This window comes from Astatotilapia calliptera, chromosome 1 (genome assembly GCF_900246225.1).
Source record: "Astatotilapia calliptera chromosome 1, fAstCal1.2, whole genome shotgun sequence".
Lineage (NCBI taxonomy): Eukaryota > Metazoa > Chordata > Actinopteri > Cichliformes > Cichlidae > Astatotilapia > Astatotilapia calliptera.
In genome coordinates this window covers 15,721,212-15,842,401 of record NC_039302.1, presented here as the reverse complement: position 1 = coordinate 15,842,401, position 121,190 = coordinate 15,721,212, and the positions used below count along the sequence as shown (strand labels likewise).

The 121,190-nt window shown below is 40.2% G+C and overlaps 8 protein-coding genes across 12 annotated transcripts; 5 read left to right on the top strand and 3 right to left on the bottom strand.

The window, feature by feature from the left end:
* The first annotated feature begins 6,255 nt into the window (after positions 1-6,255).
* Positions 6,256-9,473, top strand: pabpn1l (PABPN1 like, cytoplasmic). Its single transcript, XM_026166126.1, has 6 exons — positions 6,256-6,521; positions 7,303-7,423; positions 7,924-7,991; positions 8,071-8,177; positions 8,315-8,402; positions 8,813-9,473. The coding sequence occupies exons 1-6, from the start codon at positions 6,450-6,452 to the stop codon at positions 9,140-9,142; spliced, it is 786 nt and encodes a 261-aa protein (XP_026021911.1). The 5' UTR covers positions 6,256-6,449; the 3' UTR covers positions 9,143-9,473.
* Positions 9,474-9,556: 83 nt separating this feature from the next.
* On the bottom strand, positions 9,557-11,148 carry trappc2l (trafficking protein particle complex subunit 2L). 2 transcript variants are annotated; one of them, XM_026166138.1, is made up of 5 exons: positions 11,073-11,148; positions 10,638-10,810; positions 10,024-10,111; positions 9,732-9,811; positions 9,557-9,656 (listed from the first exon to the last, which is right to left on the bottom strand). In XM_026166138.1, the coding sequence occupies exons 1-5, from the start codon at positions 11,115-11,117 to the stop codon at positions 9,611-9,613; spliced, it is 432 nt and encodes a 143-aa protein (XP_026021923.1). In that variant the 5' UTR covers positions 11,118-11,148; the 3' UTR covers positions 9,557-9,610. The 2 variants fall into 2 exon arrangements, with proteins under 2 accessions (XP_026021923.1, XP_026021928.1); XM_026166143.1 differs by having other exon boundaries at positions 10,106-10,111.
* A 423-nt stretch (positions 11,149-11,571) lies between these two features.
* On the top strand, positions 11,572-34,654 carry galns (galactosamine (N-acetyl)-6-sulfatase). The gene is made up of 14 exons (XM_026166111.1): positions 11,572-11,746; positions 12,012-12,135; positions 12,896-12,970; positions 15,908-16,010; positions 16,499-16,642; positions 17,380-17,446; positions 18,585-18,712; positions 18,820-18,959; positions 19,067-19,170; positions 22,712-22,854; positions 23,748-23,850; positions 28,874-28,995; positions 32,873-32,990; positions 33,978-34,654. Exons 1-14 carry the CDS (start codon positions 11,627-11,629, stop codon positions 34,062-34,064), a joined length of 1,578 nt encoding a protein of 525 aa, XP_026021896.1. The 5' UTR covers positions 11,572-11,626; the 3' UTR covers positions 34,065-34,654.
* Positions 34,655-36,189: 1,535 nt separating this feature from the next.
* LOC113021422 (chemokine-like factor) lies at positions 36,190-37,976 on the top strand. Of its 3 annotated transcripts, none has more exons than XM_026166099.1 (5): positions 36,190-36,278; positions 36,465-36,561; positions 37,012-37,167; positions 37,279-37,374; positions 37,646-37,976. In XM_026166099.1, exons 2-5 carry the CDS (start codon positions 36,481-36,483, stop codon positions 37,745-37,747), a joined length of 435 nt encoding a protein of 144 aa, XP_026021884.1. In that variant the 5' UTR covers positions 36,190-36,278; positions 36,465-36,480; the 3' UTR covers positions 37,748-37,976. The 3 variants fall into 3 exon arrangements, with proteins under 3 accessions (XP_026021884.1, XP_026021875.1, XP_026021865.1); XM_026166090.1 differs by having other exon boundaries at positions 36,191-36,278; positions 36,414-36,561; XM_026166080.1 differs by lacking the exon at positions 36,190-36,278 and having other exon boundaries at positions 36,397-36,561.
* A 36-nt stretch (positions 37,977-38,012) lies between these two features.
* Positions 38,013-45,259, top strand: LOC113021417 (CKLF-like MARVEL transmembrane domain containing 3). The gene is made up of 5 exons (XM_026166069.1): positions 38,013-38,377; positions 41,966-42,121; positions 42,251-42,346; positions 42,430-42,547; positions 44,149-45,259. The coding sequence occupies exons 1-5, from the start codon at positions 38,261-38,263 to the stop codon at positions 44,175-44,177; spliced, it is 516 nt and encodes a 171-aa protein (XP_026021854.1). The 5' UTR covers positions 38,013-38,260; the 3' UTR covers positions 44,178-45,259.
* Positions 45,260-47,150: 1,891 nt separating this feature from the next.
* On the bottom strand, positions 47,151-67,341 carry cmtm4 (CKLF-like MARVEL transmembrane domain containing 4). The gene is made up of 4 exons (XM_026166056.1): positions 66,280-67,341; positions 57,732-57,908; positions 49,921-50,019; positions 47,151-49,583 (listed from the first exon to the last, which is right to left on the bottom strand). Exons 1-4 carry the CDS (start codon positions 66,463-66,465, stop codon positions 49,419-49,421), a joined length of 627 nt encoding a protein of 208 aa, XP_026021841.1. The 5' UTR covers positions 66,466-67,341; the 3' UTR covers positions 47,151-49,418.
* Positions 67,342-68,075: 734 nt separating this feature from the next.
* dync1li2 (dynein, cytoplasmic 1, light intermediate chain 2) lies at positions 68,076-81,525 on the bottom strand. Of its 2 annotated transcripts, none has more exons than XM_026166042.1 (13): positions 81,226-81,520; positions 80,400-80,473; positions 79,851-79,967; positions 79,488-79,718; positions 75,829-75,992; positions 74,483-74,576; positions 74,195-74,330; positions 73,951-74,062; positions 73,769-73,828; positions 73,172-73,216; positions 72,927-73,044; positions 72,185-72,313; positions 68,076-71,399 (listed from the first exon to the last, which is right to left on the bottom strand). In XM_026166042.1, the coding sequence occupies exons 1-13, from the start codon at positions 81,309-81,311 to the stop codon at positions 71,287-71,289; spliced, it is 1,479 nt and encodes a 492-aa protein (XP_026021827.1). In that variant the 5' UTR covers positions 81,312-81,520; the 3' UTR covers positions 68,076-71,286. The 2 variants fall into 2 exon arrangements, with proteins under 2 accessions (XP_026021827.1, XP_026021830.1); XM_026166045.1 differs by having other exon boundaries at positions 71,308-71,394; positions 81,226-81,525.
* A 10,103-nt stretch (positions 81,526-91,628) lies between these two features.
* LOC113021391 (retinitis pigmentosa 1-like 1 protein) lies at positions 91,629-96,973 on the top strand. The gene is made up of 2 exons (XM_026166039.1): positions 91,629-91,836; positions 94,110-96,973. Exon 2 carries the CDS (start codon positions 94,118-94,120, stop codon positions 95,774-95,776), a length of 1,659 nt encoding a protein of 552 aa, XP_026021824.1. The 5' UTR covers positions 91,629-91,836; positions 94,110-94,117; the 3' UTR covers positions 95,777-96,973.
* Positions 96,974-121,190: the final 24,217 nt, after the last annotated feature.

The window sequence follows — 121,190 nt, the reverse complement described above, 5'->3', positions numbered from 1 at the left end:
CACAACCCTCCCTTCACACTAGCTACCTCCTGTGACCATACAGCTAACCACCAGGAGAGGTTAACCTGGACTTTGAAAAGCTGGGTTGAGAGCAGACATGGACACACACACACATGCCCGCTCAAAAGTCGTCATAAAAGGAAATAGCGTTGTAGAGAACTGTCTTTACTCATAATGTTTAAATCTATTTATTCCTCTCAGACCCTAGTGTCTCTCTTTTTCTTTTCTTTTTTAAAACACATCCCACTAAAAAGCTGATACTGCTAGAATTTAGTAACAGGCACACATGCAGTCAGACCTCCGTATTACCAAACCGATCAGAGAATTGACCATGACATGCCATTTGTTGTCCAAAACCAATAAAAGCACAGACCAAAGTACTCCTGTATTGCCATAGTAGGTTCTGAAATGGTGTGAATCAGCAGACCAGAAGTAATAAAGGTTAGAGCTCAGCTACACCAGTTAACCAAAGTGTCTGAAATACACACGCTCAGAGCCCAGGAGTGAAGACCGCCCTCAATGAACCGGCTGAGTTTCAGAAGTGTAGAATTATTATTCAAGCAATCAAAGCGCTTGTTGTCTACATACTGAAAAGTGCTTCTGTAAAAATAATAGAAGCCTCTCCTTTCAAACAGCCTACTGATTGCGTGTTCTTACAGTCACAAAGCCTTGCAGAGATAAAAATGAATGCATGGTGTGTGTGCGTGTGTGTGCATATGGTTGTGTGTGTGTGTTTTTGTAAGTCTTTTTTTCTTTATGTCTCTGTACAAACTACTTGAAACCTTCAGAGCTTTAATGAAACATCCCAGGCCGTGTACAGTGGCACATTGATTCACAGTATGTAGCAGCAGCTTTTTGCAGTACAGTGACACGTTTTTCTATAACATCCACATCCACGCAACATTGTGGCGGCAGTTCCGTTCATCTTTCGAGCGCGCTGCTCGTGTGTGTGCCTCCATGTCTGTGAGTAAGCCCTCAGATAAACGAAACAAAGCCAAACCCAACAGACCATTATAAATGACCAAAACACAACCAAAAGCTACAACCATCTCAGTTCAATTTTGCTTTGGTTCTAATTTTTGTGTTATGTCCCAGCAGTAGAGAACATCAGCTGTGATTGATTGCGTGAGATATGAGACTGCAGTTCGAATCTGCACAGGAAAGAGCAAAATTGTCCTTCACTCCTCCTGGGTTCAGTGGACAGTAGGATACAGAAGATCAGCTGGGGTAATGAAACAAATGCAATTAGTGCATTAGTGCTGTGGTGTCATTTACTTTTCTCTGTGAAGATATTATATATGGCAAACACATAAGGGCTCTGCTGTTGTGAATACCATCCAAGGGTCTCCAAACACTTTGCATTGGCCATGTGTCTTATTTGTTTAACTATGTACATGATATGGGCAAAACACATGTTTAGAGAAGACAGATATTAGCAGGTTGGTGTTTGTTCCTCCCAACTCCAACCAGAGAAGCTTCAAAGCTCATCAGATGTGACGCTGACTTGTCCTTCCTGTGAAACAGGCTCCAATATATAGCTACAGTAGAAAGCTAAGGTGGCAAACAGTGGATACAGAACTTGTTTTCCCAAAAGCCATGGCTCAGGATGGTCTTGTTTTTATCTTTACATAAACTGAATAAAGGTTTATGGTTTTTTATGTGTAGGGAAGCATTCTATACTGTAATGTGCAATACATTATTACAGAAAAACATGTTTCTGTAGGAAAGGATGGCGCTTTGAAGATCTTTTCCCTTTTGTTTAATTTCCCTCTTCAAACGGTCCTGTTGCCATTTTTAGATGAAGTAAACTGTGCCAGAAGAATTCAATTCTTATTTGTATTTATTTCTTGCATGCTTTCCTCCCTGTTGCTAATACCGCTCTTTAACTGTTCGCTCTGTTGGATGTGTGAAGCTGTAAAACATTCTAATTCAGGTTATTGTCTGTGTTGAACAATGTAACTGTGTAATTAAAACATGAAATGAAGTATTCATTGCTGTTCTCTCTTGTCTTTTTCAAATGTGGGAATATTCTAAGATTACATGCCCAGAAAATGAAATTGATCCATTGTTATTAAATAATTATTAACACAGTGTCATCATCCCAAATGTTGACATATCACCAAAAAATCTAGACATACCATGAAGATTATGTAAGTATATTACAACAGTGACACACAAAAACATTACTAAACAACTCTGGTCTCATGTTAAAATCACCTCTTCTACTAATTCTTCTTCTTTCGGCTGCATCACTCCATCTCCATCTTTACACCTGCCTCCATTGACCCTATTCATAGCATTTCCCCCTGTCACACCAACCCTCTCCATGTCCTCCTTCACTGCATCCATGAATCTCCTCTGTGGTCTTTTCCTCCTGCCTGGCAGCTCCATCTTCAACATCCTTTGTCTGGTCTTCCTGTTTATTATTTCATCTGCACATGTCCAAATCATCTCAGCCTTGCCTCTCTAACTCTCTCCAGACTGCTCAACCTGAGCTGTCCCTTTCCACCCCACCAGCTGTTTTTTTTAGGTCTTTTGTGCACTGTCCGTTGGTTTGGATTTTATACTAAAGTAAATGTAATAGTCTGAGTAAATCTTATTATATTATACGTTTAACCTCTTCTGAATCACCTGCTAGGTTTTTAAAAAAAAATCAATTTCTTCCCTTCTTATAATGAGGCACACGGTGGACTGGTCTGTCAACAAATCTAATATTTGCCCAGGTTCAACAACACAAGAGACCAATCAAATTGTAGTGATGTCATAGTTTTGTAACGTGGAAACACCATAACACCACATACGAAACATAAGCCTAATCCGATAGAATCATACTATAGCCCAGTAACCCTAAACCCATTCATGATCACATCCCAACCCCCATCCATAACCTTGACCTTAACTGACCCCGTTTTTGGATATTTTTTTTCCCTCAGTGGGCATCGGCAGGTTTTTTCCAAGTTGCAAAGCTATGACACCTTAACAAAGTGATTGGTCAGATGCAATGTTGATCCTGGACTTGCCTCCCTACATCTAAACCGCTGAACTTTATTTTACATTTTTTAAGGTTATCCAAACCTTCCCAGGGCTCCTGTAGAAATGACATTAATGACACTCCATGTGTGAGTTTTTTCTTCCCTCCATCACCCCCAACCGGTCACGGCATATGGCCACCCCTCCCTGAGCCTGGTTCTTCCTATCTTGCATAAATCGGCTGTTGATCTTCTTTACTCATTTCAGTTATTATCAAGCAAAATAGTTGCATGTTTAATCATCTGGGAATTTACCCAGATTTATTTATTTATTTAGACAGAGATCCTGACCCCTCCAATGTTCAGCACAAAGTTGAGCGGATGTTTCTTCCTCATACATTGGTGTTTCTTTTTGAGACACTTCAGGACAACAATGTGATATTGTTGTTATTAGAGACACCAATAGAAACTACAGTTAGGTCCACAGTTACACATTTTTTCCCTGTATTTTTGCTTCTGTATAGCACCACAGTCAAGATATGGTTTAAGTGCACATTTTCAGTTTTATTTTTCAAGGGGTTTTGCAAGAAATATTGCATTATCTGTTTAGGAATGACAGCTTTTTTTTATACACAGTCCCACATTTTCAAATTGTTAAAAGTAACTGGCTGGCAGGCTGTTTCACTGGTGAAGTCTGTTCCCTTGTTAATTTATGAGAAATTAAGCAAAAACAAAATTTGGAGTTAATACCAAGTGTTGAACCTATTTGGTAACTTGTCATGGGAATTTTCCATGTGAGATGTTGTTGCAAGTGAAGGAAGCCATCAAGCTGAAAAATAGACAGAGAGATATGAAAAACATTAGTGGCCAAAGGTGGGCAACTTTATTGTCTGGTACAGTCTTTAAAAGGTGCACTACTTAGCACTGCTTAGACGCCTGGGAGACCACAGAGTATAACCAAAGCAAATGATCGCAATATTCTGTCAAGAACACTCTCAAGGAGGCAGGTGTATCATTGTCAAGGTCTACAAACAAGAAGTGCCATTATGAATGGAAATACAGAGGGTTTATACTAAGGTCCAAACCACTGAAGAACAGGAGGGTCAGAAAACATCTAACAGAGCCTGAACATTTCTGGAGAGATGCAACCAAGATGAACTTGTAAAAGAACGATAAAAACAGAAAAGTATGGAGAAGGAGAGAAACAGCTCATGATCCGATGACATTACCTGTCCAATATGGTTATGGTAATGTTATGGCATGAGTATGTGTGGCTGCCAGTGGAACTAGCAGCAATAGTTTTTACTGATGATGTGACTCCTGATAGAAGTAGCAGGATTAATTGTAAAGTGTACAGGGCTATACTCTCAGCTCAGATTCAGTCCAGTGCTGCAAAATTGATTGGACAGCACTTCACGGTGCAAATGATAATGACTAGAATCATATTGCAAAAGCAACCCAAGAATTTCACAAGGTAAATAAATATGATATTCTTCAATGACAAGTCAGTTGCCAAATATTAAACAAGTAGAGTATGCTTTGCAATTACTGAAGACAAAACTGAATGCAGAAAAACCCGCAAACAAGCAGCAACTATGTATCTGCAGTAAAGGCTTTAGAGAGCATTTCAAGGGAGGAAACACAGCATTTGGTGATGTCCATAAATTCTAGACTTCAGGCAAACGCTGTTTGCGAAGGATTTTCATCCATGTATTGAAAACAAACCTTATATTTAAAACTAGGTCAGTTTTTATAATTACATTTGGATGGCAGATTATGTATAAAAATTGCTGTAATTCCTTTACTTTTGTGAAAACCTTTGAATTAAATCTAAAAGTCTTCACTTCAATCACATCTTGAGCTGATTGTACCCAGTCCAGATAATACTCCACCAAATGCAGTGGAGTATTTTGAAGCTCTTTTGAAGCTTTCTAGAAGTAGCTCTCTGTTCTGTAAAATGTTATTATTTTTATTATTTTTTAATCTGTCCTGTCCTGCAGTTTTAGCAAGCAGACATAAATGCATTGTTATGCCAAATACATTTGCTTTGCCAAGAGAGGCACTATAGAGTCTCTAAAGGCTCATCTTTAAAGTCTTTTTCTTTTCATTCTTTGTTTTCTTATTCGCGTTATTTGTATAGTTATACAGTGGTGGAGCAGATAGGGAGTGAGGGTGTGATTTGAAGCAATGCGAAGTATGGAACAAAACTGGATTGGAGATGTGATTCACAGACACAAACCTGGAGTGTTCCTGGGGTTGGACTTTATATTATCACGTAGGCATACCTGCTAATCAGTGAAAACTTATGAATAAAAGATTGTTAGACCTTCACTCACTGAAAAAAAACAAACCCTGAGGACAGATTTCAGACTTCTGAAACAGATAGGTTATAAATAACATTTAAAAGAGGAAAGCTTTGTCGGTTAGCACTCTTGCCTCACAGCAAAAAGGTCCCAGGTTTGAATCCACTATGTGGATGGGTGCTTTCTGTGTGGCGTTTACATGAGCTCCCCGATTCTCTCTGGGTACTCTCACAGTCCAAAGACATGCAGTTCTTCAGGCTTAGTTAACTGGTTTTTCCCTGGTGTGAATCTGAGTCTGAGTTGTTGTCTGTCTGTCTGTCTGTCTGTCTGTCGGACCTGTCCAGGGTGCACCCCGCCTCTCAAACTATGGCAGCTGGGATAGGCTCCAGCCCCCCTGTGACCCTGAATTGGATAAGCTTAAGAGGATGGATGGAAAGCTTCGACAGATAATCACAGTTATAATAATCCAAAAGCCACCAACAACAGAGAGAGGTCAGGAGGTTCACTTCAGATCAGTAACTAAAATGAACTAAAATTATAGTTATAAGACAGATATAGAGACACCCAAGTGTTGCTCAAAGGGCCCCCCGTACATAAAGTTGAATTGGGTGGTTTATACATACAGTTATTATCAGGGAAAAATAAACTACAGAGAGCTTTATTTTTTAAAACCAAGCAATAAACATGCCCATTTCTGCTAAAACAAATGTAAAATGGGAGTCTAGCGGCCTGTGTAGCTCATTATTAGAAACTTCTAGTGATTTCAAATGTATAAAATAAATCTAATTTTACAATGAAGAATGGGATGCGCAAATATCATTTTACAGGCTTTTTGTAGTTATAGTTTTACTAGTTCACTCGTGTGGGTAAACTGTGGTGAGGTATGCGTGTGTGTGTAGTGTAGGGGGCAGCCATGGCCCCCACGTACAGTAGGTACGCCACTGAGAAGAAGAGCCTCCACACAAAAGAAAAACCGCGCTCACGTGCGCTCGTCTGTCAATCAGTCCCGCGCGCCATGCGCCTCACTCACAGGTGATATCTATTAGGTTACCTCAAATTGTGCAGTCGCGTTTGTTTGCGGACCGTCCACCGGGTTCCTCCCTGTCAGGGATATTTTTCTGTGGCGGTTTTGGCAAGCTGCAGTCAGCTTTGCAGATGCTATGTGTGAGCAGTAAGCATGGCGGAAAATCATCTGGAGTACGGCTACCTCGAGGGCGAGTCCATCGGAGAGCTATTCACAGAGGACCCGGTGAGCATGGGCTATTATTGTGCTGGCGGTGGGCAAAAAGCAGGTTTGACACGGCTTATTTGTTTGCTTGTGTGCTATATGTCGACGCGGTGCAATAAACCAAGCTCGTCACGCTAGGCAAACGAGCGCAAACGCAGTGTCGTATTGTATATCCCCGACAAACGTTGTGTGATAAGAGCACCACTGAGCCACATCTAAGATGCAGAGTGAAAAGCTGGGCCACTCGGCGCATTGTAGGTCCGGGTTAAGTGCGGTTATAGCTACGTTTTGTGCTGCACTTCAGGCGTGATTAGATTACGTTGCTGCCCAGAAATATCAGGACAGCTCAATTTGAACATGTTTGTTTTTTTCAGGGAGATTAGTTCATGTATATGTAAATATGCCATAGATATTGGGAACATAGGAGGGACAAAAAAAAAAATCAGTATCTTTGTATCACAAGTCAGACAACAAGCCTACTTTCAGATCAGTGAATCTGGGAAGGTTCCCAACTAAAGTTAACCCAGTAGGAATAAGCAATGCCCTCTAGCCTCCAGAAGATGCCAATGTACCTTTTGACAAAATCTGTCCGGCCTCTAACCTCAAACTGCAAATGAACATAAAAAAAAATGTCTAATTTTGTTTTAATGTCGCTGTTGGCGAGCACTAATTGTACTACTACCCATAAGATTCAAATGTTTCTGCATCTGTTTAAAAGTTTTTTGTTTAATTTGCTATCATTGCTGAGCGTCTTACTTTAGTCCAAAGTTTCTTCAAGTTTACTTTTTTGGTTGTGTCACAGGAGCTGCTGGCCATCAAGGCCAGGGTGCAGGAGCTGGAGATGGAAGAAGAATCGGAAAGACTGAAGGAGGAGAGGTGTGATGCAGTGGACATGCAGCTCCTGACCAGCAGCCCTCAGTCTGGTGAGACAGCTTGCATCTCATCTGTGGAGCGGTGCTTTATTGTACCACATTGTATAGCTGCATAGCTAAATGCATGCAAGAAGCCTCAACAGTGTATTTTTAGCCAGGTGTGTGTAGCATTACAGCCTCCAGGCAGGTGAGATAACCACATTCTTCTCCATCTGGCCAACACCTGGGACGCTTCACAGTGGTTGCGAGTGTTGTGCCTCATCACTGCCCAATGAGACGAAGCAGTGAGCCCCAGAGAACCAGAAGTGTCCTCCTCGCTGCCTGTGGCTATTTTCTGCCTCTGTGCGTCTCCCTCCCCCCCATCCTCCTCTTTGGTTCCTGCTCTGAGCAGAGATGCAGTCAGAGAAGAGCCAGACTGAGATGTGTATTGTCAAAGAGATAATATTGGTGAATGTAATCATTGTTAGTTTCACCTAGCATGACTCATGTAGACTGCACGTTCCCTGTGTTGCATGTGCAAAAGCAGTGGACAAAGTCTGTTTCCTCCACAGGACCTTTCTACAACATGACTCCCGAGGAGAGGATAGACGCAGACAACAGGTCTATCTATGTTGGAAATGTAAGGAACATTTATTTCTACACTTGGATATTTTTGGGGGGTGTCACAGTTTTGGTCTAATACACTGAATAAATCTCAGGTAGACTATGGAGCCACTGCAGATGAGTTGGAGATCCACTTCAATGGCTGTGGTCCTGTCAACAGAGTAACCATTCTGTGTGACAGGTTCTCCGGCCATCCTAAGGGGTGGGTTCAGTCTGTATTTATATATCTATATATTTTTTTATTTTTTGCAGCCTAACATTGTTTGATCATAGCATACACCTACATGAAGGTTGGCTCCATATCTAATTGGTGCTTTTTATCTTTTCTGATCTTCACAGCTTTGCTTACATTGAGTTCTCCGATCGAGATTCTGTACAGAGTGCCATTGGACTGCATGAGACTCTGTTCAGAGGAAGAGTCTTAAAGGTGAGGGAGTACTATGGTTTTTTGTTTTTTATTTGTCCCCCCCCCCGGAATACGTGCAGATTTCAGGTGCACAATAATGCCAGTCAAATCTCAGTACATTTGTTGTACATGCACAGCTTGCAGCACCATAAGAGGGAGAAGATCTCAGGTGGCATCAGATTCTACCAAAATAACCTTCTTGCTTGGGAAGAAACAAATTTGTACTGTTCTTGGTTGGAACAAAGTTACAGTTGTTTTGCTTAGCACAAAGGAATAGACTGGGAAAATTATATTTTGCCGTGTGTACTGGACATAACCCCACTTCCTGTTTGGAAGTGAAAATAGAACACCAAAGGGTCTTGGGTGTGTTCAGTGTTTGTCTTTTTAACCAAATTAGTCCTAACCAGTAAAGAGCCTCCTTTGTCTTGCAGGTAATGCCCAAGAGGACTAACATGCCAGGCATCAGCACCACTGATAGAGGAGGGCACAGAGGCGCCCACTCCAGAGGCAGAGGTCGTGGCTACCGTCCACCCCGATACCATAACAGCTCTCGAGGCAGGTTCCGTTACCAGTCGAACAGGCCACAACATCAAACACCCCACCCTTACTACGGAGGAGCCCCAGTGGGGAAAAGACAGTGGGGACACATGGACTACCATGAGCAGACATCTAAACGTTACCCATGTCTGCTGCTTATCACGCCACCATCAGAGGAGTTAGGGGCAGGGTCGAGTGGACAGCACTACCCCCAGCAGCGCTAGGTCTACCCGCAGCATAAAGTTGGAGGATAGAAGTGACACAAGTCATTTTAAACATTCTTCCATCCATTATCAAGTTGGTAATTATGAGAGGTGCATAAATGACCACAGTGATGAAGGTGAGATGTGCATAATTCAGAGATGTCGCTTTATTAGCTTATGTTGCTGTGAATGCATGGGACAATCCTCGAAATGTTATGCAGTTGCATCTGTTTTTACAAATTGACGAATGTTTTGTGTTGCTGCCTGCAATGTAATCTACAAATTTTCCCCTTATGTATAACTTAAGTTCTTTGCTATGTATGTGAATAAATAAAAATGATCTGGTGTTCCACTTGTAGTAAAATAACACACAGTGATGTCTAACAGTTCAGTTTTATTACAGTTGTATTTCATAATTAAAGAAACAAGTAAATAAAATAAAGGGTGTGTATGTACAGTGGAGGATCAGCAGACTGGGTAAAAGATTCATCAGGCAGTTTGTACCATCATTCCAGAAACAATCCCATCGAAGGCCCTGGAGGATGATCGATTATTGGTTAAACATCACTATAAATGGGGGACATCAAATGCAACATCAGCGTATACTCACTTGGATTGAATGGTGTCTCCAGGATTGTGGAACGGGTTACACATAACGTCAGTAAACGAGTTGTGCAACTTCCTGAACATCTGAAAATGAAACCAGCGTCCGTTGTACAGAAATGTTCCAATTAAGTCCCAAAAAGTTGATTATGTTCATCTCGACAAGACGTAATCAAGTATTGTGTTCTAGTTGTGTACAGTGCATCCTAAACTTTGAAATGTAAGGTTAATTGTCATCAGGATTCTATTTAATCCAGCTCTGTTTGAAAATGTGTAGATGCTTAGCAAACTCAACTTACACTTCTTATTTCATTATCCCGCAAAGATGTATTTGATGAGTCAACAACAATTACAAATTTCACCTTGGAGTTGGTCACATACCCATATCTATTTTACAAGTCAAGGATACTGTTTTCTTCAGGAAACATTGAGACCAAACATTCCAGCTAAGACAACTTCTGCTTTTGTAGAATGATAAGAGAAGAATCTGGAAGTCTGGTTTATAAGGATTTCAGCATGGATCCACCCATTATTTGCCACACAGTCATCTGAAATGGTTTTGGTGGAAAAGTGTTTAAAGATGATTACAAGAAAGGTTGTCTAAGGGTTCAGGCTCTGATGAAGAATAAACGTGGTCATACAAAATACTGACTTATTAATAGCTTGTTAGGATTTTCCCAGCAAAATATAAAGAAATGGGCGTGGCCAAATACTTCTGTACACTATTTTGAAGAGTAATGGTTTATTTATATTTTATGTAATAAGATAATTAGTCTAAGGTGAGATCATACTCTCACCTTATGTGTCATTTCACATCTTTCACGTTTCTATCCTTAGTGAAAGAAACGTGATGTAAGTACACGGATAGCTCCCACCAAAACAAACAGTAAAATTACTTAAAAGTAAAGGATACACTTTATAGTCTTCTGTTGGGTAAAGCAGACCCAGGTACAGCTCTCTCTGGTCTCCCAAGGCTTTTCCCACAGCTGAGATCTTTTCCTCCACCACATCCAGAGAGGTGTGTACTGTGTAGTGAAACTTCAGCTCATTTTGAGTGGGAACACTGCGGATATATAGCGGGTAATTCTGCCAAAAACACATACAAATGTAGAGAAGAACAAGAAAAAAAAAAACATTAAAGGCATCGTCTTTGTAGCACTTGCTCGGGAAAGATTCAGAAAACTGTAACAGCAGGTAATCTAGCTAATGCTAGGCGATAGCCATGTTGGTGAATTTAAACTTGCGTTCAGACAAAGCTAACATGTGCTTAGATACGTCTATCAATATAAGGTTAACCTATGGCCAAAACACGGAAATAAAACCTGTGATATATAACAACAATCATTACCTCTTTTGCGATCACAGCTATGCACACCGCCATGTTAGTGTTCATCTTGTGAGCTGTCTGATGCGGTCACGTGATACGTTGCATTCAGTTATAACCCGTAAAGCAGGAGTAGAAAGCAGCCCCCCATTGAATGCCAGTTTTTCCTGTATGATGTATATACCGTGTGCTTAAATAGTTGACTTATAATCTTTATATAGTAATATTTCCATTTGTAAGCTAAATTATATTTTATGAGATTAGTTTTTTGTTATTTATCCGAATATTTTGAAATTTAATTTCGTGACAGTCAGATTTATCAGCAGTCATTGAATGCAGCATACTCCAAAAAGCAATTTTTTTGTTTATTTAATAACACAATATAAAGCTACCGTAGTCATATATATGAGAAATTAAACTAGAAAAAGATGAAGCGATTTCAGTGAACTGTAAATAAATCCTAGCAAACATCTTAAGAGTGGCTGTTTCCTGTATGCGCAAATATTGCGCTGAAAACTTGCACGAAGACAAACAAAACACTTCCTTGTAGCGGAGGCTCATATGACTTCTGCACAGCCATGGGAAGAATGGTTGCTCTAACTCTGATAACTTTTTTTGCAGCAATAATATGTTGTTCCTGGACAAAAAACCTACCAAACGCTCCATCTCCAAACATTATCATCATGCTCATGGATGACGTGAGTTTTTCTCTTCTTCTTTCTTCTATTGGTTTGTATGTTTAGTTACAATTTTACCTCAGATTGCAGTACTGTAAGAGACAGGCTGAGCTGCATATTTCTCGTTAAACCTGTGAGGTTTTATTCGGGTCGTTCTGTGCTGGCTGCAGCTGCTATTCAAGTAACTTATTCACCTTTACTTCGTGTAAACAGCAGGCTGTAAACTCTAATCTAAATGTGACTGCATATGTATGGAGTGAGTAATAAACTTACCTCTACTGTTCAGATGGGCTGGGGGGACTTGGGGGTGTTTGGCCAGCCTTCTAAAGAAACCCCTAATCTGGATGCCATGGCAGCTGAAGGGATGCTCCTACCAAACTTCTACACTGCCAACCCTCTCTGCTCCCCCTGTAAGTCAGCAGATGATGTAACACTGACATAAACCGGCATTTCTTGTTTTAGTGGATAATATAATTTCTTTCCTTCCAGTCTTCCTCCCTTTAACCCCCAACCAGTCATGCCAGATGGCTGCGCTTCCCTGAGCCTGATTCTGCTGGAGGTTTCTTCCTGTTAGAAGGGAGTTTTTCCTTCCCACTGTCACCAAGTACTTACAATAAAAATCACCTTGAGGTGATTGTGATTTGGGTCTATATAAATACAACTGAACTGAATTGATCAGTTGTGCATTTTTAACATTTTGAAAGACCAATTGATTTACAGATTGAAAGTATGCATGTATCACAGAACATTTATTTTTTAAATATTATAAAATATGTTGTGCAAAACAGAGTATACAGAAAATCATAAATGTTACTGCAACATCACCAGTTTGGTAATTTTAATGACAATGCGCTTGCATTTCTCAAGAAACGTTTTTTCAAATGTCCACACACTGAGCATTGTTAATATTAACTAAAAGAGGACGTCAGTAGTTGCACAAAACAAATTCGCAATAAACTAATGTACACATCACGCTGGAGGCACCATTTTATAATGGCAACTGTATTTGTTTATTGCATTTAAGAGTTTATCCAAAATACTAGCTAGACAGTAAACCATTTATAATCTCAATGTGGGCCATTTCCATTGGAGCACGTTTCACTCTATCTGCGTGTCAGAAAAGTAAAATGCATACTCAACTTGTCTAATGACATCATTATTTTTCCACAGCTCGAGCTGCACTTCTCACCGGGAGGCTGCCCATCAGAAATGGTTTCTACACTACTAATGCCCGTGCCAGAAACGGTAATGTCTTTGTACAGGGTTCATAAGCACTGTGCAATATTATGGATTTTCATTTTTAGCAGTGTCAAAGTCTGGATAAGTGTGTAAAATAAATGAGCATGAAAACTTGTCTCGATCATGCAAGCAACATTTTTTTTTCTTATCTGTGTTTAGAGCAGGAAGCCAACATGTCCAAAATGTTTGCAACTGTGTGGCAGAGGCCATGACAGAGCAAGCTTGATGTGATTAAGCAAGCCATAAATGTGGTAAAAGACTGAATGCACATTGTTACTCACCAGTACCTCACACACGGTTAAAAAAAGGCTCTGCTGCTAATGCCTTATAACTATTATATATGTTTGCGTCCAGATAAGATGAAAGAAAAAAGCCTCAGTATTGGTATATTTACATAGCATAACAAATAAACACATAATAGGTTTGTCTGATGTGTAGACTGTAAATAAAACATGGCTATAGTCTCTGAATATTAAAAAACTTTAAACTAGGGCTGCATCTTTTGATAGTTTGAATTGATTATTGACTGTTCCATGGATTCATCAGGTAATAAGATGATAACTAGTTTTGTCTTATTAATGAGAAATAACAAATATTCCAAAAAATTCAGTGTATTTACACGCTATATTAAAATAAAATAATTTTTAAAGAAAATATTTTATTAAATACCCGATGAGAAAACTTTGTACCTGCTACATCCACTGCCATTTTTCTTCACAACGAAAAATCAGCAGTAAGCCTCCAGAATTTGTATTAAAATATGCAGATGAACTGTTAACTTAGCCTGATACCAGACTGTTTAAATTATACAGCTTCCTGTTGGCTGACAGCAGCCGTCCTATTTTCCATGCAGTGATACCTGCAGCAGACAGGGGTGAGTCTAAAGGGGGGCATCAGGTGACCTAGACCATATTAATTACAAAACTTTTGTGACATTTTTCAGATTGATAGTGAAATAATATTAAATATTGTGTTAATTAATATTAATACATTAATATTTATATAATACATTAAAATTATACCATCATGCACCATATTAACATCTGTTAAGAGAAGCACAAAAAACTAGCCTCCAGCCCCTCCAATTTATTATTGCTCATTAACAAAGCAAAAGTATTTCTTATCCAATTACTTGATTAATCGATACAATAATCAATAGATTACTCGATTACTAAAATAAAATGATAGCTTCAGTTCTAATCACAAATACTCTAATAACAAAAAAGGTACACACACAACCTCAACTGAAACTTTGGTCTGCCTTCTTGGACAGCTTTCTTACATTAGTAGGAGGTAAAAAGATTTCAGATAGTATTGTATTTTCTGGATGCGATAGATAAGGTCTGTGTTCAAGTGTATGTGTATTTGTGCATGTGTGTGTCTGCATGTTTAAGTGGTGAATGACTGAGCATGTGGTTGTTGCAATGAAGAAAAGCGAACATATCAACATTCTCAGAACTAAGACTTGACCTGCACTTTGATGCAACGTTTCCTGCTGCTGAAAACAGATGTTCCGAAGATGTTAATAATTAATGTTAATAATTGAAGTTAATTATAGCCTAAAGTCCCACTTACATCAGTTACATCACCTGGTTTTTCAGTCAGAGCCACGGAGCCACCCCAATGCCCACTGCATTAGTTTAAATAGCCAATAGCTTGGAGGCTTCAAATCAGGAGTCCAAAAATGGACAGATGTCATAGGGGGTAGAGCCATCTTTTAAATACAGTCCGATATGAAACTATTATTAATAATAAAAAAAGGCTTACTTTGTAGTGAGTTTCTTAGTTACAATATAAAATAGACTAAAAGATATGCGACGGGTGGGGTTGTTAATATAATATTTTAGTTTTTAAGCATAGATCATACAGTAAGACAGCACTTGTACTTCACTTCCTCTTGCTGTTCGTCCTTGTTGCTCACTGGTTTATAATAATAATAATAATGGATTGGATTTATATAGCGCTTTTCAAGGCACCCAAAGCGCTTTACAATACCACTATTCATTCACTCTCACATTCATACACTGGTGGAGGCAGCTACGGTTGTAGCCACAGCTGCCCTGGGGCAGACTGACAGAAGCCAGGCTGCCATATCGCGCCATCGGCCCCTCTGGCCAACACCAGTAGGCGGTAGGGTAAAGTGTCTTGCCCAAGGACACAACGACCAGGACAGAGAGCCCGGGGATCGAACCGGCGACCTTCCGGTTGCAGATGCGATTCCCAACCCCCTGAGCCACGGTCGCCACGGTTTAGTTCTGCAGCTTGGTGTTAAACCCAGACAAGCTCACTGCAGCCACCCTATCTTGAGCTGCAGTCCTTAGATAATTATTTCACAACATAACAGCATGTTTGGACAAAATGTAATAATAATGAGACAAAGAGGAAGAAGAAATAATTTATTCATCCCAAAAGAAAAACAACAACTCAATAAAATAAATAGAAACAAAGTCGAGGGCGAAAAGTATACAAAAGAAATAGCTTATTTACACAGATATTAACAAAAACCTGAAGTAATTAAATAATAATGAAGTAATAATTATTAACTAACAATAATAATTAAGTCATTATTTCAAAATCTACAATAAAAAGCTTCTATCTAAAATGGACACAGGCATTGTGGGATGAGACTTTCCACATTTATGTGCCAGTGGAGCCCAAATATGCTAAAGAAAGTGCTCCGGGACATTTTTCTAAATGTCTTATACCCATGTTGGGACTTGGGTTGTAGAACCATTTAGTTACATATATTGAAAGGTAGTTGTTTTGTTTTGTTTTTGTCTAAAAAGTCTCCCTAGAAGTTTGGAAAGTGGAATAGTGAGTGCATTTGCATTGTGCAAATAATTTCTTGCTGATTTCTCACTGCATTATCTATACTGTGCAGTTTACAGTATAGTTGCAGCAAAGGAAAGTTCAGTACCTTAAATTTGGATCTATTTTTTGCAGCATACACACCACAGGACATAGTAGGAGGTATATCCAAGGATGAGATTTTGTTACCCCAGCTGCTGAAGACAAAGGGCTATGTCAGCAAGATAGTTGGGAAATGGTGAGCTCTTTATCTTTTCTCAGGTTTTAAAGTCTCTGAAGGTTTAGAGAGCAGTGATCAGTTGTGGAAGGAGTGCTGGTGGAAGTATATGGTGCAGTATATTTGCAAATATACAAAAAAGAGTGTTTATTTTCTTATTTCTTCTTCTTTTCTTTAAGTAAGATTACATAGACTTTCTGTGCAGCTAAGATGAGAACAAAGTCTTCCTGATGCCACCATCATATTTTGTTAGTTATTAAAGCAGATGCACAGTGTCAAGTTTTAAGCCTCTAAAATGTGAAAATTTGTCTACATAGTATACTGTGAAGAACTGTAAGTATTTGCATCCAAACAGAAAAAAAACTGCATTCAGCCTTTAGAAAAAAAATATCAGGGCAAGAATATCTGACTTTATAGCTAGGGCTTAAGAGTAAATATACAAAAACATATGGGTTGATCTTCAGCTACACTGATCTTAGTGTGTGAATGCACTTTATTTGTCGCTATAGGCACCTGGGCCACAGACCACAGTATCTTCCTCTGAAGAACGGTTTTGATGAATGGTTTGGTTCACCAAACTGCCACTTTGGCCCTTATAACGACCAGTCGATACCAAACATCCCTGTCTACAACAACTCTGAGATGCTCGGCAGGTAATATCACACACAAACACACAGCAAGGCTGAAAATCTATATACAAATCTCCTTCCCCATGACTCAGTGGAATAGTTTGGCTGTCTGCTCCTCAGGATGAGTTGAGTGTCTCTCCCCCCCCCGCCCTTCTTCCTTCTTTGTACCAGCTGTGCTTGTGTATTCCATTTTCCGCCCATTTGTTTTCCCCAAAACAGCCATATGTGTATTCAGGGTCATTGGAACTGGCAGCCGGGCGTGTTTTTCGCTTAGCCATGGGTTTAATCAGCACTGCATACCTGGGCCCTGGACAGAAGCACACACACACGTAGGCACATATACAGGGAGACACACACATGCCCTCAAGAGACGGCAGGTTGCGTTGGCTGTGTGCGAGGACACCTGGAGGAAGTGAAGCGTAAGAAAGAGATGCCTGTCACTGCTTCTCTGTTTGCTGCGCCACGCTTCAGCAGCGCCTCATAACAGTTCCCTCTGCTCAGCTTCGCTGACACTTCCCAAATATGGCTTTCACCAAAATTTCCTGCAAACACCCTCAATGGGAGGGAAATTTACTTCCTTTCTTCTAATCACATAGTCCACAGTAGTTTCAGTCAGTTTGGAGGCAGACTGATGACACAATCAGGTTACTGCTAAATCTTTTTTTAACACAGACGATAAATAGGCCAGCTTGACCTTAGCTATTATTCAGATGGGACGAAGGTGTTGTCAATGAAATGCATACATTTGTTATTTTTTTCAGATTCTATGAGGACTTTAAGATTGACAGAGAGACTGGAGAGTCAAACCTCACACAGATCTACCTGATGGTAAGCAAAGGATCACCTGTTGTTGCTGTCTCAGTGTGACATACTCATACCAGGTACATCACATTTTGATGCAATGTTTTGTAAAGCAGTTGACAGAACGGTCCTGCCTGTGTTAAACTAGCAACTTGTTAACCCACCTTTTGTCTTCTGGGAGCCTATCCCAGCTCTCATAGGGCGGGGACAAAATGTTACTGCCTGCCAGAATACAGAATTTTACCTTGGCTCACCCAAATATGAAAAAATTAAAAACATATAATTGAAAATAAATAATGAATGCAGGTAAAGCCTAATTCTGGCCTTTAATAATTACTGTAATTTAACCAGAGGAAGTGCACTGATTATCTCTGCTGCGGCAGTCCTTCCCATTCAGTTTGGAACATGATCAAAACCAGCATGCAGAGACACACTGCATGTTGGAAGGGTGTGTCATCACTGGAAGAGGGCGGTCCTGTGAAAGGCAGCATGTCTTAAAACTTGGTGAACATTAAGCAAAAATCAGATTTCTTTTTGTAACTGTTAAGTTTTGTTTGGATAACTGGCAAATTTGCAGTCATCTACTGTAAAATATTTATCTGTGTGCAAAACGATTGTCTCTTTTTGTAATAAAGAACAATTGATGCAAATGTAAGTGTCTGAAATGTAATTAGCAAAGCGTTTTAGATTAATTGTAACCATCCTTTTCCTGGGTTACAAGCTCAGTTTTCAGTGTTTCAGTGTTAATAAACTGCTAAAACTACAATACAGTATTGTGCCTACATGACAGTTAGAATGTGTGTTTTTGTTGAAACTGTTGAAACTGTTTTGCATTGTATCAAGAGATGTTCCTCAGTTTGCTTTTATTGATTTCAACAGGCTAGACAACACGTTGGAGACTCCTTAGTACAACAATACCTAAGAAGGCTGATGAGTCTCTATCTAAAACAGTTTAAACAAAAACTGAACTCCATGCTCTCTGCTTGGAGGCGGTTTTATTGAAGGCTTGTCTGACGCACTGCTTTACTTGAAAACACTGTTTGAGTGTTTAGTGAGTGAGAAAGAGAATTCTTCTTACCTTAACTGCAATGCTGTGAAAGAGGCTGCAGTAAGTCTCCTGGCTTTTGTATTCCCAGTGTAATGACGTATTCTTCCACCTCTGCAGGAAGGTCTTGACTTCATACTTCGTCAAACTAAAGCTCAGCAGCCCTTCTTCCTCTACTGGGCAGTCGATGCCACTCACGCACCCGTCTATGCCTCCAAACGCTTCTTAGGGAAGAGCCAGCGAGGCCGGTACATTTTATCCTGCTGACTCTCCTATTGACGCAAAGACAATGTCATGCAAGTGGTTATAAATGATTGTATCAAGGTGAAAAACGTGATCTGCCTTTGTGCTGCAGCTATGGCGATGCGGTGATGGAGCTGGACTACAGCATCGGTCAGATTTTGAAGTGGCTGCGAACTCTTGGTATTGACAATAATACCTTTGTCTTCTTCACCTCAGACAACGGTGCAGCTGTTATGTCTGGCCCCAATGAAAGTAGGCAATTATTTCATAAAGAAAGTGCTTTTTTTTAATCTAATTCTGACTCGCTTTTGTGTCCCGTGTGATTGATGCAGGTGTTTTTGTGGTTTTTGACTCCTCAGGTGGCAGCAACGGACCCTTCCTCTGTGGGAAGGAGACCACCTTTGAGGGAGGCATGAGGGAGCCTGCCATTGCTTGGTGGCCTGGGCACATCAAAGAAGGCTCAGTAAGAAAGCCCCAGTCATTAGAGCTTTTACCAAATAAAGCATGAAAAACCCCACAATAAAATACAACACGTGCTCTCGAGAGGCTAGTCTAATCTTAGTCCAGGCACCCAGAGGACAGCTTATTATTCTATGCTTTGTTGTTCCCTGACTTTCTGCCAATCAGATTGTACCAGGAGCTGAAAATGTGAAGCAAGTTATGTATAAAGGAATTATTTTACTCGTTCTCTCTTTCAAACAATCATTGTAGCTTTTTGTTTATGTATCAATTAGCTATTTACACATACACAATTTGATCCACTGGCGTCAATTAATCCCGACTGTGTCCAGCTTCTGTCAAACAGAGCCGAACTCCAGAAAGCCAGACTGTGATTTTGGCCACAAAGCAAGTGGGAGCCTTTTTCTACTGTTTCCTAAAATATTTCTGGAATTAGTGCCCCAAACCCCCCTCCTCACATTCCCCAATTTAACCCCCCACCCACACTGTGATCCCCTAAGCCTGTGCGTTCTGCAAATGACTTTTAATTGTATTAGGGGCAGCTGTGACACGGGGCTGTGACGCAGAGGGATTTTGTGGAGGAGCAAGCGGAGGCTGCAGTCTGCAGTAAGCCTTGCCCCTGGCTCATCTCACAGGGTTGTGCTGGGGCCTGATAGCACAGCAGAGTAGCGAGGGAGAGGGGGATTGGGAGCGTCTTAAGCGGCTAATCTGTTTGTGTGTTTGCTGAGGTTGGATTGAGCCGTAATGAGGACTTCAGTATCTGAATATGCCAGGCGCTCAGGATAAAGGAACGGGAGGGGGGGGGGGGGTTGGAGGGAAAGAGGCAAGGAAGAAGTAAAAGAGGTGGCTGGTGTAGAAAAGAGAAAAGGGGGAAGAGTGCTAAAGATTGCAGCACTGCCACACTGCCAGGATGGTTTTAGCGTTTGTAAGGCTTTGCCTGCACCTGTGCCATGTTATAATTGACCAGTGTGCCTCTATATGCACATGCAAGGGTGCAGAACATGTCGGTGTAATTTATGTTAGCTCCCACACAACTATATGTGCACGTTTGTTTGAATGAGAGAGAGCTTTCTAACCTTAAAACACCTGTGTGTGTGTGTGTGTGTGTGTGTGTGTAGTTGTAATGACTTGACTCGAGTTTTAGTAGAAAGGGGACTGTAGATCCTGAAATATCCAGGGATGTGATGACAAGGCTATTGTGCTGGAGTTTCTGTGCTCTATAGCTCTGGATTTATCACTTTGTGTCACTTGGGAGGAAGGATAACAGATACAAGATTGTCCCCCTGTCTTTATTTTGTAGTCTTTTCAAATCTCTGTTGATGGGTGCTTTGAAAAGTCTGTAAACCCTCTGAACAAAATTCTGGAGACAAATTACCAAGCTGGCAAGCTTTTCTTAAATGGGGGGATTTATTAGGTTTATTGTAGTGACCCAACACAGAACACAGGAGAAAGTTTTTGGAGCATTTGGGAATTGGAGACAAAAATACTATTTCAACAGTTAGCATTGTGTCTGCTGTCATCTTGGTTTATTTATTTATTATTATTTATAAAGAACATGCGATACCAGAATTTTAATTTAGTTTAATTTATTTTTTATTGATAGAGCGCCAAATCACAACAACAGTTACCTTAAGGTGACCACATTAAAAACTCCAGATGGCACAAACATTAAAACAGTCAAGAGATCCAGTTCAGTGAGTTGAACTGGTGGAGGTTAAACCCAGCAGATAGACAGCAGACTGGTTGGCTGTAGATAGAGCATAGCTTTAGGCCTTGATACAGTTCAAACAGGCGAGTTCAGACACATCCTGCATACAGTTATCAGCCTGTTCACATATTAAATTTTGCTAGAAAGTTAGAGATGTTAATATGGCAGTCCACGGGGATTGACTCGGAACCGCAGGTTTTGTAGGGTTTTTCCATTGGCTTCATTTACATGAGCTTGGTATTTCCATGCCTATTAATAGAAAATAAAGCCTGTTATCAGTGAATGAATATGAGTGATGACTCAATTAAACTGACACGAGTCTGAGTGCAGGTGAATGTTTTTGATTAGTCATTCACTTACTGTATATTTTGGAGGATGGAAGGAGCAGATCTGAGATGAGGGCGCACGGGTGCTCTGAAGCATTCTCCTTGTGCCTGAGGGCAGGTGAGGGGCTGCATGGTGGCTACAGGAACAGAGATTGGGAGGTGGGTGGGCTGACAGTGCCACAACATCGTTGAGCATCGCAATCCCCTTCGGTGGGTTATCAGGCTGCAGACACACTGGCAGAGTGGCAGAGATGGGGATAGAAGCACTGCCTCCTCAGATAAACACTGCTTACAATGGAGAAAACAGGAGAATGTGACATTAATAGGGAGCAAAGAGTGGGACAAAAGAGAAAAGAACAAAGGGTGATTTGAAAAAAAAAACCCAGCTTAGACTGCAAAAGAGAGCAGAGCTAATAAGGGAGGAAATAAAAGATGGCAACTCGTGAGATAAACTCTGTCAGACCAGTCCGAGTTTTAAACTTTCAGTTTTTGGAGACGCAAGTTATTCCCAACTAAATGTCAGTGCTGCTTCTCCTCTTGTCCTTTTGTCCTGTCTTCTTTAACGGTCTGTGTGTGTCTGTATTAGAGGGACTTAAAAAAAAAAAAAGAAAAATGAAATAAAGGACCAAATCTCTCCATGTTTGTGTACGCGCGCACGAAAGAGAGAAAGAGCGTCTGGATGTGCAGATAGATCATGGAGTGCATTGCAGAGCCCTTTCTGTGGCTAGTTCTGTGGATACAGAAGAAAAGGGGAATTCATTTCAGTGCTTAGGAGCTTGTGTGTACGCCTGTATGTGTGCTGGCTGCCGATAGGAGCACAGCGGCACATGGCGGTGCAGCTGCAGAGGGCTGATAGCGCTATCTGATTGTGAGCGTGCCGTCTCCCTCTAAGGCTCGCTCAGGAGAGAATGGAACGGAAGATCAAGGATGACAGCGAAAAAATGGCATTTTATCTCAAAATAGTTCAAAGTTTATAAATAAAATAACGCTTTTCACTGGGACTGGGAGAAGGAGATAAAACGCCAGCTCGCTCTAGCTTCAGCCACCTTCTCGCCAATGTCTTGTCCTCTCTCTACTTCCTCTCCTTTCCTCTTTTTTTTTTTGCTCCTCCTTTTTTCCCCCTTTTTTCCCTCCCAAAACTAATTTAGAAAGAGAAGCATTTTGGAGTTGTAATAATAAACCTGCATGCAGAGGTTAGAGTGGAGGCTGTTGAAATGCATCTCTTTTCCTGCGTGTGTACACACAACCACACATGGAACGAATGCATGTCATGACTGTGCATTGTTAGCATGTTGCCACAGCTCATTCTTGATTTCAAGGACTTCAGTCATCAAGGAGGACATTTCAGAACCCGTGAAAGATGTGAACAAGCGATCAAAAGACAAAACTCTAGTAGTGTGTTTCTCTGTGGATGGTCCTCAAACAAACATGCTTTTCTGTGTGTGTGTGTGTGTGTGTGTGTGGAACATCTTATTTTACTAGACCTGTTTATTTTCTTCTCTTGTCTATAGGTGAACTTCCAGTTGGCCAATGTCATGGACCTGTTCACCACTAGTCTGGTTCTCGCTGGCATCAACCCTCCTGATGATCGAATCCTAGACGGACTGGACCTAACACCTGTTTTGCTCAACTGCTCCCAGCCACTCAAAAACAGGTGAGCACACACACACACACACACACACACTTTTGTTCTTCCTTAACACCTCAAGAAAATATCCCCTACAACATTACACCAACACCAGTCTAAATTGTTGGATAAATCAATGCTTTCTTTTTATTTATGCCAAATTCTGACCCTTGCATCTGAATGTTGCACCAGAAATTGAGACTCACAAGACCAGGCAGCGTATTTGAAATCTTCTATTGTTCAGTTTCCTTTTTTTAGCAGACCATCTGCTTCAAGGTCTGTTGCAGATTTAGTGATAACAAGTGGTTATTTGAATTACTTATGTTTCAATTCTGAGATGGTTGTGTTGGAAAATCCCAGTTGATCAGCAGGTTCTGATCTACTGGTGACCATCTGACCCCAACAACCATGCCAAATATATAGTCACTTAAATCACCTTTCTTCCCCATTCTGATCCCCGGTTTGAACTTGAACAGGTCGTCTTGCCCACGTCTACGTGCCTAAAGACACTGAATTGCTGCCATGTGATTGGCTGATTAGCAGGTGCGCCTAATAAAGTGGCTGACGAGTGTAATTGCCTCTACAATGAATCTTAATGTCTTTTTGCTATATGCTATGAAAATGTTGACATTTGAGGGTTTCATACAAATGCATAAAAACACTGTACAAAGGTTCATGTGTCCATCAGGATGATATTTTTTGAAAACTGTGTGGCTCCCACAACTTTTGCTTTCTTTGCCATTATTCACTCCTTTTCTAGTGACAGACTCTTAATTTTGACCAAAAACGGACATTCACAACAGTCTGAGTGATTTTTAGGGAGTTTACGTTCCTCCACATTTTCTAAGGCAATTTGATGTTAATATATGCAAGTTGAAGTAAATCTGAGCTTTATTTCTGCCTCTTCTCGCCATCTTCAGGCCAATATTTTATTACCGTGGGAATGAACTGATGGCTGTGAGGCTTGGAGAATACAAGGCACACTACTGGACCTGGAGCAACTCATGGGAGGAGTTTAGACAGGTGAGATTCCCTCTGAACAGTTCAACTCTGTTCCTCAGTTCTTCATTTGCACTGCCACATCCTCCTCCTTTGTCTCTCCTAATCGCACTCAAACACACAAACACTTTGGCTGTTGCTGGTGTTATCTTGAGAGCGGCTCATCAGTTGACTGCTGTGTACATCAGTGTAATGAATATTAATGAAGAGCCCCCACATAAGCGAATGTACATCATTCATCAACCAGATGACTTGTTTGTTCAAACTCCAGTGGAAATACCCCCCCCCCCCCCCCCCCCCCCAAATTTACATATCGTCATTACCTGCTTGTTCTTTTGGCATCATAGCGCTCAGGCATAATTACATCAACTCAGTGCGGATTAAAAATATCAATAGAAATGTGAAATCTGGCACCTGAGAAGCTAAAGTATAGTGCGTTTTCTTTTTCTTTTTTCCCTGGCTACCCCGGGCCCATCTATAAAAACATGTCCTTCTGTCCTCCCTCCATGGCTATGCCTTTCCTGTGATCCAGTTTGTTTTATGCCCCATCGGTTGCTTAAATTGCTCTCTCCTTCAGGGCCGCTGAATCAATAGTAGCCTCCTTTATCAACTCATGTGAACTGAAGTGGAACTTCACAAATAATGGCGTCTGATTGCCTGTGAGTTGCCTATCGATTGGTATGTGTGTGTGTGTGTGTGTGTGCACATGGGAGAGAGAAAAGACAGAATGAAAAAAAAACATGCACATACATGTTTGGGCTTCTTTGTACAGACGTGCGTGTCTAGTCTGTTTCGCTGACTGACGGTTGAGCTCCTACAAGACAAATCTCCGATGTCAATAATGAACTCCTAAACTGTTTCTTCTTGTGTTGCCCACATTCACTTTTCATACATCTGCTTTAAAGGTAATGCTCTACTTTCTTTGGAATTGATCATTCCTACTAAACTCATGTTAAAGATAACCCACCCCATATACACTGAGGATTAACCCGTCTCATGATAGTGATACACAATGAGATCCACTCCTCACTGAAATGAAACGTGTATTGCTGCTTTGTAAGTAATGTGCTGCAGTACAATTTGGCTTTTTTTGTGCTCCTTGCTGAAAAATAAACAAGGAAGGAAGATGTGTGTCTCTAAAGAAGAATGAAATTACAGGTTAATGGCTGGGAGACGTGTTGCTCTGTCCTGGCTGAGTCTGTGCTGCTCAGCCATGAGGAAAATGAGAAATTTCACAGGCTTAAATGCCTCTCATCAAATTCTTTTGAGGCAACGTATTGATGTTAATATTGTGAAACATAGTTTCTCGTGACTGTGTCTCCCTTTTATCTGGATTGCTGAGTAACCTATGCAACTGTGAGTAGCCTTGCTGAATGCTTCATATGGCAAAAACTGAAAAAGGACATTTTTTTGAGACAAGTGTACTGGGAATACCTCTTTCTTGGCATCACTGAAACTGAAGAAATTGACAAGAATTAGGCTGTGCCATAGCTGATGTACTTTAAACTTGAATTATAAGTTTTAGAATTTGTTTTTTTTACATTAACACACTTTAATGCACACTGGTGAAAAAAACACAATCAGTCTTTAATTTAGTAAAAGTACTAATTCATAAATGAAAGAATGAAAGCACATATGATGGTGTCCAAATATTTCCAACAATGTTCAAAAAAGAACCTGTCACATCATTTTACACTCTCTGGTTACTCTAACACCTGTAAACACTTGTTAATAATGGTGACAATAAGCTTAAAGTAATTCAAATATTCACTAAGTTATTCTGAGCATCGGATATAACATTAGCTCAAGTAACAGCTTAAGCAGTCAACTCATCTGATGCTAGGTTAGCAGTTAATGTTACTGCAGCTAATGCTACTTGTTGCCTTTTGATCTATATTAAATAAAAGATTTATTAGAATAAAAAATAGTGTGAATGAAACTGTAATAAACTCAGCTCAAGTCACATCATTTCATCAGAAATGTTGAAAAAGACAATAACTCCCGTGATTCCTCATAGCATCATGTTATTGTATTGACTGACAAACCCCAGGCAGCAGAAATTATTGTTCATTCAAGTAAAAGCACAAATAAATTATCATACTTGGAGCTTCCCTCCAGTCAGTAACGTGTTTTGGTTGGAGTTGTTTCTTTTAGATGTTTTGCCTTCATTCTGCAGAATGAGAACAGTAAAGCACACCCTCTTTAAATTCAAAGGTTTTACAAATCAGGACATAATAAAAATAATCTGGTCCTTAGCAAGTCTTAAAGCAAGGCAACCACATATGAAAAATAACACATAGCATATTACACTTTTGCCAGTTTGAGCATTCTGGTGAGTGTTAACACAATGCCAAGGAGGAAAGATATCAACAATAGAGAAGCAATTATTGCTGCCAATCAATCTGGGAAGGGTTAAAAGGACATTTCCAAACAATTTGAAGTCCATCAATCTGCACTGAGAAAGATTATTCACAGGTGGAAAACATTTAAGACAGCTGCCAATCTTCCCAGCAGTGGACGTCCCAGCAGATTCACCCCAAGGTCAGGCCATGCAATGCTCAAAGACCAAAAAATCTGCAACCTACATCTGAGACTCTACAGGTCTTAGTTAGCATCTTAAATGTTCATAACAGTACAATTACAAAAAGGCTGAACAAGTATGGTTTCTTTGGAAAGCCTGCCGTGGAGAGAAAGTCTCTTCTCTGTAAAAAGAACATGGGAACACAGCTTAGATGTTAAACCTGAACAAACCACAAGATGTTTGGAATAATGTCAATTAAACAGACAGCGCCAAAGTGGAGATGTTTACCCATAATGCACTGCACCACATTTGGTGAAAACCAATCACGCCATTACCATTACAAATACCTCATACCAACTGTCAAGCACGGTGGTGGAGGGGGTGAGGATTTGGGTTTGTTTTGCAGCCACTGGACCTGGACACCTTGCAGTCACTCCTCTGTATACCGAAGTATGTCAAATGTGCATGCATCGTAATGGCCCAGACAAAATTCAAACCTCAGTAAAATGTATAAATTCACATATATGAATTTTAATAAATCAATAAATGAATGGCTGCAAACTTCAGTGAATGGAAGCAACCTTGTAAATAAGAGTGGACCAAAATTCCTCCACAACAATGTGAAAGCAAAATGTTATTGAGAAGGTGTAAAACCACCTATAGCAGCAAAACTAAGCTGCTTCTTGCAAGAGGGTGGATTTCCTTTAAACAGGGATTGTATTAATTTTGTGACAGTAAAACTAGGATTTTGTTGTAGTCCAATCATTTATTTACATGAATCCAGCATAGAAATTCTCCTGTTGTGTTAGTTGAAGCTCTCTTAATCACTCACAACTGATATACATGCAAAAATGTCCTGTTTTAGCTCAGTTTCGATGCTTGTTAAGATAGAGCAAATGCAAATACTCCAGTCAACTTAAAGTTAAGTTGTTTAATATCACCAACTACAATGGCCATAACACAGATCTGAGGGTTCATGAGAGGTTTGATTGGTATGAAGGAAAAAAAAATTTTTTTTTAACAGTTTTTAAATGTTTTTTTTGTCAAATACATTTTACTATCTTTACCTGTTTCTGTTCTTTAAATTGCTGTTCAGATTAGTCAAATATTCAGTATGTGAAAGAAAGAATATATTTAAACATTGTCCAGTCTACATAAAACATTCCAGCCAAATCAAATACTTTTTCCTCATTCCCATCCCCAAAATCCACGCTCCCACCCATGGATGCTCCTGCACCTTATCTTGTAATGACAACCACGGTGCTCCAGTTTAAAAGCAGCCTTGCTGTATCCATAGCATTAATGTCATGTGAGATATGGAGTTCTTGCTCTAATATCTTGGCTACAAGAGAAAAAGTCAGACAGATACACACAGCAGGCCTTTCTTGCTGCTCCTCTGGGATGTTTTTTTTTGCCCCCCTGATTCTTTTCTGCATTTCTAAGCAGTTGACTTTAAAAGGCAGGACAAGTCTGGATCAGTGGAAGCTCTGCAGGGCGGGGGGTATCTATCTTCACTCTCACTCTTTCTCTCTCTTCTATATGTATTTTGAGGTGCTCCGTTGAGTGATCTCAGAGGGGGGGCAGCAACAGTGTCTTACAGATGAATGCTTTTTCAATATTAGTTGTGCTCATCAAAAAAAAAACCAAAAGTGTGAGTTTGTTTGTGCGTGCGTGTGCTTATGTGTGTATTAAAGGAGGAGGCAGATCTCCAGGGGGTTCTGGAGGAGTGAGTGTGACTCAATCAGGCTGCGATCACTGCCAGGCTCCTGAGAAATAGAGTCAGGGAGCAGGAGCGAAGGCGTGGAGAGATGAAGAGGAGGCAGCAAAATTTCTCTGTTTTGCGAGAAAGCCTTCACGGTGTACCAACAGGAGCACAAATAACACAGCAGATTGGAAGACAATATGCATATAACCCATACTACAATGAGATTAAGCATTCAGCTCTTGGCAGCAGGTGGCTGCAAGCCTAAACCTAAACACTCACATCTCTCCTGCCGAGCTTAGTGCAGTGTTTTTTGTTTTTTTAATTGGACATGATGAAGCGCATAAAAACATCTTTAACCATCAAACTTAAAGACAAATTGTAATCACATTACTGAGATCCATATTTTCACGATGTCTTAAGTGTCATTTATGTGGTGCAAAACGAGCCAAAGCAAATATTCTATTTCTTCTATTTCTTCAGATATTATGTTTCATGTTTAATTGAGGATAGTATTTCAGGCAGGTCTGCTTTTTGTGTCATAGATTAGTCTTCTACAAGAATAAGCACAGACGGCAGCGGCCGTGCTGCTGCCACACGAGTATCGATTTGTGTTTGGTGAACTGATGCTTCAGCAGGCATATAAACTGGAAAATATAGACAGAAGAAAGGTTCCACTGCTTTAAAATGTTGATTTTAAAACAAATGGAATCAATTGTAGAATACTTATTCTGGGGTAGATTAAAGTACAGGCAGTCTAGGTGAAGGACTTTACCTGTAGCTCAGATCAGTGTGTTTGATAACACGTGTCATATGTTTTACAGGGCATAAACTTCTGTCCGGGTGAAGAGGTGCCAAATGTGACTACTCACGAGCAGAAGGAGCACACACTCCAGCCACTCATTTTCCACCTGGGGCGGGATCCTGGAGAAAAGTTCCCTCTCAGGTCAGTACCTTAAAAAAGTTCAAATTTGCTTTTAGCTGATCTCCAGGAAACGGACAGAGAGGATCAGGGGTGAGGTGTGGAGAAGAGGGGAGTCAAGCAGGCTAACAGGGAAAAAGCTGTGGGGGAAAAAAGGGAAGAAAGCAGGGATAAGAATAAGAAGGTTGTTTGCCCGTGGTACTGAATGTGTGCAAGATCAATGAAGATTTAGCAGCATGAAAAAAAGAAAAAGGCGGCGGATTGATCCACTCAGCCAGAGCACGCCTGATTACACCCTTCTCTTTGTGATTGCAAACAGCTCCTTAAAGATCACTATCGGGCCCTCAACCCTTTGGTACATCGCTGCAGGTTAAAATTGCAAGATAAATTGTTCAGGTCTAAATTGAGAGCTAGTTCTGTTTAATGTGTTTTGTGTGGGTCTGCCTCCTCTCCAAGGAGAGTTAAGAATCACGGAGACAGGATGCAAACGGCCAAGGTTGAACTATTACTAAATAAGGTTGAAAAGATGAATGAGCACCGTCTTCTGCTCTGCCTGGACAGCGCGAGATGTTCAATGTGACCATGTAGACTTTTTTTTAAATGACAGAGTGACTAATACATTAAGATAATCTCAAAATGCTTTCAGGAGAGAATTTTCTGTGGCTCCTCTTGTCATAAACCCTCTTAGACTGACCTTTCTTTTCTGCCTTCTGCAGCTTAGCCGTTCATACTTTTTTTGCTCTAGCCTCATCTCCTCATTTGCTTCCTGCTTGTGCTCCTCTCTGTTCTGGAGCGAGATTGGATGATAAAACATTAATGCTGTTTTTCGTTTGCCCACCTTTTAGCCTTGCTATTCACTCGGAGGAATAAAAAAAAAAAAGGCAGAAACCAATCAATATGCAGCCATGTGTTGTGCTGAGTGCTAGATGTGCACACACACACACATCCACACAAACCAAAACTGCCCATTTATTTTATTCTTTTACTTCTGCACAGAGGGGTTAGTGAGTTTGTCTCCAAGGTCACGCCCCCGCCAACGCCAAGCTGCCTGACCTCTTCACTGTTCACGCGCCGTTCTTCTTCGATCCGTTTTAATCTTCACTATAAATTCTCCTTCTTCGCCAAACTTGTTTTCCCTTCTCGCACCTTCTCCCTCCACCTACTGCTATGCATCTCATCTCACTTGTCGCCTCTCAGCTGCTGTCCCTCTGCATCCGCCGGGACTGTGCTCCTCCATCCACACGTGTGTGTGTGTGTGTGTGTGTGTGTGTGTGTGTGTGTGTGTGTGTGTGTGTGTGTGTGTGTGTGTGTGTGTGTGTGTGTGTGTGTGTGTTTGTCTGCACATGTGCATGCTTGTGTTTTGTCCGTGTGCTCTCAGGTCCCCCAGCTGGACCGGCTGCCTGGCCATCATTAATCTTAGTCAGCACCTAAAGAGCCACTTAAGATGATATAGGGCCTGTCTGTGCACATACCTTCACTACTGTCGCAGGCTGTGATGTAGCAAAGAGCGCACACATGTACACGGTTTCTGTTCCTGCACAGTTTCATGTCATTATGGAGATTTTTGAATTATTTCCTTTTTTTTTAAGTTCTAGTTGTTTCCATTTTGCTTTGTGAGAGCAAAAAAAACGCCTTGCTGCTATTGTAAATGAATGTGGGCCTGGGGAGGATGACAGGGTCTGTGTTGGTGGTCCTTCTGTCCAGGATGAAACACAGACCCATCCAGGTTTGCATCAGCCTAACTCGATGATGGCTACGCTGGACTCTCAAAGCCTCTCTCTGCCTCCCACATTACCCTTCGTCCCTGTGACCTAGTGCCCTGAGATTAACACATCCTACTTCCTCACCACCTACCTCGGCTTTTGTCCCCAGAGCCCCCGGGTCATGTGTGGTGTAAGCCCCAGCCCTAACACTGCAGGCAGCCTTGCTCAAGTCTGGCCTCATCTGCTGCCTGCCACCATGCTCTTCTGTCCCCAATCAATAGTCCCTCACTGAAGTGCTCAATTTCCACCGGGGTGGAGAAGATGGTGGAGGGGAGGGGCAGGCAGGACAGATGTATCTGATTGTCTCCTCAATTCCCCCACCTTCTGCTACTGTGTGGTTGTTTGTGTGTATGTGTTCCAGCAATAGTGTTATGAATCAGTAATCAGAGCGGTGACACACCTGAGCTATGCCCCCATCCCCCTTGGGTGCCATACATTATAAATCAAAAGACTCCATTTGCATACAGCCTGCTTATTATTCCAGATTTTGCCTCTACACTAGTAAGCTAAGGGTTATAATCATGATAATGAGCTGTGCTGACTGTGGGCTTTTCATTATTTGTTTGCAGAGGGGGTATAAACAAATGATATTATTAGTTTTTGATTTAGAGCTTCTGCACTGTAAGATTTTTGGCGCATAGACAAAACAATGGAAAACTTTGCGTCTCGTGCAACTTTCTCGCGCTTTGCTTTACTTTGCTTTGCACACTTGTACGGAGAAATTGAATACTTACAGCAGCCTGATAAATCTCCCTTACATTTACTTCTGTTAAGCTGCTTCATCACTTATCGCAAAATGAATCGCAACAATCAGGAGCCGGCACAGATAGGAGGGGAATGAAATATCCCTCTTGCTGATCGAGATCGAGCAAAAAGCAGAATTTGTGATTTCAGATAGCTGAAGCAATTTAATCTGAATGCTGGATGTTTAACGCAGCGGAGCAATCTGGTTTTTCCCTATCAGCTAGGGTCACAATGCATAGATAGTTAACTTATGACAAACGCAGCGCACAAGGAGAGAGACTAATTGCAGCGAGCGCTACCAGTCAAGTAATTGCAGGAGGAAGTAAAGAGTGAGTATCAAGGAAAGGAGCAGGTGCTGGTTGATGGAGGAAGCCTTGCTGCCCTGTGGGAGATCTAAGAGGGAGGGTAGGTGTGAGCTGGACAGGGCCTGGGGTTATTACTCTAATTGACACTTCACCTCACACACATGCACATGTTCCCCAGGGGCCAATCAGAGCATTGCGTTTGCAGTGGAGGGAGGATGGAAGGCTGGCACAGGTGCTGCCTGCGAGTGTATCAGGGGTGTAATTGCACTGCTGATATTTGTCTATCCCTGTGTCACGCCACCAGACGCTCACTCCCCCAACACACACACACAGAGCCCATTAACCCTACAGGTCCTATTGAGAGCAGCGTTCCTTTGAAAGCCTTCAGGGCCCCTGTGTTTTACACTCTGAATATAATAATGCACAGAGGTGCCCAGGCTCACTGGTGTCCAACAACAGTAATTGAGAGACAGGGGATGTGATGGGGGTTACATAGTTCATCCTGCTGAGCGTGCCTTCCCAAAGGGTACAAGAGTGGACAGCCTGTGTGTGTGTTTATGTGTTTAGGTTTCTGTTTTTGTCATCGAAAGCTGCGGCTCGTCTCCCCACCAATATAATGAGTAACGCTCGTGGGCTGCAGTCATGTTTTGTCACTAGATACATGAACAGAAAGGCAGAAAAATGGGTGATCTTTATTCCGTGTGTTTCAAACACAAAAGCAGCCTTGCCTTTCTCATTTGTACTAATATATGTCCAGAACATAAAACAACTGGTTCCATTCAGGATTAACTGTTCAGATTGCTGTTAAAGAAAATTTGGTATTAAATATATTAAAATCTGATTTTATTCTTTGTAACATTACTACAAGATGATGTCATCAATTAGTCAAATATACTTTGCATCTCTGTTGACAATCATTCAATTTAAAGCACAAAATTTTCTCACATGTTAGTTTTTATCATGTTTCCTTGTCATGCATCAATATACATGAATCATTTTTGGAGTTTTGGAGCTTTGGTTAACTAAAATGATAATCATTCACTTGAAAGTGCTCTGCCGATAATACCCAGCTGTTTATTGTGTTGGCAGTGTTCTTTCTAAGGAGTACCAGGACGCTCTGAGCAGGATATCTGCAGTTGTGCAGCAGCATAAAGACACTCTGGTGCCCGGCATTCCCCAGCTCAACATGTGTGACAGTGCAGTGATGGTGAGACACAATATAACTAAATATATCTCTTACAGTCATGTTTAAGATCAGTTGTCATGTTGTAAATCCGACTACTAGATCAGGTGCTCTTCTCAGCTGTATACATCAGATAAATTCATATGTAAGTGACAATGATAAACCCTTTAAGGGCCAGAAAGAATTAAAAGTCTATGGGAGAACAAGCTAAAATAGAGAAGGCTCCTGGCCTTGCTTTGAATCAATCGTAGCTTTTATTTTGTTGTTTGTGTGCTAACTTTACATATCAGTGTGTACCGATTTGATGACATCCTCCCCTTCTGTCTGGAACTTTCTCTTTCAGTGTTATTGTAACGGTATTATTTAAAAAGCAGCCTGGCTTTGTCTCCCCAAGCGCCCACCTTATTTGTGGCATGGCACTGCCCCCTGGTGGTCATTCAAATAAACATGCTACATTGCGTCCAATTCCTGTCTTTGATAGAAGTGTGATAATTTAAATGCTTAAAAGCCTGAATTTTTGCATCTTTTTATTCTGCATTTTTCATAAGGAAAAGTACATTTTTTTTATCTTTTTAACATGGTTTTGTCATGAGGACTTACTTTTAGAGTAATGGTGCACAAGAAAATGTGCACAACCTAGTAGGTAATACGACCGCTCAAGGTCAAACTGGTAAATTTGAAGTAAGAAGACATTAAAATTTCATGGCACCACTTCAGTATTTGAAAAATACACTTTATGCATGGTATGTATTGGGAAAGAATAATCAGTTTTTCAATCAGTTAAGTTTTTTGATGAAAAATGTTACACAGGGATAATATGAATTCATAGTTTAACATTTAAAAAATGTTAAACTATGACACAGGACAGGAAACAAATATTATCTGCTGCTTTCAGCCTAGTGAAGATCAGTTACGACTTTAAAAAGCAGCAATGCATTGTACTGCAGAGCAATCATATATTTGATACTTTCATTTTGCTGTACTTACTGTGTGGACCTCTCTGTTTTATAGAACTGGGCCCCCGCTGGCTGTGAGAAGTTGGGAAAGTGTCTGAAACCGCCCGAGTCTAACCCCTGGAAGTGCGACTGGCCACACTGAGAGCAAAAGTACTGGACGCCAACATGAGGAACTAAAACCTGAAGATGTGCCAAGCCATAGAATAGGACACAGCCTCTGTGTGTAAAGGAATGTATTTTTAAACTCTTTGTGTTTTTGTACAATGTTTGAAGAAAAGAGCATTCGGTCAAATCAGGGAAACGTGTTTGCAAACTATGATTGCAGTTATTTTTACATCTGTGTGTTTTAATCTGCCAATTCTATTTCAACTTGCTATGGAATGGATAAAACAGATTTTATTGGTGTAGATCAAGGATGCCAAACTCATTTTACATTGTGAGCCACATACATCCCACTTTAATTTGAAGTGGGCCATACCAGTGAAACTTCCCTTTCTGTCTTTAATTACACATTTAATCCTTGAGATATCTTAATATGAGCAATAGAAGTGCAATTTCAGCTGCATTTATCAGGTTTTTTTCTACGTGGTAAAGAAATGCTGCTCAAGTTAATGAAACAAGTCTGTCAGCACTCTTACACTGTAAGAAATAAATTGTATGGGCTTAAATTGTGAGAAATAAAGATGTAAAATTGGGTGTAAAAAGAAAAGGTGTATTTATGTGTACAGTGCATAGGTTTAGTGGATACACAGGGTATCTTGTGAATCCACTGTAAAACACACACACACACAAAGAAATTCCTATACTATATTTTCATTATTTCATTTTTTATGTATGTTTAACTTATGTGTCAGGTCATCATCAGTCAAAATAAAGCTGTAACACCTATAAACATATAGTTAAAAGGGCAACAATTGCACCTTCCTTCACATTTTTAAATGCTTTTCAGTTAGGCCGGATTAGAGTCTCTGCCGGGGTGATTCTGGCCCCCGGGCCTTGTGTTTGACACCTTTGCTGTAGATGGTGGGTCATTGTCATTATTGTATACTACTCAAACACAGGAATCCAAATTGAACACAGCGTCATCTTGCTGGGTGACCTTTTTGTTCAGGTATAATGCATACCGCGCCCTGATGGTCTCCCTAATCGGTCCAGCCACATACATGCAGTGGGATCCACCAGAGCAAGCCTATTGCACTTCACAGCATGCAGAATCCAAAGGTAGTGTCACAGCCCAGTCCAGAGTCTGTGTCCCAGTAGGGCAGAACTGTTTTGGTGGCATAAGGGGAAAGGGCTTCATACACTATGTGCTCATAAAGGATTTGTTCCTGTAGCCAAAAATATCTGATGGTAATTTCAAGAGTCAAGATTAGCTGTATTTCTCACATACATAATTATACAAGTAAAATCTGCAGTGAAATGCTTATGCACCAATTCTAAGGAGCTTGGAAAGAAAAGCGTCTGGACTTCTTTAAGTTTCCTTGAAGACGTTTCACCTCTCATCCCCTCTACCTAATCGCACGAGCCAAGGTGTAGGTCACAGTCAGCCGAGGTTTCGGGTGAACCCACTGTGAAGCCCAGCTTCACCCTATCATGTGATTTACTGACTTCAAATTGCCCAGGATGTGATTGGGCGTTAAGGCATCTGGGAAGGGATCTCAAAAATGGATTATAGATGACAGACAGTTGGTGTTGTAAGCCACCACCTCTGTTCAAAGACGGTTGTTCACAGTGGACATAGATGTCTTCTTTCACTCCTCTTTCAAACCATCTGTTTTCTCTGTCCAAAATGTGAACATTAGCATCCTTGGAAGAGTGACCTTTGTCCTTTAGATGCAGATGGACAGCCAAGTCTTGTCCCGTCAAGGTGGCTCTTCTATGTTGTGCCATATGTTTATGAAGTGCCTGTACAGCCACTTCATAAACATATGGCAGCTTGCGGACAGCTTGGGGACACTCCCATAAGACCTAGAATCCGGGATTCTCCACCAGTTGCTCTTAGAACTGAAGAAGCTTCTCAGATGAGAGGTGAAACATCTTTAGACTAGGATGACCTGGATGACTGAGAAGCTTCACAGACACTTATGTACCAATCTGGCTGAGAATAAATAAGAGGAAGACATAGCTTTTTAAAATGGATTAGCCAACTGGTAGCACAACCATAGTCCAAGTATGAGTATCAGAGTAGTCAGGGTGTAGGCTTATTAGGTCATGGTTTGACTCTGCATTTAACTGCTGAAACAGAAATCTTCAGTTATTTCCTGTTGATGTTCAACATTTACTGAAGTTGATGAAGATGTTAATTATAATCTTATCCATCCTAAAAGCAAATATGATGTGTTACCCACAGTGTAAGGTAAGTGTAAGGTTTCTGTTGGAGCCAGAGCTCATTTTTACTTGTGTTTTTTCCCCCTGAGCAGTTATAAGTAGCAGTAAGTGTGAAAATACAGTGTCTATTCTTGTGATCAGTCATTTTCTATTTCTATCAAAGGAAATTGCATGTTTCAGGAAACAGACTGAGCGAGTTCTCTGTTGAAATCAGATCATCATGCTGTAGAATGACAACAAAACAGACAGCAATGGAAGTGGACACTGCTTTTCTCAAATCCAGGAGGGGGATTGTGAAGGTGACAGAGATGGTGAGATATTTGCTTATATCCTAACTTTGGACATTTGGCGTAATGTGGTGTAAAACAGCTGATACATGCCGTTTCGCTGCCTTGTGCCTGTTAAAAAGGGGGAACAGAAACAGAACATGGCGCAATAGCTTCACAATGCTATATGCTGGTAAATGTTAGTATGTGATTTAAAGGCTGTTGCTGAAGTGGATCATGACCTGTTTAATCTTTTTAAATGTCATGAGGAAAGCTTCTCAAAATGACAGTTCCTGTTTTTCTCTCTAAACTGAGAGGTGCAACACGTTGCAAAAAAAAAAAATTGCGAAGCAACCAGTAGACGAGAAGGAAGGAGACCTCACAGTACACAATGCAGTTTTAAAATAAGCTGTTATCAAACATCACAGTGTTTTTTTCTTGGCTCTGTTATCTCAGTGACAGTTTCTCTTTGCAATCTCCCCCTCTCTGCTGTAGGTGACTCTGTTTGTGGCTTTTGTGTGTTTTGCTGTAGCCTCGACACCCAAGTACATCGCAGCCACAGCGTTGGAGTTTTTCATCACCTCGCTTCTGCTGGTGCTCTACCTGCTCAAACTCAACAAGAGGCTGACCTTCTTCTTTTGGCCTCTAGTTGTAAGTGATGTGTTACAACTTTGGACATAGTGAGAGAGAGTGAAAAAAAAAGTGTGACTGCCTGTTGCATGTTCAAGCTCTTGTTCTTTTCTTTTTGTTCTCCTTCTTCAGGATGTATTGAATTCAGTCTTTGCAAGCGTTTACTTCATCACCTTGAGCTTGATGGCTATGACTTCTTACATTAACACAGGCATGCTGATTGGAGGGGTGAGATGTATTTAAGTGTATATACAGTATGCTCAGTAACATTAAACCTTCATGCATTGGCATAGATTCACTTCTGGAGCACTACTCTAAGTTTAAACAAGCCTTTACCCCTGAATGACTTGTTTTCTTGTTTCTCAAAGAGAGGCGAGTCCTTAAAGTTTGACTGTGTAAAAAACGTAAAAACACTCCCAATATGAGTAGCCTACATACACACGAACACACACATGTGGAATGCAATGGATGTATGCTGAGATGTACCCTCTTTTTGCAGATCATGTGTTTCCTCTTAGCTGTGCTGCTGTGCGCTGAGAGCTACATTCTGTTCAGTATCATCACATTCAACAGGCCGAGGACTGAAACGCAGAATACATAAAACAGACGAACTGCAGCAAACTAACGACAACGTGTGCGCATGAATGACCCCAACCCGCTAACTGCTTTTGCATTCTGTGCGTAGTTTAAAGGTTTAGCTGTAGAAGTGTTTGTTAGTTTATTCACAGGCATATTTGATTCTGTAACTAAGCATGGTGTGGCTGTTTAAGATTTCTAAATTGTAAAGGGAAAGAGAAAAAAAATATCAATAAAGATTTTTTTCTTTGTGACATCATGAGTTGTATATTTCCGCCGTTGTGTGCAGCTGGGGGCATCGCATTTCACATCTGGAGAAAGCAGATGTTGCACTTCTTTTTTTCTGGCGCTCGCGCTGCATTTCCGAGCTTGTCATTGTTTCCGCTTCCACCTCAGAGAAGCCTCACGCCTCCTCATATCTCATTTGAGTGTGTGTGTGTGTGTGTGTGTGTGTGTGTGTTTATTTTGCACTAAAATCGCTGCAGTACTTGTAGTTTGAGCAGCCCGGAGCTCGAGGAGAGTTTTTCTTTTCATAACAATGGGGGACATCGAGGCTCCCAGCTCGAACCGGCCGCCCCAGGCTGTCCTGAAGTCCATTCTTCCCAGCAAAGAGTTCGTCACATCCAGGAAAGGAATGCTGCTTATTGCTGAAGTGGTAAGAAATGACCCGATGAGCCAGGCCAGCAAATCTGAGCGCCAGTGGACCGTTGTTTCACCAAAGGCGCAGAGTTGTGGGTAGTTTCTGGCAGTTTTTGCAGACACTGCACTGTGTTGATTTCAGCGCACATTCAGAAATAACTTTAAAAGCTTGGTTAACTGTCATTTTAGGTTCACTCGGTTTCCGTTAGGTCTCCTTTAGAAACGGAAAGAACAGTAAGTTTAAAGCAGCCGTGAGACAAGCTTAGGAAACTCTGACTGACTTTATACTGGATCGTACTGGTTTGGATGGACACGCGGTGAAAAGCCTGAGGTAACCACTGTTGTCCACGCTGTCAATGATCCAAGTAAACCACGGTGTAATTCCAGGCTCTCTTTTGTGCACAATTCATTTCAAGTTCAAATATATTGAGAAGAACTTGGGTTTTTATTGTCGATTTCAACAAACCAAATACTGAAAAAAAACTTGCGCCATGGTGTTAGTGTGAGATTACCAGCATCGCGAGTTATTTGTGGGAAGGGTCTTCTCGCTGCAAACCCTCAAACTGTGTCATGTGACATTCGGCTCATGCTGGGCTGTGAGTGAGCAGTTATCTTCCCCGCAGTCACATCCTTTTCTGTATGTCGCCTGGAGCACAGCTCTACACTCCCACACAAAGCGCAGTCTCTTTACTGCTGCTTCACAGCGTGGAATGGCCTGTAACCCACGTTAAACAAGACCCAGATAGTAGTGTGCAAAAGTCTTTAGCCAACCCTAATATCTTTATATTTCCTATATTCTTGAAGGAGCCAGAATTTGTTGTGACCAGTAGTGCCAGGCTTGTTAAAAGTTTTTCTTTGGACAGCCCCAGTAGTTAAACATTTTCAGATAATTTATTTTACTTAAACCACATAATACTCAGCCAAGAAACAGTTGTATCTTTAGCCTCTTTGTTATTAGCAGCCTGTCGCAAAAATACATTGTTTCGATTTCTGTGGTCGAATCTTTAATAATGCCAACGATAAGACAGCTTGATAGAGATAAAATTAAATTTTTGCACAAACAAGGTGATTCTCACAGAACTATTGGCTGAAAGCTTGGCATATCTCAGCATGATGTGCAGTGTGTCCTTAAAAAAAATCTCAGAAAACTGGACAAGTGGTGGACAAATGAAAAGAGTGAGGTATGCCAAATCATGCAAGAGGTGGACTGAAAATCAGTGGCAACAGGTCTGATGTAGTGTTAATACCAAACTTGATATTTTTGGTTGTTTAAATGGAAGTGGGGAGGAGAGAGGTACAACAGTGAGTGTCTGTGAAACAAAGTGGAGGCTCTGTCATGGTTTGGGGCTGATGTTGGAGAACCTGACCAAATTGGTGGAATTATGAAGAGAGAAAAGTACCATTAGATTTTGATCCACCATCTGCAAAGCATGTGACTGGCAACACCTTCATTGTTCAGCATGACGATCACCCCAAAACACAGTGCAGTAAAATCATACCTGGATAGAAAAACAGACAATGAGACACTATCAGTCCTGGATTGGCCTCGCAGAGCCTTGATCTCGACATTTTTGAAGCCGTGTGGGATCATCTTGACAGAGAACAGAAAAAAAGCCAGCCAACATCCAAAGACTTAAAGAAATGACAAGAAAGCTTGCCTAAGAGAGTTCAGCCTGTTCTTAGAGTAAAGGTGGCCATATCAAATATTAACCTTCAGGCTTGTTCGAACTGCACAAACTGTTTTTGCCTTACATACTGTATTTCCATCTAAATCACATTTTGCTAGCAAAATATAAAGAAATCAAGGGCAACACAAGACTTTTGTCAACAGTAGAAGTCAGAAGTGTGTCCTACTTGGACTGTAGGTGAGATACCACGCCTGGTTTAGGCTTATTTTAGGAGATTTGTGATATACTATGCAGCACTTCTGTTCAGTGAGTCCATTCCTAAACTTTTCACAAGTGAAGCATGTCAGTGCATCTCGCTGTATGTGAGTGGTATGCTTTGCAGGATTTTCAAGATTTTAAAATCTGTTTCTTATACTTTCCAACTCTTTGCTTATTTGATTTTTGAAGCAACTGTTTAAATGCCAAACAGTTAAAAATGTTTTCTCCTTCACCTCAGCACCACAAACAATAATCCACCGGTATAAAAATGAGGGCCAAGTCTGAATGAAGGGTGGCCTTTTCAAATGTTACGTTTTTATCTCAGTGGTAAAGGTATGATACGAGGTATGAAGCTAAATTCATTTGCTTTAAGTTGCTGTGTAAGCTAAACGTCCTTGCAGTAGTTGGGAAACCTTTGAATGAACTCACACATCTGTGTGCGATTGTCTTTCTGATTAAAAAGATTTCAAATAATACGACACAAGTCCACAGTCGCTGAACTCAAATGTTACACACGAGGCTTCTAAAGAAAATAGATCATACCATAATACCACTGTTGCGCTGCTTGGACATATCAGGCAGGCTCATATATGCATCTGCTGAGCATGCAATACCGTACATAGTGTGTCAGACCACTGTGTCTTTCTGTGTAACCACAGGGTCTACATTTAATGTGCAGTAAAAGACAGGACTGTGTAGTGTTTGACATGTTTCCAAAATGCAAACAAGCTGTTAATAAGAGGCACATGTTGAGGCAAAGCGTGCCACCTAAAGATTGTGCGGCTTCTCAGCTCGGTACGTAATGCATGATGGATGTTTTTGAGAGGTTACAGATTCACACTCACAGGAAATAAATGTCTTCCATAAATATCTCATGGCATATTTGAATAATTTTTCTTCTTGGATGTTGTCAGTGTTTAGAATGAAACTGGCCAGTATAGGTTGGAAAAGATTTGTTAATTGATAATCTATTAATCAGTGTCTTTTTCCCAGTGATTCTTTTTAATTTAACTGTAACGTTTCTTTTTAATTAGTTTTACATAATTATAATCGAAACAATAATTTTTTTCTTTTTTACTGACACGAGTCCAGCCACACTGTAACAGAATATATTCAAAACTTTACTGTTAAGTGTTGCCTTACAGGAAAGTTTTACATCGCTCGGTAGCAGCATTTTTATAGCTGCAGGAGTTTGGGTTTAGAGTTCCTACGATCAGGCTAGTGTGGGAAAACTGACTGAGACAAAGACAAGATGGCCGTGGCTGTTTGAGATTACAGCGTCTGGGCTCGCCTTCATTTGTGCTGATGTGGTGTGTCCAGCTCTTCCTGTGGGGAGCTTCAAAGACAAGGCGGGCTCGGCCGTCTCGTCTTTATGATTAATAAAAACCAATAAAACATTTTCCTTTATTTTAGCTGCGTTTGTTTTGTGGATGTTTGCACAAGCATACATGTGGGAGGCATACAGAGAAGGGTGACGGAGTAGAAGCCTGTGTGAATAGCTTTTAACAGCTGTATCTCCTTACAGGAAGTGGGCCTGAAGCTGTAATTCACACAGACTAACAGCTTCGGGGCACTGCTACAGTTCATTATTTAGATCTGACTTGGAGAATCCTACTTGGAAATAACTCCACACCATCTGGCGTCTTAAACTTTTTATTTCAAATGCCAAAGAGTTGTCTTATTTTCTATTTCTCTTTGTTTTGTCTTGCTCTTTTTAGGGTCTGTCCTTTATATCATTCGTGTGCTTCGCTGGATCCTCGGCAGCAGCATTTGTGACCGTCCCCCTGCTGGCATTCCTGGCTTCTCTCTTCTTGCTGTTTGGTTACTCCACCAAATTCAACGAGAGGTTTAAAGGTTTCTGCTGGCCTCTAACGGTGAGAGCAGCTGTTTCAGAAAGAACCTTGAAACTTTGCCCCGCATGATCTTGCGGCGCTAAATGAAGAAATTAGTCGTGTAGTGTTTGATTGTGTCTCTGAATCAGCTCCGGTGTTTTTCTCTCAAAGGATTTCATTAGATGCGTGACTGCCTCCATTATCTTTTTCATCATCTCAATAATGGCAGTGTCCAGATACTCAGACGGTTCCTCAAAGGCTGCTGGGGTAACGCTGTCATCATCATCAGCATAGTCCATAACTGAATACATTTGGCATTGTATTCACATTGTATTTGCCTCTTTTTGCAGATATTTGGGTTCATCGCCACCATTGTTTTTGCCGTAGATTTTTATTTCATTTTTAATGAGCTGGCCAGTTTCTTGAAGCAAGGAGGGGAGTCCAACGAGGAACCGTCAAGACAGCAAGGTAACAAAGTCACCTCATGTACATATAAGTACATGTTTAATGTAGTTTCATAATAGGAGAGAAAAAGGTAAAAATAAAATTAGTTTTTATGCAGGCTCTGAGTACAGGTCCATTCACTGGTCACTTTATTAGTTACACCTTGGTAGTTGTGTTTTGGACCCTCTTCTTTCTTCTTTGTGGCAAATGCTTGAAGCATCCATCAGATGATGGACACTGTAGTTATAAAGGGATGGAAATGATCAGCAATAATACTTGATAATATTTGTAATTCCAAGCAGAGTTATTATAGTTACATTTTCTAGTTAGTCTTTATTTCATTTCATTTTGACTTTTTGCTTGTCTCAATCCAGTCTCAATCCAGTTACTTTCCAGAGTTGAACTTCTTGTTTCAGTTTAGCTTTTATTGTTATAAAATAATGAAAACACTTAACGGTTTGAAAGCAGTTGACTCACAGTCTTGTAGACAACCTGAATCTCAGTGAACATATCCATCATCGCCTCATCAGCCAAGTCGTTATGAAGTTTTTAACTAAACTAAACTAAACTAAACTAAACTAAACTAAAGTAAACTAAGCTAAAACAAAAACTTTGATTTTTCATTTTTTCACATCTAGTTTTAGTTTTTAGTTTAGTTTTAGTAAACTATAATGAACTTGCTGCTAATTGTGCCAAGAAAATATCTCCCTCACCATTACAGATCCAGCACCAGCCTAAATCGTTGATTCCAGGCAGGATGAGTCCATGCTTTCATGTTGTGTAGAGACTTATCAGACCAGCCAGCATTTCTCTAATCTTATATTGTACAATTTTGGTGGTCTGGTGTCAACTGTAGCATCAGTTTCCAGTTCTTAGCTGACAGGAGTGATACCCAGTGTGGTCGCCTGACCTTTGGCATCAACAAGGCATTTTCAGCCAAAGGATATTTTCTCTTTTTTTGAACAATTTTCTGTGAAACCTAGGGATGATCTAAATAAATACCAACAACCATAGCACATTCAGAGTCACTTAAATCAACTTCCACCTCACTGTGAAGGTTAGCAGATCACCTTGACAGCGGGCTGCCCCCATGTGATTGAACAGGTGTACCTAATAAAGTGGCCAGTGAGAGTATGTGCCTTGGAGTGATTATTATTGCGATTTGCCACTAAATAAATAAAACTGAATTGAATTGAATGACACACCTGGACCTGTAAACTGTTCAGGTAAACATGTTTTTAATTGCATGCTTTCAGTGCCATAACTGAAGTATTTTGTTTCCACACTGAGGTGGCAGCACACATTCAGAGATGGATCATTTATAAACTTCACTTTGATGTCTGATCCCACTGTGCAAAGCATTTTGTGCAAAGCATGAACCAACCCTTTCAACAAAAAAGTTTCATTTCATTCCTTAAAGCGTGCACTCTGTTAATGAAAACAAAACTGGCACCCTTAGACAGTTCTCTATGTTCAAAAGATAAAAAATGCCTTTCTCCAAGTGCACCACGTTTTGTGCGCTTGTTATTTTCTTCCTTATTGATGTAGCTCGTCCACAGAAAGTGCACCCAGAGAAGTGATACTCCGTCTGACGCAGAGTTTTCTTCTCTTTTTTTGTTTTGTAGATGAATTTTCAGACTCTGACTCAGACTGAAACTGTGGGGATCTTTGGCAGAAGATGTGTGATCATGCAGTCTCAACCTTTGTAGTAAAAATCAACACTGCCGAGCAGATATTTGCAAACACCTGCCTGGTTTTGTGCAATAGAGTTACAGAAGGACACTGTGTATCAAGGTCAGACTCATTGTTGGTCAGTTTCAGGTCGCCGAACACAAACAAAGAAGGTTTTAGTGCAATTCACACATTAGAAAAAATACTTTTTAAACTGATGCATCAAACACGCCAGCCTTCTGTTTTATTGGTTGTTACACAAAGTTTATAAAACATGTTCTTTTCTTTTTTCATGTTCAAGTTTACTTCCAGTGTCTTAGATCATTTTCCACAAATGTAAGAGCTACTATCACTCCAACACTTTCCTGAAGCTGTGAAACTGTTTCTGCTCATGTTATGGAGAAGCAGTTATTAACATCAAAATGTGCATGCATTATGTCTAAATCAGGGGAAAATGCTCTAGCCCTGTTTACATGTTTGCACACTAGAACACTGCAAAATGCCTTATTGAATAAATGTTTACCAATGTACTAATAATGTAATGATGCTGTAACAGGAATTCAGACCAGGAGGCCTGCTTAATTATCCTTTATTAAATTGACAGCATGTTTATAACCCTGTTTCCTATAAAGTTTGCACACTGTGTAAAATGCAAAGATATACAAATCATTTAAACCCTATATTTAATTTTAAGCATCAGATGCTGCTTTCAGAATTCTTCTTATTTACTTGAAAGCAGTAGGCTCATTTAGAGATTGATTACAGCAAAGCTTTTCCTAAAAAAACTGTAAAGGGGGCGTGTTTACAACTCAGCTGCGTTGCATCTGCTCTGTAGTCTGTTAAAAGGGACCTAAGGAGTCAACTTGCTATGCTTTTGGAGATAAATTGCTTTCCCTTTGTTACTTTCAGAAGCTTAACAACTCCTTTGTTGTATTTTTGTTTTCTAGTGCTCCAAATGTTTTTAATAGATGTCAGATCTGGTTTACAAGCAGGCCAGTTCACCAACCAAAGTCTTTTAATAATGGATTGCATTTATATAGCGCTTTTCAAGGCACCCAAAGCGCTTTACAATTCCACTATTCATTCACTCTCACACTGGTGGAGGCAGCTACAGTTGTAGACTGACAGAAACATTTTTTGCCGCTTGTTTGAATGTTTTTTTCTTGCTTTGTGTGCTAAATTTTTGATTATTAGTGTCTACCCAAAGCCCATGTATCGATTTCCATTATAGAACTAAGGATCACAAACATTCGGTACAGGTTTCCAGCCTTGTCCAGATTTCTCTGGATCAGGTGAACCCCTTCCTAACTTTACTTCTGAAAGACTCAGTTTCTCTGGGATGCTCTTTTCATATCATGTTACTAATTAACCTAATGTGTTGAGCACCAAATTTCTTTCTGGATTGCACAAATTTACAACATTTTGCCGTCTATTGTTGCCCCTGTAATGACAGCTTTGTAACATTTTACTGGCATCAAACTCAAAATGAGCTCATGTAAAAAAAACAAAAGTTGTTTTTAAATTAAAAGTCTAAATTAAATAAAGCTAATTTTGGCTCGTGCCTTATTTAAGAGTGGTTACCAGAGCACGTAGCAACGCATGCTTGATTTGGTAGGTCTCTTTTTGTTTTTTTCTTGTTGTAACCCCAAAAGGTTTGTGTCTCCTCCTTTTCAGAGTTTGAATGAGCTAAAATCAGTTTCATTCTAATTTGATTCGCATTTTTCACAGTGTTTTGACATTTTAGGAAACAAAGTTATAAAAAATTTTGTAGCCTATATTACAAGAAGAGAATGGTTGGCTGGTTACAACCTCTGTCCAACTGTGGTAGATTTATAAAAGCCTATTTTACAATCTGAGGATAACCTTTGTTTATCTTATGTTTATTTCCTCATATGAGTTTCTGTGATGTGCTTGAAGACATTAGAAATCATGCTACTTTGACACACTTACTAAGGTAACACACTTTGTCGACTTCCTGCTCTTTTGTTGTTTGTGTGCTATTTCTTCATATGTGCATATGTGTGTGCAGTTTATTAAAACCATTTAATGCAGTATTACTTTGAGAAATTCTAAATATCTGCTATATAAATCATTGTATGTGTTTTTTTTATTTGCATGTGTGATGTATGATTTCTCTCCATCCACTGCCACTACTGACAAATTAGATGCACTAGAACGCCACAGTGACTGTTAATGAAATCTACACGAGTCCTACAGCAGCACTGAATTAAAAACAAATGACTGGGAATTGGCCACCATGGCATTTCCCGCATTTTTCAGTGCGGTAAATTTTATGGATCTGTTACAGCTGTAGCTTCATGTTTTAAAGTTGAGTGGAAATAAATGAACAAAATGAGAAAAAGACCTTGCAGGTCTATGCAAAATAAGAGCTAAGATTTCCATGAACCCGTCTGCAATGATGTTATAGATCGTTTATACCCTGTGAAAAGCAAGAATGTCAAACTCATTTTATATTGTGGGCCACATAGAGTTCACTTTGATCTTATGTGGGTTGGATCGGTGAAATTCCAGTTTCTCTGTGTAAAAAGTGTAACTGTGGATTCACTCATTGAAATATCAACACAAACATAAACAATTTAAAAATTATGTCTCAGTTTTTCTACATGGTAAAGAAATGCTGTTGTATTAAATAAAATAAGTCGTTCAGCACGACTCTTCAAGCTTAGATTGTAAGAAATAATGTGTAAAATTACAGAAATCTGTAATTTAATTACTTTGGTGTAATGTGACTGGCCATGGGTAGGAAAAACTGTAAACTGTGTTCTTCTTCACATTTTCCAAAGTCATCCAGCGGGCCTGATTGGGGTCTTTGCTGGGCAAATTCCAGCCACCAGACCTTATGTTTGACACCCTTGTCCTCAACCTTAACTTTAAACAGGCTTAAAAAGGTAACACGGGTACAGACATTGTGAAAGTGCACATTTCAAACATTCCCAAATGGTTTTAAATGATTTATTCTTTCCAAGAAGTAGGAGAACCTTCAGTTTATTTGAAACATTCGAACAACATCCCCACACAGTACCATTTTATAAACGGGTACCTTTGTAAAACCAGTGTAGATGTATGTTGCCTGCTTGTTTAGTTTTTGTTTGGTTTTGGATTTTTTTTTGCAAAAAAAAGTTTGAATAAAAACCTGTCTTCATTTCAATAATGTCATTATAAACCAGTGTGAAGTCTCCACACTTCTTCGTGATCGGATCATTGTTTGCCGTTTATGTCACGACCTGCAAACCAGCAGAAAGCCTTTTCTTTCTCATAAATACAAATTTCGTAACATATTGCAGCACAGTCGTACACAGAGAGAGCTGCAGCTTGATAAGCGTTTGACAAATATGGTCGGTTTATATGACCAAATAGCATAATGCAATAGCGTGATTTTGTTGCTGTACAAATTCTTAAGTGAACATGGTAATAGTATTACTCAAAAACAAATCCATCAAAGTAAGTTACACACACATAAATACGAACAAGATTGTCTTCTCATACGTCTATGTCAATCACCAAACCAAGAGAAACAGCATTAAAACATAAGTTATTTAAAATCTAAGAAATGCCTGGTTAATCAAGCATCTTCAGGGCATTTATTAGTCTTAATTTAAAAAAAAAATCCACAGTCAAATACATTTCTGGTCCTTCACTTATAAACACACTAATGTAAAATCATCTGACTATACACCCGATCCACTGACGCAACAAAAAGATACATTTCATATAAAGACCAGAAGAGGGGGCCATAGTCAACTTGCCCGAATAAGGTTCAGGTCTTAACTGTAGTGTACATTAAAAGAAGATCAGATGCTAAATAAGTAGACAAAGGTTTAACTTCCTGTTTACTTCAGGTGCACTGACCAACTGAAAAATATTAAAGAGAAATCAGTATTGGATGGATGGGCTTTGCAGAGGCTGCTATAAGGGTAATGAAGGATAGGGATATCATAATACATGAAATGTGGGATAATATCATTGTAGATACATATACAAACATTTCAATCAACCACAGATTTGCTAAATGTACCATGTTTCCACCCCACAGACTCATCAAGTCTAATATTTAGAAAGGCATTAGGAAACACAGTGTTTAGGTCGAGGCACCCTGTGATTTTTTTTTGTAATATAGGAGGGTCAGTACCTGAGAAGCAGTGTCTAGGCTAATGACATTGGTCTCAACCACGCCATCTACTGATGTTTGCTTTAAAATTAATCTCACTGATGTACTTTTAAGATTTGTGTTACCTGAAGTGTTGGACGTGTGCAAAATTAAGATACGGATTACCTTATCATTGCTTGATATAACCTCCTCCAGGCTCACAGTGTAGACCTAACACACATCTATAAGGAAAACTTTTTAAGCTCTGCTGAAAATTATGTCCCTGTTATTGTGTCAAACCAACTGGACTGGACTGGTTATTTTTTCCCCATTTTAAGTGTTGTGGACTAATGTAGTGAATGTAATCTGCACTTACTCCATAAATGCTGACAGCAAATGCAGCATGGCAATAGTGGCTAAAAGTCATCTGTAAAAGTAAGATGTGTAAGATTAGCCAAGACAAGGACAAGGAGACTTTCATGAGCGCATGTATAATTAAAAAATTAAATGTCAGGCTTGCTCAAAGGTAGAAGGTAAAAGCTGTGAGAAAGAACAATGAAGTCATGGTTGGACTGCAGGTTAGGGTTTGTTGCTGGTCCGCTGGTTTCTTCATTTCATGATCACATTTATTACCACAGACTTCAGCGGCATGACATAAGCAGACTGTACAAAAGCTGACCTTGTTTTACTGGACTTCATTCACAGTGAAAGACAAAGCGTGCTCAAAAGTCAACACATATACTGGAGCCAGAGTAGGTGCACAGCTGGGGAGAAGTCAGGCTTTCTTTTTGTAGCCTTTCAGGGGAAGTTGTCCTTCAAAATGCTTTAGAAAAACATGTAGATGAAGGGTTTTACAAAGCACACCGTCAAATGTGACCAGGGTTTTCTACTTAAGTGTTTATGTATCAGCAGGAGCAGCCAGGACGGCTGCTGAACAAAGCCACGGAGCCTCATTCACAGCTGAAGTGTTGTGATGAGAAGTCAAAAGCGTGCGGTGAGCCGAAGGTGGCTGTCTCACTGGAGTGGAAATACTGTTCTGAAGGCAGAGCTGTTTCCATTAGAGTCAGCTGCTGGTAGCATGGCTTTCTCTTAGTCTTCCTGATTGTCTGCCAGCACTCATGCAAGCTCAGGTCGTGGCTCCACCTCGCCACGCGATGCCGTGCGTGCCCGAATGTAATCGCTGGCCTGAGTCACCCCCTGACACCCAGTGCCACGGCGCCACTTCCGCACTGCCAGGAAGGTGTTTATTCCGTACACGACAGTCACCAGGAAGCCAAAAATCTGCACACAGGTGGAAACGGGAAGCAGAACCATTTACGTGTCAACAAATGTCAAAACTACGTGATTACAGCTCAATAAGCTGATGAGGTTGTCTGATATATCAAAACTTCTACAAGTGCATAAATTAGTGTAATTAAACACATATACAGAACTGTGCAGTGGTAGGAAATTTAGCAGCCTGGTCAGTAAGAAACAAAATCTATGGACATCATCAGTCAGTGATGCTGCAGTAAAGTAAGGCACAAAAATAGCATCCATATCTACACACGTTTATGCTTCCTTTGTTATAGATCTAGGCAGGATGCCACTGGATGAAGTTCAAAGAGTCAGTACTCACCACTGCTGCTATTTCAGCTCCAGTGTTGTGATTGATGCAAGCAAGCACGAGAGATGACAAGAAGAAAAACAGGGTGCTGGCACCTGTGTTAACGAGGTCCTACAGGAAGACAAAAACAAAGATCACAGCTCTGAATTAGTGATGTTATATAAGACTGGGATCACCTGTGATTTAAATCAACAACAATGAAATGTTGAACACAGGATGTTTTCAGTACCTGGCAGTTTTGGGCAATACTAAAATAACATATGAAGTAAATGTATATTTTGATAAAGTACATTTTAACATGGTATGTTCCCCATTGTTTGAATTTATTTGAATGCATTCACGTGTGGTCTACGGCTCCACAGGTCCTCTTTGGTTTTCTCTGTTACGAACTTTGAATTCTTGTTGTTTTTTAGCGTTCTGTTGGTTCTCAGGTTTTCATTGCTGTTTATTTTTGAGTACTAGTTCCTTGTTTCAGTTTATAAGTATTTTCATGAGTATTCTGCATTAGTCTAAGGAGATTGGAAAGAAAAGCGTCGGGACTTCTTTAAGTTTCCTTGAAGACGTTTCACCTCTTATCCGAGAAGCTTCTTCAGTTCTAAGAACAACTGGTGGAGAGTCCCAGATTTTAAGTCCCCAAGAGGGACAAAGGACCCCTTGATGATCCTCTACCTAATCACATGAGCCAAGGTGTGAAAACGGGTGTAGTGCACAATCAGCCAGGGTTTCGGGTGAACCCATTGTGAAGCCTAGCTCCACCCTATCATGTGATTTCCTGAGGTCAGATGGCCCAGGATGTGAGTGGGCGTTAAGGCATCTGGGAAGGGATCTCAAAACTGGATTATAGATGACAGACAGTTGGTGTCATAAACCCCCGCCTCTGTTCAAAGACGGTCGCTCACAGTGGACATAAATGGCTTCTTTCACTCCTCTTTCAAACCATCTGTCTTCTCTGTCCAAAATGTGAACATTAGCATCCTCAAAAGAGTGACCTTTGTCCTTAAGATGCAGATGGACCGCCGAGTCTTGTCCCTTCAAGGTGGCTCTTCTATGTTGTGCCATATGTTTATGAAGTGGCTGTTTGGTCTCTCCACTCTTCACTGAATTTCCCGGAGGAACCCACCCGAGGGATTAATAAAGTTTCATCTAATCTATCTAATCTAATTTAAGTCTGAGCATTTCCCGCTACACTGTACATCATACACTAAGTTGTTAAGTTTGTGTTTAGGAGTTTTATCTTTGAGATGAACCAGGTTTTGTCTGAGTGTGTGGCTGGGCCTAAAGTACACTGGGATGTCATGCTTGGAGAACTCGCCCGAGTTTCAAGCTCCTTAGACTACGATGACCTGGATGACTGAGAACCTTCACAGACATATTTTGCATTAGTTTTTTGTTCTGTTAATCCTTCCCTTGTGGCCCTTTATGTCAAGTCGGTCATCTCTGTGTAGTTACTTCCCAGTTTTTTTTGGTAGTCTTTTGTAACCTGTGCTTTTACATTGAGTTCTACTTCCCTTGTCTCATCATCCTGATTTGTTCCTCCTGTGTTTCCCATCTATTTTCCCCTCACTGACAGATGACAGGCTCAGTTCTACAAATTTGACACAGAGAGGCACAAGGGCAAGACTAATAAAAGAATAGACTATACAAAATAAACCTGAAACAGAATAATCATGAAAATAACCAGAAACTAAAAGAAAAGAATTAGGACTCAAGATATTTAGAAACATGGAAAACAAGAATAAACAACAATGAACAACCTGCGAACCAACAGAACGTTAAATAATAACAAGAATTCAAAGTTCGTGACAGAAAACCATTGATCCAAAACTCCCTTGTTTTTCCAAGAGTAGTTGATGATTCATTTGGAGTTATTCTTTGGTGCTCCTTGTCTTCTTGTTTGTTTTTTAACCTCCTGTTGGGAAGAATTGTACGGTCGTGGTAAAAAGAAAGTACACCCCCTATCAGTTCTAAGGTTTTACATATCAGGACATATTTCTTTCTTTCCATGTCTTGAATACAACCTGAGCTGAATGACAGCACATGACACACTACATCATCATGTCATTACTTATTTAGCAGAAACCAAGCCATGATTCAGTAGCTTGTAGAAGCAGTTTTAGCAGCAATAACTTGAAGTAATCATTTTCTGCATGACTTCATCAGTCTCTCACATCGTTGTGGAAGAATTCTGGCCTGCTCTCCTTTGCTTCATTTCATTGAGGTTTGTGGGCATTTGTTTATGCGACGGCTCTCTTATGGTCCAGCCACAGCATTTGAGTCTTGACTTTTTTTTTGCAATTTCTCTGAGAATGGCACAGTCTGACTTTGGGATGAATTTGCCTGGATGTCCACTTCTGGGAAGACCATCGGCTGTCTTACCTGTTACCACTTGTGAATAATCTTTGTCATTGTGAATGATGGACTTTAAATTTGTTGGATTATTTGGCCTTTCCAGATTGCTGGGCAGCTTCTCTGAGATCATTGCTGATCTCTTTCCCCCTGAACGCTCCAGGCCAGCAAGCTGCCAAAACCACTGCTTTTATAGACCCTCTTAATCCCCATGGAAAGGGTGTGCCTAGTTTTGTTTAGTTTTGTTTTAGTTTGTTTACATGCTGCTTCTGCATTTGGCTCAGTTTTTTTGTTTAATAAATAATGACTCAGTGTAATCTTGATAGATAAAACCTTAGAATTAAAATAGTGTGTTCTTTCTTTCACCATAATTGTACCTGCTATTTATTTCTACACAACATCATTAGGATACTTGTTATTTTGGCTATTTCTAGACTTGGTAATAAGAAGGCAGAATTCCTGAACTTCCCTCTTGACATCCTTCCTCTTAGACCAACCTTGGGTTATAATAACAAATAAAAAATATCCACTCCTGGTGTTTTAACATAAAACTTCAATTTAATCTACTTAAAGCACTCACGGCAACAAATATCCTACAGCTGCCTCTTGCTTTTACATTTAAATATCTTTTAAAACAACAAAAATACATTTTAAATCACAGCACAACATGTTTGTTACCCCAAAGCACACCACTGAAATAACAAACTAATGTAATGTGAGCTCAAGATAAAACTGAGCTGTCTGAAAGCTGCTGCCAGTGATGTGCATTAGTTAAACCCCACAAGACTAATTAAAAAAAAACTGGCACAATGTAGCCTCCTATTAGTCTAAGGACTGAGCACATTGTGGCTGATGTTGTATACTGAACAAACAGAGCTTGTTTGCACTCTTCTAACCAGCCAGACTGCATCCTGGTGCTCCATATCCAAAAACCACAGGAGAGCAAAGAAGCCAACAGCACATATTTTTTTAAAAGCCACCTAGCACCTCATTCATTCAATTCAAACAAACACTCAGTCCACACATGTAACTAACTCCATCCCCCACGTTTTTACACATAGGAAGTAATGTGAAAGAGACAGTTGCTTTTCAAGTACCGCTCTCCTGTTCTTGGCACGCCAAACTGTGGGGAGGGGGTTAATATTGAAGGGCTCAGCGTGGCTGGGGCACGGCCCTCGTGATCAGAGGCGTGATTATAATCATTGCAGACATGGTCTCTCATATGACACGCATGGACCATACAATAGCAAAGTCAAAAAGGCTAGCTGGTCGCAGACTTACACATATGTGCATGCACATACCTCAGCAGGGCATTAAAAGTGAGATAATGTGCCACTGATCTCGTGGTTTAATCAGTAACATAAATACAGAACCATATCTCTACATGTTAACTGGGAAAGTCAATGAACACCACAGTTATGATCTTAACCTTCGACCGTAATCTTAAACCCACTTCAAAGGTGCACACTCAGCGTACTGCAAACACTGCTCGCATTACTCATGCACTCCCATCCAGCTTGTCAAACTGGTTAAACGAGACACAGCCAACCAGATATTCCTGTTCCATTGTGCTCTTTCATGTGCACAAACGATTTTGCGCGTTTTCATGATGCCACTTCAATCCCACAGTCAGTTCAGTTGTTTCTCAACCTCTCTGCTTTACCTTCGCCCAAAAGTCACAGATCACACATGTGATTATATTCTTTCCTGAATTTTACCATATAGGTCCAATAGAAAAATGTGCATGTAAACAACTAGCATGGAATTTCACAGCCTATGAAAAATTTAAAGTCTCCATCTCGAAAGTTGCGCTCTATCTGACCAGCAATAATGGTAATTGCCTGAATGCAAACATTTTACCAGGAAAGGAAAAGAATAAAGTGGGATTCTAAGTGACTGTTGTCTCTACAGTGCTGTTTGGAAATGCTGTTTAACAGCTTACTGTAGTGGAACAACTCAGCATCCAGTTGTGGGCTTCCACCCTGAACTACTTACTTCATTCATGTATTAACTGTGATGAGATACTCTCTGTTCTCAGAACAAAACAACCAGAAAATACTGGCAGGGCAATCGAACGGCCGCTCTCCCTCCAACGAGAGAATAACAACACTATTATCTGTCTCTCCCTTTGTGTCTTTAGTTTTGCCTCATTTCTGTCCCAGAATCCCCCTAGCATGACCCACAGCTATTTGGCTGTGAATGAGGAAAACAATGGACCGAATTATCTGCCTTCAAAAACTAAATCCTCGAGTTTAATTTAATCACCTAAAGTTACAGAGTAGCTTTACAAAAGAGTCCTAGGACTGCATTCATTTCCATTTGGAAGAAGGGGAATAGGGTCAAGGCCTGTGTTTCCCCCTCTGTGCTGCCAAAGTCATCACAGAGGGGGAAGTGGAGGAGATGGGATCATATAGCACGTAATTGTTAGATTAAGAACCCTTCTACTGAGAGTTTGTAGTTGGGAAACAGAAAAGTCAGCAGAAGGTTTAACAGTTGGTTAATACTGTGAAATGCTCACTCGTGGTAAAATTCCCAGGGGACCAATGTGACCGGAGCAGCTTTGACTACGATAGACATAAACAGCGTGTGGCTGAGCCCACACCGTGGAGTGCGTCCAAGGAACGTGGGCTCGTCAGCTAAGCAGTTTGGAGTGAGAGCAAACACTGTTAAATCTGCAAAGTAACACGTTCGGTAAACCTTTGTTTGCAACATTTTGCTAACCAAAAAAGTCCTTCAGATTTGACAAATTCACCTTTATTCTTTTGCATAACAGCATAAAGTCCAGCAACACCAGTGTGCCAAACCACAGGCCATCAAACTCCAACCTCTTTGTGTGAACCCAATGCCAACTCCTGAGCTCAGGCTTAAGCACACAAACACACAGTGTACATGCTAATTAAACATTTCATTATTTAACCATTAATCTCCTAAATGGAAAAATAATAACCAGGCAGAAGTGACAGGAGAAACGCCAGCGGGCTTAAGACGAAAAAGAACAGGCAGTCTTGAAAAGAGCAAACAGAAGGATTTTGGATTATATGGACAGTAATGGTTACAGGTATCTGGTAAAAGTTCCTAAATCAGCACTCTTAAATTAGCCCTGGCCTCTATGGGACTGTAAAACGCTTTCGTTCGGTGTTACTCTGCCAAAAGCAGACGCCAAAGGCACACCCTCTCTTCATGTTTGAGGTGGAATACTGTACTAAGGATACCGTAGAGCAATCTGATAGCTGTGGTTAGATCTGAACATCTGGCTTAGCATCCACATCTTTACTACAGTATGTACTGTAAGCTGGAAGTATGGTCAAAGAAATTTCTTCTACACGTGTCTGTAAAAGACACTTGGCTGCAGATCAGAACTCACCACCAACTGCTTGTCAGGCAAACAGTGAGAGGCAGCCAGTATCTCCTGGAGAATACCCACCAGCTCATTTTCTTACAGCTGACAGTGCACATCCTGGTAGCAACATGGAAACTGTAATGACTTTGTGCTAGATTTTATTCTAGTGCTAAATACAGAACAATATTCAACAAACAGAAGTTCAAGTAAAGCTTGTTTCAATTTCTTACTTTAGAAAGAAACTAAGTTTAAATGCTTTGTTTAAATAATAAGCTTAAATCTCCTTGCATAAATGCTAAAACAGAACAATCATCAAGAAGATAAAAAAAAAAAGTAAATCCGTTGGGCATCTTTCTTTGGCTTTAGACAACAATTCTGATGGCAAAAGAACTAAACGGGACAGGCAAAAAAAAGAAGAAGAAGAAGATAAAAAAAAGGCAAAAAGGAAAATCACTGCCTGGCTAATATTAGCTAACCTGGCTGATATTAGCTAACCTTCCTGATATCAGCTATTGGTAGAGCCTGACTGATGTAAGGTTTTTTAAACTGATATTGATGGCAGACAGCCACCATGCGTTTGTGTATTTTTATTATTATGCATGTTTATTTTCAGTCAAGCAAAAAAATGTGATTTATCAGCTGATATTTTTTTCTCTTAGGAAACAAAACAGAAACAGATTTCACTAATATTTGCTATGTGTATCTATTTGTGAGTCCTTACTAAGATTACACAAGAATCCTGTTTAAAAACGAATCTTGTTTTAATAGTATGATTTGCTCTGTATAGTTTTTATTATCATTTATTGGTTGAGCAGGCTGAGTAAATCAGCTGATACCCACTATTTACCAATATACTGGAATGTGCATTTCTAAATAACATTTCTAATTAAAAAAGTAGAGATGGGAGAAACACCCTCCAACAATGGTGTGAGTGTTACTGTTGTTGTAGTTTGTCCACCAGAGGGAACTCAGCAAGTCATGTTTGGATTACCAGAAGCACAACAACCGTCTGATCCTAGCATCTAAACCAGTAATCCACGACTTGTCGTTATAATAAAACAGGATCATTTTTAACCCACACTGCCATATCATTGTAGTAAAGACTGCACTTAACAACTTTTAAGAAATGTTTGTGTTCTGTGTCTGAAAGAAAGAAATATCAGCTGCTATATCAGACTTTTAAAAACAAATATCAGTATCGGTGAATCATATATCTGTCAGGTTCTAGTGAAAGTAAACATAATAACAAGAGACACATCAAGCCATGCCAGCCTCGCTGTATTTTACTGCTGCTTAACAGCTAAACTGAGTTAAATGCTAACAAGCCTCTTAAAATGATAACAGCTCCTTAAATAGAGCTAAAAAAAAAAAAAAAAAACGTACAGGGAGTCTTTACTGCTGCTAATGTAGATAAAATTAATAACTGTACTGGTCACTGGTCTCAAGAAGAGTAAAAACCCAAAGCTTATAAATTTAATGCCATGTAAACCTTTACCTGGACCACTGCATTATTATCATAAGGTGAGCATATCGATAGATTTACACATGCAGCCAAGCATTAAATTATAAGCCAGACTGTCGCTAAATATGACGAGAATAATGCAAAATTACTGCTGTGTAAACCAGTAAGGTTTCAGAGGGAAAATTTAAACCCTACTCTTCTAAAATGTCATGTTGCCTGATTTTAAATTGATTTTTTTCAGGATTAACTTCTATATTTGGGAAGGCCTGAAAATGCACAAGCCTCAGGGGAGTCTTCAGGAGTACGATGACCTCTGATGCTGAGGAGTGTTTTGACTCTGCTATCAGCCACAAGGACATGACAACCGATTGTAGATAGTGAACAGACATAACATCTTTCCATATCTGGAGAGTAAGGGGGTTCATGTGTGAGATTAGAACTTTAAAACCGGATGCCGATGCCGGCTGTAATGCGTGCATGAAGATGAAATTTCATAGTGAATTTATCTAAATGCTGTACTATTCATCTGTATCTCCTGAGGAATTATCTCTCCTCAACGGCAATCCAAGTATCATCATAAACTGCATTAACATTAGTCATCCTGTTCTTTATTTAGAGGTTCAGCAGTACATTAGTGTACATGAGCTATGTTAACACTCTGTAGTGTGGACGTACCGTGAGGCTCCAGTTTACGTGGGGCACCTTGGTGTGGATGTTGAGGCAGAAGATCAGGAGGAGGACTCCTGTCACCACAAGAGCACTGCAGCTGACAAACTCAAAGAAGTAGACCCCTCCACAGGGGGAACACATCATGATAGTTTCTATGCAGATGAAGCCGATGAGTGAAAGGACCTGAAGTGAGAGGGAAGACGACAGGAGAGACAAGAGTTAAAATAAGATACAAATAAGATACACTTTGTTTATTCCACAGGTTGGGAACAGCTTATCTCAATAAAATAAATACAATATCACAAAATCAAATAGCCTGGAAAGATAACGAATGGAAAAACTTAACAGAAAACTGAAAAAGTGCAGTGTTCAAATGAGCTTAATAAGAGACATCTAACAGAGAAATGCAGGTATCGTGGTGTGAGATGGTAAAGATTTTCTGTATATGTCTTTGTGGCAGCAAAGCTGAACCAGATGTTAGAGGAGGTCTTTAGCTGGTGCAGAGGGTGGTCAGGGTCTATCAACATCCGTTCACCACAGCCACAGTCATGCTGATGACCTCTGCATTGTTAACTGGGGAATCCAAATACTGTATTGATTCAAACTGGATCCAAACAAGAACTGTAACGATGGGAGAAAATTCCCCCGACAAGCGATATGGACACAATCCCAAAGCTAGAAGTTCAGTATTCAGGCCATAGACAAACTCCTTTACAGTACTGCACAGGACTACGCCGTCTTTACTTATAACTGGTACACTGATTGCACATTTTATCTTATTATGTGCAGCAAGGAGGTGCTTTGGTTAGCATTGTCACCTTATTGCAAGAAAGCTTCTAATTCAAAGCACAGCTGGGGTTTATGTGTAATTTGCAAATTCTTTACCAAAATACCAGCATTTATATGTTAAGACTTCACTTTATAATCCATCGTTTCTGCACGCCAAAGACAACTGCTGGTTCTAAATTTGGCTATGGATGACAGGTAGATAAAGTGCTCATATATGATAAAGCACTGCACAAATTTATGTTTAAATGTAGTCTCAAGCACTTTGAGTGCTACTATATCACATTTACCACTCTGAAAAAAATCCTGCAGCCAGGTACAGTCACACTGTCCAGGAAGCATGAGTGTGGTGCTAATAGTGCAGGGATATATTGAGTATATTATGCCAACAACAGGTTAGATAATTCACTGGCTGATTAGTGAATCATCTCTAAAAACTAAAAACTAGGTCAGCATGAGCAGTCTGCATTCATTATCCTAGAATGGATTTCATTATTCAGTCTCTTTTCTGAATAACTGTGTCAGACCTTTGACAAAATATGTCTGACCTTCATTTCTGAAGCTTGGACAAATCTGACAGTGAGTCTTACCAGCGACGCCAGTTAACAAATGATATGCCAGCACATTAAATACAAAGTATATAAAAACTTAAAATATATACATGCCTAGTCAGTATATTGAATATAAGCATAAAGAATACTGTAAGTTATTTCTGTAAGATTATGGGATTGAAATGTCAAACTTTCCAGTTCATAAAGCGATTGTCCTATGAATAGACCAGAGTCTGTGATCCCATGAGTTCTGCTCCTGGCAGTTTGTGAAGATGCCCGCTTCCAGCCAACAGCCATCAACAAACCACAGTATGGGAAGAATTCTGCTACTTAGGTGTTCTTCTGCCATCTAGACCCCGACAAAACCACACACAGATTGCCAACTGCCTAGGAGCAGTCCAAAACCAAGAGGCATAGCAAAACCATGAAAATGCAACATAATACCGACCTGAAGTAGCTAAGAATCAGTTTTCTAATTTTATGCAAACTGCAAAGGCCAGTTTTGCATGAGCAGACGTGAAGGATGTGATAAGAGACTCCAGTTTTCCTTTCTCTTTCATTTACAAATGTTACCCCTGAAAGTCTACGCAATGTTAGTGAAACGTCACTCAAGGTCATTTAATGCAAAACAACAGCAATCACATATCAGACATATGCAATTTACAGATCGAACACAATCTGTTTGACTAATAATTCACACACAGTCATCTCATCCACACTCAACAAAATGCACTCAAAAAAAAACAAAACTTTGCCAAGGAACAGCTTCCCACTCCTCAGTGTTACTTGGAAGATATCCTTTGAGCTGATAAAACATCAGCTTGCAAGCATCAACCCAGCAGCAAAGCGCAGCGGCATAGCTGAGTATCGTTAGTTGGTGCTGCTTTACTGCCTCTTGGCCTGGATGGTTTTCCATCATTGAAGCAAAAATGAATTTTGATGTATTGAGATATAATAAGAGCCATCGCCTACTGTTTGCATCTGTGTTTTAGCAAACAAGACCTATTCATAAAAGATCTAAGAAGCACAATGGCTTGCAGGATCTGTGCTTCATTTACTGTATGCGGGTTGGTTGTGAATCACAAAGCCCATATTTGAACATGGAAAAATAAATACTAACTTTCGTGCTAAACAGTTTCTGTTAAGATGATTTCGGATTATTGTAATATTCCATGCAGGAATGGCTTTTTGTCCAAGTTGTTAAAACATTAAACAAGGAGCTGCGCTCAAGTAGCAAAGCTTGAAAGGTAAGATCATTTTTTGCTTTTCAAAGAAAGTTACTGAAGAAACTGGGTCAAGTTTGAGGCAGGTATTTTTTTTATTTCACTACTTGTCATTACTAACAAATCTATGCAGTTTAAGCGCAAACAGCATCCCCTTTTCTTTGGCTCTGGCTTATTTTAGCTACTCAACTGTCTCTGTGTCTTCTGTTGCAAAAGAAAAATGATCACTTTAACAGCAGATATTTGTCCTTTAACTACATTTTACATTAAAACAAAACATTTATCAAAATAACATCATGTACAGTAGTTTATACGAGTATTGAGCTAACTCGTATTTATTTTTCTTCCAAGGAGCCAGGCTCTTGGGATTTCCATTTTTGGAGGAATTTTGTTGTTGTTGTTTGTTTGTTTACCTACTCCAGCTGATGAACCAGTGCTGTGTCTGCACATAACAGACCACTTAGCAAAGAACCTATTTTAAATTGTATTTTTAGCCACCTTTGTGATAGCCTGTCAATTTGGTATCTCTCAGCATCTCAGTATGATGTGGAGTGTATCAGTATCCATATTAGTATCTGAACGTTACATCCTTAGGAAACACACAACAGAAAAAATCCAACAGAGACCTGACACGCGACCTGAGAGACGCCCCTGTCCCGGTCTGGGAAAGGATGAGTGTCAAAAAGCCATTCTTAAAGAAGGGACGCAGGTAGGAAAGGCTGAGGAAAGCCAAATCAAACAGGATCTGACCTGAACATCCGGTCTTATAAAGTGGCGAGTGCGAGTGCACGGGTCAGAAAAGGGGTACAACAGTGAGTGTCTGCAGCCATCTGTAAGACACAGTGGAGGCTCTATCGTGGTTTGGGGTTGGATTTTAGATCTTTAAAAAGATCTAAAAGATGTTTAAAAACTTTTAAAAGATCTTTAAAAACTGATGGACGAATGAACGCAGAAAAGCACCATCAGATTTTCATTCACCATGCAATATCATCTTGAAAATGTCTCATTGGGAATGGCCTAATTTTCCAGCTTGACAGTGAACAAACACACTCATCTAATGCAGTAAAAATATATCAGGATACAATAAAGGTGGTCATACCAAATATTGACTTTCAAGCTCATTAGAATTGCACCAACTCTTTTTCTCCTTATATACCTGTACTTCCACGTATGTTTTCACGTGCTTCTAGAAATCACTGCATCTATTTCCCATTTTGCTGGCAAAATATAAAAGAAGGAGGGATTGCTCAAGACTTTTGCAAAGTACTGTAATCTCTGAGTCACAATTGCAGCTTCACAGTGTTGTGCGGGTCACATGAATAGCTTATTAAATCCCACAACATTTAATAAATTTACCCACATTGTGCTTGTGCTGGCACACCCAGTCAGTTCAGGCACATTAATTTAAACAGCCATCCATTTTATTTTAACTGCTTATCCATCGCAGGGTCACAGGGAGTCTACTCCAGTATCCTGCTAATGCAAAGACCATTTAAACTTTAGAACCGTCATCTAACCTGACATGCACGGCGCTTGTAGCACAAAGCTAGAGCTTAGCTAACTTGTGGGACTAATTAAGTAAGGTCCATGGTAAATATGTGCATGTAGGATACTGAGCATTCAAAGAACTTCATTCATTTAGACAGCATTTTATTCTCGACTATCCCACACCAAGTGCAATATGGGGTCAATTCGGATTCAGTATCTTCCCCCATGTGGGCTGGAGGAGCAGAGGGTCAAACTACCGAACACGCGATTAGCGGACAATCTACCCTCCCTTCTGACACAGCCAGTTTCTTGGACTCTCGATTGTAGATAAGTGTTGGTTAATCAGTGAGATGAAGCTGAAATAAAAGAACTATCTCTACCACTACACTCCTACACCTTGTTGGCCACCCATCCACCCATCCATCCATCCATCCATCCTCTTAACTGCTTATCTAATTCAGTGTCACGGGCCGGCCTGGTGGGTGGGTGTTATGTTACAAAGAAGCAAAGAATAAACTTCTAAATGCTCAAACATGTATGTTTCTACACTAGCATAACTAACAAAGAGCAAGTCTAGCAGATTTTATCTCAGAAAACGATCATTTATTCAACCCTGTTTATCCTGTTCAGTGAGCAGAGCTGTTGGATGACTGGCACTGGTAAAGCATAAGGGGAAAACCCTCCACAGTTTTTCAAACTCCAGTCTGATCATTTAAATCTCTGTCTGTGACATTACCTCACAGGAAACCGAAAGGAAGAGAAAATAAGTCGACTGGGCAGACTATCGTTAGGACAACAGTTGAATTGTGTGCAGTTGCCGAAGCCTCATTAGAGTGTGTAGCTGGATAGCAGCCTGTCTTTGACTGAAATACAACTGAAAGGGTCACACCCAAACAGGAATGAAGTGCACTGCACTGGGAGATGATGTAATGTCTCTCAAAGAAAGCATATTACTTCCTCCATGCCCCTGTGTAGCAGGTGTCAGGCAGTCACAGGGGAGGAGGCGGAGAATTGCAAGCACCACACTGGATAATTTTGTAAGTATTGATTATACGTCAACCTTCTCTCTTGTTCAGTCTATTCATCACGCATCGTATGTGCAGGAACAAATGTGTCAGCTTTCTTTCCCTTCTTTCTCCTACATGCAAACAAGTCCTTATCTCAGGGATTTAGCACATTATTAGTTGCCTTAAGGACATCTTGGATGCCGATCCCCTTCTTATACGCCATCTGTTGTGAACAGATAATTAAAGGAGGAGAATGGGAGGCTTTATTGTTGAAACTTTGCAACACTATGTGCAGGACTTCCACACTGTACTACTTCATGCAAAAAAAACACCTTAAAAACGACCCAAAAGATTGAATGTGCTTTAGCAGGAGCTCACAGTCGGGTATGAGATGGAAAATTTACCCTGAATGCTGGTTAAATTTCACCCCAGAGGAAAAGTGTGTTGCTGCACATATGCAACAGCATACATGTCTCCCCTCGTGCCTGCACAACATTCCTGTTGTCTTTATGCCATCCTGCAAGATCCAAATAAGTCGTGTTTCAACCACACGAGAGTAAAGCACATGGCGTCTCTCTCGGTTAAGCGTGTGCTGACATTTGGGAGCATATGGTAACTTCATTACACAAGATTTGGAGAAAGAACACCTCTCCTTAATATTTAACCTCCACTTGTTAGAATATTACTTTAAAAAAAGTGCAGGATACACACCATAACAGAAAAGCTGTTATTTATCATGATGGCATGAGCCTTGCTGGGAAACAGTGTGATTGATAGGTGTACTATAAGGCCCAACAAGGTATCAAATTCCTGTCACTATGTCGACGTGCATGATGTGAATATCAGCTGGACTTTGTTGACCCGGTCACAAAGAGACAAAGACAAACCTGCTGTCAGGATGGGCGCACCTCGATCAGGTTACCTGCCACTGAGAGTTTGTACTGCTCAGTGCAGGGCCAACAGCAGCAGCATCACATGTATCAATTCACCCAAGATATGACAGGTGACTGGCCCCCTTAAAGCTTTGGCAAATGCATATTTGTGAAAAAAAGGACGTATGAAAAAAGGAAGGTTTGAGGGGATTAAACCCAACTACTTTAGTGTCTTTCAGCCATTTATTCAACTGTTTAACACAGAATTCAGTCAAACAAATTTATAAAACAGGATTCCACTTATAAAGCCCTTTAGGTTGATTGGACATAACAGATAAAGGCTGCCGTCAGCAAATCTATTCTTACTTGCCAATAAACAGATGGCAGATAATGAATAAATACCTAGTCGATACAGACGTCCCAACCATAAACTGGAGCATCGAGTGTACTGCTGACAGTAGACTGCTGCCATTTGCTACATGATGCCCTTTTGCAGTGCATCTCCTCCACATTGTTTTGCTTGTTTTTCCAGCTCTGAAAGATCATCACTGCTCCTTGGCTGGCACAGAGTGAAACAATTAGAGGAGAGAGCAGTAAAAATGAAAGCCGATGAAGCCATTAATGCTTGGCAGGATGCCTTTAAAGGCCTCTTCTCTCAAGGCCTCCTCTAAGGCACTGAATATAAACTTGGATGACTTTGACTGGTCCTCTCCTTGTTCACAGAGGAGAAATGTGGCTATCTGAAACTGCAAAAGTACTCCCACGCTTCTGAAGTCTAAAGTACAAACTGAAGATTATTAATAGATATGAGATGACGCTTGTTCTCTTGTACCCACAATGCCTGTAATACAGATTCTACTTCAAATACCTCAACTGATTTTTTTAACGAGTTATTTATGCGCTATTCATGACTTGGCCTATTTTGGGGTATCACAACTAAGTACTTTTTCTGGAATAGAGCAAAATGAGACTTTGAAGTATCACAGATATTTTTGTAAACAAATCTAGAATTATTTTTAGGGCAAAGTCTTTGCACAGATGCTTGTGTTTAGACAAAACTTAAGACATAAGGAGTTTGGCTTAAATTGTTAAATGAGAAAGAAACTGCTATTCAGGTAATCTACAGGCACACCTCCCAAAAAACATACATAGCATTTTTCACTTTGCAGGAGCAGAATCATATATATATATATATATATATATATATATATATATATATATATATATATATATATATATATATATATATATATATATATATATATATATATATATATATATATATATATACATATATGCAATTACATTAAAACCACAAAACCAAGCACCTGGATGTTTGCACAGGTGGAGAATGTAATTTTATGGTGTCTTATGTCTGGGCAGAGGATGTGGCTCTGTGGCTAAAAGTAAAAAAACCAAAAGAAATTAATTAACCAGCAAAGTCTAAGGCAATACTCAAACATTTCCGGTTTGCTATGAAATGCGTGAAGATTATAAATCTAATACTTTTAAGTTACCGCCTGCTCCAAACTTCTCCCACGCTGATGACAGAAGGATTCCTAGCCTTCCTTCCCACATACAGGTAAACATCACAGGTGTGCAACAGACTGTGAGCTTCTCTCAGACCACTGGGACACTCAGCCACCCACAAGCTAAAAAAAAAACAACCTTAAAACTTTTTCTGCATAAGTTTTTAAAGTATTGCAGAGAAACTGCCTCCCACATACATTGTTCTCCTCCGTGTTGTTGGGGATACACTCCAACATGTGTATGAGTGTAGCCCCGTAGTGAATTTTTCTTGGCAGAGGAAGAAGAGAAATGGTCCCAGTTTGATAGATGTTTCCTCCTCTGGTGAGTTATCAGATCTTTGGGACCCTTTCATTGTGCTTTGTTGTTGCCTCTTATCCCAGTTCAGACATCTGGTTTGGGTGAACTGATTCAAAAATTCCATCAGAAATGTGTTTTCCACTGACTACAGCGTGAAAAGAAATGGTGATAACACTTTTTATCCTCAACAGCAACTGAATGGGTAACACATACAGGTTTTCCCAGGTGCCTCACCGAGTACAGCCGTATTTGCACACGTGTTTAAGTGGTCTGGAGCAGCAAACAGCCACACAGTGAAAAAATGGAACTACTTGCAAATATGCAAGTGGTAACTAAAAGTTATCAAGACGTTCAAGGAGTGCAAGTGGCAAATGGCAGACATTATTAAACACTATAAATCCCTCTGGAATAGTACCCTATTATGTAGGAGCCATTATCCATTCAAAAACAAGCTTGCCTCTATACATTCACTAGTCATGGGGTGGGCATACTGTTGAAGTGACCTCTAGTAGGGATGCAGTGAAGGTTAAGCCAGGACCGGTGTGGCTAACTTTAGAATGAAACCTCGGGGTTATTATTGCACATAAATAATAAGTAAGGTATTAATGCTTAGCATACAGCGAGTTTAACTATAGCTGCACTTTATCGTGTTTTGCCCCCTGGAAGTTGAGTTTTCCTCCACATGTTAGTTGCTGATCAGTAGAAGTTATGCACCAACGGTGCGTCACAGCTTGGCCACTTACAGGAAGGCTGGACATCTCTGAGTATTACTGCAACGATGTCGCCATGCTTTGACTTACCACTTCAACCACCTTTAAAATCCCCAAGTATGACTTGAGGTACTCCATGTCGCACACTATCCCCCCAAAAACGTTCCGCGAATGGACGGGCTCGGTGGTGGGCTGGTAGGGACTGCTGGCCCCGGAGATCATGGAAGTGTTGGAGGCCTCGCCGTCAAAGCCCTCCGTCTCCTCGGTGGTCCTCATGATTTCTGGAGAAGCTGAACTCTTTTTTTTTTTAAGAGAGAGAGAGACAAATGGAAACCGACGCTGCCAGTCCTCCTGGATCTACCTCACTGCGCGGCTTATGTGACAGAGAGCACACTTTGTTCCACGCAAGCTGGGAGCAGATGGGGAAAACAAACCGGACAGTCCACTTCTCGTAGCCACCCCGAGGTGAAACCGCAACGGTAGTTGCTCTTTAACATCGCGTGCAGGACTGGTATAGGATCAGTGCAGCCACCCCCTCCACCTCCAGGCGGTTCCTCCCGGTTCCAGTGTTGCGCCTTTCTAAAACAGCCGCACTTAGAACTATGTTAGGTGGGTCACTTGTTCGAGTCCTTGTGCCACTCACTTTACCACGGACGACTCCGGTTAGTTCGGCAGATCGGGGGGAAATGCCTGCCGTGCTGTGAGACCGAAAAACATTCACCCATTGTGGCCCAGAAGAAGCGAGAGAGATCCGCGCTGTCTCCTGTTGTAAACTTAATTATGCAGCCTCCACAGCAGCAGCAGCAGCAGCGCGCAGTACGGCTGCGTACGGACGCCGCTGTCCCTCGCTGTGGATGGAAAGCAGGCTTGTCTCCGCCCTCCTGAAAACTGCACATTCTTCAGAGTAGGCTCTGCGCCCGGTTTAAGTGCTCCCAAACAGCCTGCAAAACGAATCCAGTCGGAACCACGCCGACAGTACCGAGCCCTTCTCACACACTCACATTCGTCGGTGTGACCGTGCAGCATTTGAACACCAGCCAGGCCTGGTGACACGATTTCTATTTTCCCAAGGGGATTACAGTGTATGGCTGCTTGTCTTTATATGGAGTTTAAAACCCACTGAATATCACCATCATGATCCACATAGCTTTTTTTCCCTCTTACGTTTTATATGTGAACATGTCTAATACAAAATACAGACATATTTCAAATTACATGTTGCCAATTCTCTGCGTATAAAGCAGGTTGGTTTCACCGAGTTATTAAAGAAGTCAATGCAGGTTAGAAATCGTACCATATATGTAAAGTTAGTCTAACTTCAACAAATGAAAGGATAGGCCTAATTTTTTTTCAGGGGCATAAGCTGTGCTGTAGAGCCCCCCCCCCCCCCCGTACTTTACTGCTCTCTCGTGGCGCTAAGCAGCATTAAAGGTTGCCTAGGTAATTGCAGAAGTCCAAAGATGCTGGAAATAACATTTGGAATAAAACATAAAAAACCCCGACACTATGCATGTGACTGGTGTAATACATTGAATTACAACTACAGTATAAATGTGTTGTAACCCTGAACATGGTGAGAAGTTATCACAATGTTTTAGAGATAAATGAAGCACTTCAAAAAAAAAGAGCGAAATAAAATCTGAAATATTGATTTATTTTTGTCCCCTTATTGTCGAGGATCAAGAAAGAAAAATTTCCAATGCCAAAAAAATAAATAAATAAAAAAAACACATTCTTATAATATAGGGTTAGGATTAGGGGTATGTAGATCTCACAGGTTGATGTGTGTGACTTAAAGTTGTAACCGTTGCTTTCTCATCACACACAACTCTAATCAAATGTTGTACAAACACACACACACACACACACACACACACGAGCCAACAAAAGTTTGGATTCTTGGTTTTATTGAAGCCAGGGGTCTGATAAACATTTTCCTTATCTTTGTCGGCATAATAAGCTAGAATCCGCATGGCAGCTTGAAGGCTACAGAATTTGTGTTACAGACATACAATCAAGCTTCTGAATTATCCCAGGGCACAAAAGTGCAGCCAGCCATGTGCTTACAATGTTTTGATATCCTGAATACAAAAGGACTGGAAGCAGAAGCTCATAGTCTCGTATAGATGTAGACTGTCGATAGTGGTCGAAGGCAATTCAGTTAGGATGAGAAGAGGAAGTTGCTTTCCACTGAATTTGTGTACCAGAAGAAAACAAAAATCCATCTTGGGAGCAAAAAGTAATCCAAGTCCAACTTTCAAGCACAAGCAGCAAGAGAGCACTTCATTCCACTCAGCTAAATGCCAAATTTAACAAGTGTGGCCATATTGTTGACAAATTACAGTTCAAACTTCTTTTAAACATAAGTGTGATATGACGAATCTCTGTATTCTGAAACAAAATGAAAAATCATGACCAAAAATGCCAAATGTGCAAACAAATGGGGGTTTATCCGTAGTTTAGCTACAGTGAAAGCTGTACTGGCAGCAATTGTTAGAGGATTTGTATTAGTTACAATATTGCCAGCAGAAATGTGTTATTCCATAGTTAACCACAAGGGGCCCATTTAACAACCTCAGCAGCAAAATGGCAATTTCTCTGTTAACATCTTCATTCTGAAATGAGGCAAGGCAAAAAGAAAAAGATGCACTCTGCATCTGCAGCTGTAGCAACAGTGTCCAAAGAAAAGTGCTTATTCCAAAATGCGGCCATGCTGCTCCTGGCTGTTCCGAAATTGTGCTTCATCCACGTCGGCAACGGGCCCTCGAGTGCACGTTTCCCCCCAACCAGTCACAAAAACAAAGCAAAGTAAAAACAATAAGAGCTTCATTTTGTTCAAAGTAAACCCAGAACTGCTGTGTTGAATCACTGTGACAATGCACGAAGCAGACGGTACACTGCTATTCCCTTACAGAGCGAATGTTTGAACAAAAAACCTGCTGACTGTTCAAAGACCAGTTTCAACAGCCAAAACACAATTATGGTACGCCCCCTTCTGTCTGCTGAAACTCCAGACACGGCTTAATAGAGAAAGACATTTCTACCATTTTACAGGGTGTTACTTAAAAAAATGTTATAGGCCAGTCTGAGGTTTGGAATGCAAGGGCTCTATGCAAGAGTTGGACAAAAGAAACAAACAAAAAAAGGCCGCTGGTTAATCTTATGGATGACTACAAATGCAGATAATATGCATCTTTGGTTCTGTTCCAATTCACTCCAGTTTTCATTTTTCTTTTTTGGCTATTTGTAGCAAATAGCTGCTCTCCTATCACTTGCCATTCATTCTGCAAAAGTTACTGAAATACACCATCCATGGGATTAAGTAGGGCCTTGTATAGAGATTTAAGAATGAAAATGTACATTTCATTTTGATTATGGTATCATGAAACCATAAATATTATACAGACAATTTGATATGGTACAGTATAATTTTTGATAAAAAAAAAAAAAGCATAGAAATGACACAAGACATTTAAGCAACCCCTTAAGGACACACAAATTAATTAGGAGCTTTCCCGTGAAGGCAGGGTGCCTGTTGTGATAAACTGTTAGCTGTACATTGAAGGCAAAGGTTGTCATCTTAAATGGGCACTAAAAAGGGCCGGAAAAAACAAAAGACCTGATCTGAAAAACAAAACAAAAACCCCGAACCAAAACAACAACAGGTTTTCTACAGGGATGAGCTTCTACAGCTACTTCACGTAGAAACTGGGAATGTTTAAACTGACATGCAAAACACAGCGAGAGCAAAACATGTGAGACCAGAGGACGACAGTGGTGTCTAACACTGAATGTTAGAAAATCTCATTTTGTTCAAACCACAGCAGGTAATTTTGTGTGTGTGCCTGTGTGCTTTGGCTGCAAATGAGTGGTTTCAACCACAGTAAGTCTGGGGGACCCAAAGGTTCCATCGTGTGGTTCCTTCTCAGTATCAGCAGCCTTACAGTTTTTATGAAGGCATTCAATCTCTAAACATTATGAACTAGGCCACAGAAATCGTATTTCTGAAGAATAGAAGCGACCACAGGCTTGTTGTACATTTAAAAAAAAAAAAAAAAAAAAAAGTAAAACGAAATAAATTATTTGGATGACGAGAAATTGATAAAAAAACCTTTGAACCGATGGTGCTACAAGTGCGTTTCCTCCTGTGCAGACAAGCACCTCTACTATGACACAAACAGCTAACTGTGCGAGGCACTTAGGAGTTATAGTAGGAAAGATGCTGCCCCATCCCCTCCCCCAAATATACCCACCTGTAGCTAAAGAAGCAATTCTGCTGCGACCTCTAACTTCTTGTCAAACCATTTTATTCAAAGAAGCTATCTTAAGAATTTGGCCAAAATATGCGCTTTATACAAAATCAAGTTAACCTGAATAATTTTTTTTGTATTCGTATTTACAGAATCCTTCGAGATGACTAGGGCGACTGATATGCTATCCGCTAACTGAACATGTCATATTAGTGTCATGGTGTCAGTGGCATTTTTACATGTTACGATGAGCCTTTTCTTTAAACCGATAAATGGTGCACAACATGAAATAAAAAAGGAGGAGGTTTGTATAAATACATCAGTATCATATCCAACATTGTTTTGTAAATATTACATATGCTTGCAAGTATTTGAATTTATTAATGAATATATTTAAATACTTTTCCAAATGCAACCAAATTCCTTCAGTATGACAAGCGAAACCAGAGGAACCAGTATATTGCCACTCTTAAACCTATGAGTAGAGTGTATGAGCCCAGAATCTGGGGGGCCTTCAGCCCAGCAGGTCAGGCTGACTGCCAGGGAGTGTGCACACATTTCCCTAAACTTACAAAATAACATTTACAGTGGAAGAGAGGATAGAAAAAGCCAAGCCTTCAGCACTTATTTCATTAATACCTCCATTTATGTTCTCTTTCTCTTCTCATCTCCACTCCCTCTCCAACCTTCTGATAGCCTTTGAATCTCATTCAGTGAAACCACTGTGTGCTGACTGATACAGGCGTTAGGAATTTGGTCAATTTTTTTTTGTTTTGTTTTTTTATGCTCACATGTACATATATTTTTCCAGAGTATTAACTGGACGATGCAGCTGTTTTTGTTGCCTTCACGCTTCGTTCTCTGTCTGCGGTGGTATATTGTTAGCTGAAACCATGGAGTCTTGCTTGCGAGTCATCCGGTCCAACTCAGCCTGGACATCAGTCAAACCCGGCTTCTGCCCTTGGAAAAAAAGACAGGAGACAAAGCCCAAAAGTAATCTCCTGTAGCTTCTGCGCCTGCTCATAAAAACAGCTTTCTATGGCAAGCAGATGGATGGATGGATGCAGTTTGAATGGTGATGCGTTCCCATGCTGGAGGTTGGTGGCTTGCTGCCACAGTTAACACGCACACATGCAAAACTAATCATCAGACAAAAGGAACATGCATTATCCTGTTGCAGAGATGTTAACACTGCTCAGCGCTGGAACAAAGAGTACATGTTAGTGTTCTCAGGCAGAGATGAGTTACGCAATCATTTCTCTCATGTTTCACGGGGTACAATCAAGCTATCGCACAGCCAATATTTGACTTTGTTACATTTAATATAACAAAGAAAAAAATGTTACCTAAGTTAAAAAAAAAGATTAATTAATAGAGCTCAAAAGCGGCAGGACAAGGCATGGTGTGAGTGAGATGCAGTTATGATGGGTGGGATGATCAATACAGGCCTGCCACAAGTTTCCTCAGCTGTCAGAAGTTCAGTCTAAGGACAACTTTTTTTCTCCTGCTTTAACCTTCTCACTCAAGCTGTAGAGATAAATCTCCAGACAGCAAAATGGTCCACAGTCTCTAACAAGTGTTTGTAATTTAGAGTGCACGCACTCTGTAACACACAGCATCCTATAATCCTTACTGCTTTGGTAAGAGATCAACTGCTAACCTATGAGAGAGAAGGGGTTAAATAATCGGCAACTTCTGTTTTTCACTGAGATCAGAGGTGAAAGCACTGGAATTAGAGGTTGTACCTGTTTTCTTGGCAGAGCCTTGCACTCCAGCTCCCACTGCTCCAGCTCCTGGGCTCCCAGGGGCTCCAGTCTTTTTACTCAACAGACTGTTGAAGAAGTTAGCCAGCACTCCCTCATTGGCAGCTCCCGCTGTAGGAGAAATGAAATGGTGGTGGTGGTGGTGGTAAGGGAACTTGTTTATAAATATACACATATAATCCACTTTGTTTTTCCCCCCAAAATAAGTCTTTCTTGTGTAATTGAAGACAAAAGCTCCTCACTGCCCATCACTGAGTGGTGTTTGGCACCAATATGGGAACTATTTATCTTTCTTTTCAAACAAAATATTCTACAATATTTTATTTTGAAAGAGTTATGTTCCTACAAACCAAGAAAAAAAAACCTATTCAATATAGTTAATAGACTGACATTAAAAAATTAGAATACACTAAACCCTGACTGTATATATAATAATGGGAAATGTGTGACCTGAACAGTTCCACCATTGTGGGAATTCTTGTAGTGTTACCTCTAGAGGGCAGTACTTCACAACTTGCTCAATGTTCATACAGCAAAAACATAAGTGAAAATCTGTTCTTTTTCTTTGATTTCAAATAATATGGATGACAAAAGAGAATCTTTAATACCCTTTCTATCTCAAAAGTGAGTCTACATAACAAAACATCAGAAATTAGGGTGTACTGGAATGTAAAGTGTGATTCTCATTAATTGACATTTGAAATTGTATTCCTTTCAAACATACGTTTCATGTTAGGGTCAGGCTTCTTGACAGAGGTCATTGGTGAGCCACTGGCTACGGCTGTCTGTCCGGCACGGCCTGCAGGCCGTGGAGACCCTGAGGCTGTCCGTCCTGGAGACTCCTAAAACACAGGCACCAGAATAAAAGCGTGGCCACAAAAAAAAAAAGCAGCTCACGTTTTTCTATCCAGAGAAAAAAAGAAAAAAAAAGAATTAAATTTCACATTTGAGGAACCTTAAGACACTTACCGTTGCTCCTCTTGTTGGTGTGGCTGGCTGCTTTGCTAATAAAGACTAAAAAAGAAAAGAAAAGCTTGAGTTAGATGCAATTTCTGTTATATTACTAGTATATCAACAGGTTTTCCCTATCCTTTATTTTCAGGTAACATATTTTGATATTACAACTTTCATTCTGAAAATATCAAAGACAAATGTATGCAAGAAAACTGTGACAAATTAATAAATAAAGGGGGCATTTAGTGCAGTAGAAGGAACTTAAAGCACTGGGCAATACTAACCTGCAACTTCAGTTACGTTTTTTTAAAATTGTCTTCCTGGTTTATTTTTTTCTCACAAAATAGGAAGTGAGGGTAATGTTTCATATCATGTGACAGTTTCATATCAACACGGCTGCAGTATAAAACACTGTTTAACAGTGAAAGCAGCAGATCACTGCAAATATGTTAGAAAGGACTGATCCTTTTTTTTTTTTACCAGTGAAAGATATCTGACCTGATTTTGAGATCCTGCTTAGATCAAAATCAGAAACTAACAACAAACAAACGCATATCAAGCTCACTGGCTGGTGACAGAAATCATGATAAATGGGGAGATGGCCACATCTACCTGCTGCTTCATCAGGAAAACCTGCTCATCCTCTGCATTTATCTCTTTGTCATGAACCAGCTGTTAAGAAGAGCAAAGGAAACAAGAATGCCATTAAAAAGGAGAAGAACAGAGCAAAAAGCTCTGGAATACTTCTGCATTTTTGTAACTTTTACGTTTGGTCAATATTTGCATTTTTATACCTTTCGTACTGGAGGCTTTGTGATAAAATCTTCAAATGGATCTTCTGGTCTGACTGTTGTGAAGTTTTCATGCAAAATACCAATTTTCTTCTCGTTATCCCATCCGGATGGACTAAAAGAGAAGGAAAAGATTTTTAAATTGTTGTTCAAAAAGATCTGAAGACAGATGCCAGCACAAACTGTTTGCTAAAAATATGACAAACAGGTTTTAATATTTGGGACAAGGTTGACTAGTTTTACTTACATGAACACTGCATCCTTCTCCACCACTAAGGCTGGTGTGACGAACTGAAAGTCATACAGTTTATGTACTATATATTTGTAAAGCAGATCCAGGTTCTTCTCCTCTTTGACTGAGGTATAGATCAGACCTGCTCCATCTGTTCGGTTAAGTTAAGGCAGCAGTTGTTGGGTTAGTGTCATATATTAATTGATATTAAGCCACATACAGAAATTCAAGGTATGGCAGAGCTCAAGAGTAAAAAAAAAAAAAATTAAATAAAAAAAAGACATGCATTAAAAACAAGGATACAATGTAAGCAAAATCGCCTGATGTGGGATTGGATGAAGTCGAAATGCTCGTCTCTGTAGTCGTGCTCCTTCTCTAGTACGCTGACTGCATCACACTTAAGAATTGAAGCAAAAATTATTGATATAAAGAAAGAAATAGAAGATTTTAGTGGCAGACAATTAAAACCAAATAACACACTGGTTTTTAAAGTTAGTCAACCATTTGGCCAGCCGTCTAATCTGCGATAACAGATATCTGAGGGACAGATAACTGAGCAGAGTAGAGTGGTACACTCCTGTGAGTGTAGGCGAACTTCTTGTTTCATAACCTTTTCTCTGAGAGTTGGAGATGTTGTGGGTTGGAGAAGAAAAGACATTTTGAGTCTTTTGAAATATCTTTGAGATATCGAACAGACATTTTATCCAGATTTAGTAGTTTTTCCTCTGACAAGAGCTATTCAGAGGCCCCAATGATAAAAAAAATTAATTAATATAAAATAAAAAAAAAGGCACATTCCCCATGTTCCAGCCACAGCTAGCATGTGAAGCTCTGCTGATGGCTACCTTGTGCTTTTCAGCACCCGTCTTTGCCTAGAGGATTAACAGGCAAGTATAATGGTAACTTTTTATTAGTAAATACTGCCTCACAAAGCACAGCATAAAAGTAAGAACACAGATAAATGCATCAGTGGGGATGGTCTCCACATGGGATTTTAGGCCAAATATGCTCACTAGTGTGGGAATTCAATCACATAGAACAGCTAGAAGAACAGATATCAGGGTGTTAAAGAAGGTTTCCTTTGCCTGTTTATGGCAGACGACTCAGTCCTAAATAGAAGGAGCTATTGATCTCCTGGCTGTGATACAAAAAGCCAGTTTAGAAAATCTATAGATCACGAACACAGGTGGCTACAAACAAAAATCATGGCAGCAGCCAAGGACAGGATGCTTCTGGCATTATCTAGAGATTGTCCAAAATAGCTTAACCTAAAACAGGTATCCTTAGACTTTTCTGAGGACACAGTTAAATTATCAGCATGTTAAGAAGCTCCTGAATGAAATGCATCCATGCCCTCAACAGAAATCAAAGCCTCGCTGGGGAAATAGATTGTACGGTAAGTTTAACTCCCAAAACTGAAACTGTAGAGGCACAGACGCAACAAGTAGCTTTTTAGATGACCAGCAGCTGTTCCTTCTTGTGTAGTAAAAGAAACAATGTTGTAATACATTACCAAGATTAATTATCATTAAGATTCCAAGTTTTGGCTCTGTTACATCTCAGAAACAAGTACTTCTAAAAAGCTTTTTATAGCAACATTTGTAAACGGCTTCAAATGTGACATTCTGGTTGGTTTAAGCGGTTTATACCTTTGTGCAAACTATTAGCACTGGAATGCCCAGGTTGTGCGTGAGTGTGTTTTCCCCTAGTGGTAACACAACGTCCTCATCCTCTCCTGCTGTTGGGGCTCGTCTCTGTGGGGAGGATGGGGTGGCATCCTCTGGTTCTGTGTACTCTTGGAAGGCTTTTATCACTAGAAGACAAAATAAAGGGGAAAAAAGGGTAAATTGTGTGTATTAGTGAACGCAAAGCTCCAGATCTATAGAAATAAAGAAAATTAGTTCAGTATTCAGTGTCTCGACCCACTGTTTTTATTTTTTCCTTTCCATTCTCCTCGCCTGGCATCTAGCACTTCAGCACTGACAAAAAAAGCCCTAAAATATAAACAACACTAAGGTGACAAATGTGGTCTGACCTCAGGGACTCTGTAGCACTGACAGCATTTTATAGGTGCACATTATCTTTGCTTGTAACTTTGAAAAGAGCAATGAGCCACTTGCAGCTTCTTCAGCACTATAAACTTTGTTTTATAGCAGTTTTAATTGCTGTGCAAGGCCTCAAACTGTGTTCCTCAGATTAGATCATAGAGTCAACACAAATAAAGCTTAGTGGTATATCAGGATAAGACTATGTCTGCCTAGTGACAGTCTAAATTTAAATGTTCACACAAGTAGTCACTGCTGTGTATACATTGTGTAGCATCACAGAAAGAAAATTACAATGTTACATTTCCAGTTAAATAACATGCCTTGTTCAAAGACAGAAAAAGACATCCTTTATTTTCCTCTTGTGCTGATCCCAGCTGTCCAGACATTTACAAAGCTGCAGTGTGAAGGGTGGGGGTTTACGCAGGAAGCCATGGCCTATTTCCTCAAAAGCTAAAGCCAGATTGACTTGGTGTTTAGAGTCAAGCCCTTTACTTTCAGGCAAAGAATTTTATACAGGGGATGAGAACTGGTCTGAAAAGCTACGAGAACCCTTCTTAAGATGCACAGCTGCACAAATCCAGTACGTATGCACAAAAAGTTCATAGGCCAAATGGGACTACCAAAGGATCCAAACATTCCAAAATGTAGTAAATTTATTGAAAAAGACCTGATCACACACTTGGTCAAAGCAATGATGAATGCTGTTCACATTATGCTTGGCCTATACTGGAAGACTTTGAAAAGATAGATTCAAGCCTCAAACCCCTAATGCTTTCATATATAAAGACAATGTTTTTTTTAAGTCTGAGTTTTAAAGGCATAGATAAGATAAGACAAGACAAAATAAAAGACAGCAATACTAAACATTTTGATTTTATCAGAACACAGGAAAGACAAAAAAAGCCTGAATTAAGGCAGCTTCAAGTTTTATGACAACCATGCATGCAACACCCGAGATAATGTGAGCCGCGTCTCAACTTTCCTTTGTTTGCAACACACACACACAAAAAACCCCTTAAAAGTTATTTGGTACAACTGATTAAGGCTGAGAATATTGTAAGTAAATGGAAAGAAAAAATATATTACTTTGGGCAGCATGTACAGAAACATGACATTTTGCAGTGATTTCAAAACAGCAACATTTAATGCTGAAAGGAGAGATGATTGGTGGACTGTCACTTTAAAATAAAAACATTAAAGAGACAGACTTTGCCCCACTAAGACCTACTTATCTGTTCCACAAACAAGGGTGAGGTCAAAATGCATCAGCGGTCTTCATTAAGGACTTTTCAAATACTTTGTGTGTACTACATTTTAAGTACTGCAAAAGCACCAATCAGTATATATTCTTTCTAAATTCGAAGGTATATACTTGATGTCAGTAAAAGTTCAACTTCAGCTAAAAATAAAGTAGTCTTATGGCCAGACTAATTTCACCTAATAACATTTGGTCTTGGATGCTATTGTTAAGTCAAACTGAACTTCTACAATGCTCTTCAACTGTTTATTATATACAAAAACTGCCTCAAAACATAATTACTGCAACTGCAGATAAACAAGCCTATTACTAACAGAAGTCATGGACGCAAATAGTTTTCCATTCAACGAGCGGTAGAGAAGCAGTAGGTTTATCCTGTTATTTAGTTTGAGATGATTCCAGCAGCCAGCCTACTTTATTTACAGCAGAACAGAGCACGAGTCAGAACGTCCAGCCCACTGAATTTTGAGTTACGTCCCTTCCTGTCCCTGACGCTGCTGTAAGAGGGGAGGAAACCATGATGCAAGATGACTGCAAGACTCCCTGGACAAAAGCCACTCACACACTTCCAGTCTGTCGGTCTGACTCTCACTCAAACACTCGTGGTCACACATTTAAAATCTGACTAGTCCTCACCATCTGCTATTTACATTATCGTTTACATGCCAGAAGATCCTTTATTTCGTTGAGAGGCCTTGGCTAAATTGGACAGGGATCATCAAAAATGAAATGTTAAGAGAAGTCTGACAAACAAGTCAGTCACCCAAAACGGACCAAATAGTAAACACAACACCACCACCACCACCACCAACAACAGTAGTCACAAAACAGCAATCCACACAGGGTATGAGGTCTACATTCCAGGTAGGAAAGCTTTCTGCTACATTATATCAGCCAATTGTAATTTTATTCCAATACAACTACTCAAAGCGAAAGCAAACTTGTGGGCTAACTGAAAGTCATTAAACCAATTATTAGTGGACAAAATGACAGAAAGCAATTCAGTGCGCTTTAGTCATCAGTTATTGAGCAGCTTCTCTTTTCTTTTTCACACGTTTTTCTGCAGACAAGGCTACTTGTGTTGGCATGTTACACAGTGACAATCTCTCTGAACCTGTGCTGTCAAACTCATCTAGCATATAACCAGTTTTACTTCTCTGTCCAATCTCTTTTGGCACTTTTAAGAGCAAAAGCAGCAGGCAATGTTTGGGAGCTGACAAGAACATTGAGCAAACCCTGGAGGCTGAAATAAACTTATCTGAATACCAACAATCTTTCCAAATACAAAAGAAGCGTTCATAAGCATGAGATGCCCCAATTCTAAAATTAACAGGAGAACAACATCTGAGTGCATCACAGTCATTGATCTGCAGAACTTGCCTCCAGCAAGAGCACACAGCTGAGGATCATGGGCCTCTCTGATGATGACCTGGAATCCACCTCAGCAAAGTGTAATAACATACAGTCCTTGCCTTCGATGCTATACAGCAACCAATCAGCAAGGAGTCCAGCGGTTATTATGTAACACTACCATTGCATCCACCATGGGATGCTTTAGGCACATTTGTTTTTTTCCTTTACGTTTTCGCCTTAAAGAGTCAGTTCAAGTCAGATTTTTGCACTTTGATATATGAAGGAAAATGACCAGATTATAACAAATCGCCATTTCAATAAGTGGATCTGCTTCAACAAAACAGATCTATTTGGAGATATGCTAGTTATTGATATTTTAACAATCTGAATGTGTCTTTTGAAATGCTCAACCATGACCGATGCCAGCTACTTGACCAAAATGTACACATTTCTAATGCTGAGGTTTCAGGGGATGTTAGTTTTTCACTCTATAAGCTACGTGCATGAATGCAGGTATGAATGTAAAGCTAGATCAACAAGAGTGTATGTGTGTGTGTGTGTGTGTGTGTGTGGGGGGGGTGTTCTAAATACAAGCCTTGCGTTTATTATTGCTGTATATGCATTTATTATTGGTGTATATGTAACTTACTCTTCTGCTCCATTTCTCTCATGTTCTCAGGTGGAATCTTGAGCTTGTCCACATGGTCGCGCAGGACACTGGCCCACTTCTGCAGCGACTCCATAGTGGTCCAAGGTCGTGACATATCCACAACAAACACAGCTAGACAGTCAGGTAGCGACTGAGCAGTAACAGCAAACTTAAGAAGGCCTTTGTGGTATAGGTCCCCATCCAGGATCCACACATTACAGCGTGTAAGGTCTGCAAGAAGAAAGTAAAATGCTAGTTAAACACAAGCACTAATAATAATCAGTTTTAAGGTGGAATTATTTTATAAAGGTTCCTGCAGATTAATGACAGAGACCACATTCAAGGTTCATCAGTGAATCTCACCATCCCTGTCCTCATCGTGGACACTTAAGTACAGATACTCCAGTCCCCTCCCCTTCTTGTTGTGCTCAGCTCCTTGAAGTTTGGCCATGAGTGTCGTCTTTCCTGAACCATCCTCACCTGCAAAATATTTTATTCATAATACAGATAAATAGATTATATTCGTGTTATTTTTAAAAAACAAATTATATGACATAAAAAAAATGCACAAATGCATTTCCGTTCCTTTCAAGGAGGATGTCTAGGCTTTCCACAATGTACACTCTCTCACACAAACCTGCCTGATGAGAAGCAGCATTTCTCACATTTTCAGAGGGCCTGTTCGAATAAATATGACCCCACCCAAGAAGAATACCCTATATTCTTCTGTTTATTATGTCTGTCTTTAGTTCAAACCTCAGCCCGGGGTGGGGGTTAAGCAGCTCAAAGTGCAATTCAGAAACGTGCAATCATTAGATTTTGCAGCTGCTTTGCCCTCTTCTACCTCTCAGGGTTGACCAGCACAAATAAACTGCAGAAACTTCAATTTTCACACATGTAACCAATACTCACCAAATATCAGGATATTTTTTCCTGAAGGCAATTTTGAACTCGATCTAGTTGAAACTTCACTCAGTATTGAGGACCTACAGATAAGAAAAAGACAGGTAGATTTTTATATACAAGTCACACTGACTGTGATCAGACTGACAGCAGCTCCTCATCTCAGAGCAGTCAAACGTGGTGTCAAAACTGTTAACCGGTAACTAGTTGGACACACCTTAACTTCATTGATTACGATCACTTTTTGACTCTTTGAGCCGGTCCAATGATGACTCCAAGACAGCACAGAAGCAGGAAATGATCATTCGTTTCCATTGACCGGTACGACAGAATTAAGTAGCTCAATCCTGGATCCATGAATTTACCGAGGAGCAACTATTATCTAAAGACGCTATCATGGTTTTTTTTTTTTTTTTGCGTTTCTCTTTAAGTTAACGGGTTTCTAAGGTTTACGTTACTATTAGCTTACTGTATCCTGCATCAAGACGCTAACTAGTATTTAGCTCTTATCTTGACATAAACTATCAAGGTACTAGTTATTTGAATGGCGCCCTGGAAAGTGTCTAACGTTCACTGTATTAGTAAAACTCTGCTAGGTAACTACAAGGCAGTGTTAGCTTAACATCAGGAGGAGCAGCAGCAAACCTGCTAGCCGATGTTAGCTGATCTGCTAACAGACTGACCGCTCATCTTCAGTTAGTGCTAACGTTGGTACTAGCCGGGCCGGTGTTTGATAGGGAAAAACCGGCAGTGACAAAGCAGAACCATGGCGGCTGTGCTGTTCTGAGAAGGCCCTGCGGAAGCATGAAGTCGTTAAAAGAGTAGCAGGACTTGCCAGAGAGTTTGCCCTTCTTCCTCTTCGTTGTTGTTGTCTCCTGTCCCAGCTGCGCCCGGGAGCTGTTTCTCCAAAACGGGAGCCATCTTCTCTTTCTACAACCACAAAGGCAAGGCCCTGCTGCTTGGCCACCAGTAGCACCGCCTTCATCCGAGTGGCCAAGGGTGCGTTACATTCTTCGTCTGCCGCGGCCCGCCGGAACCCCGTGTTTCTCCTCTGCTATTTCACTTATTGTAATGTGCTTTTATTCATTTGTTTAATATTTATTATTGATGAGGACCGCCTTTATTGAATAAACTAAAACTTTTATTGATATATATGAGTGTAAAAAAGTTTGCACAGATCAGACTGTTTTATGGCACTGACATGGGGTCAAAATATCTAGTTGTCCTTCTGGCCACGTTCCAGTAAGTGACGTAATGGCAGTTTTTTCTTTCTTTAAACAGCTGATGGAGAACATTGTGATATCAATAATTGACTCGGGGCAAACATTTTACTGGTTTCTGTCATTTACACTTACTATTCGGTGTTAATTTAACCTATAATTCCTCGTTTTTAGCAACAAATGCATAATGAGTGTATATTTTAAAAATATAAGTATTACTGATTTTACCGAAGTTTTAAAGTGAAAAGTGAAAATATAAGTTATACTATTTGATTGATCAGGGTTTTATTATCATTATTATCATTATTGTAAATACATTTGTGTCCAACAATAGTGGTATTTAGCAGGTCTCCAGTAGATGATGCTATTGCTCAGAAATCCGTCTTCACCACGAGGTTATTACGGTTAACCAAAATGTAAAAATAAAACTAGATGTGGAAAACGGGCATTCCAGTTAACTAAAATAAAATAAACGCTAGAATTTCAGAAAAATTAACAGATAAAATTAACTGAAACGGTTTTGCGATGTGATAAATTAACAAAATGAAATAACAACATTTAGTAATAGGATTTGTTAATTTAGTAAAATATGTTATAAAAAAGGGCTTTGATGGACATGTTTACTGAGTTTTTAAAGGTCTCCAAGGCTGTGAGTTAACTGCTTTCAAAAATATTTTAGATTTTAACACCGATACCGATTTTCCAGTATCAGTAGGTATTACAATAACACTGAACTAATAAAAACGAAACTAAAACTAAACATTTTCAAACAGTTAAGCTACACTGAAACATGGAAACTCACTATGGGAACTAACTTAAACTAAAATGAATTGAAACAACAAACAAAAACTAAATGAAATAAGATCTCTGTCTCCACTAACGCTTTGGAAATTCTAATAGTGAAAAAACAAACTTGCTACCATTTCTGTTTGATTTATATGGTTACAATTGGGTCTAAAGGCCACAGCCACAGCACAAGGAGTGATCCAACAAAGGCTTAGATTGGGAAGGTTTTGTTGATCATTATTTATCCATCTGACATCCCAAAACTTAAATCAGTGGGTGGGAGAAGATGCCGTGTACTGTGTAATGTGTACTCTCATCCAAACTCCTGCAACTCTGAGGCACATCTTTACAAAAACCAGCCGGTCCCGAGGCTGCTACACCTGTACACACAATCAGGTCTTGCAACAACTGGTGATTATCCTAGAAGGAAAGTGAATAACCACAAGCGTCTTCGCTCCCCCATTCCCTGGACCATCAAGCATCTGGTCATGGTCGTCTTCTCAGAAGATGTTATAGTTCCTGTAAGATATAGTTGGAGAGGCAGATAAACTTAAACTATGCTGAAACAATTAGCTTACCAAGGCATCCTTGTGGATGTTGGGTGACATCACCCTTCAAGAGGTGTTGTTGGAAATAAATCAACAAAACACTCAGGATTGGACCATCACCTACCTGACAACCCCAATGAAGTTGTTACCACTCTTCCACTAAAAATACCAGGCAATAAACAGAGCTGATGTTGTGGTCTGTAAAGACTATTAATGACCGTGGTGTTAAAAATCTTGAAATGTTGAAAGGCCCAAAGGGCTGCTCGGGCTTCCCTTTCAGTTGTATTATACTCACACCAAGCAGGAGGAAACTGGGTGACCAGTGCCGAAGGAATCTTCCTGTAACAAAACAGCAGTAACTCCAACTCCACTAGAGTCAACAGACAGCTTGAATGGTGTGCAAAAGTCTGGAGCTGACAGAACGGGGGTGCTACAGAGGAGAGCTTTGTGGTTTGACAGGCCTCAAGCCACACTACAAGATACTGGTTTGGGCAAAGGCAAAGGCTGAACACAAAGAAGGACATGACACAGGTTTAGATTCCGATTAATACCATTTATTAATAAAATGTTGAACAACAAGGCTTTCTTTGTGAAAGACTAGAGAAAGGGAGTTTAGGAAGAAGCCACATAAATCAGCTCAGCCCGCATACTTCACAGGTCACTTGTTATCAAGGGAGATAACTGGATCTATGCCTTTAAGATCTATTACCTTTAAGGCATAGAGCTCACATGCACATATGATTTAGAAAATAAAAATGCCAGAGTAACATAATAACAGTATTTATCTAGAGTTCTTACATATGAGCAATTCAGGATTGCCAAATAAGAATGTTTCAGTATCAGAATAGATGATTGTTCATAAAGCGCAGTAGTAGCCTGTTTGAATTTGTCATATGAGGAATAAAGCACCCCTTTGTATTCATCTGAATGGCTGAGGCATAACACTAAAACTCACTCATAACTGACCCCATTTGTTGTCACGGTCCTGGGTCTCTGGCCCAGCGTTTTCAGTTTACGTTTTGAGTTCTTAAGTTATTCCTTTATTATGTTGAGTAATTGGATTATCTTTTGGTTGCCTTTAGTTTATTTATGTTTCACTTAGGTCTTCTGTGATAGTCTGTCATGTTTCTTGTCTTCTTGGCCATGTTCAATGTCAATTCAATGTCCTGGATCCTGTGGACTTTCCTCCTCTGACGGCTAGCCCTCGCCATCCCGCTGTGTCGCTGAGGTCTGCGCCATCTCCACCACTACGCCCCCGGAGCCGTGGCGGGCAACCCGACGCTGTGGTGCAAACTCACCGCGGAGAGCTGTGCTTTACCCCGGCTCCTCGGAGAAGAGGACCCACGGCGCGGCTACCTGGGAGTCACTCACGCAGTCCGGCTGGCGCATCTCCATCTGAACACCCCCGGTGTCTCGGCGCGGGCGTCTCAGATGGCCAACAGCCCTCGGTGGCACCTCCTCTCTCCACGCTGGTCCTCGGGGATTCCATCGTCAGGAACGTGCGGACGAGGGGGGCGCTCATGCTGTCGTTCCCGGGAGCCACTGTTGTTGACATAGTGGACAGAATTCCCAACATTCTGGCATCCCACCCACACGTTAACCGGCTCATCATCCACATCGGCACCAATGACATCCCCAAACAGCAATCTGAGCTGCTGAAGTTGGACTTCCTCGAACTCTTCAGCCTCCTTGGTCAGTTGCAGGTGAGTGCTTTTATCTCTGGGCCCACCCCCACCTGTGGCAGAGGGATAGGCCGTTTCAGCCGGCTGCTCAGCCTTAACACCTGGCTTTCCTCTGCCTGTATCTCCCACGGCGTGGGTTTTATTAACAACTTTGATGCCTTCTGGGAGAGGAGGCATCTTTTTGGGGCAGACGGGCTCCACCTCAACGCCTGGGGACGCCGTTTGCTGTCCGCCAATTTGGCATTTGGCGTACAGCACTCCCGCACATCGCCACTGTCTGCCACTGACTGATGTTCCCCTGGTCCCAGCTCCTATATTTGTTCCACTTTTAACAGTAATACACAAAACTCTGGACTAGGACCTTTCTATCCCACAGTCAACACAATACCCGTCATAATCACAAACAGAGAGCAACAGAATTATCATAAATCCAGTAACTCCAAAAACATTAATAACCTCCGGCCTCTTCAAAAATATCAACATCCATCCAACTCTATTGTCAAAAATCCACCAGTCTCAATCAGTATGGCACTTTTAAATGTACGCTCTCTATCGAACAAGTCTTTTATTATCAATGATTTAATTTTAGATAATAAACTTGACTGTTTATTTTTAACTGAAACATGGCTGGGCTCGGATGCACCAGTTGTTCTCACTGAGGCCTCCCCACCAAATTTTAATTTCTCTTTTTCTATTAGAAGTGGTAAGAGAGGTGGTGGGACTGCATCTTTAGCCAACAACACACTCACCACCAAACAAATTTTATTTGATCATTTTACCACTTTTGAATTCCATGCTATTGTTTTCAGCAGCCCTCCAGTTTTATCTGTCACAATTTATAGACCACCTAAAGACAGTGCTGCTTTTATCAAGGAATTCTCAGAATTTTTAACAAACATACATTCAAAATATAATATGATAATTTTAACCGGTGATTTTAACCTGCACATAGATAATCCTTCTGACCCTGCATCAAAAGAATTCTTAAACATTCTTCACTGTTTGGATTTTATCCAGCACGTCACGCAGCCGACTCACAACAGAGGACACACTCTGGACCTGGTCATCACCCATGGGCTGTCCACCAGCGTGTCCTCTGTTGTTGACTTGGCTGTCTCTGACCACTACTGTGTGTTTTTTAACATCACCGGTTTTATTCAGCGGAAGACCTCGGTGCGAACTGTGAGGAGGCGCTATCTAACCTCTGAAGTGGCTGCAAATTTTACCAGGGTTTTAGTCAAATGCCCCCCTGTAATTTTACCTGCACCCTGCGATTTGATTTTTAGTTATTTTAACAGCAAACTGAAGAAAAGCCTTGACTCCGTTGCTCCACTCACCACCAAAAAGATTAACGTAAAACATGCATCACCCTGGAGAAACGAAGAAGTCAAAAAACTCAAAAGAAATTGCAGGGCAGCAGAAAGGAGATGGAGGAAAAATAAAAATAATATCAACCATCAAATATTTTCCGAGCAACTTAAAATGTACAATAATACATTAAGGAAGTCAAGAAATTCATACTTCGCCAAAATAATCAGTATTAACAAAAATAATCCCAAGGTCCTCTTTTCCACCATAGATCATTTATTTAACCCTGATTTTAAAAGCTCCAAAAGAACCCCCACAGACTCGCTCTGTGAGCAGTTTGCAGACCACTTCAGGGGAAAGATCAGCGCCATCAGATCTGATATTTTATCTAATCGCGATATGATTGTAAACACATCTGAGGGCTCGATTGTACCTGAGGAGACACTGGACAGCTTTGTCCTGGTTAATGCTGAGAACTTTCAGAAGGTTTTCTCCACAGTGAGACCCACCACATGTCTTTTAGATCCAATTCCTTCTTCACTCTTTAAAACACTATGGATTTTTTGAGGCTGAGCTTTTATACATGTTGAATTGCTCTCTTCAGTTGGGTGTCTTCCCTGCTGCCTTTAAAACGCTGGTGGTGAGGCCCCTTCTGAAGAAGAGCAATTTGGATTGTAATGATTTTAATAACTACAGACCTGTATCCAACTTACCATTTTTAAGTAAAGTCTTAGAAAAACTTGTTTTTACTCAGATTACTGATTTTCTCAATGATAGACAGATCCTGGAGATATTCCAGTCTGGATTTAGGGTGAACCACAGCACAGAGACTGCTCTCCTAAAGGTTTTAAATGATCTTAGATGTAACTGGGACGCCCAAAAGCTCTCAGTCCTGGTGCTACTGGATCTAAGCGCAGCCTTTGATACAGTAGACCACGCTATTATTTTAAACAGACTGAAACACATGGTAGGCCTCTCTGGTGCTGTACACAACTGGTTCACTTCCTATCTCTCTGACAGATCTTTTATGGTGAGTATGGATACATGCTCCTCTAAGATCCATAAAATGAAATGTGGCGTGCCTCAAGGGTCGGTTCTAGGCCCTGTACTTTTTAATTTGTATATGTTGCCTCTCGGCAGTGTCATCAGGAGGCATGGAGTGAACTTCCACAGTTACGCTGATGACACGCAGCTGTACATCTCCGTGTCTCCTGATGACACCAGACCAATGGATGCCCTTTTTAACTGTATCTTGGATATAAGATCTTGGATGGCAGAAAACTTTTTACAGCTTAACCAGGACAAAACTGAAGTTTTAATTGTCGGTCCTGAGGCTCAGAGACAGAAACTCTTGTCTAAATTAGAGGCATTTTCACTATGTCCTTCGCTACAAGTGAAAAACCTGGGTGTTATTTTTGACTCTGAGCTTGGTTTTATCCCACATGTTAAACATGTAACCAAAATTGGATTTTATCATCTAAAAAATATAGCCAGAGTCCGCCCTATTCTCTCTCGGGCCAACACGGAGATGCTGATGCATGCTTTTATTACCAGTCGCATTGATTACTGTAATGCCCTGCTCTCTGGTCTTCCTAAGAAGAATATTTCAACTTTACAACTCTTGCAAAACTCGGCAGCTCGTGTGCTGACGAAGACCAGAGGGCGGGCCCACATTACACCGGTTTTAGAATCGCTGCACTGGCTCCCCGTGTGTTTCAGGATCGATTTTAAAGTTCTTTTATTGGTTTTTAAATGTCTTAATGGTCTTGGGCCTTCTTATCTCTCAGATCTGCTTTTACCATACGAACCCTCGCGGACCCTGAGGTCCTCTGGTACTGGCCTTTTGATTGTCCCTAAAGTCAGGACACATACTCACGGAGAGGCAGCTTTTCAGTGGTATGGTCCTCGTCTGTGGAACAGCCTGCCGGAGGAGCTCAGGGCCGCAGAGAACGTACATGTTTTTAAGAACAGGCTCAAGACCCACCTTTTTAATTTAGCTTTTACTTAGCGTTTATTTATTTTTTATGCTTATTTATTCTATCCTGTTATTCTATTATTAATTTAGGATTTACCTAATATTTCTTGATTTTATTCTTATTCATTTTTTAATCTTCTTACTCTATTTATATTTATATTGTATCCTGTTCTTATTTATTTTATCATTTTACCCTGTATACATCGTATTGCGTCATATCTCCAGTGTTTCCTCGGATGGCGCTCTCTGCACCGGGGCTGTTATTGACCGTGGCTGCTGGGTCTCTGGGGTCCTCTCAGCCTGGTTGGGGGGCTCCTTTGCCTCCCTCCGGCTGTGTGCCCAGCCCGGAGGCTGCGGTCTGTGACCGGCTCCCGGTGCAGACGGCTCTCTGTTATAATGTTTCCTCACTTGGCTCATGCGAGCCCAGCCCAATTTTTACTCTTTAAGTGTGCGCGTGTGTGTATGTGTGTGTGGGTGGGGGTGGGGGGATATATGTGTATTGAGAGTGTGGGGAGTGAGTTGGAGGGTGGGGTGGGCTGCTTTTAACTATGTAAAGCACTTTGTGCTACATTTTTTCTGTATGAAAAGTGCTTTATAAATAAAGATTGATTGATTGATTGATGTTGTGAAATTGTATTGTCATGTGTGCTTTCCATTCTGTTTCCTGTTTTATTTTGATAGTCTCTGTCCTATGTCAGTGTAGTCAGCTTTGCTTCCTTTGCTTCCTTTGTCTCGTTATGTTTCATGTTTTTCATGTTGTTTGTTTACTTCACCCACTTTAGGTTAATGTTAGTTTTGCTTCAGTTTGCCTTGCCCTTTGTTTGTACCCTTTTTACCAGCCTCATTAAACGGCTTGCTTTTTGTTAATACCCAAGTTTTGGTTCCACGTTCCTTTTGTGCCTGCATTTTGGGTCCTCTTTACAAATTCCTATAGTGTGCCGCCGCATACTGTGACATTTGTGTTACTGTATCACTCAAACTATACCCTTTACTTACAGGAAGAAAATTACCTGGGACAACGTTTAACCAGTAACAACAACACTGATGACATTTTCACTTGGCAAAGCACAACAACACACCTTTGAAAAAAAAAAGCACAGTGTGAACATGTGCAGCACAGGTGTCACCTCACTTTGGTAAAAGAATCTAGTTCCTTATTGGCGAGACACTATAGGGTGTCATTATGTCTGTGTGCCACACCCTCTGCTCGATAGCTCTCATTACAAGGTGAACTTTCTCTCAGGTATGTTTGGAGAGTTTCAGGTTTTGAGAGTTGAAGTGCTCAACATACAAGGACACCTGACTATTCTGAAATGAACAAATATGTTTTTGTTTGTTTTACAGGTCAGAGTATTGACTGTTAATTTATGCATAGGAATGAAAATGTCCAGAGTTTTCCCTCTCTTACTGAACTGTGGCTTTTTGCACTCTTGAGTGGAGAGCTATTGGAAGCTACAACATTGTCATGTTGTAGCTTCCAAACACCTGTTTCTTTATTTCTCTGTGTTTCTTTCATTTTTTCAGTCTAGCTCAGCTGAAGCAGGAGTTGCAGACAGATGAGCTCTGGACATTAACACAGAAAGTCTGGGGGATTTTCCCATATGTCTTTGAGTCCTGGCTATGTGGAGTAGAGTGGTTGGCTGGGATGGTGGTTATTCTCCAGGGAGTGCATTCCAGAGCTTTTGCATCATGTGAAAGTCAGCCTTTGCTGCCCCTTTGTCACTGTTTAGCTTTGCTGCCAGGAGGAAAAACAAACAAGATTGATTTTATTTTTGTAAAGCTTGAAAGCACAACTTCGTCCTATTTGGAACAAGTATGGGACAGAAGCTATTTTCAACTGCTCCTGTATTCATAAGGGGTCACCACAGATAGCTCTGCGTGTTTTATTTGCCAGATTTTCTTTTTCTTTTTACAGCTGATGCCCTTCCTGACCAAACCCCAAAGAGATTTGTGTCTCCTCCCGGGATCAGTGGCAGGATATATTTTACAAATTGTTCTGTCATCTCTTTGAACAACTTGTAAAATACTCAAATGTCTGAGAAGATTGAGTACAGAAGATAGATTTGCTAGGTATATTTCTGACAGTCGCATATGTTTAATTTAATTTTATAAATCTGTTGAACGTCTATTGAATTTGTTATAAATTCTATTAAAATCTCATAAATGAGCAAATAGCTTTATAAATATCTGCATTAAATATTATTTTCATGCGCAACAATGTGTCTGTGGCTGCAGAGATGCTGCCTTGTGCTATCAGCTTTTATGCCAGGAGAGGGCGCTGTCTCCTCAATAATGTGGTCTGTCCTTTGAAAATCTACGTAAATCTATTTATTTAGAAAGCCGTTTCTGTATTGAATTAAAGGATTAAAATAAGAGTAAAAGGGCAGAAAAACATATCTGGGATACATCACATGCATCACTGAATAAATGCTGACGGATTTTTGGATGTTGTGGCAATAGAAAAAGCCCATTGATACATGGGTTGATGCCACGTGCATGAATTAGTTTAAATGAAGGGAAATTCAGCCTCGGTATAGCCTAAACAGGACCTACTAACCCGCCTGGCTGCTTTTCAGATGATTTGTGATTAAATAGCAGTTTGGGGACTTTTGGATGATACAATCAACATGGCAGCCGCATTTCGCATATGAGTGGTAATCCCTTTCTTTCAGTTTCAGGGAAAGAAAAAGTAAAGATAAACGTGTTTGTCATAAAAAGAACAAATCAAGTTTTTCTACATGTAATTCCTACAGCACCAAAAGATGAGACTGTTTGGCCAAGCATGCTTAAGCAGTTTAATTAGATACAGTACTTTTTAAAACTGCTAATAGTGATTCAGTCCACAGCTTTTGATTGATGTTGTTTTAGAAAAATTAAACTTCATTCTTAAGCCCCAATTTCACCTGACACCTGCGTCAGCATACCAGCGTGTCAGTGGCTGACAACATGTTTATCTGAACGGGTCATTTGATGAATTTGTTAAAGTCAGTCACACCAGGCTTGTCCCATTAACACTTAGAAGAAAGATAGCTAACAGACTCAGTGCTTCAGTGTATATTACAAAGTGTGGAGTGGACTTCTCGTACTCTCTATGTCCCCACTTTATGGATGGATGGATTGGTGGATGGATTTAGCCCACAGTGACATACGTGAATAATCATGTATCAACATTGCAGCGCAACTCAAAAACACAGAGTTTTATAGATTCCTGACCGTGTAGCCCTAAAAGTTGTGCTTATTTCTGTGATGTGCAGTATAATTTGCTGACAAACTGGCAAAAGAAGAGCAGGGAGGATTCTTGCTGACAAAAAGACGGGGAAAAACATGAAAGAGTCCTTTTCCATGAAGTGTGTGTGTGTGTGTGTGTGTGTGTGTGTGTGTGTGTGTGTGTGTGTGTGTGTGTGTGTGTGTGTGTAGCGCTTAAGTGGTTTTACTGACACAAAGCTTTCTCATGCATAATTTATATTACACCCATACTTCTGTGAGGGGAGGTGGGCACTAACTTGATTTTTTAGAATTACTTTTTTGGCTGAGGAAAAGCAGAGGACACACGCACACTCACACACAGATGCAGTTTCTTAAAGTGTAATAAGCCATGGTCCGTTAATAATCATTCTTAACTTCCCAGATGGCTTTCTACAACAAATTCGCCAGAGTGGGTGTGCGAGGGAGGAGGGGTTAAAGACTGGGAGGGTGTAGATTGCAGACAGAGCGGTAGTGGGGTTGGCTGGATTGTGATATCGACAGATGTCTAGAAAATTGTGTGAGGGGCACTCGTCGGATAGTCTACAACACACGGACCCCAGGCTGCACCTCGGAGAGCAGGGGCGGAATCTGCAGCTGTCACTCCAAAAAGCCTTACCTCCATTACCACATCCAGCCACAGATTGCAAAAGAAGCCGAGCTGGTTACGCACTAGAAATACAGGTAAGTGTCGTCACAATGATTTTTTTTAAAAATGATTTCATTTTTTAAAATGTTTTATATTGAATTTCGAGCAGTGCGATGTTGTAAAAAAGAAAGAAAGAAAGGTCTTCCTACCTGTGATGAATCTAGTTTATCTGCTTTTATCATTCCCGCTGTGCTGCTTTTTTCTTTATTTTTATAGACTGCAGCTGAAAATGTGTTTAATAAAGGGAAGACTTTTTTTGTTCTCAGTTGTTGAATCAGCGTCTTCCAGGCAAGAAGCGCTTTTTAAAAAGTAGGCCAGGCGCTTGAAATCCTTCTGCCATTATAACGAAACCGCAGAACAAAGTTGTTAGTGTGGACGCAGTCAACACATTGTTGTAGAGAATTTCGTATTTTTTTGCACGCTTATGTGCGCGAGAGGCATTTTCAAAGCAGCTGGACACACAAAAAAAGAAGAAGGGCAGAGCAGCTGAGGGAAGCGGTGGGTGGGTGGGTGGCTTTGAAAAGGGGGGATGGATACCCCTCTATAGCTTTTATCCTTCAAATCTTCCAGCATAACGTTAAATCCACCTGGTTATAGCGACTAATTGAAGTCCGCACTAAAGTAGGTCCCGAGCCTGGGGTCGTCTTTTTTTCCCCTGTCAACTTTGTCCAAACCGTTACTTTTATCGGGATGTAACGCCTAGCGAGGAATCACAGTCCTTTGTTACCGGCCGGCACATGCTGCCGGTTACATGCACGCCTCCTTTATCTTCCCGGTGTTTTAGCGTGAAGAATTTTATCTACTTTTTGACCAACTGGAAAATCGGCTTTACACAGTAATAAACTGTTACATTGGATTATTTCAGTGGTCTGAAATATGAAGTCTTCCCACATTATAAAATTTTGCTTTGTCTGACTGGGAGGCCCCGTGACACTGGGAACATGAATGGGCGAATTAAAAATAAATAAATAAATAAATAAATATCCTCACGAACACGATCAGGCACATAATACAAGTAAGATAGAAGCGAGTGGAATAGAATTAAAAAAAAAATAAATGCACTTTTTATTTTTTATTTTTTGTTGTTTTAATTGGAAGGTTTATAGAATCCAAATTGCTATATTGGGTTGGCTCTCCGGTATGTGTCGCATCCTGTCATTAATGCCCTCCTGCAGCACTATGGACAGTTCCACTATGGTTGTTCGTACCTGTGCCAACATGCTTCACTGCAGGTGAAAACTCCAGCATGTGGCAGTTTTGCAGGAAAAAAATCAATCAATCAAACAAACAAACAAGAACGCTGAACAGTATTTCTGCCTTATTAAATGAAAATGTTCCATGTAAAAAAAAATCTGTCTGTATCTTTAGTGGGAATCAGGGTGTTTAAGTACTCCACTCTTATGAATAATTTAGGCCTGTATTCAGAAAGTCTGCAAGGTTCGCTGAAAACCAATTGCAGGGATGAAACTGAGCTCCCAGTTTTGCTTTAAGGAACGTATGTGGCAATCATTACACTTCACTTCCTCCACAGTCAAAGCATGATCACACGGAAGTACGTGTCTGTAACATATTTTCTGTACTGGCAGAATGACAGTTGTGGTTTGTGCTGAAAATCCACATTTTTCAGCTAGTTTAGATGAATGGATATAACTACAAACTCTGGGTGATCGCTGCCTGCATGCTGGGAAACTTATGACGCTACTGAGGGAGAAATAGTTGTGCATCTACATCATAGATGTTCAACTCAGACTTGTGGGTTCACTTGGCGCTGATCCTCACCACGCATTCCTTAAAGGGTAGTGGGTCTGCTTGGTTGCCTGATCTCACTGAGGTTCCCATGCGCTGACATTGGTTTTCCAGACAAATTGCAAATGGCAGACATCATTTCCTAATTGAACTTCTGGTTTACTTTAACATAAGACACTTCTTTACTGAAATGAAAGCGCTTCTTCATTTAGTTCTCCTTATATTCCCTCTAGTCATTTAAATGTAATTTCATTAAATTTAGAACACTATAGAACATTATATGCTTCTATTAGATCTAAGAAAAGCTTCAAAACTATGGCATTTCTGCTTTCCGTGTATTTAGTCTAGACATACTAGATTATTTTCATCCATTTAGTGGAATGTTTTAGTTTGTATGGTTTCCTTGTGTGTGCAAGGACTTTTGATCCACAACCCAGGGATGGGGTCACATCTGGGGTACTGGGAACATGAACATATATTAGACTCCCCCTGAACATGAACTTAACATTTACGACTAAATAAAAAGGCCAAAAACCAATCAATTTCTTATTTTTTCCTCTAGGAAACATCATGGGAGGCAAGCTGAGCAAAAAAAGAAAAGGATATGATGTGAGCGATCCAAAAGACAAGAAGGATGAATCCCCTGCAACAGTTGCAAGTGCAGACAACTCTGCTAAAGGGGAAGGTGGAGCCCCGCCTACAGGAGAAGAGACAACAGCAGAGGCAGGCAACGTAGAAGACGAAAAGGCTGTGACAGCAGAGGCAGCGGTACCTCAAGAGTCCGAAGCACCTGAAACATCTGAGAAGGAACCAGCAGCACAATCAGATCCCCCAGCTGTGGAAGAACCAGTAGCATCCGCTGTTAAGGAACCAGTTGCAGCAGCAGCGCCAGAGGATGTAGCTCCAGTTGTAGAGGAACCAGTCGTGGCAGCAGATGAAGCCGCTACAGTAGCAAAAGAACCAGTTGCGGGAGCGGATAAAGCAGCTCCAGTTGTAGAAGAACCAGTTGTGGCAGAGGAGGAAGTAGCTCCAGTGAAAGAAGAACCAAGTGCAGAATCAAAGGGACCAGCTCCAGAAAAAGAAGAAGCAACTGTAGTATTGGAACAAAGTGCAGCAGTACAAGAGCAAGCTCCAGAAGACCTTGCAGTGGCTGCTGTAGCAGAGAAACCTTCTGCCCCAACATCAGAAGAATCTGTGCCAGTCGAAGCTGAACCCAAGTCTGAAGAGGTCCATGAAGAAGAACCTGTTGCAGTCGCTGAATCTGTGTCAGAGGCCACCAAAGAGCCAGAGCCCATCCCAGAGACTGAGCCTGAAGCTACTGTGGAGGAGACCGTGGTCTCTGCAGCTGTCCCTGAGCCTGAACTGGTGGCTGAGCCAGCAGCTGAACCAGTGCTGGAGTCAGCCACAGAACCAGAGGAAGAGCCCAAGCAAGAGCCAGAGCAAGCAGCAGAGCCAGAGGCGGAGCCAGAGAAAGAAGAAGAGCCTGAGCAAGTACTGGAGCCAGAACTAAAACAGGAACCAGAGCCAGAGATTGTGGAGACAACAGAACCTGAGCCTGAAACAGAACAAGCCCCAGAGGCAGAGCTGGAACAAACATCACAGCCAGGACCTGAGCAAGAGGCTGAGGCTTTGAAAGCTGCAACAGAGGATCAAGTGGAAGAAACTGAAGCTGAGCCGGCTGTAGCCACTTCTGACGTGAGTGAAGTGGCGACTGTGGGAGGAGACTCTTCTGATGTCACGGAGGCTACTGCAGAGGATACCCTCACTGATCAAGCTGCAAAAGAGGAATCTTTTACACCAGAAGCTCCCAGCACTGAGGTGCCAGATGAGCTCAAGGAAGCAGAACTTGTATCTGAGGTTGTCATCGCCTCTGCGTGCGAAGCTGCTGTCGAATCTGAAAAGGCAGCTGAGCCCTCCGTGGAAGCAGTGCCTCAAGCAGAGCCGGAGGTGGAAAAGAAGTTGGAAAATGGAGATTTAAAGAGCCCCTCTGTTACCGAGGATGCAATTCCATCTGTGAATGGGGAGTATAGAGATCCTGACACTGCCATGGCCACACAGGCAGAGGAATGTGTTAATGGGGGTGAAATGCCAGAGGAGATCCCTATCAAGGAGCCGAGTGACCTTGAACTGAAAAAGGACTTGAACCTGAGTGGGGATGGTCCAGAATTTCCTGATGCAGTCTCAGACATGGTGGATGGCCTGAGCACTGAGGTCACTCAAGAAGCTTAAAAGCAGGAAGCATCATTCAAATCAAGTATAATCCCCCCCGTGGTGCAAGAAAGCCGTCGAGGTATCACAAACACAGCTATGCTTTCTGAAATGCTGTAATCACTGCAATCTCTTTAGTGGCAACTCAGGCAAAAAGGATGCTTTCTCTTGAGTAACCAAAAACGAAGCCCAACCACTTGAGGATAGAGGGACACGGGAGATATTTATAGTGAGATGGAAGTGCCGTGAAGAGACTGAAGTTTGGAATTCGAGTACTGAAAGGCAGTGAAGCTGGACAGCTTGGCAAAAAAAAAAAAAAATACTGGACAGCAAAAACGACATTGTTCAGTAAAATAAAGGAATGTGTCTGTGTGTGTGAGGCCGATGAATATTACAAAGTGGCTTAATGGAAAATCTGTCATTATTAGTATATTATTTGATTTTAGAAACTCAAATATCCTTTCTATTACTATATGCAAAGACGTGATGTGTTTTGGCCTTTTATAGTAATGGTACCTGTAAGGATTGTTTAATTAAAACCAATTGTTCAGAATAGAGAATAAAAAGAGACTGTTTTAGTCTACAGTGATCTTCTTTTTCTTTCAAACGTTCTCTCAGCATCAAACGCATCTGAGGCCTTGGGTTACTAATATTAATAGTACTTTAAGCTGTGACTCAGATCATCCGTCATTCTTCTTTCTTTTACTTTAAAAAAAAGAGAGTTAGATAACAAATATTACGCTTGTGGATACGAGCCCATTTGGTTTGTGTGTCACAAAATCTACTTCGAATTCAATTCAAAGACTTTTTATGAATCATTTGCCTCAAATGGAAATGTTCTAGACATCCATTACATAATTTCATGCATTTTTTTAAAAAAACATTCACTCTGGCCTGGTGGAAATGTTGTAATTTGCAGCTGATTTCTAAATTTCTTTTAGGGTTGAGCAAGGCACTGACCCAACCAGCTCTATAAAAATCTATACTTGAATTGTAGTTTTGCTGCATTTGCAAGAGCGGCAGAGCATCAATATTTACACAACATCAAAAGGGTCCGTTTATTTAGGCTCCGCCTCTACAGGTCAGTGGGTTAGAGCTCAGTCGATTATTTATGTCCACACAGGGCAATGTCCTTTAGGTCACTAGCTGGTGGAATATTTTCAGTTATTGTATGCAACCGGCACGTCACAACTGAGCAAATAAAATGATATCACCGCACACGGTCTATCTTCTGAGTTAACTGTTGCCTCTATCTCTCTGATGTCACCATGGCTTTTGCTGAGGCCATACCAGCACACCCGGCTAACATTTCACAGATCCATACCGGCAAAAGGGGAACTAAAGAAGGGGGGATGGGCAGGGATACTTGCAGGAGGCAGAGAAAGGGAAGAGGGGGAAGGGGAAGAGTGTTGTGGGATGAAAGCCATTGCTATCATGAAGGGAAAAAAATGGCATTCTCTGCTTTTTCAGTTTGTAGTTCACATATTAAAATGACCAAAACAATAAATTCAGGGCAGGGATAAACGTGCTTTGACACTTATCGGAGGCCTTCTTGTAGAAAGCTGCCCTCTCCTGCTGCTCACACTGTCACACCAGACAGTTGTTGCCGTGCAGGTGTTAACGCACATACATTAACATGAGGCAGCAAAATGAAATTAGCGTTTCTGTGCATCTGTCAGTACATGCATGTAAAGTGAGGAGGAGGGCGAGTATGTGTTCTGTGCGTGCGGAGGGGAGCATTAGTGGAGTATAGTGATCCAACCTTGGAATAACTAATGGACTGTGGGTCAGAGCATGAGAAGAGATCTGATAACAGAAGCTTCCCATAAAAGCAGCTCCTTCAAGTGTCCATCCCAGATGTCTCTAGACTGTTAGAAAACAAATCCAGTATACTCCAAGGCAGCAAATTTATGATAGGAATGCTGTGGAGTGGGTTTGGGGGTATAAATTGGAATTTGCTGGCAGGTTTTTTGTCTTCCTTGTGGAAAAATCAGGTCAAAATACCATTTATAATATTTATGACTTTTAAAGTAATTAGTACAACTCATGATGTATTTCCTAAAAAGACAGTTTGGCAGGACCATGACTGACCCCTGCTAACCTCCATGGATAAAGGTTTGGGGGAGGCTGACAAAGAGAATGGTAACAGCAAAATTTAGACTTCTATTACTGCATATTAATTAGTATGACTAAGGATTTACCAGATTTCATGTTTGAAACATTATCCCAAAGCCTCATCACTTCCACATTTCCCTGCAGTTCACTTTCCTTTTCTCGTGTGTGTGTTTGTGTTGAAGAACAGGGTACTTGTCCTTTGCATGTTGATTTAAACACTGCCTTAAAGTTGCATAGCCGTGAAAGGCCAGCTGCACTGCCTAGTTACCCAAACACTATGGTCTCTATACGCAAGGTCCTGCACAAAGCTCGGACTGTGTCTCAGCTTCTTTTTTCCTGGTGTGAAGACTAGCCTCCAGGCTTTATCTATCCCCAGCTGAGATGCAAAAGGAAGAAGGAAACAAACTAACTAAAAAGGCCTAGTCCAAAGGCTATATTATAAGGATTTCCATGAAGCACCAAACTACCAGGTTTAAGTGTTGTTGCATGCACCCATATACTTTATTTTAATGGATGTTTTGTTGTTACATCAAATTGATGGAGGAAGGCCAGCATTAACTATACAACAATTAGCATAACTTCCTCATGACTTTATTGTGGCTGTGACCCTTCAGATAAAGCGGCGTCCAGATTTTTGTTTAAAACTTGGCTACTTAGTGTTATCAGCAGGAGTTCATTAGAAGAAGACTGAAATAAATGAAGATGGCATTATTATTATATCATAAAAAACTCAAAGATGTAAAAGACCTTGAAAACTATACTCTTTCCCCCCATGATCCAAAAATGGCAAAAAGAATAAATACATGAAAAGACGTGTTGATTTTGACTGTTTAACCCTCGTTGATATCCATGCTATACGCTAAGCTTCAGAGACAAGAAGCAAGAACCAAGTCACCACTTTATCTGAAAGGCCGCAAACATGAAACCACAAGGAAGTTATGTTTAGTTCATCGTGGTAGCAACATTTGGTATTATAGGCCATTACTGCCATTACTGCTGAGTTTTTTTTAAAGCTGGTTCCATGAACTAATGATGAATGATGAGCTCATTCCAGCCTGGATGTCCTCAATGTAAAGTATTAATACATTTGTGACAGAGTCAAGTACAAATGAGTGCCATCGTGATCATTTTGGCTTAACTTGATTGAAGTCCTTTACATTATGACTGGATAAGCATGCAGTCATACTGCATTAAAATTTTAGATATTTAGATAATTAATGTTAAATTAATTTTCATCATGTCTTTTTTGGAAGCCTCTTAAAACGTTTTCAGATCTGTAGGATTTTCCAACTCTGGTGTCAATAATTGGACAGTCAAGAAGTATTGGCTTGCTTTACTTCAGTAAAAGTAGCAATATCAAAGTGCCAAAATACTTATAATCACAAAAGTATTTTACTGAAGGCTAAGCACTTACGCACTGGTTTAAACAGTACATGGCAATGTGTGATCTTCTCATTTGTTTGTGTGTAACCAAAGCTACAGTGTGGTACAGTATCTCTCAAATGTAGTAAAACAGAATGAATCCTGTGAAATAATACAAAACTATACATAAGTATAGTTGAGGAAATATAATGCCAGATATAAGTATCTATCTAAATGTATGTTAACCTATAAATCTATGTAGCTTATATCACCTCAAACCCTGGTAATATATGGCTGTGATTAATATATTTCAGAGCCTTTACTTTGCATACAAACATGTCTGACTCTTCACAGACTGTCACTCACGACAAATTTGCCTGAGGCAATATTTAACAGTTTCCACTCCTGTTCCTATCTAGAGGGCAGATATATTTAATGACTCCACTGTTCTGTGTGCTTCTGAGACACAATCTGTCTTTTAATTACTAGAAAGAGGATGTGAGAGTGTGACGGAAGACAACTCAGACTTCTGAAATACTTTGTGTCTGAGAGATATTCTTTTCCTCATTCCATTCACTCAGCTGGCTCAGAGATAACATGAGTCAGGTGGCCAAATTACAGCGACAGCTGATCACTATTTATTATTCAAACACCAGGGCATCAGAGCAGAAGTACAGACGGGAAAACATACACAAGACAAACAGTTCACTCTTCCCTTTTCACTATCTCTCATCCCACACACACACACACACACACACACACACACACACACACACACACACACACACACACACACACACACACACACAAATGCACACAAATACTGTTGTCTACTGCTTTTACAATTATGGCTGTACAGAGACTTCCTCACTTTCCCTTTATGTTCTCTAAAAACAGTCAGTCAGGAAAACATGCACTAACTGAAAATGCAGCTTGCTTCAGACTCTGCTGACATAAGCGAGCTATGATACAGTATGTCCATTTTTCTGCTGCTCTCTTGTTCTCTCTTTTACTCTCACTGTATGTCTTGTGCAAATAATCGGCATTACTGTCTCCTCTCCTTTCTCCTCTGGACCTGCAAATCCTTTTAGCCTTCTCATCACACACACTCTCTCTCTTGTTCTGTCTCTGGTTCATCCTCCTACCCCCAAATCCATCCATCTGGACATGTGCCCTAATGCTGTCATTGTATCAGGGCGGCCAGAAGCCTATTAGACAGAGCTTGGTGGTAGTAAGGATCAATATTGATCCATGAGGTTAGTCTAATGGGCACTGAGAGCACCAGTGATTCCCCTCTGTCTGCTCAGAGATCCCATCACCCCTAACTCCTCACACATGCACACTTTCTCTTCCTCTCTCTCAACCATGCACACAGACAAAAACGCTGCTTTCTATTCTACTCTGCTGATGCAGCTGCTGCGCTGAATGAGCACTTTAAAGCTGCCCATTTCTGCCTGTGAGTGTGTGTGCATGTTTGAGGAGTAAAACTGACCATAAAGATTTATGTAAACCCTAGCTACATAAACATATAAGGGCATGTGGTTTTTCAGCTGTATCTAAATTTATTTCCTTTTAACAAACATTCCAGACCTTTGAGACAATAACAACCGGAAGATTTAGAGCCCCATGTGGAAAAGCTGCTCTAGTACCACGCATAGTTTGACAAGAACTAAAACCAGCACAAAAACAGAAACCTATTTAGGCTATGACATCACAAAATAAAGCAGGCATCAGCATCAATGCCATCTCAATTTTCATTTTGGCTCAACCTCTGCTGAAGTTTTTACTGCTCAGGCTGTTGAATCAGCAACTACTCAGGGCTGCCGTGCTTGCTGGACAGCACCAAAATTAAAATTTGGGTGGTATCACTCGTTCCGGTGGTAAAGTGGGTTGTCCACCAGTTGAAGGTTGGTGGATTGATCCTCGGATAATCCAGTCCGCATGTTGAGGTATTCTTTGGCAAAATACTGAACCACGAGTTGCACCTGATGCAACCATTGGAGTGTGAATGTTAGATAAAAGCCCTTAAGCATAGATAGAAGATAAAAGTGCTTCATGAATGTGTGTGTGAGTGAATGAGACTTGTAGAAGGAAGTTCTGAGTGCAAAAGTAGAAAGGTACTGTATAAGCACATATCCATTTAGCATTTAAACACCACACCCACCCAAGTGTTTTTGCAGACCATGTAAGAATCTTTATTACGACAGTGCCTTGCAACAGAAGATACCAGATATCAGAAGATGGTGAAGAAGATCTGAGCTTTGTGACACCTTGCCACAAAGCTCAGATCATGTCACCAAGAGCCCTGAGCTGACTGTTACTTTGATTTAGAGCTATATAAATAAAATTGAATTGAACTGAATCTCAGACTGGTTTCTTCAACATGACAATGAGCTCACTGTACTCAAATGGCCTCCACAGTCACCAGATCTCAGTTCAACAGATCAGCTTTGAGATGTGCTGGAAAGGGAGATTTGCATCATGACTGTGCAGCCAGCATCGGTAGCATCGTGTGTTGCTATCATGGCAGTATGGATCTCTATATTTAGGTGATAACACAAATTTTAAGATCTGCATTTATAACTCAGTTTGAATTCAGCTGCTGTAGAAGAAGCACTTCAGCATGAGGTGATCTTAATTATGTTTTAAGTTTTGTGCTGTAAAACAAATCTCAATATCAACTTAAATAACAAAGTCATAACTTTGACATAAGTCATGAAAATACAAATAAAAAGATAAATATGTGTTCTTATGAAAACAACAACAACAACAACAACTGTAAGCTTATTTATTTTCCATCCATTTTCTTCTGCTTTTTTAATTCAGGGTCATTGGTGGGTCGCCGAACTGTCGTAGCGGCAACACACAGATGCAGAAGCATTCACACCACAGGTTAACAAGATGCATGTCTTTGGACTGTGGAAGAAAGCTGAGTTAAAGGAGAAAACATGCAAACCTCAGAAACACCCCAGAATAGATTTGAACCCAGAACCTGAAACAACAGTTCTAACTATCACACTATCACATCCCTGTGCCACCCATTTAGTTTCCAGTAAGATGAAAATTAACCACCACCCAATGTAATATATATATATAACATTTCTGATCTTTGATACCAGTTGTTGGTAAAAAAAAAAAAAAAGCGTTTTATGTGGTCTGTTATATTTCCCTAATTGCCTTTTAACCCTTTAAAGCCGGTTGGAGCAGCACGCTCTGTTTTGCATAACTATTTTTAAATCCCAGTAGAACCAGAACCACGCAAGCTAGGGCAATCATTTTGTTTTTCATATGAAACCAGAGGAGTTGTACTTACATCTTATGCCATCAGCTTGTCCTCGGTCACGGTTTCCTTCCACATATAGCTTTGCAAAAATTGCATAAAAAGCGCTTGCAGGAACAGAAACATAATATTCCAGAAACAGGCTTTGCTGATTCCGATCAGCTGTTCATAACACTTCCTACATTGAAATAGACTTCAGTGTGAACTATCGCATGTCTGCCATTACCTACCCAAAACCGGAAGTGATGTCATTTTCGCGGAAAATGTAGTTTTTTTACTTATAGGCCTTATAAGCCTATACGGGTGTTTTTAAAAGTCATGTTTGACTTTATGCTTTTTTGAATAGTTGCTGGAATGCTGAGAACTCAAATTGCTCTGCTTTAAATAGTTTATTTTGATGCACATGCTGTTTTCTTTGTAAATTTGCATCATCGGATCGTTTTTTGTTTTTTCTGCAGTATATAAAATTGGTGTATCTGAAAAATAAAACTATGAAGACAAAACTATGTATTTAAAGTTTTGAGGGATAAGCCTCTTAAATTTCTCTAAGTAGAAATATATGTTAAAAAAACAAAAACAATTTTCAATTTTTTGGTAGTTTATTGCACTTTTTTGCAATTTATGTAGTTACTATGGACATAATGCATACATATTATTAAAATTTGGGCTATAACAGTTGTATTGATGTATAGCAACTTGAAATGCTCCAAAAAATGGCACTACAGCATGTAAAAATATAAAGTAAGCTCTGGCGGATTTGGTTCTATGGTAGGTCTTAAAGGGTTAAAAGGACATAGGCCCAGCTTCAGACTTCTCTAAAGAGGGTGAATAGAGATGGCCAGTCAAACAAAGCTGGTTTAATTGGGACTCCATCAGCTGTGGGACATAGTATATGATAAATAACATCATACCGCACATACATAATTATAACCAACTTAAATACATACATGCTTTACATAAGAGTCACATGTGTGACTTCTCCTGAAATTCTTGTCAAAACACAGGAACAGAGCTTTAAACTGACCACTCTTCCACCACTTATCTCTCTTAGTCATCGAAAGAGAGTTTGCATACAAGGAGTGTACACAGTGTGTGTTTTAGATTAGAGATGGAAACTTCTTCTGTGTGCATTCACCTTGATGCCTCTAGGCCCTGCAAGTTCCAAGGAAACACAAAGTGAAGAGTTCATTCATTGTTTTTGCTTCTCTAACCTTCCCCTGGTGTAAGGTACACTTTACCCTGTTGGAAATTCTGCTCTTTACTTAAATGCTCACATTAGTGTTCATCGTTAAATTTTGACAAGCGTATAAAAATATCGAGGTGGCAGGAAGCTTTTGCAGTTCTATTTTTATAGAAAAGTCAAGTACTAACACAGTGTTTGTGCCCTTGTAATAACATTTCAATCGTAAATTGTTTCAGAAACAGCCGCCATGGCTGCAGAGGAGTGTCCGCTGGGAAGACATGACCTTCACTGTTCTTTTGGTGAAAACCAAAGCAAAATCAAAGCAGCTGTTTAACACAGAGAAAGTGCACTGGCTCTATGGCCAGTGTACGATTGTTTATATAAATACAGCAAGGATAAATCAGAGGAGAAAAGTGCAGGGGCAGGCAGAGAGAGTGAAGTGCAGGGACAAAGATGGGTTTTGCTGTATGTTCATATATATATATATATATATATATATATATATATATATATATATATATATATATATATATATATATATATATATATATATATATATATATATATATATATATATATATATATATATATATATATATATATATATATATATACACATATATATGCTAAAAAAAAAAGGAGAAAGAAAATAGAGAAATAAAGTGAATGCTCAGCCCTTAGGAGAAGCAAGTAAATGGTTAATGGAGTTATTTTCAAACCTGCTGGAGGTTTGCTTGTGCAGGCTGTGTATGTTTATAGGCTTGTGGATATACAACTTTGAAATAAAACTTTTGCACCTGTTTTTAGAATGGCAGCATTATCCCCAGTTTTGTTTTGTTCTACATGAATATTTGAAGGTTAAAAGTTAGTTTTGTTTTAGATAAGTTGTAACAGTAAGAGATGAGTCCAGCAAATGTGATAGCTGAGAGTACAGAGAACTATAGTCTGTATGCCGTATATGTAAGTATACAAGTGTGTGTCTGACTGGTAAAATCTAACATACTTACACGTAGTATAGTCAACTTTAATAACATCCATCTGAGTGCTTGTCAAGCAGACATGACACACACCAGCACACTCTCCTGCAGATTCCATTAGTAAAAATTAAATTATTTAGAAGTGATTAAGACTAAATGCAAGAAATGAGTCAACGGCAGTGCTGAAAGTTCAGGCTTCTCAGTAAAATTGAGCTGACAGCTCAGATCCATGGGTACGATTGCCTTTGGCTCCAGATGCCTGTGTTTTTCTCTCATACTATTAATCAGTATTGACACTTATCATTTCCTCCTGAACATGATATTCCCCTCACAGTAACCTTGTGGTTTCAGACTTTGGACACGTGGTATTCATAACCATTTTAAAAATAACTGGGTGATGCAGATCACGAACACCCTAAATGTTGTTTAATAAATCTTATACACCTCCTCTTCGTCCTCTCATTTGCTTTTATATTGTTGTAGGGCTGGAAAAGCAAAGAGATCCAGCCGGAACTGAATATGGTTTGCTCTTTTTTTAACCCGAATATCTCGGTTTCACATGTACCTGCGGTACATTTCATAATGAATTAGGACAAATTTCCATCTTTGCAAAAATACAGATTACTTTAATTTACCAACGCTGTCAAAAGAAGTTATATTGATATTGTTCATTTAGGTATTTAAACATTTAATCAAAGGTCATTAGTTTGAATCACGGCACCATTTTCTCATGGCATTAATTTGATATTTGTGTTTTTATGGCTCCATTACTTTTTAAATAAAGCCTGAGGTCATTTTATAGAATCCTGATGGCGTACACTTATCTAAATCTGACACGTTACCTCTGTTTTGTAAGTAATCTTGTTGTTTTGCCATTTTAGTCATTGTTTCACATGTAAGTGGTTTTTCAGGTCAGATAAAGGTGAAGAACACAAAAGGCACAGAACGTAACAGGAAGGAAACATGACAAGGGGATGTAGGGCAACATTTTTACATGGTGACTATAAGGAGACTGATTGGCACGTAGGGCAACATGACAGGCAGCATTCTTCTCCAAAACATACTTATAACTCACATGTACACACAAATTTAAAAGGTCTCAAAAATAAGGTAACATTAATTCATTTCATTTTTTAGAAATAACCCATTTCTACTTATTTCTCTCCAATGAGCCAAAATTTCTTGTGATCTTTAGTGGTTGTTAGCAGTAGATCTATTTTGTCATTCATTTTCAGTCCAGTCCTTGTGCCTGTCCTTGTGTTAACTATTATCCAAAAACTTGGCAGATCTTAGCATGATGTGCAGTGTGACCTTCACAAGTAATCTGGACATGTGGAGGACAAAACAAGAAATGTCAGGTATACAATCTCTACACCAAACAAAAGTCACGTCTTAAAGAAATAGGAATAAAATCCAGTACCTGAGAGATTCATCTTGTACAATTACACAAGAAGTGGACTAGAAATCAGATCTTGTGGAGGGATGAATGCAAGAAATATCTATCTGTACCAAACTGATGCTCTGTGATGCTTTGGGGCTTCATTTCAGCCAATGGTGGCATCTTTTCAAAACTGATAGAAGTATGTTACATGTAACAATAGTGATCCAGCATGCAATACCATATGAAAAGTGCTTGACTGGCATTGGCTTTAATTTTCTGCATGGCGATGATCCCAAAACACAATTATCACAAAGAAGACCTCTGAATGTCCTTCAAGAAGCCTGGAGAAATATTCCTGAAGACTATTTGAAAACATTACAAGAAAGCTTACCTGCGAGCGTTCATCCTGTGTTGAAGAATAAAGGAGGTCATACCAAATATTGACTTAGTGGCTTGTTAGAATTGCACAAACTCTGTTTTTGCTTTTAATAATGTAGTTCACTGTTCGCAAGTTTCAGTAAATCACTGCACCTATTTTCCTTTCAAAATATAGACAAACTAAGGAAGGCTCAAGACTTTTACACAGAACTGTATATCAACTTTACTTTATTTCTCAACGTGAAAAAGTATAAAAGAAAACATTTCCAGTGTTTTTTTGATATATACCAGCCTCAGTGTACTACACCCTATGTTCTTCTCCAGTAGGTTAGTATATCGGGTACTGGGGATTGTTTTGTGGCAGGTAGCTGTTAAAGCAGTCAGCTGGAAATACCAGCTTAAAGCATCTATCACCTACAGCCAGTTTTCACAGTCCTAAAGGAACATGACAAAAGGTGCTAATTAAAATGGTTTGTTTTTCTTTTATTTGCAAGCTTTTTTTTTTTTTTTACAGTTCTGGCACAATTTACAGTGGCACATTAAAACTGACTCCACTCAGTTGCACAATGGTGTTTCACCACAGTGGTTGAGAAGAGTTTGCACTATAGAGAAAGGCTCCAGAATGGCTCCATAAATGCATTCCTGAAAAGTTACAATTGAATTAGCGAAAGGCATGGATGACTCAGTATCTTGTACACCAAATACTTGCACATCCTAAATAAGCTGAATATTGTTTTACATCAGCCATAAAGTGTTCTTTGTATTCCCTTTTGTTTTGGCCTGTCATCATGGGTTTAAGTGTGGAGAAGTCTAAAATGACATGGCAGATTATCAGCCCATCTTTTCTCATCCAGCTCTGTCAACAAAGAGGCAAAGGAAGAATGAGACAGAGAGAAGAAAGATTCATTTCTATTCAAATAACGGAAAAGTGAGAATTTCAAACCCAGTTCCATCAGTGTTTGAGCACGAAGGCTAACAGAAACAGGAATACTACAGAGAAATGTATTTCCTAAAAAATCAAAAATAATTTCCAAAACCAATTATTACTCCAGCTCAGTAATACTCCGTGGTATAATATAAAAATTATACTCCATTACAACAATTTCCTAGTATTCGTTTAGTTTTTCATTTGCTGAGAATGGGTTTTCAGTCTATTCTCATTGTGTATACACAACTAAATTCCAGCTCATCTATTTTTTCAGAGTGAGACGGATAGACTCAATAAAAAGGAATCCATCCAGCCTGGATACATGTATAAACACTTACTCCAATGTAGACAGTAAATCTGAGGTCAGAGTCTTTCAGTTCAGCCTCCCAGTGCTCACCGTTGTTATTACTCAACATTTTAAATTGTCAATTGCATGTGTACTTGCTTAAATAGGTATTTTTTCTGCCTGCAATGGAGGAAAAAAAGGATCTAAGATGCACAGAGTAGATAGGGTGGGGTTTTATTGTATTAGAGAAACAACAGCTTCGCACTGGCGCCTCCTTAACAGAGGCTCACTGAGCAAGTGTTGGGACCTCCTTTTATCACTGACCCCGTGCATGCCTCATTAAACCTCTAAACTCTGTCATAGATCCATCCCAACACACACTCACTCACACACACACACACGCTACAAAAATGCCCCGTGCCTCCACCCCCCTCATAATGCCCCAGGCCCATGTAGTTGCCATATGTCCATCGACCAGGCACTGGCAGCTTTGCACTACTTTGTACTCAGCACACACATTTAAATCTAAGACCCTGCACAATGACTGCAAGGCATCCACAACACCTCAGGCTTTTGATCCCACTGTTGAGACAGTTGGTTTGGTTTTGACATAACCTAGAGCCATCTGATGTAACAGTGTTGCCCACTAAGAATCGAAAGTGTCATGGTGGGTTTGAGAACATGAGTTTATGGATCAACTATTTCATTCTGGGGTTTCTACACATGTTTTCCAAGCAGTGTCTGTTTCCTTTAAACATTTTAGACAACACAAACAAATTGCATTGAAAACCAAGAGTCACCCTAACATTTTATTTGACAGCGCAAAGTATTCATGCCCATCTAAGATTTCTTAAAGATTAATATATAACTTTTCATGCCTCTTGCTGTAGTTGTGTGTAAAGGAAATGACAAAACTGGATTTGTATGAGGACTGCAAATTTGATCCTAACCTTTTACCCCTCCCTGATCCAGTTAAATCTTACATGTCACAGTTGGATTCACACTGCATCCTGTGAGGGTGACATATTTCATACACATTTCTTTTTTTTTACCAAATAAGTGAAAAATAAACTCCCCAAAGGCCTTCCATGGTTTCCAAACGCAGTGGAAAGACAGGTAATCATTTGACGGAGCTGATTTTCTATCATGCAGGTCATAGTCAACCATTGACAGGCATTCAGTGACGTATGTTGTCATCAGCAACCTTGTCTCAGGGTCAGCTGAGGATTGATTGTTAATAGTTAGATAGTTGCACACCATGACAGCTTCGTAACTAACTGTAACACCTTTACTTGCAGAACAATTTGTGTTGCATGGCTTTTAAGAGTGACATTTATTGTTGATTAGTAAAATTTGTCAAACTAAGTGTGGAAAAGAAATATTTCATGTTGTACATTGGAGCTTTGATTTTTTTCAGATTTGGTAAAATGGTCACATTTTAACTAGATATTGATAGACAAAAAAAAAGTTCTGAACGCCTTGAATCAGACTGACTACATTAACCTAATTAATTATTTAAAGTACTGACATATTGCAGCAGAGAACAGGTTATGAAACAGTTGGACAACTCTCAGCTTTGGTTTCTCATTAAGAAGATTTGAACTGAGAAGCTGTGAGTATTTTGACAGATGAGCTGAAATGGTCAAGTCAAATAAAGAGACAGGCTTCAGCCATTAATCTGGTTCGATATTTGACCACTCTTCTTGGCAGAATTGGCAGAGTTAATTTAAATTGGTGTGTTGGAAGGTTTGGTTGCTACCCAGCTTTTAAGCATATCACAGAAATTTTCAACAGCCCTCGAGGTTGGGACTTTGAGAAGGTTATTCCAGAAGCTTAACGTTTGCCTTTTTTATCCACTGCAAACCCAGCTGATATATATATTTGGGATAACTGGCCTGTTGGAAAACCCAGCTGTGTTCTAGTTTCAACCACATAGTTATGCATTTAAGGTGAAGTTGAAGACTTTGGAACTATTTCTTCTTCTTCGTTATTCCATCCAATTTGTGCAATGTATCAGTACCACTGGCAGAAAAACAACCATAGAGCATGATGCTACCACCACCATGGCTCACAGTGTTGGTACAGTGTTCTTAGGTTTGAAAGCCTCACCTCTACTCCTCCAAAACACCTCATTTTGCTTTTTAACACAGACAGCTGCAAATTTCAGTTGAGTTTAAAGGTGTCACTTTTGAAACAGGGGCTTCCAGTTTCCAGTTCATGGCAGGCTGGAGCCTTGGTGGTTCCTGGGTTGTACATGAACATTCAAAATAATTTCCTCTCATTCGAGGTTGACAGCTTGGACCTTGGCAGACTTTGGTATAGTGGTGCCAAATTTTGTTATTCTGCTGTTTGAACTGATGACCCTGGAATCTGCATTTGTTTAGGAAAGGATAGAAGAGACTTGCCCAACTTGTGAATCTACAGTCCTCGTTCTTAGAGCTTCATTGGTTCCTTTTGATTTTTCCCATTGTTCTGAGTATTGGTTAATCCAGTGTTGTCAAATCCTTTTTATACTGCCAAAGAAAATGGACTAGTTGTTGTCAGTCATGAGAACTAATGAGTTAATAGGTCTTGGGCTTGTCAAGATAAAGGACAAGGTAAAGTAGAACCTTCGGCACAACTTATTAAAAGATGTCAGGATATGTATATATTTGTGCCTGTACAAATAATTTTAAATGTAAATTAGAGAAAATCCAAGATAAATTAAGGCGTGTGCACCCAATGCTTGTTTTTTAATGTCATTAAAGATGTATGCTGTGTAATCATTCAACGTTGAAAAAAAATCATTAAAATCCCCAAATTACCATAACATAACATAACATAACATAACATAACATAACATAACCATGGTTAGTGCATTACTTCTGACCACAACTGTAGGTGGAAAGTCCGGATTAAATAAACAATGAAGATGGATTTATCTCCCCTTCACGGGGGCGCTCTGTCTTCTGACAAAGCCTGACCAGTCGTTGATAGCACAGTGACTCAGCATTGGGCAATGGGACGTGACCCAGATCCAAAACTGCTGTGTGTTTCTGATCGAGAAGTGTCAGGCAGTGCAAGTCAGGATCTGCCATCACTCCAAAGTATTACTGCCACTCAGAGTAAAGGAAGGAACAGCTCCCCTGGCATTATTTAACAAGAAAGCAAACTCAGCTAATGCTCAAAGGAAAGCAGAGAGGGAGTGGGGTCGAAGGAAAGCTGCGCTGCATGTGTTCAGTTCATGTAACTCTGAAGAGGTAACCTCCCACAAAAAACCCAATAACCTTCTTTCCAAAAAATAACAATGGTTTAACTTTCATATAGCAGCCGTATGGCTCCAAATGCAAGCAAATGACTTTTGTTTGACCCCGATGCTGTGCTAATTGAGCATGCAGGCTTAGAGAGAACGATAACATTAGACAGATGCATCTGCAATAATAGATCAAATTACGAGATTACAGCTAATTTACTTTGTTAACTGTTCATAACATCTTAATGTAGACAACTAAAAAAACAGCTCAAAGCAGCTTCTCCAGAAAATGGAATGTAAAACTCTCCTTTGAGATGAGACTCTGTTTTTCTTCAAAGCGTTCCTGGCGGTGGATGGGAGGGGGAGGCTTGTAGTGTGACGTTAAGGGGAGACAGAGACTACAGAGTGAGCAGCGGCGGACAGAGCACCCTGGAACTGATACTTGGTGATTTGCTGTGCTGGAAACTCACAAAACAACAGAAGTCTCCCCTTTGGAGACTTTAAACCAGGGGCGGAGCGTGGGGGTGGCTTACTGGGCTTAAGCCCGGGTTATTTTGTCAGAAGCCCGGGGTCTTTTGGAGTGTAATTTTTCATAGTTAGATGCCTGGCTGACAACTGTATAAAACAAAAAGTACACACAATATTCGAAGCACATAGTGCACACTGTGGGAATTTACGACTGTGCGTGAATCCCCCCTGATATTGGTATGATTCGAGCTCAGACACTAAGCAACTGAGCGAGGGGGCGGGGCAGCTGCTGCCAGCAGTGAGTGCGCTGTTGGAGAAACGGAACCAGCCATACTAAGGAGAGCTTAAGTTTGACCAGGTACCAAAGCAAATCATTCGTACTGTACAAATAATGTAAATATGACGGTGAATCACGAAAGATTGATATCAAACTGATCACTTGACCAATATTACGTTACTTGCTCTTCGAGTGAATCAACAAATGGCGAAATGAAAAGCCGAACAAATGCTGTTTCTTTAGAGAGTCTTAGCTTACGTGTGTTTATTTCATATTTTCAGTTCTTACCCTCCCCGACTAAATCGGTTTCAGTTATGCACTGAAATATAAGAATGGACATTAGAGGCTTCTTTCAAAGAAAAAACTCAGGTAAATGTTATTTTATATATTATGCTTTGTATGTTGTTCAGTATATTTCTATGCAAAACAAGAGGGATTTCAGTACACAGCAGGATGTTCACATTTGTAACCAGATATTTACACTTTAGGGAGAAAACATAAAACATTTTTACTGTACAACATCAATTTAGAGTAAACTTTTGTTTTAGATAAATATTGAAATATATTTTGAATTAGTTAAATGTCAGAATAAAGAGAGACAGAGCTTCTATTTATTATCACTTTCATCATATTAAGGAGTACATATACACTAAGTTTATTGTTAATTAATAAGAAAACTCCAGACGATTCCATTCTGAGCTGAAGAAGCTTCTGATAGGTTAGTAGAGTCCATGTGAGTAAGTTGGTGGCACAGCTGTGGATGCATATAAGGCAAAACACAGAGCCTGTTTCTGTGACATGGGAAAATCAAGAGATATCAACCAAAACACCAGGAAAAGAACTGTGGAGCTCCATAAGTGTGGCTCAGTTTGAATACAATTTGGTGCCATTTGCTATTAAGAAATACAGATAGTTTCTCTCTTTACTCTTAAAGTTAACAAATATGTTTTTATATTTATCAATCTAAAAAAAAAACCATTTAGTCTGATTTGATGTTACAATTAAAAAAGTGTTTTTATATGAAGAGTAAATATCTGGTTTCAACTGTATATTTGATGATTGTCAGCACAAAGAGGGAGAGAGAGGAGAACGAGGACAGAACAGAGGTGGAACAAGAGCAGGTGAGACACACATGTTAGTCAAATGGTTGTTTACCAAAAGTATCACCGTATCATAGGTACTCATGTATCTCGTACCTAGTGTTTCTTTTTAGGTTTGTTATTTTTCAAATTCTGTATTTATTAAGTTCTGCAGGCTTGTTTGCACAACAAGGCTAAATAATTATATAAACTTTTCTCAATCTAAATAGTGGACTTTGGTAGAATTAAAAAACAAGTGTAGTGCAGGTCTATGATGATTTTTAGTGCTATCATCTAGTTCTGATTGTGGTTCTGTCTTGGTTAAGTCCTCAGTAGTCCTGATTTTGAACTGTTGTAGTCCTGTTTTAATTCTGGATCAGTTCTGGGTCTGGTTGAATTGGGGTTTAGTCCCTGTGTCTTGATACAGCCCTGACTTTGTTCTGCCTCGCTGCTTAATTAAAAAACTAGTTTAAGGTGTCCTGCACATGTGATATATATTTTTCCCTATATGAAGTCATTCTTTTTTGAACAAAACTCAAAACAGAGCCTATTAATCTTTCAGTCATTTCTACACCCCCCCCCCCCCCCCCCCCCCCCCCCCAAAAAAAAAAAAGAAAAAAAGAAAAATCCCACATGCATACTACCCTTTGGGCTAAGCCCCGGGTGTTTCAAATGTCTGGCTCCGCCTCTGCTTTAAACTAAATTCAATCTCTTCAAATAAATAGCTCTAGTTTCAGAAATGTTCTTTTTCACGTTCTTGCCACAACTTATTTCAAAATTTCACCCCTTCAAAATGAAAATCTAAAAACCAACTGCTCGGAAAAAAAAAATCCCACACAGCAGAGGAAGTAGAACAAGTACAGCAAGCAAGAGCTGAGGCAGCAAAATGTCTGTAGACGATTGTGGATGTTTGCAGTGTGAAACAAGTGTTGTTTTTCAGCCTCGAGATGGAAGGAGAAAGTCATATACACAGGGGGAGAAGCTTTTAAAAAAATACCAGTAGATCAGCATCCACAGCTCTCTGCCTGAGTAGTTCTGTTTTTAACTTTGAATTTTAATCAGAATTCGGTGATTAAACGTGAATTTGCGTGCACGAGTATGTCTGCTCCTGTGATTAGATAATATTCTTACAGCTGCAGACATCTTCGCCAGTGTTCTGCCAGGCCACAGACTCCCGACAAGGCTCTCCCCACTCCCTGCTTGAATCTGATTGCACCACGCACCCCCTGCTGTCTAATGAGAGGATTAGACTCTACATATTTGCTGCAATCCCCTGTTGAGGTTACCCCTTCCTCTCCCTCTTTCTGTCTCCTCCTCCTCCACCCCGCCAGGGCACACTGCTGCATTTATGGGTCTCTGTAGTTTCTCTGCGGCTGGAGTGTATCCTGGACTGCTGACACATGAAAGGCGCAAGCATTCACGTACATAAAACGCCCCCCAAACCCCCCTACAGTCTCTAAACACCAACAAACACCCGTACACGTGGGCACAGAAGTTAATGTGTACACATACACAAGGCTGAGAGTTTTTTTTTTAAATTTTACAAGCTGATTATTCTCTATTGTATCTTTTGATTCTGTATATGATTGCATGTGTGTGTGTATGCGATGGAGTTTTTTTTAGGAGGATTTTAGGATGATCTAAACCATACCCCCATTTTATATAAAGCTGAATCAGGCCTGCCAGTATAATTACAGAGAGGAATCTGAGTAATGCTGTGATCTGAACTGTGGATGACACCATGTACAGGCTCCCATGCAGCGTACTTACTCACTTAAAGAGCATGTCTATGTGTGTGTGTGTGTGTGTGTGTGTGCATCTTGGGGTATTGTACTGCGGGGATTTTTACTTTGGTGGTACTGCTACCACCTTTTGCATTCTCCTAAGCATCCTCCAACAGCAGAAGGCTACTTATTATAAAGCTGATCTTGCAATAAAGGACTTGTATGTAATCCATGCATATGGTTAGCGGTGTATACTAACCATATGCACCGCTACATGTATGCAAGAAGCTATGTCACGTATCTGAGAAATTCATCCTGAACATTTCCTCTTCATAAACCCTGTGGCAGACGCTACTCCTTCTCGGTCTCTTGCTTTCACACACACACATCACTCTGAATTCACATGGTGTGCTACCAGTTTACTTTAGAAGTAAATGAAACCAAAATCTATGCAAGAGGCTGTGGAACAGAAACAATACCCATCATCCAAGTCATGCATGCCACCTGAGACTTCCTCACTGTAAAAACTCCTCTTCTAGCCAAGATGATCATATATCTAGCCGCGGAGCCTTGTTGATCTTGCTTTGAGTTTAATATTCTACACAACGGTGCACCGTGTAAGAAAATTGTGTTTAATTTCTCTTGCTTACTTGATAAAGTTAAACGTTTAAACACGTCAACATGAATAACTGTGAGAGAAAGATTTTAAGCCCCTGTGAGTTACTCCCTTAAAACTGCTCTGGTTATTATTAATATTCTTTCATCTTTTTCCTGGAAATCACATTGAAAATGCATGAAATCATTTTTATTGAAATATAACACATAAAAATCCCAGGACAAATCCAAATAAAAGCTCTAGCTGTGTCCTAAATGAACAAAACATGAAGTGTAGTTTTATTTTTTTTCTCTACTTGCAGTATTTTAGAAGTAGATGCTGGAATAGATCTTTGTTTTTCTGTTGTTAATGTTACCAGACCTACTTTATTTATTGAAACCGACTTAAAAAGCATGAGTCACAACAAAGAATGACTTAATGTCTTTCTTTACATACCAACTCATGAGAAAGGAATAATATCTGTCGAAATTCCTTACAAAGCAGCGCTAATCTCTTTGCCCACCAAGCCACATCTCATCTCACCCCTTTGTCGGTATTCCCAGAAACCGATAAGGGTCTGTTGAGGTAAGACATTTTTTGTCTTTACCTCACTATGACAGATCCCCTTCTGATAAAACATAAAACACACATAGATATGACTGCATAGAGTAACACTGTTTTTATACCAGCGTGGAATTCAGGCTGCCTCGTTTCCGTCTGATCTCAGCGATGAGGAGAATGTCAGAGTACGACGACAGAGATAAGAATGGCTCTTGGAGAATGCACTCTGGAGCACGTTTCATGTACCTCTGAAGTAAACTGTCTGCAAACGCTGTCGTACGTTCAAGAATCTAAGATATTTACACGCAAGCATGTCAGTAACTGTTAGGAGGACAAATGCAAAGACATCTGTGCACTTGATCAATTTAAAACAGGATGATTAACCATCCATCGTGTATAACAGTTATCAAGCTGGCTGTGTGTGTGTGTGTATGTGTGTGTGCCTCCCCATTTGTTTATGCATTTTAGAAGTGTAAGGTGACACCCAGGTCTTACATAGGGGGTGGGGGCTGAATCTCTGACTCCATCTGGATATGCCTATTTCCAGACTCCCTGAAGTCCTACCCAGTAATGGAACATAAATCCAGATGAATAGATGCTAGAAGAGGACAGACAATAAACAAACATACCCACCCTCCTATTAATCTTTACCAAAGGTAGTTGTGATAATTGTTAACCATGCAGTGGCCTGTCAAACTCTCCAGGCTGTATCCCAGCTCTCGGCAAGTGACAGCTGGGAAAGGCTCCAGCTGCCCAATGACCCTGAATTGGACTACCAGAAGAAAGTGGATGTATGGATGGATGGTAACTGTGACAAGTGTTTATATGTCCATCTGTTTCTCTGTGGTTATACTCACAGCCTATGTCAACAAATGTGCACAGTATTCAAACGTCTTTACAGATGTATAGTTGTTGCTTTTTCCCACTGGTCAGTGCCTTTTGCATTTGTAACTCCCTGTATGAATTATCATTATCACAGTTATTAGGATGAGTGTGGTCTCAGAACTCATCTGCTGATGTGGTCACAAGATAGTTTCTATTATTACCATCTCCACCAAGAAGTTTATGTAATAGGTTTAGTTCTTCTGTTTCATAATTTGCCTGTTTGCTAGAAGGATAACCCAAATTTTACTAGAAGGTGCTCGGAAGAGAAGTGATTAACTTTCAAAGTAGTGGATCCACATCCTGGATTTGATCAGTTAGTTAGTTAAATATCAAAGACTATTCTATTATCCAGATATCCTTCAGAATTCAGGGGCTCAATTTAGGTATTGCGTGGAGGTCATTTTCAGTCTTGCTAGACCTGTGATTTTCTTACTATGACAAGTCAAGTTGAGTTAAAATCACTGGTAATCTGACAGTGTTACAAATCTCAGATCGCTAGTGACAACTGGGGCTTCTGACCTGTACCAAGTTTATCAAGATTGTACAGCCACAACAGTCAGCTGCATATCAGATGTGTTGTAAGGTTCAGTTTGGCATATTGTAATGTTGCCCTTCTTTAACACACAGATGAACATCTTAGAAACATCAATGACCGCATGTTTAAGTTATGTGGAAGTCTCGTCAGGATGTTTGTTATGATTTCATTCCAGTGTACTAAATCATAACAGACACATCCGATGATACCGTTGATCTGTATTATACTTGAGGATGCACACTGGGAGTTTTCTCAGCTTAGCTCCTCTTAATTGATAATGTCCACCAGTCTTTAAATAATAAAAATCAAATCTAAATCAGGACATGCTGATAGCAATATTTAGATCATAATAAATATAAAAACCTCCCTTAATTAGAGTTTACCGTTTTAGATTGCAAAGCTGGGAAAGTAATACAAACACGCTGCTTGGTCTTTTTAATGTAAATAGTCAGAGCCAATTATATGACAGCAACTCATAGGCATGCAGACATGGCCGAGATGACCCGTAAAGTTCAAATCGAATATCAGAATGAGGAATAAAGGTGATTCAAGTGTGTTTGAATGTAGCATGGTTGTTGGGGCCAAACAGACACGTCTGAGGGCTTCAGACCAGAAACTGCTGATCTACTGGGATTTTCCCACACAAGCATCTCTAGAGTTTACAGAGAATGGTTCGAAAAAGAAATTATCCAGTGAGCTCTACTCTTATCGCACATTTTTTCAGATTAATGCGTTTGTAACTCCCAATGTCAGATATCCTTATCTTAACATATAATATTTAATACTAGTGTTTGCTTGCACCTGTGAATTTGTGTAGCCTGTGTTTGTGTATCTTCATGGTAAAATATTGTTCTGCAAACTCCTACAACACAAAGACTAACACACAAGATTGAATGTTTATACGTCTGCCTGTCTGTGGACTCATTTTGTGATCACAACAGTGTCACTACCGTATGAAATAAAGACAGAAAGCGTTCCTACTGCGGTTGAGAGCAAACTAAAGGCAAAGTTTGGAAAATCTGTGTAACTCACTGGCATACCAGCTGGTGTGATCACTCACCACATGCTCTCTTAGGTTTGCATTTTAAGTTCAAAAAGTGGTCAGCAAAATCAAATTGCAGAGCTTTGGATTTCCTAGTAGGTTTTGTAGATGGCAAATGTATTCTCTAAAGATGCATTTGTGAATCTTGAAACTGTTTTGAACCCCATTCATCCACTTTCTTAACCACTTATCCAACTCAATGTTCTGGGTAGGATGAGGCCTATTAGAAGTGTCATAGGTAAGAAATGGGTACTTTGGACAGATGGTCCATCCATTACAGAGTGAACACAGGACAACCATACACACCCATACATGCTTGTCACCTTTTATTCTGATCCTGATATAATCACCAGTTGACATAACAAACGTGTTTTTGGGCTGTGGGAGGAACCAGAGTGCTCAAAGAGAACCTAAAGAGGTTCTTCAAAAAGAAAGGCCACGGCTGACCATGATGTTTGAACCAGGAACATTTCTGCCATTGGGAAACTGTGCTAAACATCCTGATCACACGTCATGCAAGGAGACTTCTTCCGAGTCCTCCACTTTACTTTGTGAGGCAGCTTATTTCGTGCAACATCACAATAAAATAGTCTACCTCGTGAGGGACCAATCTGTGTCCTCTCAGGAACTACTGACCAATAAGGTCACAGCTACAGTGACAATAAAGTAGACATGTTTCCTGTACTGATGCCAACTTTCTATCTTTCAAACCTCCCATTTCTCTTTCCCATTTTTCACTTTCTGTGGTTCCTTAAGTTAGCTAGTACACACAGATAGACTAATGGTTGCCCTTTTCCTAAAACCTTTGAAGGAACACACTGCAGGTGGTTCTGTGTAACAAACCAGCTGGCTGTTTCCAGGAACACAATTGCAAGCTTGCTTTACTCAAATGAACAGGCTTTACAGCTCCTTCGTCAAAAAGGAGCCGTTTACACCAGTCAAATCAACACAATACTGAAATATAAGTTAGGTACATTCTTAAGAAAGCAAAGGTGTTAAATCCAAGCATGCAGCTCCTTCTGTTTAGAGGAAGAATGGAGAGAACCCTTGGCAGACCTCTAGGAGGTTTAAAGCATGCCGGCCTCCTGCAGTCCTCCTGCAAACACATTCAACACTCCGCTCTGCACTGTTTTTAATTCAGCCCAGGTCTCACGAGGAGGTGAACAAGTTGGATATCTGCCAGGTAAATCATTCAAAGTAACAGCCCTGAACCATCAGAGAACATTATTCTCGAGTGCTGCAGGTTTTTTCTTTCACCGCCTTCACTCTTCACTCTGACTTTGTTAGTGACGTGTGTGCTAAATGCAACCTTTTATCCAGTGACATATTATGTGACAAAGGGGACACTGGTCCCTCGTCCGTGTGGGGGATGTGCCCGTAAATCTGCCATCTTTACTGTGCAGTTTTCTTCATTTCCTTACGCTGACTCATACAGTTCCCTCCGCCCTTGCTCTCCATTTGTTGCTAGAAGCTTTCAGCCAGAATCCTCATTGGCAGTGCGGCCATTCTGCAGACTTTGCCACTCATTTACAGATTGGTTTTAGCGTTAACGACCACCTCCTTTGACCCACGGCCCCTAACACACTCACGTCTCCAGTGTGGGGCCTCTGCTGTAGCTTCAAGATAAAGCACTTGCAAGCTGAGGTCCAGTAATCAGTATGTGCAACAGATGTGATTAACTTCTGATCTTGTGATAACATATTTGTTTGCTACAGTGTGAGGGGTCGCTCTACCCCTGGGTTTATGTTGTGCTTAATATGTGTTTCAAGACTAATGTGCGTTTGCACTTGTTTCACTCAACCATATTTAAATAATGCAGTTTCGGTTCTTTTCAAAGCCGTCAATTTACCAAACAAATCACTGGCAACTGAAAAGCAAACATGTTAGTTTGCCTACAACCACTGCAGAAGGAGGGCTGCTTGCTGTGTGTGTGTCAGTGGTAAACAATGACACAATTACAATCTGCACCACTGTTAACAAAACTGTATAATCAACATTTTTTAGGGATCTCGTGATGAAGCAAAGGTGATATTTCTTACAGGACAAAGTACTACTTTGACTGAAGTTGACTTTTTGTCATTTTGTTTCTAATATTTATTTAGGTAGAAGTATTTAGTTGGATTTTAAAGCGGCTTTACATGATACCCTTCCCTTTATCATAGCATAATGTCCTGCAATTTTTACTTGAATACTTGATTTTTTTTATACTCTGAGTCCTTCAATAGAGAAAAAAATAGGTTTAAAAAAGACAAACGGCTGGTCTGTTGCGTCAGATAAAAAGCTCTTCTTTGCTTATTCGTTTCTGTAATCTCTTATCAGTCGACATCCTTACATGAGTGGGGGCCTTGGGTTACAAGAAGACACATGAGTTACTGTTGTCACTCCGACAGTATGTAGCAGAAACGAAGACATCCTAGTATAACCAGCGCTGAACATGTTCGGATGGATACCTGTGAATAAACTGAATTTATTTGTATATATTTTGCATATCTTATATTTCTATTGTCTTTTATTGTACTTAGTGTAGTTTATAGCTGTTTCTATTGTTTTGAAATTATCATTTACTCTACTTATGTATTCTGCATGGCATCTGTGGACAGCAAAGAAAGAATTTCACTGTACAGGGGACTGTTACAGCGTGGTACTCTTAGAGGCAGCGGATGGATGGAGCTGTGATAATCTCTAAGAGGCAACGGACAAATTCTTGATTTAGAAAATGGCCAGAGTAGTTCTTGGCAACCTGCTCTATCCTTCTCAGACAGACGGTGACGGGGGGTATGAGAGTGAGAGTCTCTGACAGATATCTACATGGGGAGATTTGGAGAGGAGAAGAGGTCTGCTAAGGTTAAATTTCCATCCAGCTCAAGTCTGGAAAAAGAAAAAAAGCAAACCTTACCCTGTGCACCAGTTATATCACATAACCACCTCTCAAGGCTGTGCTACATATTAGATCGCTCTCAAAAGAAAGACCAGTGTGCTCCACACTGCACAGTAGGTAAAAAGAGCTGGTGAGAAACAACACACTGGTTAATCATTAACACTAAAGGTTTTTTGTTAACATCCTACCTCTGATTAAGTCAAACTCAGTCTGTATCCAAAGGTCAGCATCCAGGTACTGGTCACTGTGTAGGAATGTTAAATAAACTT

Excerpts from the sequence above, each read along its gene's own strand:
- pabpn1l (XM_026166126.1), top strand. The coding sequence starts at position 6,450 with ATGGCGGAAAATCATCTGGAGTACGGCTACCTCGAGGGCGAGTCCATC. Across the intron at positions 8,178-8,314 it reads TTCTCCGGCCATCCTAAGGG|CTTTGCTTACATTGAGTTCT; the intron begins GTGGGTTCAGTC and ends TGATCTTCACAG. Across the intron at positions 8,403-8,812 it reads TCAGAGGAAGAGTCTTAAAG|GTAATGCCCAAGAGGACTAA; the intron begins GTGAGGGAGTAC and ends TTTGTCTTGCAG.
- trappc2l (XM_026166138.1), bottom strand. The coding sequence starts at position 11,117 with ATGAACACTAACATGGCGGTGTGCATAGCTGTGATCGCAAAAGAG. Across the intron at positions 9,812-10,023 it reads GGGATAATGAAATAAGAAGT|ATGTTCAGGAAGTTGCACAA; the intron begins GTAAGTTGAGTT and ends TTTCATTTTCAG. Across the intron at positions 9,657-9,731 it reads GGAGACACCATTCAATCCAA|GGCCTTCGATGGGATTGTTT; the intron begins GTGAGTATACGC and ends ATCATCCTCCAG.
- galns (XM_026166111.1), top strand. The coding sequence starts at position 11,627 with ATGGGAAGAATGGTTGCTCTAACTCTGATAACTTTTTTTGCAGCAATA. Across the intron at positions 16,011-16,498 it reads AGCAAGATAGTTGGGAAATG|GCACCTGGGCCACAGACCAC; the intron begins GTGAGCTCTTTA and ends TTGTCGCTATAG. Across the intron at positions 18,713-18,819 it reads GGGAAGAGCCAGCGAGGCCG|CTATGGCGATGCGGTGATGG; the intron begins GTACATTTTATC and ends TTTGTGCTGCAG.
- LOC113021422 (XM_026166099.1), top strand. The coding sequence starts at position 36,481 with ATGACAACAAAACAGACAGCAATGGAAGTGGACACTGCTTTTCTCAAA. Across the intron at positions 36,562-37,011 it reads TTGTGAAGGTGACAGAGATG|GTGACTCTGTTTGTGGCTTT; the intron begins GTGAGATATTTG and ends TCTCTGCTGTAG. Across the intron at positions 37,375-37,645 it reads CAGGCATGCTGATTGGAGGG|ATCATGTGTTTCCTCTTAGC; the intron begins GTGAGATGTATT and ends CTCTTTTTGCAG.
- LOC113021417 (XM_026166069.1), top strand. The coding sequence starts at position 38,261 with ATGGGGGACATCGAGGCTCCCAGCTCGAACCGGCCGCCCCAGGCTGTC. Across the intron at positions 38,378-41,965 it reads TGCTGCTTATTGCTGAAGTG|GGTCTGTCCTTTATATCATT; the intron begins GTAAGAAATGAC and ends TGCTCTTTTTAG. Across the intron at positions 42,548-44,148 it reads GGAACCGTCAAGACAGCAAG|ATGAATTTTCAGACTCTGAC; the intron begins GTAACAAAGTCA and ends TTTGTTTTGTAG.
- cmtm4 (XM_026166056.1), bottom strand. The coding sequence starts at position 66,465 with ATGAGGACCACCGAGGAGACGGAGGGCTTTGACGGCGAGGCCTCCAAC. Across the intron at positions 50,020-57,731 it reads ACGTAAACTGGAGCCTCACG|GACCTCGTTAACACAGGTGC; the intron begins GTACGTCCACAC and ends GTCTTCCTGTAG. Across the intron at positions 49,584-49,920 it reads GAGCTGAAATAGCAGCAGTG|ATTTTTGGCTTCCTGGTGAC; the intron begins GTGAGTACTGAC and ends ACCTGTGTGCAG.
- dync1li2 (XM_026166042.1), bottom strand. The coding sequence starts at position 81,311 with ATGGCTCCCGTTTTGGAGAAACAGCTCCCGGGCGCAGCTGGGACAGGA. Across the intron at positions 79,719-79,850 it reads CCACGATGAGGACAGGGATG|ACCTTACACGCTGTAATGTG; the intron begins GTGAGATTCACT and ends TTCTTCTTGCAG. Across the intron at positions 72,314-72,926 it reads GCCTGACCCTAACATGAAAC|CGGGAGCTGCCAATGAGGGA; the intron begins GTATGTTTGAAA and ends TTTCTCCTACAG.
- LOC113021391 (XM_026166039.1), top strand. The coding sequence starts at position 94,118 with ATGGGAGGCAAGCTGAGCAAAAAAAGAAAAGGATATGATGTGAGCGAT.